Genomic DNA, 123,907 nt, shown 5'->3' on the forward strand with positions numbered 1-123,907 from the left:
GTCCACTCCCCACACACCAGCTCTCAGTGGGGAGGAGAGCAGAGTGATGGAGCCAGTTCACAGATGGGGATTGTTAGCAGGCCATGATTGGTAAGGGCCAGGGGGAAATTTGGCCAAGACACCAGGGTAACACCCCTACTCTTTTTTTGAGAAAAGCTTGGGAGAGTCAGAACCTTGGTGTTATGTCTTATCCAAAGGACGCTGCCTTTTTTACAGTATAGTCTAGCGTTCACAAAAATATCACAATAAGATAATATAATCTAGCAGATTTTCTGCAGGTCAAAAATACCCACTATGCCTTCCTCTAAATCTCTTTCTAGATCTCGTCTGTCATTCCTGCTCCTTGCCCCCTTCTCTCACTCAAGTGAGAATGCTCACTTAACCAGCATTCTGTCTCTTCACAGCGATCTGTTCCAAGACCAGGCTTTCTAATCACCTCCTATTCCTCTACAGATGTCGTCGTTATAATATAATTCCCAAAGCATTTCGCCTGAAATTGAACACTTTTTCCTTTGACTCTGATGCCACCCAGAGTAATGGTCAGAAGCTCACACCTGAATTAGGCTCCACAGCCAAAACGTTGTGTTCCCTTTCTTCTCTTTTCAGCATGGAATAAACGTTTAACTTGTTCCTTTGAGACCTAAAGTATGTCTGTTTCACAAGTGAGTACACAGACTAAGCTAAAAAAAAAAGATGATTAAAAATACACCAACTAAGGGCTTAGTAAGATTAAGTAAATAAATGCCAAGTAGAACTAAAATCAGAAGACAAGGGGGGACCGAGAAACTATACATACAAGTGAATCTCTGCTTTTTTCGGAGGAACTGTACCTTTAAGACTGGTTTAACTGATTGCGTCATTGAGCAGCTCTTAAATGACGTCACACTGAGAACGTTCCAGAATCCAGTCATGCGTTTATTTTAATTAGAGCCCAAATCTTTGATCTACTAATGAGAATTATCAGGTGTGAGTGCGTAAAATTCACGGCGTAGCTAAAACAACAGACATTGTAAAGGCTGTGGTTTCTTCCATAAGTCGTTCCAAAACGAAATTAAACTCCAGCAACTTCCTACTTCAGTCGACACGGAACCGGTTCAATCTGGTTTGAATGTAAGATTTAGGAGTCCGAAAAAGAGCCTGATTTAGTTGGTTTTTTTAAATAACTTTTTCACAGCTCTAAAGTATCCCTGAACAAGCTACTTTAATTTTTCAGGACTGTCACGTGTATTTTCTACTGAGGTTGTAATGATATTATTTATTGCGGACTCCTCACTTTCCACCCTTCTCGTGTTCGCCAGTTTAAAATCTAGCGCGAATCGGCGCTTTGCTATCGCGGGCCGCGCGGGGGGAGGAAGAGTTGACGCGCCGCCATGTTGAGAGTGGCAGAGCGCGGAGCTCACGTCCGCATATATTAATAAGACAATCCACTGTATGAAGCTATTGTGCAGCAGTTCACTCAAACTCATGAAAATGAGTAACTGCGCAACAATAATGCGACCATTCACCCTCTAGAAAGGTAAGATACTGACACAATCTTGGTAGTTGAAACGGTGACGAAGAAAAATAACCCCGGCCGCGCTCGGATGTTTTTGACACACCCAGCATGGCCGCTGACTCCAGCTGCCTGGCGCGGAGCTGTCTGGGAGGAGCGCCTGAAGGTCCTCGGAGGAGAGGGGGGCCAATTAAGGAGGTCCTTGCGTTCGCCATATTGGTGTGCAATTTTATTTAATTACCTTCGCGTAGTTTTGACAGCGTCGTTACCGAGTGGTGCTGATGGTGCAAGGAGGCGATCACAGGGTGCGCGAAAGAGCAAGTGGTTTGACAAATAACAACAAGAAGAACAACAACAACAATAGCAGTGGAGGTTTAAATACAAACAGCAAAAAAGAGCGCTGCAATCGCGGATAATAATCTTTTTTTTTGGTCATTTGAGTCGAAAGGTAAGCGCTTTGCTCGAAGCGGGACAGGAGTTCATGTACCATCTCCCTGATTGCCTTGGAAGAGAGAGAGAGAGAGGGAGGGAGGGGAACGGAGAACGCACTGACGTCCCAGCGTTTCTCGTCTTGCTTTTTACAGCGCCGTTTTACATTTCGGTTTTGCACTTTCGATCAGCACAATTAAAAATATATACATATAAGATCAGTGGGTGCGGAGAAACTCGGGGTACGACGTGCAGAGCCGACGAGCGGGGCGAGACGGACGGGGTGACGTAACCGGGGGGCTCTGGCGTGGTTGCCCAGCTCAGGGGAAGCGCTTTGAGCTCAGGAGTCGCCATCTGTACCCGCCAGAGCACAGGCGACTAAAAACGGACACAAACACAAGGGATCAATATTATTACATTACAGCCTGAGTCCAATCTGGGTCCCAGATGACTAAGTCATCGTTACTTTGAAATAAACACCCCGTGTTTATTTTTTTTTTGTGTAGCTGAAAGTAATCTTTTGTCCCGAAGTCAATACTCTTGATCATGGTTTTTGTGGTTGTGTTTTTATTTTTGTATTAGGGGATCTATGAGGAATGTTGGTGTGTTAAATTGTGTTTTCTCTCCCCCCACCTCTTAGCGCCGACTGGCAGCGTTCATGAGTAGCCATGTCTGGTATCGCTCTGAGTAGGCTGGCGCAGGAGCGGAAAACGTGGAGGAAAGATCACCCATTTGTGAGTTTTCACTTTTTGCTTTATCTGATAAAACTCCGCCCTGAAAACACGGAAGACTCTGCTTTCATGCTTTGTTTCCTTTAACTTCTTAAGACTCCTTGTGTCAAAGTGGTTTTTGGTTCTGTCTTCTATCTTCTGGTGTCTGGTTTAATGACTCAATTAAGCAATTCAATTCATCATTTTGATAACGAGACCTATACATGGAATTTCTTAAGGTCTTTCCCAGTTGATGGCTGAAGAGCGCACCAGTAAAAGTACACTGCCCTTTAAACACCTTCACGGTGGGTTGGCATGCTTAACAATGATAAATTAAATCATAATTCATTAGATAGCCTATGGAAGTGAGAGATCAGGTGGAACAAAAACCAGAAACTAGGTTTTCCCGGGAGTGAACTTTTGACATCCCTTTGTTACACGCCTTGCTACTGTTCATGTTGGACTCTTGTCGGGTAATTGTCTGTTTTCCCCTGAAGAGCAGCGTGTGATTTAGTTGGAAAAAAAAAACAACATTTCTGGCTGTAGGCTTGTGAATGTAATAAAAGCCAAAGCTTCCAACGGCAGTTTCCATATTAAAAAAAACAGTGGATGGACTGTGACTGATCCCTACTACATTACAGTAAGCCCGTCCCACCCCCACCCCCCCATAAATGTGGTCTTTTCTTCTGGGCTCTTCCCTGTCCTGTGTTAGTAGTGTCAGCTTTCTGCAGGAGCTTCTCTGCAAGGGCATGTAGGAGATAAAGCTGTACTTTTGTGTCCATTTGTGTTTGTTGTGATTCCCGTTTCCAGTACTGTTTCAAACTACGCCCCTCATCAGCTGCCTTGAGAAGTTTTTTCACAACTTGTATTTTTATGTGGCACTAGAATAGGTTTTAGAAGCAGTCTACAGAGAAATGGCGATAAACTTCATTATGGGCACATAAGGAATATGTAATAATTGGATTATTGCATATACATCTGAAGATACTAAAGCATTAAAGGAAATGGAACTGAGATATCCAATACTTGAGGGTCTCCACCTCCCCACAGGGCTTTGTCGCTGTTCCCACGAAGAATCCCGATGGCACGCTGAATCTGATGAACTGGGAATGTGCTATTCCTGGGAAAAAAGGGGTAAGTGACGCATCCAGTTCGGTTTTCCCAGACTCCCGGGCAAACCCCTCTGTTACGATTTTATGGCGCAGACTGAAAGCTCCCGGTTCCAGACCAGGATGCGCCACATCTCCTCTGTGTTTGAGAGCCCGGTAGACAAGATGGATAATGGGCCAGCAGCCAGATCACTCTGCAACTCACAAGTGGCAGCCCACTGAAGCTCAGCAGGTGTGAGCCTGGTCAGTACCTGGATGGGAGACCTCCTGGGGAAAACTAAGGTTGCTGCTGGAAGAGGTGTTAGTGGGAACAGCAGGGGGCGCTCACCCTGTGGTCTTTGTGGGTCCTAATGCCCCAGTATAGTGACGGGGGACACTACACTGTAAACAGGCGCTGTCCTTCGGATGAGACGTAAAACCGAGGTCCTGACTCTCTGTGGTCATTAAAATTCCCAGAGTGTTTCTTGAAAAGAGTAGGTGTGTAACCCCGGCGTCCTGGCCAAATTTTCCATTGGCCCTTACCAATCATGGCCTCCTAATAATCCCCATCTATGAACTGGCTTCATCACTCTGCTCTCCTCCCCACTGAGAGCTGGTGTGTGGGGAGAGTACTGGTGCACTATGGCTGCCGTCACATCATCCAGGTGGGGCAGCACAGTGGTGGTGGTGGAGGATAGTCCCCATTACCTGTAAAGTGCTTTGAGTGGAGTGTCCAGAAAAGCACTATATAAGTGTAAGCAATTATTATTATTATTATTATTATTATTATTATTATTATTATTATTATTAATTGTCTCCGTGCTTTATAGGGGACAGCCTAATCGTGGGGCATAGCACCAGCACATCCTCTGACCTTAGTACAGACTGATTATGGGAAATTGCTTTCTACATAAGTGAGGGATTCCTTTATCCACTACCCAATCCATGAATGACCTGAGCTCCCAGTAAAGGTGTAGGGGCAAGTGCAATAAGTGATGAAGAAAGATATAAGATGTGAAAAAGGGGTTAACTAAGTTCTTTCTGCACAAAGATTTCTCGTAACACAAGACATTCCATTCTGTGCTTAGGCACCTTTGAGTTCTGGCAGGGATAGGAGTTAATTGAAACGAAATTCCAAGTGCAAGATAAAGACCCCCCCCCCCCCCACTAAGGAAAGATAAACCTGACCATTAAAAGTGTTCAAGGTCTTGGGAATGTTCAAACACAGGTGGCCCCCCATTACCATGGTAACAATTTGCATCAGAAGCAGCTGAAATTTGCCATATAAACTGGAAGTTTTGTACCGATATTTCAAACAGTTCTTTGGTCTTATTGTCCCTTGCATGCAATAAACTCAGTTGTTTAAACTTCTTCTCGGGTTCCACAACTTATTTGTCTGTTACTACAGTGGTCATTATTTACAAAAATTAAGGGGTATGTGCAGTTGTAGGGGATGAGGCGATTGTGGAGAGAGTAAACTTTGTAGGTTCTGGTACTCTATGAGGGTCACCCAACAAGTGTTGGGTGAAATTTACCTGTTTGTGTTTTTGTAGTAAGCAAGTAAAGCTGTCATTTTGCAAGCATGTCAATTTTTACCATGTTACCTAGGAGTGTAAAGAGAACAAGAACTGCACACAAAAAAATGGAACCACCTCAAAGCTGACGAGCCCCCTATCTTCTGAAGCAGGGGTGTCGCGCTCATATTCCTGAAGACCCGTTATCCGCTGGTTCTTCTGTCATCTAAACTCTTGGCCAGATTAAATACAGTGATTTTAACCAGGCGCTGAGGCGTTTTATAGGTAACTGTAACCTTAATGAAGTGAACGTTTTTGACTAGTTAACAATTAAAGACCTTAAAAAAAAATGCTGTACATTGTCTGAGTAAGAGAGATGATTATTTACAGTCATTTTATAGATATTATTGTAACGCAAATCTTGGAAGTTGAACAGTTCTTTGAGTGGATGTTCAACATGTTTTACAAACGCCTTTCTGCAAGGTCGGGCACGTTCCGTTTGTGGAGTTTTGCGATATTGAAAGGGGTTATTAATGGATACAATTTATTGGCAGACGCTGTGGGAAGGTGGCCAGTACAAGTTGAGGATGCTGTTTAAGGATGATTATCCCTCGTCTCCTCCAAAATGTGAGTATTTTCTTGGCATGGGAGATGGGAGAGAGCTGATAAAACTGGCTTATTCCGAGGAAACAGCGAAGGAGCGGTTTATATCAACAGCACGTTCTCCAGCACCGACCGATCATGAGCAGAGTGCTCAGATTTATTAGAACCTCCCATGATTTTATTTGAGCTTTTCACGCATCCTTAGTTATTAATTATGACAGAAATATGGTTTTTCTCATGCTCTTCATTCAAAGGATTTTAAACTAAAAGCACACTTGGTTTTTGGTGTGTATTGAGACGTTACGCTCATTATATTTTTTGGAAGATGGAATTCTGCCCAGCCAGCCAGCTTCTTCAAAGTGAAATAAATAATATTTAACGTTTTCTGCTTATGAATTATTCTCCCTTATTCAGTGAATGTGTGGTTTAAAGAAACATGTGTTTCACTGTTGGCCATTTTTGTCTAAATGACCTTTGCTATAAAGAGAGTGAAGTCTCTCTTGGAAGATTGTGTTTATCCAGCACAAGTTGAGAGATCCTACACAGATCGACAGCTGTGAATTCTCCTGTGGCCTGGCACCATACAGAGTTACCTAACTGGGTTGTGGCTTGTCTGTTTGATAGATATGAACTCTACCGAGTACATGTAATCTTAGAAAATCCCTGCCATGGCCAGACATCTTCCCTGAGCATCCTGCATCTAATATGGTCTGTGGGCGTTGGTGGACCACAAGCTCTTGTGACTTCCACAAAATCTAATGTATAAGTCCTTATGTAATGTATAAGGCGGCATCATGGTTGTATTAAATGTGCTTTATTTTTGCCTGTACAGTTCCTCTGTAATGGTACTTGCAATTTTCAATTTGGCTACAGCCTGATGTTACCCCGACACCTTCATTATTTTATAGAACAGAATTTTTATTAATAAGGCAGCTGGAGAGCACAGAGATATACAACGTCTGAGAAGAATACCCCAAAAGAATACATTGTATGCAATACAAAGAAAAGCAAATAGCAGATTATAGCGGGCTTTACACTGAGACAGACCAGGTTATTGAAATTGCAGCCTGAGTCATAACAAACGGATCATTATAATCTTAATCTTTTGTCATTATAACCAGTTTGAAGAGCAAGTGGCAGTCTGCTAGTTTACAAAGTGCGTACTGTTATATATATATACAGTATATGCATCAAATGATTTTACTGACTGAAAATCGAAACTCTTCTGAAATGCTTATGTTGCCATTCTGTAAAATGCTTTCACCAAAAACATTGTGTAGTGGAGAATATCTATTTTTTTCAACAAAATGTGGTTGTGTAATGTTTTGACAATTCAGGAATGGTGTCAATCACATCTGCTACAATCATTTTCCTTCTGGTTCAGGTTAAAAAGACACGGGTCTGTTCCGGAGCAGTGCAATTTTTACAGATTTCTAAGCGCAGTGTGCTGTAAACGCATATCTCCATGGGAACACAGGCTCTTTGCCAGCTTATGTTTTTACTAATGTCTCGTCCGGAGGTCACCAACCCCAGGCCTGTAGCACCCCAATTCAGGCAGTCTTAGAGGTCATCTGTTTTTAAAGATTAGTAACACCTAAGATGCTAATGATTCAAGTAAGTAGTCTGTTTTTTTTTTTAAGAGAACTCTGGGTTTTGAGGGATAAAGGATAGATTTGAGTGCGAAATGATCTCTAAATTATGGACCATATTGCCCGTTTAGTTGATCACAATGGAATTGTTCTGTATCTTTACAAAATGATTTAGTGGTGACCTCCAGCACACACTGGACGAGGGCTCTCCACAGCCAGGGAGGGTCCCCTGTGTCCAGAATCAACAGAATTTCATGTAACAACCCAAACGGCTGTTGAGCAGTTCTTTTTGTTTGTTTGGTGTCAAACAGGCAAGTTTGAACCCCCCATCTTCCACCCCAACGTCTATCCCTCTGGGACTGTGTGTTTGTCCATCCTGGAAGAGGACAAGGACTGGAGGCCGGCCATCACCATCAAACAGGTCAGAGACACAGGGAGTTCATGCTCTGTAAGCTGCAGGTGCTTACAGAGGTCTGTATTGTCTTATGAATAATAAATAAAAAACCCTGCAGCTCGTGTTCCTTTTTCTAAGGGCACAAGGGAAGGACCAGGGGAGATCCCAGTGCTGTTCAACAGGGACATGTCAGCAGGTTCCATTTTAATGGCACCTTGCTGTCAGCGTAAAATATTCTTAAGCTTTTTTTTTTTAAAAAAAGTGAGAACAAAAGCAGAGAAGTAACACCAAAAAGGGTTACACCAGCTCTCTGTTTTCCTACGTCTGGCGGCGGCGCTGCTGGTGGAGCTTTCTGGGGTCACTGTAGTAGACGCGAGGTCGGTGGGCCGTGTGGTCTCAGGGCTGCGCTGCTGATATGGTTCCTCTGGCAGTCCGTATCGCAGGCACAGCAGGTCCCTATTTTCACACCGGGGTGAGAGCTCGTGAAACTGTGACACTGGGGACTCCCAGTTGGGTGGCCCGTGGGTGAGGCTGGGCTTAGTGGGCAAGGGCTGTTTTTAACTCTTGTCTCAACAGTGCCCCCTACAGCTTCCCAGCTGCCCACAGGCGTGTAGTGATGGAGAAGAGATTAGGGCAGATCCCCATTTTGAATCCGTGTTCGCTCGGGCTACTTTGCAATACCGTAAAGTATATATGAAGCAGTAACGTCAGGCAACAGAGTCCTGGCAAACGTAGTTTAAACGAGCATTCTTCCGTAGATGAGCTGACATCAGCTGAGATCTTTAAAGACACTGCCCTAGCTCCCTAGACAGCCAGGAATATCCAGTTCTCGATGCTTGTCGTTCCCTGCCTTTCAGATTTTGTTAGGAGTCCAAGAGCTGCTCAACGAACCCAACATACAGGACCCAGCACAGGCTGAAGCCTACACAATATACTGGTGAGTATTCAGACGATGCTTGCTGTGGATTGACAATTTAGTTGTGATTCACGTCAACACCAAGGGCTTTCGACTGGGGGGGCTGGAGTCCCGCAGGCTCTCCTTCTAGCCAAGACCTCGTTTACTTAATCTTTCTCATAATTAGCTTTCGTTGTGGCTCAGCAGTCTGTGGCGGTTCGCGTCAGGGTCCGGTTAACTGACTTGAGAGGCCTACGAGAAATCAGGGTGAAATCGGGATTAAGCATGTTGCAGCTTGTTGCTAGAGGGCTTAGATCATAAAGCTATTTCTCCATTCACACATAGCCATGAATCTGTTAATTCCCCATGAATTGTCCGCGAATTCCCAAAGATCCCATGTTTGTCATATGGACGCATGTACCCTGTCAGAGGAGTATCCAGCCCTGGTCCTGGTTAGACACAGTGCTTTATGGTTTTACCTTCATTGAAACATTGATAAGCCCTTTAAACTTAATCTTTAAATAACGTGTGCCTAATCTTTAAATAACATGCTAAAAGAATGACGGGATTGGGGCTAGCGTTGGTGACCCCCTGATTTTAGGGTGACCCATAAGAATCACTCAGCTGGGGCTCCTCAGGACCATGGTAGGAGACCGCTGTGAGGGTAACCAGTAAGAATAACTGGACTGGAGCTCTCCAGGGCCTGGTTTGGAAAGCCCTGCTATAAAACCTGTAGGACTGTGATTGACACTCCTCCTCTGATGGGTTTATCCTGACTTGGGGGGGTTACATGATAGTCCTTCATCTGTAAACAGAACTTCAAACTTTGTTTTAAGCCACTGCTATAAAACAAATGATAGTTGTAATGCAAAATGAATAAATCTGAAGTTGAATGCAGAAGGAATAACGTGCAGTATGCCCTTGCATCCCTTTGGCTGTAGTGTATTTTTCACACCTGTTTGCCATTTTCCTTGTTTTTTTTTTCCAGTCAGAACAGAATGGAGTACGAGAAGAGGGTGAGAGCACAGGCCAAGAAGTTTGCCCCCACATAGGCCTGAACTCTGACCTTTGCACTTTGACCACAGAAGCCAGCACTTGAGGAAGGAGGAGATGGGACTGGGGAGGGTGACCGGCAGGCACTTGTAAATATATATAAATATAGAGTGAGCTCTGCAGATGTTTTTTTTAATTTTAGCGAGTCGGTGTTTGTGTCTTAATGATTGGCCAAAACATGTAATTATATAAAAAAAATAAAATTCTGATTAAAGTCTTGTTTATTAGTACCAAAAGCTACTTTTCTTTTGTTGTTGTTGTTGTTGTTGTTGTTGTAAGCACATGTTAAAGTGATGGCTCAGATTTAGTCCAGCAACAGGAGAAGCCAGAGCCGTTTAAAGTCAGTAGCTGTGTCCACATGCGCAGGCTGCGAAAGAACGGGTAAAGGTTTATTCAATGCTGAAAAGAAAAAGAGACGCACACCAGAACCGAAAGGTAATCCGCCATCCTTCCCTGGTTTTTGGGTGAGTGATTTCTTCTCCACGCCCGTAGCATTTCTGCTTTCTGGTGATTTTGTTTGCTTTGCTGAAGATCCAGTCCTCTCCGGTGTGAAAGCATCCTGACAAGGACAGAAACCTCCCGCAACAGGAGACCAATTCAAATATTAGCGAAGGGCGTTCCAACGTTTTGAGGGAACAACAAAGGAAGAAACACGACGTCCACAGCAGCGTCACCAGCCTTGAAGCCTCAAGTATGCGAGATATGCGCTATGGAGAAAGCACATTTCATGTCAATAATACAAGATTAGATATTCACAAAGCAGAGACGTCGAATGCTTCTCCTTCAATGCTTACAAGGTGGAAATACACTACTACTTGAACAACGTTATAAGCGCGGGTGACCGGTCATCATAACTAGGTTGCTGCTATATGTAGTGCTGGAGACACAGCAGATGGCGCTGTTTCCCAGCCCGGAGCGGTAATGCCAATGCCCTAGTCTAGTAACCAGAGGGCCCTGCGGATGAGACGTGAGACCGAGGTCCTGATTATACGTCCGTTAAAGATCTCACGGCACAACCCCTGGAATCCTGATTAAATTCCACCCCGGGCGTCTTCCTCCCTCATTCCTCGCTCCTCTGAGCGCTGCTGTCTCATAATGGCCGCTGGCCGTCACCCAGGTGCCGACCGCAGTTCAGCGGTGCGTCCTATCGACCATGTGAAGCACTTTAGTATAATAAGGAGCTATAAAAATGCAAGGGATGTATAAGTAAGTCTTGCACAATTATAGACCAGAAGCGGCTCCGCTTCCCCGTGCAATCTGGAGCAGGGAGTTTCTTTCGAGGGTGTACAGGCATCCCCAATCTTTCCTAATAGACTGTCCAGAATAATTTCATAGCCTTCCAACTGATTTTAATCTTCAGGGAAAGGCTGCTGTCCTGCAGAACTGAATCTCTCGCAGTGAACTCCTTCACACCCAGAGACGCCAAGGTAGGGTTCAGGACTTCATTTTTTTTATTTTTAATTCTGTCCATGACCCCCACGGCCACATTACAGCAGCCATATCACCCTGCAACTCACAGCAGGTAACCCACTGAAGCTAAGCAGGTGTGAGCCTGGTCAGTACCTGGATGGGAGACCTCCTGGGAAAAACTAAGGTTGCTGCTGGAAGAGGTGTTAGTGGGGCCAGCAGGGGGCGCTCACCCTGTGGTCCATGTGGGTCCTTATGCCCCAGTATAGTGACGGGGACACTATACTGTAAACAGGCGCCGTCCTTCGGATGAGACGTAAAACCGAGGTCCTGACTCTCTGTGGTCATTAAAAATCCCAGGGCGCTTCTCGAAAAGAGTAGGGGTGTAACCCCGGTGTCCTGGCCAAATTTCCCCCCTGGCCTTTACCCCATTATGGCCTCCTAATAATCCCCCTCTATGAATTGGCTTCATTACTCTGCTCTCCTCCCCACTGATAGCTGGTGTGTGGTGAGCGTTCTGGCGCACTATGGCTGCCGTCGCATCATCCAGGTGGGGCTGCACATTGGTGGTGGTGGAGGGGATCCCCATTACCTGTAAAGCGCTTTGAGTGGAGTGTCCAGAAAAGCGCTATATAAGTGTAAGCAATTATTATTATTATTATTATTACGATGCCGTGCCAGATTACGATTACGAGGGCCAGCATCCCTGAGCAGAGCACCGAGGCCCGATTAAATGCTTTCGAAAAATACTCTGTCCTAAACCAGGTACTGCGCAAAGACCTCATCGTGAAATTCCCATGATTTGGAAGTATTATTGGTTTGCCTTTTTTTTTTAAACAGGGTTACAATGTGGTAAAATGAAGTTTTCATTTTCCAGAGCATTGCGTTATGATAGGAGGGCGTAGTGCACCCCTGGTCAAATACTCCGTAAACACAGATTAGGGAAATCGCCGTGCAGCGCTAAACGCGATTACAGATGGCGCTGTTTCCCAGCCCGGAGCGGTAATGGCAATGCCCTAGTCTAGTAACCAGAGGGCCCTGCGGATGAGACGTGAGACCGAGGTCCTGATTATACGTCCGTTAAAGATCTCACGGCACAACCCCTGGAATCCTGATTAAATTCCACCCCGGGCGTCTTCCTCCCTCATTCCTCGCTCCTCTGAGCGCCGCTGTCTCATAATGGCCGCTGGCCGTCACCCAGGTGCCGACCGCAGTTCAGCGGTGCGTCCTATCGACCATGTGGTCACACACATTTGGCAAATTCGAGAAGTTTAGTACTCGACAAAAGAGCTTACGCACAGCGCACACATCGCTGCTGGCAGTCCGTCAAATACTGTTCTATTATTTCGTATATGTCTGGTACTAGATCCTTTAGTAATTGCCATTAAGATAAACGTGATTATTTTCTGTTCGGTTATTCTAGACTGTTATTCTAGATTCTAGAGCAGCGCCGTTGTGAACAGCTCTCCCGAGGCGACGGCGGAGCGCTCCTATGACGTAATGCCCCTAGGCAACCGCGGCCCCTCGAGGCCCCCGGGGGTGACCGCGTGCGCTCCGGGACAATCCTTCATCTCCCGGCGGCCGTGTGCCTTCAGCAGGTGCAAAGAGAAATCGATTCCCTGCTGTTGTTGTTGTTACGTTGGTTAAGGCGCACAGGGGTGAGTATTCGCTGAGAGAGGTGCCGACCTTACTGGAGTTGTGCAGGTGGCTGATGACATGCACTGTAGTCTGTGTTCAGCACGGTGCAAGTCTGTCGCTGCGATGGACGTAATTCAAGGGGATTCAAGTTCCGAGTCTTTCGTCATTTACATTTTATGCTTTATATTATTCATAGTGTGACATTTAAATCCCACACAGGAAACTTCGGCTTCGAAGTACACAGTTAGCAATATTTTTATAACCGACACAGACAGTAGTGACGCGCGTGGTAACTTTAACCCTTATTTTAAACAGAAGTGAGTCAGTTTACCCTTGATCGCGCTGTCTTTTTTCCCCGTTAACTCATCCAGTAAGCACAGCGCGCATTGCAATGAAATTTATACATCGAGAAAATGCATCTAGTGCCACCGAGGTGATCTAATTGCACTGGGTTACTTACCGTAGTCGCCTCAGATACGACCGACACATCATAATTTGAGAAAGGATACTTGTATTTGCATTGCAAGCCTGCTCATTTGTGAACGTTTTTCGTTACGTTATGTTTTGTGCTTGTGCAAGAACAAGTAGGCCTTTAGTAGTTTTTTTTTTATTTAAAACTGTCCACTGCCTGTATACGAGAAACGAGAATGGGTTGATTTAATAATCAGGTGCTTAACAGATGCTTTAATGCAGATCCGTTGTTGTTAGACTCGGCACCACTAGATGGCAGACTAATGACATGTACACAAATTGTCATGCTACTAACATTAAAGCTTTGTCGCACACTACGGGTGTTGGTAAAGCGTAGATACGTAGGTAGATATGCTTTTCATACAACTCTACAGGTAAATATTGCCTCTTAGTGATGAATCCATTAAAGAAGATTTTACAGAGACACTCAGTACAATAAGGGCTTCGAGCCTGAAGTTCACAGGTGTCGAATCTGCAACTGATGTACTTTTACAAGGCTGAGAGGTTACTCAGTTACCTCTAATAGGTTAATTATAGTGAAGAAAACTAAAGTTATTTAATGCCGTCTACCATGATGAGAAGTATCACAGAGTTTCTGGCCTTCAAATAAGCCTCCTAATAATCCCCATCTATGATTTGGTTTATTATTAATCCACTCCTTCAGGGAACTAAGACACGGGAGAAATGGTTATTTTGATCCACTAATGATAAGATCCATTCAGTGCTGTAATCACGCATTTAAGGAGATTCCCAGAAGCCTCCTCATGTCCATTAACTGCAGCAGCAACAAAGTGGGTCTTCGTCGTTTCTCTGTGTTCTCAGGTCTCTTTTTCTAAACACATGCTCTGAAATTCACCCTGCTTCGCCAATAGAAGATAACCGACTCCACCAAAGGCTTGTCCCAAACTACTGGCCACCGGCATAAGACGTTTCAGCTTTGCGAAGACCCGTTCTCCAGGTTGGAGAAGAACACCGAGCCCAGTAATGGTTGGGAGGTCAGACCCATGCCTTGCAACCCAGGAAAGGTTGCTGGTTGTCCAACAAGATGAAGCCCTGTGTCAACGTGGTTGTCCATCAGAAACAGGCAGTGATCCTATAGCAGATACCGGTGCATCCGAAGCACCAGTCACAGACCGAGCTGCTAAGATGCATCAAGAGCAAGCTGAGGCTAACTGCGAGAGGGCCGTTGAGACCATGGATGGAACGCTGGTAGACAACCATGTGAGTCTTTAATCAAGGGCTGTCCATTCCTTGTTCTGAAGGACCAGTGTGTCGGGTTGTCCAGGCATCTTCAGGTGTTCGGAGAAGCTGTTAATCGGGTTCAGTTCAGCCAGTTATGAACTGACCCAAGACATTAAGAGCCCAACTGGACCGAAAGCCTATGGACACACTGGTCTTCCAAAACTAGAATTTGAGACCTCTGACCTTAACGCCACAGACTGCTTTAAAGCACAAATATACATTTGATGATAACTCAGTAATTTTTGTAAGCTGGTCCATTCATATTGCATGCCGTGAATCATACCTTTGTGCTTTGAACACCACGCCTCACCTCCATCTCTTGACAGGTGAAACCACTAGTGCATGACCAATGAAATAGATAGATAATACTTTATTAATCCCGTAGGGAAATTGATGAAACTGAGTACATTCATGGCTCTTCAGCATGCCACATAGCTGTAGAAACCTAACTGGAGGTCATCTGGAGGTGGTAAAAAAAGAATTTAGGAACTGGAACAAAAAGTATAAAATGCGTCACCTGACATATAAGAACTGCAAAAAACTCTGAATTCTTCCTCAGGGAAGAGATCTGCTCTGTGTCCATGTTCCCTCATTCCTCGTACCCGAGTTCAGAGTGAGAGAGGGTACCTTTCCTCAGCCCCATGGATCCTACTACAGCCTTGGACACTGCCTTCGTACCAACATCTTCCCAGGTATGAGCTGGAAGAAATGTCATTCTGACACTACATATCTGCCCCAGCTGTCCTCAGATCTGAAATACAGATGCCTTGGATCCTGTAGGTTTTACATACCTGTCTAATGCATCACCAGTTCAAGTAATATGATAAATTCAGTGGTAAAGACAAAAGAGTGGGACAAAATATCAAAAGAGTACTGCAGCTTCTCAGGGTGGGAACCTTTTTACTGGTGTGATGCTGTTCTGATTTCCCATTGACTGGAACTTGAACGGAAAAATGATCAAACCAGATCAATTCTTGTCAGAAAAATGCCTCTGCGCCACAGGGTTTACTTTTTACCACTTGACATCCGTAATCACTGGTTTTGATGTTGGTCTCTGACATGATTTCACTATCGTACCTGCAAAGTGCTGAAGGATGTGGGTTGTAAATGAAAAATGCACCCTCTGGGTGTCTGTATGCCACTACACCACAGGGGGAATTTCAGCTCCAGCAATAGTTTTAACCCTATTACAGGATGCTGCACAGGTCCTTTAAATGTGTTTGGGCAGAAATGCAGAATAATCAGAAGTCAAACAGGATACAGGAATAAAAAAAATACATCTGTTTAGCGAAGAGGATAATTATTTTAATAAGGCTTCTGAACAGTTTTCCATCAGGAATCAAGATGGTCCCACACACGTTTCAGTTATTCTCACTGCTGCATTCTGTAGAATCATTCAGAAGAAGAAGATCCATTCAGTGACTAAGATATGCATACTTACTTGCCGATATAGGTTATTTTATTTCAAGGGTGATGATTCCAAAACAGTACAAATGCATGTGAGGGACAAATTGCCGAGTACCTACCAGAGCAAAAGCAAAACAACTGTCTTTCTAAACCAAAGTGGATTGTAAAGATACAGACAACAGGATAGCAGGAGAGCCCTGTACATATTATGAGGATCTTAGTCTGCATCCTCAAAACCACAGATCTTCATCAAGAAACAGATGCTCAAAAGGGTGGAAGTATATCATTCCTCATTCCAGTGTTTGCGGTACAGGGCACATCTTTCTGTGAACCTGCACTGACATAAAGGAATGTGATTTTTATTATTATTATTATTATTATTATTATTATTATTATTAGAACCACAAGTTTCACTTTTTTGTTTCAGAAGAAGAAGAATGTGCGGCACAAAAAATGATTAGGCTTTATGGATTTCTTCTGTGCAGTAGTTGCTGTATTTGGCGGTGAGATGACAGATGTCAGTATAAGACACTGGAACTGCTAGAGATCTACACTAATGCATTCATGTCTGCCCCACCTCCTACTGCACAGGACTCCCACAGACTTGCTGTTCCCTGGCCAGCGACTCCTACTCCACTGAGATCCCCCCCCGAGACCCCCTGCACTGGTATGGCCGCAAGACTGACGCTCTCGGTACGCCCCCTCCCCCTTATGTTTTGTGGCTAGAGAGTGTTGGTTACACTCTCTCTTTCTCTCGCTTTTCTTCTCATGAGAAGCTCAGAAAAGGTTACAGACAAGAAGAGGCCATTCAGCCCATCGAGTCCAGGCCGTAGTTAATCGATACAGGGGTCTCATCCAGAGAGCCAGGGTATCAGCTTCACCAAGGTGGCTGGGTAACAGGTTCCCTACTCCCACCACCCTTTGTAAAAGTCTTTACCCTTTGGTAAAGACGTGCCTTAGAGGATTTGGAATATTTCTATCAGGCGTAGTCGTAGTCTCACAACCCTCACGCCCCTTTCTGTGTCTCTCTGTTTCAGGGAAGTGGATAGAAAGAAATTTTATGAACCTCTGTACAGAGGTTCTCAGTTCAGACCCCTGTGTATTCTGGTTTGTGCTCTTGCTATTTTCAGAACCACAGGTTTCCATTTTCTATTTCAGGCCTTCATTTAAAGTGTGCTTTCCGCTCTTGAAAGGCTGAATGAGGTCTGTAATCTGTATGAACCCTTCGTGAATTAGCCAGGTTCAGGACTGATCTCACACAAGCACAACCGGACTTGAGCCGAAATAAAAACTGTGACTGACTGTGAGTGCTCAAGGTGGTGTAAATCATGCACCGTTAACTAGCGGGTTTTTCAGACCAAGGACTGAGTGCAGATCAAGCCTAAACCAGCAGGCAAATCTATTAGAGGCAGCAATTAGCACTGGTGATTAAGGGCTCAGTTGCAATACAAACCAGCAGGCACAGGTGTCCTCCAGGACTAGGGTTGAGAATTACTGATATAAAAACATGCTGTACCACATCACTATCTTCACATCAGCACACAAAGCGCAGATAGGGGTTATGCCTGCCTGTGTTGTGCAAGCATGCAATGCTTTAAATAGAAATGTTTATGCCTGGCATGAGTATTACATGCCTGAGGTTAATACATGTACTATGGAGGTGTTTCATGGTTTTCTGCATAACAGGGGGGGTGTTATTAAACACTTCAGCATTATACCAGTTATTGTGTGAATCCTGCGTCTCAGAATACTGATGTGTCTGTGTGATTGTGTGTGATTATATTTAGTGTCTGATTGCTGTGTATGTCAGGGGACATGTGCACGTCGATGTGGTCAGGACTACATGATTTGGTCACAAAATTAACGAAAATGCCCCCTTGCAAGATATTGTCTATAATGACAGCAAGAGGACATTCCCTTTCAGAAAACAAACTTTTTACAAAAAAATCATTAGAAAATGGTGCCTAAATATCTTGTTTGGTTTCCCACTGTGGTGAGTTCAGTTTATGCAGATTTGGGCTGAACCCAGTAATGAAAAATCATGGTGTTTGCACAGAAAGTATTTTTGTTCTTTTGAATTTATTACAAGACATTTTTAACAAGTAATGCCTCATTGTTAATGTACACATGGCAGAGTTTGCTTGCAGTGATATTCTAAGAAACTGTGATGAAAGTTTAAATATAAGGGCCTCTTTGCTCACAGATAATAGAAGTTTTACTGACTTATGCAGTACACCTTAGCACTGTTTTTGGTTTTATTCTTGTGACAAAAACTACAGGAAAAATCCACAATTAACAGATGTAACAATAGTTCTTTTAGTGTTTCCAGGCTCATATCTCATACAGCATACAGCAGTCATCCCATGTGTCCCATCCCATTGGGAGCTTTGTTGATGTCTTTCCATTGTTTTTGTGAAGATATGACCAAGCCTACCATCCATCCATTTTCTAACCACTTTATCCAGTATAGTGTCATGGGAGAGCCAGAGCCTATCCCAGCAAGCAGTGATGGATGGGACACTAGTCCATCTCAGGGAACACACAGACACAGACACACACTCATTTCCCACAAGCCAGTGAACCCACCAGTATATCTTTGTGCTGTGGGAGGAAACCAGAGCACCCAAAGGAAACCCACATAAACATGGGAAGAACATACAAACTCCCCACAGACAGCACCCAGATTGGGATTTGAACCCAGGGCCCTAGCACTGTGAGGCTATGATGCTGACCACTGTGCCACTGTGCTTACCAGTACTTTAGAAAGCTCTGTATGCCAAGGTTTACACTTAAAATACTGTAGCTTAAAGTTTCTCAAAGTTTTTTTTATAACAGTAGATGATTGCAAACAAACAAACTTACCAGTACATTATCCTTTCGATGTAAATGAGTTGAAAATTCATGTATCCAGTGCACTAGTGTAGGGGAAATGTATCTACCTTTAACTCTTGATGTATTTGATTCTGTCCCTATGTTGGGAATGGATTGGTCTGAGCTTGGACTCATATGCAAGAATATTCAGCACAAAAAAGTATTTTCTCTGGCTCTTGTCTTGTTGTGGACATACAACTAAAACACACAAAGACCCAGGTAGGGCTCAGGTACCTATTTTCATGAATAAAGGGGGATATGGGGTTTTAACAAAATGTGTAACCTCATCTTAAGCCTAGTTTCCCCAACATTTAAAGGAATTCCAACTTAGAAGAGGGGTTATCTTAGTTTGGACGACTTTCCCCTGTTTCCTGGAAACAAAAGATTTACAGATCTGGAGTACAAAACATGACGTGGACTGAAAAATGTTTGAAAATGCCTCTTGTGGTCTGTGCCTCGTTGAGATTCCTTACCAGGAATAATTGGCTTTCTAAGAAGGGATCTTGGGTGAGCCAGGGTCTTGTCTTCATCATCTCCTTCTCACCAAAACCCTGTCAAAATTTAGCAGCCTCTCACCCTGATTGGAGCCTCCCCACCTCCAGTTTGTCCAGGGCCCATCCTGTTTCCCCGGTATCAAAGTTTCTTTTTTTCTTGGAAGAGTCCAGAAGCGGAGAGTGTTTCGACGAATTTTCCACAGACACATGATTTGCGTCTGCGTGCAAATCATATCCGATCTTGCACGCAGACGCACACGGTTGCATTATCTCTGCCGCCTAGTGTGTAACTTTTTTTCAATTGACAAATTCTTGGAGGTTACAAAAAAAAAAAAAACTCTTATCGCTGAACTACAGGCTGATAAAGACCTGTGGGGGAAATATAAAAACAACAAGGAGATAATCTTTATCTTACCTCAGAACTCAAAATGGGATTTTAGGTTTAACACTTCTGAGTCATTTTTCTTCACAGAACTGTACAAATATATTTTCATTTACATGTACAGACAGAGAGCTTCCGTTCGCCGCGATTCTTAGAGATTATTGTTCTTGAGAACCTTCCTGCAGCTGGAACCGAGGTGGTGATGACGTTTTTTTTTTTTGCGCAAATCGATGAGCTTGGCAGATTAATTCTGACATCATGAGATGATTCTCACTAAAAGGACACTGATGCAGAAGAAGCAGTGGTGGTCTATAATTCCAAGAATCTCGGTCTCTTAAAAAAAAAAGAGAGAGAGATCCAGAGTTGGTCTTTTGAAAGAAAAATGAAGAGGTGTGATATGCAATATATTCACCGTTCAGACAAAACACCTTCCAGCCAGGAGACTTTCCTACCAATTCATTAAGAGACCTTACGGTCACGAACAGTTCTTTCCGGGCCCTATGCAGACGACATGATCCGGTAGGTGGGGATACACGAGGATAAAGTTCATGAGGGAGTAGGATCTGAAGACAGGGGGGTGTGTCCATGCAGTGGAGGTGTCCAGGGGGAGTGAATCCAGGGGAACTATCCATATAGGAAATCCAAACGGGTAAACAGAAACAAGGGCTGAAGTCCATAGCCAGGCGATCCATCCGGTGGGGGGGGGAACAGGAACCGGGTCGGAACCGGCGAGGGGAACCAGGAACTAGGAACAGAAAGTTAAAAGCATAACGGAGCCAGACGCTACAGGACTCCCATCGCTCTCACGATACTGAAATCAATGAGGAACCAGGAGTGAGGTCCGCGTCTGGCTTTTAAGGGGGAGCGGGAATAGGGAACAGGTGCAGACAATGGGAGGGAATGAGGCAGGGCCGGAGCGCCCTTAAGAGGAGGGGTTAGCGATCGTGACACTTACCTTACACCGCACTGTCAATTGCCTAACATAGTGACAATTAACTCTGGTTCGCTTTGAGTTCTTAATTAGGTAGTTGAGCCAATTAGTTTCTTAATTGGATCAGTTAAGCCTCTTGGCCAAATCTGAAGATGGTAAGGATTTGAAGAGGCTGCTGGTCCGTAGCTGTCTTGCCTGTAGCTGAACTGAATCACCAAACGCAAGCGTTAATCCCGCAGCCGGCAGAGGAATCCTACTGCGTTGGGCCCCTGAGCAAGGCCCTTAACCCCAACTGCTCCAGGGGCGCTGTATAAATGGCTGACCCTGCCCTCTGACCCCCAGCTTCTCTCTCCCCGTCTGTGTGTCTCACAAGACACACAAGACACACAAGACACAAGGCAAGTCTCGCAAGCTGGGGTATGTGGAAAGACAAATTCCTAATGCAAGAAATTCTATAGGGCTAATAAAAGTGATCTTAATGTTGCAGCCCGTTCTCAAGTAGAGAGCGACCTTCTTCACATTCTCATTGTACAGAATCCCAGCTGGATCAATTGACCTTTCCCTTTCCCAGACCAAACTATTTTCAAAGTGGGCATGGGGGAATTGAAAGCAAAGGATTATGTGAGGGTCCAGATTAACAGCTCCAGGGGCCATATACATGTAGCACTAGCTGGACAGTAGCTCTGGTGATAATGTTTGCACTGTCCTAGGCCCATCCTTGAAATTCTCTTACAGGACCTTAACTAGCTGCTGAAAGGTGCCATAAAACAGCAGCTCTTATCCTTTGTTGTCAAATTCAGGGCTTAAAAACAATAATTTTATTAATGGATTAGGTGGCATGGCACAGGTGTTAGATTTCCTGCCTCACAGTGCTGGAGCCCTGGGTTCAATTTCTGGGGTGCTGTCTGTGTGGAGTTTGCATGTTCTCCCCATAGGTTTCCTCGCTGAGCTCCGGTTTCCACCCACAGTCCAAAATAAAACATACTGGTTGGATAATCGGTTTCTATGAAGATTGGTCCTGGTGTGAGTGTGTGTGTGTCTGTCTGCCCTGTGATGGACTGGTGTCCCCTCCAGCGTGTACCCTGCCTTGTGCCTGTTGCTTGCTGGCATAGGCTCCAACTCCCCCTTGACCCTGAATTGAAAGAAGTGGCAAGTAAATGGGATCATGATTAGGATTTGACTTGACTACAACCTAATTCTCATTTTGCCTAAGCTCTGTTATTTCCTCATTCAGAGTCCTAACCTTGTTCTCAGAGTGCCCTTGCTCACTCTGATTGGGATTCCAACCCGACACTACATTTTAATCAGACTCTTTATCTAATTGTTTCTAAATGATCTGCATCCAGCCGCGAGGTTCAGATATAGGCAGAACACCGATCACAACCCCAGAGGTTCGGCGGGTCAGAGTGTTTAATGCGCAGGACGTAATTGAAGGCCTTACGACTCAATCACATTTTAGGGCCTTTGAAAAACACAAATTAAAACCGTAGGAATGAATCAAACGGAAGAGTGCCCAAACTTTTTCACCTGCCACAGTCACTTTTTTGTTTTCCAGTCCTTTCAAATCGGCAAATAAATAGTAATGGTCCATTCGAATTTGCAGAAAGATGTTTACGTTTGTACCACACAGAGGTTGCGCCAGCCTGTTTTCACTGAGAGACTGTCAGCTACAATTTGGCCAGGGTTGCCTACACTTCTGCCCACAAATGTACACGCATGCAGCCTGGCCTCACTGCTGACATTCCATGGGAGCTAGCAGTGCTGGCTGTGAAGGTTTGTACCACTTTCCTCCCACCTCGTCGACAGCTGCTGCTGGTTCATCTGACTGGCAGCCTTAAAGCTTAATTTGCATGACTGCTCAGAAAGCGAAGGTCTCGTCGTGACCCAAACCAGCTCGTTATTGGCATTGTTTGCCCAGTTTAACAGCTTCAGCCAGCTCTTTGGGTGCTGATACATTACAGAAAACCCGCAGACTCCTTGACCCTCCAGGATCAGGACTGGGGACCCCTGGTGTAGAGGCTGTTATTCCAATTTGAGCTCTTGATGACGTAAATCAATTTGTTATTATTATATTGGTCTAGGCACCTAAGTTAACAACTTTTCTCAGCTGTTGAAATCCAGGTGCTATAAAGAGACCTAGAGAAACACACATGCCCTATAATATATGGATCGGAGACACCGTGTCCATCCCCAAGATCAAGAGTCTCCCATCCTGACCCTGGAGATCAGGTATCTCCCGCAGGTTGTCTGGGGTTGTTTAAAGAAGCTTCAGCAGCACCTAAGGGAGAAGCAATCAAACTGGTCCAGTTAAGCCAGTAACAAGCTGATTTAATTATTAACCGCCCACCTGCACTGAAGACCCACCAGGAGGGGAGGAGCAAGCCCAGGCCAAGCCTGGGGACCTTTCGAAACACAATACCTGACCGGGGTGCAGGGCAGGAGTCAAGCTCGGCTCCTGGAGGGCCCGGTGTCTTCTGGCTTTTGCTTCACATGAGCTTTCACTGACGTAGTTGGCCTGATTACTAAGTCAACTGCAGGCCGTGATATTCTAGCCTGTGTGCAAGGCCTTTCATAGGAAACTCTCCCTCCAAGAAACACTTTGAGCTCTAAACGACCCATAAGAAAAACCTCTAAAAATGTTCAGTGAAGACAGTTATTAGGTTCATTGCTTAATTGACTGGTCAGGCTGGAACAAAGCCAGAAGACACTAGAGGTCAGAGGGCAACAAGGACTCATCAAAAGAATGAATGTGCATGCTGGGATAGGCTCCAGCTGTCCCATAACTCTGTACTGGAAGAAGCAATTTAGAAAATGGATGAATGATTAAACAGTTTTAGAGGTCCATGATGGATGGATGGATGGATGGATGGAAGGAAGGAAGGAAGGAAGGAAGGATAAACTACTTACAATTGAGGTTGAACCAGTCTAACTTCCCAAGTCTTAAGTTGCCTGTAATTTAAAGAACTTGATGAGAATGGGGTGTAGGTGAGATAGCTGTGGGTGTATGAGTTCACAGCACTTTCGGGTTAATTAGAAGATAGTTCTTTCCACTGAATATTTTTTTTTAATGATCCATTTGATCTTGTATTGCCAATCAACCGGCAGAGAGAGGTCGGGCAGAGTGAAAAGTCATTAGAAAAAGTCGGTTGCCGAAAAAAAAAAAATACCCCCGACCTGGAAAAGACAAAAGAATAACAGAGAAAAAAAAAAAGCACATGAAACGAAAAAAGGGGTTTTCCGTCGCAACATGCCTTTTGACTTGAAGGAGCGAAATAATATCTAACGTTTACTAGACCGAAGCTGTGGTTATTGAAAACCCACAGAAACCCGATTCGTCTGAAGCAGCGCTTTCTTTTCTCGTTTTAAGTTCAGCCTCCCAGTACAGGCTGTTACCTGCGTAACGGGGAGAGACCGAGAAAAGGGGTTGTAAAACAGCTTGTTCTTCTGAATCGCCGAACGCAGAAGAAAACACGCAAGCGACCAGGAGCAGGAAGGCAGCCTACTGAAGCACCTGATTGGAAGTTGCTCATTCATCCCGAATGGCGATGAACAGGGTAGGATTGCCTGTTTAAATACTATTATAGTGGTTTCCACTCTAACCATCTGTGAATTGCTCAACAATTATGACGACTAACAATTAAAATAACAGAAGGCATGATACAGTGGAAGGTGTTATATATATGTATATTTCCTGGGCGAGTCCCATCCTTTGACATCCTTTGAAAACGGTGAGATAAAAGGTAATATGTGTTGTTATTATTATTCTGTTCTGTCTGGGGGATTTTTTTAAACCTTTGAACGAGGACTCAAACATGATCTTCGCACCTCCTACCTGACGCATTTTCGAGAGTTACCTGTCATCTCTGAAGAAAACATTAACAGCGCCGCTGTTACAGTACAGTTTCAAGTTCCAAGCGTCGGGAGATACCCTTATCTTTACAGTAGTCCCAGATTCATGTTTTTCTTTTCGTTTCTTGTGTTTAACATCTGGCTTTGCACGCTGTAGTGGGCTTCTGTTTCTGCTCACCGCTTACTGCTGCTCCAGTTCCCTAATGTTTTTTGTGCTTATAAAGTCACGTAGCATGGGATCAGCGTCCTATTAAAAAGGATCAAATCTCACCTCACTCCTCCCCGTTGTTAACAGGCGATTTAGGTCATGAATAAGGAAAATCGTTTACAGTATATGAAAACGTTTGAAAAAAATGCTGTGTTTTTCTGGGGGTTCAGAAAATAACTATCAATGATAGTTAATGATAAAATAACCAGATCCCGCAGGGGAATGTGATCCTTAGATCAACTAACTGCTAAATCTACCCAACGGGTAAGGTAAGTCAAACACCTTTTTCTCTTTTTTATATATATATATTTTATTTTTGTAAAAGCTGTGTCTTTGTAGGGATTGTGCGTTGCTGAGGGGAGGAGCTGAGCTATTTGGAATGGAGTTTCTATTCCTATAAATCGAAAGGAGGTATCTGAGAAACTCAAGCACCTGGTAAGGAGTGGAACTTGAACAGGCACCTCCCACTGGTGGGCACCAGTCTCTTGCCCAGCCAGCCTTGAAGTTGAGCTTGAAGTTTGGTCTGGTTCCTGTCACCTGCCACCCTGCTACTTTCAGTCCTGAATGGCCCCTTTTACATTTTGCATGAAATGGTCCCCCTCTACAGCTTTCTACATTTCTATGACTGCAAGCACTCTTCGGTCTGGAAATCCAAATCAACTAATGAACATTTGTAGCCTGGATAACGAGTATGAGTAAGAGTCAGAAATGAAATATTTCAAGGTTCAATGTCCCTTACAGCAACAGGTCACCTGCTGCCACATTCTGCTTCTGTTTCGGTGTTGGATAAAACAGATGGAGTTGAGCATCTATATAATTCCTTCAGCGTTGTGCTATCCCATTGGCTGGAATTTGCCACGCGTTTTGATTCCAAGAAGGTTATGACCTCAGATCCAAAACTGCTTTACTTTAGGACCAGATGAGTTTGCATTTTTGTCTTTATATACCCAGCCCATGTGGAGAGTTTGCAAACATTGTCTTTAATCAAATTTTGCGTTATGATGTTAGATATCTGCACTTCGGTTAGCCAACGGATTTAGAGTTTAGACTGGGGAGCTGCAATGGAACAAATCCAGAATAATTCCATGCTGAGAATTAAGAAAGAAAGAAGAATACAACACTTTGGCAAAAAGTCCAGTCCAGACTTGAGCCACAGAGGAGAATAAGGCCAAAGTTCAGCTTGGTCTCTATGGCGTTAATCAGGTTAGAGACACATGCTGTCCCCTCTGGATGCAAGACTGCTTGATCACAGAGATTATCTCCCAGCAATGCCGATCCCCACATGTCTAGTTGGGTTGACTGGAGCCACTGGGGTAAAGTACCTCACTCAAGATACAACAGCAGAGACTTGAACCCACAACCTGTCAGTCATGAGTCCAAAGGCTAATCAGCTATGCTTTTCTTCCGACAATATATTTCTCTGACAAAAACCTAACTATAGAATCTCTGAGGTTGTAATTCACCCTCTCCTGCTGCTTGGTCTTTAACAAGCAGGCGTTTTTACACAAAGAAAAACATCTCATGTGCTTTATCCATGCACACAATTTTAGCCTTGAAACCAGCTCCTAGTTTTGACACTTTGTTTTTTGGTATACAATTGGGAAACTATCAAAATGGAGGTACTCTTTGGCTGTACTGAACATTTTTCTTTTGCAGTTTCACTACAGCTGAGTAACAGCCAGCTGTTCTGACAAGGATCGCAGCCGAGCTTGAGGAAATGGGTAACATGCCTGTTTCGCATCTTAGTAAGCACAGAGGGTGAAGAAAAAGAAACAGAGACTATGGACTGATGCAGCATTCTGACTCAACAGCCCTACACAGGAAAGGAAATTAATGGAAAGGGTTACTTCTCTTCCGTCCATGAGCGTAAAGAGTTTTTTTTTTTCTCCTCTGGCTGAGAGGCGTCTGTGCTCAGCTTGTCCTGAAGGGTTTTCAGTGTGGCTGATGCATTGGCTCCAGACACCCAAGGTCTTCTGGAGCTGTGATAGACTTTGATAAGGATTTGTTTGGGAATTCTAAGTGAAATGGTGGATGGCGGGGGGGCAGCAGATAATCGAGCCAGGGAAATAATTGGAATATGAAGACGGTTCTCTTATTTCTTTTTCCTTTCTCATCAAGGGACATCAGCAGGGCCTTGAGAAACGCAACAAAAGGAAGACGGCCTTTCAGCCGGCCTAGTTAATTTAGGTGCTGGTATCCGAGGCTATCAATACGTGTAATCGGACAGTCCACTTCACCAGCATGGCTGTATAGTTTATCCATCCATTTTCTAACGGCTTCCTGCAGTTAGGGTTAGAGGGAAGCTGGAGCCTATCCCAACAAGCAACAGGCGCAAGGCAGGGTACAGCCTGGGCAGGATGCCAGCCCATCACAGGGCAGACACACAGACATTGACACAGCTGCGCCACGGCCAGTTTTCCCACTAGCCAGTGAACCTGCCAGTATGTCTTTGGACTGTGGGAGGAAAGTGGAGCACCTGGAGGAAACCCCTGTGAACACGGGGAGAACATGCAGACTCCACACAGACAGCACCCCAGGTCCAGAGCTGAGCCCAGGGCCCCAGTGCTGCCAGGCAGCGATGCCAACCAACACCTGAAGAAGGCTCCACGGCCGAAACGTTGTGTTCTCTTTCTTCTTTTTTTCAGCATGGAATAAACCTATTACTTGTTCCTAATATGCCACCATGCCACCCCACTGTGCGGATTACTCCAGTCAAAACAAAAGTTGCTCCTATTACCACTCTGGAAAATTCTTGTCTTTAATGTTCATTTGTGTCCTTGGCCCCTCATCTCATTGTAGAGTGAAGTGCGATAATGCTTTTAAATGTTAGGACGGACAGCCAGTGGTTAATCAAATTCCAATCCCAGGATGCCGTGGACTGTTGCTATGTTATACTCAATGATATTGGCCACTACCCTTGCAATAAACCTGGCACTCCGGTGGAAACTGCGCACTAGTGCATCCAGAACTGAAAGCTAGAGGCGCTTCTTTACACAGAGAGTGGTAGAGGTCTGGGAAAAAAAAAAATAAGCATTGATATTTGTGTAACTCCGTCCTTGGGTTACTTCAGCTAAATGAAATGACCAAACTAGGCCAAGCAGTCCCCTCTTGTTAGCAGCTTTTCCTGTGTCCTGGTAGTCAGTATAGCACAGGCGTGTCGGTGGAGGGTTTTGGGGATCACGAGCGGTGATTAACAGCCTTTTTAAGACTGCGTCTGGACATCTCGGCAGTAGGCTCCACTTCCTGTCTGCCCCACAGTGCCGTGTGGGTGGTGGGGGGAGTGTGAGTAGGTGGCAGAGTGGATGTAACGTAGCAGGGTTGGGAAGTGGTTTTCTGCCTGTTTGTGATTGGAAATGACTGCTGGCTGATATGCAGAGAAATGGTGACAAGTGTATTTGCAGGAATAGAGCTCTGTGGCTTGTAACCACAGTACAATCTGCTCTGATCATCTCTACTACGTGGCCCAATTTTGCTTTTTTTTTTACAACAGCCACGGCCTCCTTTCTAGATTTAACGAGCATGACACGACACTGGTGCTGAAGCGCACAATAACTGGATATGTGAGAGCCTAAATGCCAAATAAGTGCTCTTCACTCCTGTACTGTCGGAGCTGTTTAAGATATTTTTTTGTTGCTTTCCACAATTAAACCTGACATTTGTCCCGGTTCATTTCATATTCCCCCTTTCAATTTGTTTTCCTCAATGCCTAAGGATATCCTATCCTTGAAGCTGGGCAAGAATGAGAAATTGGTCTTAATAATAATTGCTTACACTTATATAGCGCTTTTCTGGACACTCCACTCCAAGCGCTTTACAGGTAATGGGGACACCCCTCCACCACCACCAATGTGCAGCATCCACCTGGATGATGTGACGGCAGCCATAGTGCGCCAGAACGCTCACCACACATCAGCAATCAGTGGGGAGGAGAGCAGAGTAATGTAGCCAATTCAAAGAGGGGGATTATTAGGAGGCCATGATTGGTAAGGGCCAATGGGGAAATTTGGCCAGGACGCCGGGGTTACACCCCTACTCTTTTCGAGAAACGCCCTGGGATTTTTAATGACCACAGAGAGTCAGGACCTCGGTTTTACGTCTCATCCGAAGGACGGATGGAGTTGTCTTAAATTGACAACTCCATTGCACAGGAGGAGAGGGGACTGTCTTGCTTGGGGTGCTGTAGTGGACCCTATCCAAGCCTTGTTAAGCAACTGCTAAATAATGCAATCTGCTGGGTCTTCTTGGGGCTCTCTGTGGTTGGGCAGACCATGGGTTTTGTCAAATGGGTAGTGGAGGAAAGAGGGAGACCTGACCCAACTTTTCATTTCTTTTCAGTGTCACGTCATCGTTTTTATCCACATAAAAAAATGTGATCCAATAGAAGTGAACACGATTTGAAATTCCCATCCTATTTGAATGCTCCCTGTTGACCCGGCGTCATATGATCGCTCTGCTCATGCACTGTGTTTTTAGCTGGGGGTGCCTCTCAGCCCTTGACCTTTGACCCCTCTAGTGGTGGATGCACTGAAACATGTTTGCGTTGACAGCCGGCCTCTGCTCAGATTCTGCCAGCCCTTCAGGAAGAGCAGCCGTGGAAAGTACAGAACTTACAGATCCAGGGAAATTTTACGCTGTTAAGTTTCGACCACAATTTGCGCACAAACAGTACCGTTCAGTATCTGCCGTAATGGTGCAATGAATCATGGTATACTTGACAGTGGCACTCGGTGGCATGAGAAGAATGAATCAAAACTGAATGGCACAGAGGAGGGTGGTGGTGACTTGGAATGTATTAGTTCTTTTGGGATTTCTGCATTATGGCAGATCAGTCTCTCTTGCTGGTGTGCTACAAGTTAATGGATACTGGAAACAAAACCCATTTTTTGTGAAGAACCCAGGAGGTTAGTTAACATGTCTTGACTGGTTCATGACATATATATTCTTTGCAAAGAGGTGCTTTTCTTCTCTCACCACATACACTTTCTTTTAATATCCACCAGCCTGTTTTTGCACTTGTGGGTGGGCACATTTGTGCAGTGGTTAGCATTGCGGTCTTGCAGCACTGGGACTCTGGCTACAATTCCAGACCAGAGTTGTTGCCTGTGTGGAGCTCCGTCCTCTAGGCTTTCCCCGAGCTTGTGTGGGTTTCCTCCAGGCGCTCTTGTTTCCTTCCCCAGCCCAAAGACCGTTTCTGACACGAGGCACCAAATTCGTCTCGGAAATGTAATAAAGTCGTCGCTGTTTTCCGTGGCACTTGGCCAGTGTCCCTGTCTTGCGTGCGCTTTCGGAATGATGAGACCCATCTTAAAAATGATGCCTCTGTAAGGTCAAAATGAGAAGCCAGCAACCGGGTGAGGCCTAGGTCACGAAAAGGAGCGATAATGTGATGAACACAAATGACATAGAGCACGTCTTTCATAACAGCCGAGCTCAGGGTGAGAACAGCTTTGACGTCGGTGGGACTTCGCTTCTGCAGCTTCAGCGCCGTAGTCGTTTTTTTTTCCGAGGTATCGGCCTTTTGTACTTGTAGTGAAGCGCTGCTCTTCGTATCAGATCTGCCCAGCCACCTCGAAAAATGTCTTTCACCTCGTTTTCAGCTGCTTGTTGTGAAGAGGCGCCCAAGCAGCCCTCTTGCACAACTCTATCAAAGACACCCCATGCATTTCAAAGGCGGAGGGAGCGAGAGACGTGTAGTCTTTCAGTTAACTTTCAATTACCTTCTTGCGTCGCAGTGCTGTGGAAAACTATCGTTTTCTAGATCTCATGCTAAACTCGTCTTTGATACATCTGTGACGAGCATACTAAAGGAAACTCAGAACAGTGCCTGCTGTAATTCTTTGGAACCGCATCTGCTTAAATCTTACACTGATTTCAAAACTCTAAAACCGGGAGTATGAATGTTTGGATGTTTCACTGTATTCCATAACAAGTCTCTGTTAAAAAATGTCAGTTTCACAAGTGATGGTCACTTATTTAGGCAGTAGCATTGTCTATTAACATGGTAGTGTTATGAAAAATTACACCGCGACAAAGCTCTGCCTTTTGACTCTATATAAGAATTGAGACATCTTATAACAGGTGTCTCCAACCTGTATTTTAATGATAAGCACAGCCAGCAGTAGAAATACGGTTTTATGCATCAACATGCATTGCTGTAACCATTGAAATGGGTTGTTTCCATTATTGAAAATGTCTATGTTGAAAGCTTGACAATTAAACATGTCCCCTTGCGCAGGCACTATAATCGCTATTAGGAAGGGAGCAATGGGATTTTCCAGCAGCTCTGACAGACATCGGAAGCACGACTGTGTTAACCACACTGGCTAGAACTAATTGTACTTAACGGCTCGAGAGTAAAGGCAGTGATAAAGGACGACTTCATATCTGCTCATTGTATTTTCCTGCTTACTACTGTATAAAGAATGAAAACACCAGTCGGTTAAGGCTGTGTAGAGGTTCTGTGCCATGTGCTTTGTTTGAGCAGAGATGAGAAGTAGAAAGGACTCTCATGGCAGACTGCCACCTGTAGTTTATCGTAGTTTATGTAGTTTAAAAGTCGTTATCAGCCCGATCTTTGCTGGATCTTCTAGTCCTGCCTTTGTCGGTTTTGTTTTATACACACAGAACCACTTTTGTGCCTGTTCTATTCAGCGTCCCAGAGAAAGGACACTCACTTTACTCACTAGCAAATTGATTTTCAGGGCTTCACCCGCATGCCTACTGGGAATAAATCTGAGTATCGTCAACCGGGTCCAGATGGCACACCAGTCTGGTGTAGAAGGAAGCCTTTCAGTTCAGGAGCAGATGCTGTTACAGATGATGACGCTATGCACTGCACTCTACACCTTGTAGAATTCTGCCAAGCAGGTGACCTGATCTTTTGGCAATGTGAGCCAATGTGAGGCACACCCATCAGATACCAGCAGCCCCCTGTGACACATCCTGAAAGTCAGCTCTGTGTTTCAGGGCAAGGCAGAAACCAGGTCAAGGGGAACGCAGGAGGAGATCTGGTGACTCAAGACTGTGAACCTGCTTTTACTCCCTGATCTGCTGGAGTATTTCGCTGTGGGCAAACATGCGCAGATCAAGGAATCTTTCAAGAACTGAACAAGGGTTCTGTCAGAAGAACTGGCCAAATGGACTAACTACCTCTTTTGTCTTCTATATGAAGGATATCATATAGACTGCTCTTGCTTGAACATCCTTTGTCATAGACGAAGGAAGTCGTGCTGGTAATTGTGACTCGACCGCCAAAAAAGGATGGTCTGTCAGGTCACGGGAAAAATGCAGGATGCCAAGAGATAAAGTTGAACTGGTGCAAAATGTTACTGGTTAAAAGGTAATACAGAAGGTAGGATCAAACAGCACAACAGTACAAACAAAACTCTCTGTTTCACATTTAACAGAGTGAGGCAGCTGGTTCTGTAACCCGACTCAAGATGATGGAACAGACAGCACAGGACAAGACAAGTCTGTGGATCCACAGCACGCATTAAACACACAAAACACAACCAGATACTGTACATCCAAAAATACCCAATGCTAGGTCACATAGCCCGCTCTGACAAGAGCAACGGCACGACATTTGTCACAGTAATTCATGTCCTTCCCCCCTCGTAGCTTAGCTGAAATCGCACCATTTCGTTTTTCTGGTCTGAGCTGTCAGGCAGCTTCCTGTGACATTCGCCTCTGTCCGGTTTGTTTGAGACTTCCAGGAAACTTTGCACCCTGAACATACAGGTGCGAGGTCTCAGAGCGGTCTGTCTGCTCTTCGGAAAATCCGGTTGCAGCACGGAGCTGACCCAGCGTTGTCAGTCAGGCCGGCGTTGTGCCGTCTCCAACACAAATCATTCACTAGCCCTCACTCTGTGGAAGCATGACTCAAGTACTCTAGAGTAACCATAGTGATACCGGTGTCATTGAATGACAATCAAACTGGAGAGTCCCTGTGCCTTTCCTCTTGCACTTTTTTCATAGTGTTAGTATAATATTTCATGGTTTCCTGGGGTAGTGAGGAACAGGGATGCCACGCTGAAACCCTAGAACAGACTGTACAAAAATACAGAAGGTACTGGTGCAAAGACTCTGTGTATGTAGGACTATACCTGGGGCTTAATTTATGCTCCTGGCACTTCTTATCTACATGCTGAACTGTTATTTTTCTGTTAAACCTTCTAAGGCTATTTTTCTGTGAAGTACATCTTCAAGAAAACCCCACTATCACATGCTGAAGAGCAGCTTTAGATCTGTTACAGATAAACATAAATAAACTAGCAAAAAGGTCAGGATACCTCGGCCTCCTTCTTGAATTTGCGAGACAAAGCTTAACAAGAGGTTGGTTTCTAAATAAGCATGTGTACTGTATGTGCTTTTTAAAAAAAAAATAGGATGTTTTTATTTTGTGCTGGAGCCACCATATACATCTGGAATAGTTTGGAATGCCAATCTGTGTCCTGTCAGTTCTAACTCTGTGGTTAAAGGCTGTGACCAGGCGGTGAAGTTTTCTCCGAATTTATGGTTTTCAATTTAACGTCGGATGGAGCCGTTTAAGGTGGTGAAGCATTGAGTGGTTAGTCTCGGTTGAGACATAGATGCACACAAGAGATTAAGTTTAGTTGCCTTCCATTTAAATGGGGCTGTAGTTTATCCTTGATAGTGATTTAATGTTTTAATGGAAGAATGGAAGCTTATACCTAGGGCAACTTGCAATGTGCAGTAAGTGGAATGTATTTACGTTCTGTGTACATATAAGTAATACATTTGCAGGTACAGCTAGGTAAAAATGCATGTCTAAAAAGGCATTTAAAGCCTGCACAATCTGGTGAAGTAATGCAAATGATTTGGCAAAATCTAAAGTCCTGGATACAGAGGAGTAATTTTATCACCCTGTTGGTGTGTATTCAGGGTTTATAAGGAGTAAATGCGATAACAGCTTTCATTCAGAGTTTGGGAATTCAAAGCATTAGTCAATACAGTGTAAGGACTATCGCAGGGCTGGAGGTGGGACCTGAGAGCTGATCAGCGGTGTTGTCTAGACAGATGGGTCTGGTGTCGGAGCCCAGAGGTGATGCTGGTTTCTGTGGAGCCATTAGACGATGGCTTGCATACCTGAAATCTGGTTTGAGCAAACGTAAAGCATCACCAGTAACAAGACGCTGTCCAAAGAAAAAATATCACCAGTTACAAGATGCTGTTCCCTAGCTCAGCTGTCCAAAGAAAAAAATATCACCCGTAAGATAGCTTTGTCATCTAGTTTAGCTATCCTGTTTGGATACAACCAGTAATTCAATTGCGTCATTATTGGCAGTGATTTCAAATGCCAAAATTGCTGGTTTGAATGAATTCATTTCCATGTGACTTGTGGAAATGCGAACAAAACCTTTTGTGCAGTTCAAAGAAATGGAACAAACACCCTTCTAGTTCAGGGTGGGAGTTAAGGGCAGCAGTCTCGCTACATAATGTTCATGCCCCTAATTCACCGTATCTCTCTGTTGCTCAGGGTTTGCATCGGTTGCTCACACTTAATGGGTTCAGTGATATGGGACAGTCCCCACCTACACACACAAATGTGGGTGTTTTTCCCCTAACTAACCAAAGAACAAATGCATTCAAATGATCGTTATAATTTTAAAAATGTTGGATTGATATAGCAACTGCAAACAAAGTTCATTAAAAAATGTAATAATCGGTCATTTTTAATATGGCAGCAATTTGGCTATAGGCACTAAAGCTGTAGGTGACTTGAGAATATTGCAATTGATACGAGCTTGAAAAAAAAATGCTTTATTTGTTTTTTGTTTTAAGATAAAATCCGGAACGTGTTTTTAAGTTTAAGAGACACGAAACGCACCTTCTTGGTTTCAATGGCGTTTCAAACTGAAGTTCAGCGGAAGGTTAGGACCCTTCGCTGGCTGATTTACCCTCTTACCCAGCCTTCCCCCTTTCTGCAGGTCCCGGGCTGAACCCTGATTGTAAAAAAAAGGGGGAAAATTCTGCCCATCTCGTCCTGCTGGCCAGGCTGTATTCCCCGAGCCAGCTGCCAACAAGCTAACTCATTCAACTTCCTAATTAAGATGGGGGAAGGAACGGTTAGTTGACCTAAGCTGCCGAAGTAGAAATAATGGTCACTGCACAGCATGACCCTCAAGTGACGCAGCTAGGACACTCTCTCCTCTCCTGCAGCGATCTGTGCGCTGCTTATCGCGGCCCGGCGCACACATTTGCACAAGACACAGAAAGAAGGCAGGAGAGCAATCCGCCCGGGCATCAGGAAATACAAACGGGAGAAAGAGGAGGAAAGAGGGCACGGACAGAACAGCAGGCTAATGTGGTACCACCGCCAAGGGCAAAGCCGAAAGAAGGGCGATGGTGAAATACTGTTGCCACGCGAGCTTCAGAGGGGGAGCCGCTTTGCATAAAGGGTGAAGATGGGAGAGTGCTGGAGGTGGTCGCAGCAGCTCGGCAATTAGAAACCAAGCGAGCAGAAAAGCGACCGAACGAAAGAAAGTGTGAGGAATGGAAGGGGGGGAGAGCCGCAGAAATGAGTTTCTGAAGGGTGAGAGAGAGAGAGAGAGAGAAAGTACGGCCCTCGTGGGGTCACCGTTTCTTCTCTCTGCTCCCACTGCCTTTGTGACAAACAAACCTGCGGTCGAGAGCAATCAACACTTATTATTTCCTGTTATTAAAATGTTCATTTGAGGGCTATGAAGCCGAGGAACCACACACACACACACACCCACACTCCTACTCGTATTCTTGTCGCGGAGTCGACTCTAATTCGCCTCCTGCTCGCCAGTTTCCCCTCCTGATCTTCAAGCTTACAGTCCTCTGGCCTACAGGGTGGGAGTTTCCAGCTGTCCAGCTCCTTCAGTGATCCTGTAGAAATCAAGAGCAGCTGCAACCTGAATGATGGATGTATTTCTGCTTCAGGAACTGTTTAGAGGGTTTTATCAAGGGGGGGGGAGGTGAATGTTCAAAACGTCCAGTACCTTTGGAGGAGATCCAAGGAGGGCCATCAGAATGAGGTCTGGGCCCAAAACAACATCTTGTACAGTCCAGTTACAGTGGCACTGTCTTTTTTTCAATCTTTTTAGATTTGAACTGGCCTGGGGGGTTGGGATTGGAGAAGGGCTGGAAATTTGACTGATACAACAGGCACAAGCATGCAACAGGATTAATGTTCATTAGGCCATTTACATAGGTCAGGTAACTAAAAGCTACCTTTTTTTTATTTTAAGAGAGAAATGCTTCCTAAATTCAGGATGCTTTGAAAAACGTAAGCAACCTGCAAGAGCTTAAGTCAATCTGCTAAGAAGAACGGGCAGGAATTGCTCCAAGCCAGTATGTAAAGCCGGTAGAGACTTTACACAAAAAGACTTAGGGCTGTAATTGCTGAGAAAATTGCTTCCAGCTAATATTGAATTAATGGGTCGGAGTTCTTCTGCCATTAAAATATTTCAGACCTGTGTGTTTGTCGACATTTACTGCAACATATCATACCCTTAAATCTGTCAGTCTGAGCATTCAGGTCATGAGTAAAATGTTATTTTAACTTTTTATTACAAAATAGGACACAAAGTGAATACTTGGGCAATTAAAATATCTCAGACTTTTGTCCGTCATTCTCGCTGACATTTACTGAAGTGTATCATGCCCTTCAGAGTCTTCAGTTTGTGCATTTAGGTTTGAACGAAATTCAGTTTTAAAAAAGCGTGTAATGTGGACGGGTCATTTTGTAACTTGAAAAAAAATTGAGATGCCATAGCAAGGGTGTGAACTTCTGTCAGCCCTGTAAACAGAAGAATAGCAGACACGAGGTCAAACCCTTTCATCTTAAAACTCCGTTTAGAACATTTGATCACACCTAAAACCACTGCACATACAAGCTGAAATAGTTTAGCACACTAAGCGTTTTAACCAATAATTACACGGAACAAAACAGACAAAACAGCTGTTCCTAAAGTATATGGTAGGTATTTATTACATGAAAATGTGAGAAGTACACATAAAAAGTTTCCATACTTGCTATCCATGATGTCTTTGGTGAGGAACAGACAATCCTGATCCTGGAGAGCTGGTACAGGTTTTCTTTCCAACTTGGTTTTTAAAACCCTACATCAGCTCAATATTGGCTTAATGGGACCTTAACAGCTTCTCCCAGCTCTTCAGATGATACTGCTTTGTAGAGACCTGAAAAACCTGCAGGCACTCCTGTCCACAAAATCACATCCCTGTGTTACATGCCTTGCAGCATAGTCCTAAAATACTAGTGCACCACCAGTAAAGGTCATTCTTGCCGTCTGCCATAAGACTGTACAACGCATCCACCTTGCGTCTTGGCAGAGGCAACAGCGACAGTGACCTGTTTCTGGACTAAACGCATATACACATCTACTGCTACATCTGTTCTCTTTCTTTTTCTTTTCTTTTTCCCGTTTACAACCACTTTTGTGCAATATATGCCAGGGACCTGTGCAATACATTTATATTTATATTTATATCTATGGTTACATCTATATTTATATTCATACGTGTGATACGATTTTCTGTGTACTGTTCTGTTCTAGTTTCCTCTTGTGTGTCCGGACTGTGAGTAACTCTTGTATTGTATTGTATGTATTGTACTATTATTATATAATTCGTTACACTGTGGCTGTGCTGTGTGTGTTAAGCTGCTGTTGCACTGCAATTTCCCTCACGGGATCAATAAAGTATCTATCTATCTATTCACAGCTAAAAGAAGTCTGTTTTGTATTAAGGGGTATAAATTATACTGTTGGGGTGCTCTATTACAAAATCACCTTAATATGTCTGTTATATATCTAGCCTAAAGATTTAGGGCGTTGAAAATGTAATCTTGCTCTGGGATCAAACTTTTTCCTTCCCTGTTCATGTCCTGATGTCATTTCTAAGTTATTTTTTTAACCACTTGTTTCCCTTTTTATACTGCGTGTGACACCACATCTGTGTGTTCTTCATAACCACAGAGACCATGAATGCTTGCATGGACCAGAAAAAAAAAAAGAAACGATCAAAAATAACTGCTGAGCCATTTCATTTATTTGCCACTCGATTTTGGCTTGAGAGGAAATGAGCGTGAAGAGAGACGTCAAGGCTTGCGAAATGCAAAGCAGCTATGATAAAAGCAGGAAACGACACTCTCAAAGCATTCCAGTGCTCAGTATCTCACTGCAGATACTGAGTCCAGGAATTAAGTTTGAAGGTTAAACATCGAGGACACAAAATGTTTTTGCATTCGGCATGCTAGAAAAGAGCACAAATCTGAAATACACACGGAGAAACAGTTCATACCCACCTGTACAGTTATTTGGAGGAATGCCATTTAAGAGATTGGCCATCTGTTATTTTGATTCATGCTATTTATTCTGGGCATTGGTATATCCACTACACTGGGGTAGCTGTGGATGGTAACTTGACAGCTGCCCTTTTGGGCTGTGAGGTAAGCTCAAGGAAATAAGAGTTGTTACTGCAAACGGATGTAGCCACAGATGGCAACATGCATTTCTGTAACTATCAGATCTCCAAACAGTTGGCAAGGGACTTTAATGTAGCATGAATGAAAGACAATAATAATTATACTAATTTCTGGTCCTGGAGAATGTTTCCTTAAAGCACAATAGACTGACTCTGAGCCACCTTGTCCTGTAAAATGGTTAGAAACTTTGTTTAATCTCCACCATGCAGGTTAGTGGACACACAATATTCCACAATCGAAAGGTCAAAAGAGGAGCTCAACAGTCTGGAGAGGGTTACAAAACTATTTCTAAACATGTTGGGCTCCATCCATGCAGTAGATCTCCCCCAAGATCAACCTAGAATATAATCCAGGAAGTCACAGGGGAAGAGCTAAGGATCTGCAGTGAGGATGCGGGCCATCCTCACTGCAGCTAGTGTCCGTGCTCATGCCCCATCTGTCGGGAAAGGACTCAAGAGAAATGACTTTCATGGGAGGAGAGCCAAAGAGAATATTGCTACCCAGCTCTGGTTTGCCGAAGAGCACCTGGACGATCCAGAAAGACTGGAAGCATGTTTTCTGGACAGACAAGTCAAACGGTTTTCTTTCTGGCCACAACCCACTGAAGCTCAGCAGGCGTGAGCCTGGTCAGTACGTGGATAGGAGACCTCCTGGGAAAAAACTAAGGTTGCTTCTGGAAGAGGTGGGGTCAGTAGGGGGCGTTCTTCATCTTTTATTAAGATGTCCATTAAGATCCATCTACTTTTCCATTCTAAAAGATTCTTATTTATTATTCTAAAAGATTTGGGAACATGGCTCAACCTAGAGACTTATACAATGACTCTGTTCTCCTCATACCAAGCATGATGTTTGAGTGGGTGAGCCGGCGGTTGTCAGTATGGATCTGATAGAAAAGAAGACGGCGTCAGATTGCCTCCACAGATGTTATATTTTGCTGATCACGCTAGGTTCAGAAACCCACAAAGAAGAGGGTATTCTTGGGCTTACGGCTGTGCGTCACCAATGCGTTTGCCTGGCGTTGACATACCAAGACCGTCTCGGATGTGCGGATGAGCAGTTTTAATAATTCACCGCGGAGGGGGCAGGCAAAACCCTGAAATGGCCGCAGCTGCACTGCCCACATGAGTAAAAACCTTGGGAGGAGAGGAAGGCAGCTGGGAAGCTCCTCTGCGCCCACGGGCGAGAAGGACGGGCTGGTGACGGCTTCTGTCACTGAGGTGCCAGGATTCCCAAACAGCTCCGTGAGGTGCTGCTCGCCACTGCAGGCTCCTGTGAAAAAATCAACAACCCCCCCCCCCCCCCCGCCCCCAGCTATCACGTGCCTTCAGACAGAGAAGTGAGATCGTGCAGCGTGCGGGGGTCTGTGAAACGCAGTTAGTGGTCTTGCGAGCTCGAAACGCCTTCTGTCATGTGAATGGGGTTGAGAGCACACCCACGCTATGCACTTTCAAAACGGGCATTTTCATCACAGCGAGAGCAGACACCACACAACAGCTTCAGCTGAGCCCTGTGGTTGACTTCTTGCCTGTAAGACACCTCCAGCAACCCCTCTATTCTACAACCTTACCACTAAGCCATTTTCTGTGTTGGCCTGTGCCTACCATGTGTCTTTTGTTTTCCTCTGTTATGTATTTTTAGATTTTGCCACGGCAACTACAGTCTGCGTCTGTAGCCAGGCCTCTGTCTGTTGTAGCACCATCTCGGCCTGCGTTGCCGCATCTCTGTTTTCTTGTACCTGAAAGCGCTCCCCTACGCCCACCCTGCAACCTGCCGCCTGGGGGCTGTGTGGTTTTTTTGGGGGGGGGTTTCGTGCCGGCTTCTCGTTTCTGAAACGCGCAGCAGACCACTCCAGACCGGAAGATGACCTTTTCGACGAAAAAAAACAAACAACACTTGTCGCTTTTGCTTCGGCAAACAGCAAGCAAAACCGCGTCGCCTGATGGATCGGCTCTCTCCGCAGGTGTGAAAAAATTCGGCACCAGGCCGGAGCGCTAAAAACTAGATTTTGGAGATAAGACGCATTTCTTAAGTTCAAAGGTGCTATATTGTCCAAACATATAAAACACCACATACCACCGCGGATGACAGAAACAAGCCTCGAATGGCTTTTTTTTTTAAATACATCAACACCCTCACCTGTTTTTTGTTAAAAAAAACACGGTCTTTGTATATGCGTTCTTCTGAGTGCAAAAACAGCTTCACTTTTAGGCCAGTACCATGCCAAGTGAAACGCTATCCCGTTTTTGCAAAAAAAATGTTCGAGTTTGCAAAAGAATCCAGGACTATGCAACTGTGCTCTTGTTCACAAGCATCAGCAGAAGGCTTTGCAACGTCAACATGGCAGCTGATGTAAATTAAGATTTCAAAAGTTACCATTGTTTGGTCATTGACCTTTATTTCTCTAGGTAATTATTTTACTTGAATTTATTTTTACTTTATTAATTGCTATTGAAGTTTTTTTTGCACAGCCTCAGAAAAAGGCCTGTAAAACGACCAGCTGACCCCAATCCATTGTCATCTGCCTGCATGGTGACATCCCGCCTTGTGCAGAAAATCACAGATTATTCAATTTGGCGGTCAGGAATGTGGCTTTGCAGAACCTGTTTTTTCTTTCTCGGAAGAGTAACACGCTTCCCACTTCCAAATGTGAATGCCCCCCCCCCCCCACACACACACAGAAAGAGACAGCTGCCCACTGCCTCTGACCTCTGACCTCCGAAAAGCAGATGTGAGATTTTGGTGGCCCCAGTCATGAGGGAGAAAGTGAAAACGTGACCATCCCAGTGCTCATTTCCCTCCTACAGAGAGAGAAAAGAAACAGAAGCACGTCACATCTGCTCTTGTTTTTCGTGTCCGCTTCCGAAAGGTCATACAGCATCGTGGCCGGGCTGTGGTTGGCATCCCGATACCTCCCCTGTCTCTTCCCGCCTGATTGTTTTGCTGGTCGCTAAAGAGGTAATTGAAATGACACGCAGGCAGGATGAGGTACTTTTCTTTTCGTTTAGGCAATATGTGACGTTAAGTGGCAGACTTGTGGGCTTAATAACAAATTATGGACTAACTCAGCAAGGTTCTTTGTTGCCGATGCTTCAATACAATTCCAATCTGACTATAGTTTCAGAAAGTTCATATATAATCGAGTCGCAATCAGTTCATATTCAGTTATAAGTGTATCATAACTGTATTCAGTTATTTTCAAGGCCTATTGCACAGTTTTTCCGTTAGTGACTTTGACCTATATTCTATTTCATCTTGAAGGGCGCACCACTGATATCAGGGTGCTTGACATTTTTCTTCTGCTGCGTCAGTGACTACTTCATTTTCCAGTGCGTAGGGCCCACTATTCAGAACGCTGTGCTGCTTAAGTCTCCCTGGGAAACAAACCAGATTTAAACACCCAGGTGTTTTGAGAACAGAACCCGAGAACTGGATCAGCTTAACGCTTTAAAAGATCACATAAAAGGAAGAAAAAGGAAATACAACATTTCTACTGTAGAAGAAAGCTCAACAGCCTAAATGTGTCTTTCTTATAATGTTCGGTGTGGAATAAGACGTTTACTTGCTCCTTTGTAGCTAACACAGACTGACTCAGTTCCCAACCCGAATTTCTTCAGTCGTTAAGCTTTCTGCTTATGGTACCGAATTTTAACATTGTAGAGCAACAGCAGTGTTACTATTCTGCGTTCTGACTTTCTGTGGCGTGGGTATACATGGAAAAACAGATATCTGGTCTTTTTCCGAGTCAGAAATCGACCTACTGACCGAACAAGGCAATTATTCTATAATCTTGTTGACCGTTTTATTTAAGCCGCACATGTTGAATGTTTAAAATGGGGATTTTTTAGGAGGGCTAATTTGTTTGTGAGGTGGACAACCTAGATGGTATCATTAACAGGCATAAAAAATCAGAAGTACCAGGGGGAAAGTTGAGGCAGGATTTCATATTTCACAAAGCTAGTGACCTCAGAAGACACTTTGAAGACACGCATGTTCAATTTTAGTTAGTTTCGTGTACCGAGTTAAAAAAAATGATGACGAGTTTCTGTAGTTAATGGATGAAGTATTTGTGAAATATTCCACAAAGCAAGCTCTGAGAACTCATATCATGCTATCTCACAGTGAAGCAAGCGATTTGTCATTTCAGTTTTGCTTTGTAAACACACGTCTGCGCAATCATATGGAGAAGTGGCGAGATAACGTGAAAAAAGTAGTAGTCATCGGGTTGTAAAGACCGCAAGTAGTGCGCAGTAGTGTGTGTGTGGACCTAATTATCAAATTCTTCATCTTTATTTACCCTGAACAAAATATAGACATGAGTCAAAAAGGAGCATTCCTTCGTTGGCCCCAAAACAATGACAGAGATAGAACAACCAATGATAAGAACATATGGAAACCTTCATTCAGAGAGCTGAGTCCATATCAGTGCTTTTCAGGCAGCAGTGTAAAGAAAAGCACAGGGCTCTGTCACGAACAGTTCTTTCCAGGCCCTATGCAGACGACACAATCCGGAGTAGTGAGGAAACCCTGGGGGAAAAGTCATCCAGGAGATGGGGATGGAGACAGGGGGCGTGTCCTTGGTGCGCAGGTGTCCAGGGGGAGTGAGTCCGGGGCAAACAATCCAGGAAGAAGTCCAAACGGGGAATCCAAAACACAGGCATAAGTCCAAGGCCAGGCGATCCATCCAGGAGATTAAAAACGGGAACTGGGTCGGGACCGGCAGGGGGGAAACGGAACAGAGAGTTAAAAACATAACGGAGCCAGACACATCAGGACCCGGGCTCACATGAACTGGGAGTCAATGTAGAGGCCCAATTATCTTCTGAGTCTACTTTTAAGGGGGAACTGAAAAGGGGCTGGAATAAGGAACAGGTGCGGGAAATGAGGCAGAAGGGGGAAGGGCTGGAGCGCCCTTAAGAGGAGAGGTAGCGATCGGGACAGACTCTGGAGTTGTCACTAGACTGTTGGGGGTTAAATTCCAGGGTTGAGCACTGCTGTTATCCAGTATGCTTAAGTACAGTGGAATGCTGAACTGTATCACTGAGTAAAAATGCATGGTGCTTCAACTAAAGGTATTAGCCAAAATTAATTTTGAAAGGAGTGGGTGTCTTCTACTTCATCAAGAGCACTCTAAAGACCGAGGAGTAAAACAGATCCTACATGACAGCGATCTAGAGCAGTGGTCTCCAGTCCTAGTCCTGGAGACCCACTCACACCTGCTGGTTTTTGTTCTAGACCAGCCCTCAGTGACACAATCAAACTCTTCATTGACTCGATAATAACAGGATTAATGGGAGCTGTTGGTTCCCAGCTTTTACACAAGCTGGGGCTTTAACCATTGCATTGTGTGAGTTAAATAAAATCCCAAACTGGGGGCTGGAGACAAACTGCAGATATTCCAACATCTTAGCTCAGGTAAGGCCTCAGTGATCTCATGAAGGTGGGCTGTAATTAAAGCCAGCAGGGGTGTGGGTCACTAGCACAAGGGTTGGGAATCACGGATGTAGACCAGTCTAGGTCATTTTGGGAATGTGAAATACACCAGACAGGAAGGATGTCAGGCAGAATTTCTGGAAGGAAGTGCTAAACACTCCCCAAATAATGTGCAGACAAACGGTTGTTAACCTGCTCCCAGGGGCTTGAGCTGAGAGGGCAGAGTTTCTCCCCACACCCAGAGTGCAGCATTTTAATGGTCTGACCTTTTTACATGTTACTTCAGGATTTGGTCCTGCTTGAACTGACACCTTGATTAGTCAATGGCTGAAATCTAGATTCAATTCAGTTCAATTTTATATAGCGCCTTTCACAACAGGGTTGCCCCAGGCACTTTACAATGCAAGTAACCATACATTTTGCGAATACAGAACAGAAAAGACAATGGAGGAGAGGAATCAAAAACTCCTTAGAAAGGAGAAAAAAAACCTCTAGGGGTCCAAGGTCAACTGGCTGCCCAGCCCCACTGGGCATGCTAACATTATACAATTAAAAAAAAAGGAAATAAATGAATGAGGGTATTAATCCATCCATCCATCATGTCTTCTGTGTGTTAGTACTCCATGCAGATCTCTGTAGACCAGCAAAATCCTCCTAAACGACAGCTATATCCACGATGTCCCTCTTGGATCCATGGCAGCAATCTGCCATCCGGACATGTGGGGAGGGGAATAAGATAGTTTGGTCAGAACAGATGTATCTACCTGGTGGGCCAACGTAGAGACACACAATGGCATGTACAACAGCACCAGCAGCCATGGTTGCAGTAGGCTATACTTTAAGGTGTGAGTAGGCAAGGCTGAAGTAATACTGGAGGTCTTCAGTCTGGATTTGAATATGGAGATTGACTCGGCGTCCCAAATACGGGGTGGGAGACTGTTCCATAAGCTAGGGGCCCTGTAACTAAAGGCTTTTCCGCCAACTGCCCGATCGCTAATCATGGACGGTCATTACAATACGGTTGTCCACTTTGAAGCTTAGACTCTTCGGAGTAAAGAAATACTGGGGGAAAAACCAAGGGAAAGTCTCACTTTAGGCGATTTGTGTACGTGGACAGAGGACTTCACTTCTTGGTTTATACTGTATGGAGGCCATGAATATGGGTGAGCTGTCTGCTGTTTTGCTGAATGTGTCCCAACACTATCCAAGAAGGCATATGAACAATCCAGCCCTTTTCCACTGGGGAGTGGGATGCAGTCTTTCACAGCACTTGTGATTAGGAACCCACAAAATACTGCTTGAGATCATGCATAAAAATGGGGTTATTTGTAATAGTTGAATGGCTCTGTTATAGTAACACAAAATGTAGGACTTATAAGGCATGTTTTGTCTTTGTGCTGCGACTAGTTATGAATATGCTAAAAAGTGACTTGTGATTTCAAAGAGGTCTCTCAATACAGCTCTCATCTCCGTTATTGTTGAATATCACAAGCATGGACTAAGCAGTTTTTAAGTAAGGGAAAGTTAACTGTTCGCACAGATGTACTTGATCAATTGCCTTATTAATAATTTATTTATTGTTTTCAGTGGGTAACCAAGTGTGCAGATGGGTTTCTTTTCCTTTGAATGGGGATTTAAAGGTCGCCAGATGTGTGGAGATTCAGGTTAGCTGAACACCTTGGTTATATCCATTTATGGCTGTGCTAATTTAGTGCGAAATGAAGATCCAGCTACAGTTACACAGTAAAATGAAGGAGAACGAACAACAGGGACAAATTCTAGGCAAAGAGAAGTTGACTTTATTCACTGACTTTGTTCGTTATATGTGGATGCATTGTTAAGTGAATTGCAAGATGTTGAATGTGAGCAAAAACAACACCACCTGAAAGTTAGCGTTTTGGAAAAGAAGACCGGCTGGATTTTGTGTAAACAGTATAGTACAAAGAAATGTATAGATGAATGAATTTCGAGGCTTTTATTATGTGACTACCTCATGAATTATTCAGAGGTGCTGTGTATGATATATGGGTGCATTATTAACATGACCTAAATACGCGAATAATATATTATTAGACTGAGCTCTGTGCGTGAGCGTCTTTTCGAGATCGTAGGCGTCTCTGTGTCGGCGCTGTTCTAGAAAATATTATAGTACTTGATGGCATTAATAGAGGAAGTGGTTTTTTATGATCGTTTTTTTAAACAGCACCTCAACTATATTTCTCTGTTGTTTTTGTTTTTTTTTTACATCTTCCTTCACCCGGAGGGCCCATGTGTTACACTCTTGTTCAACAGCGAGTGTAATGTGTGCGTTTGTGATGTCTGAGAGCAAAGCATTGACAGACTCCATCCTCTGGTTTCCTGTACGAATGCAAATGTCATATCTCGGAAGAGATTGCGGTTTTCTTCTCTTATTCTATCTCAATCGGTTTATCGCTGGGTCAGAGAGGAAGATATATATTGGTCACCTTGATCGAATGTGTGCATTAAAGAGAGAGCACAGAGAGAGACTGGCTGGGCTGTTGTTAATATTAAAAACGTCCACGGCTTTTTATTTGCAAGTTTAGAGACCGCTCTTGGTCTCTGTTGGACGGGCGCTTGGAAAGGTAGATATTGGTTATTAGCATTTAAGCGTAGACCAGCTCCGTCCGTTTCTATCATTAATGCACAGACATTGTCTACGATAATATACAAAGCGACAGAAGGAACTTGAGGGAAAACACGTTGAAAAAAAAACATTTAAACATTTCCGACTTGCAAAACAGCCACCAGTACCAACGTCTTTGTACAAACTGACTGCGATTTTCCACCGAAGAAGGCGTATCGATACTTGAACAGAGGACGTGTGGGCTGAAAACCAACCAATTACGAGTTAAAACAAAACTTTTTTAGTCAGGCTAAAACGTTTTTTTTTTCTCCGTGAGTTTCTGGTGCTCGGGTCACGTCTTTAGGGAACCAGCTCCCGAGACTGTAAATCAAGTTTTGGATAGTACAGGCGACGGAAGTTTCCCTGGCTGTCACTGTGCAGGTAGGTGAGTTGCACATTGCTTCGCTCGGAGTGCTTGAAATCATTTCGGCTGTAGAGAAGTATATGTGTTCAACACCCGGGCAGCCTGTGGATGATTGAGTTTGCAGGTAGCGTGGTGTCCAGTGTAGGATGAGAAAAACAGTCGCTGTGCTGTCTGTAACGTTCAGTGGGGAAGACGGATACAGTGAGATCATTTGTTTCTTGCGGAGAGACTCGGGAACCATCCTCTGTCCCCAATCTTAGTGCTTCCAAGCACTGCGTTACTATGGACACGAATAATGCCTTCGTGAAAGAGGTTTCTTTCAAGACACTCCATACCGATTCTTACTGTGTACTGAAAGATCTTTCAACCTTTAATGGAGCTGGGGCCCCTTTCAATAAAGGTTTTAGACTCCTATGAGACTCCAGGTTGCTGGTTGACTGTCTTAGTTCAAAAGGCGCAGTGAGAGAAATGTGGGAGATTGTGGTTTAGCCAGTTATAATGGGTTCAGTCAGAAACCCACCTGCTTTTATTCGGAGAGAGGTCTTTTTCTGTTGAGTACCAAAACTCATCTGACCAGATACGTCGCTGTGCGAGAAAGAGCAGAAGTAGATTTATTTGTAGAGTTCAAAACGGTGAATACTTATGTAACCCCAACTGCCGCTTCTCGCATTTATCGATTTAATTTAGGCAAGGTAAACCAAGATGCAGGGCATGCGGCGAAGTAAAGTAACCTTTTCACATTTACTGAAACGTTTTAGCGTTTACTCCGCACAGCGCGCAGCACTCTTACGGGAACTGAGCGGGGGCATAAATTAAGAACAAGTGACCGGTACGAAAGAGCGAGTTAGGTCACAAAGGTTAGATGAAGAAGGAGGTGCAATGAAAGCAGATTTGGACAACGGTGATGCAAACGCGTCTTTTGGTCCCTTGTCCATGATTTGGGGGGTAAGTGGGACGCAACACTGGGGCCCTGGGGTGCCACCTCCTGTAAGTGGACTTTGTATGTTCTCCCCGTGTTCGCGTGGGTTTCCTCCCACAGTCCAAAGCCATACTGGTGGGTTAAATTGGCTTCTGGAAAAAATCGCCCCAGTTGTGTGCGTGACTCGTGCCCTGGGATGGATCGGTGACTTACTGCAGACCTACATATAACACATCTGCAAGTATTTCGTTTCTCTCTCTCTCGAGAAATTGAGCTGCCGTCAAACTAACAAGAGAGGGTTGAGGAAACAACCTTCGCTTTTTTTTTTTGTTGTCGTTTCGCCAGACGTACAGTAATTGCCACGTTACACGCTGTCTTTAAAGGGAACGTTAATTTGCCCATGCCCAAAATGTGGGTTAACCTGTTTAATCCCCTTAAAACAAATAACCGGTCCAATTAAGCCCTTTGAAGCTGAAATGAGAGTCAGATGGTGCTGTTCATGATACAGCCTCCAGCTCTTTTAGTTATGTCTTGCACTGTGTCTTCCTGAAATGAGCAACCATTAATGGCTAAATTAGCAAAGTGTAAAATAAACCATTATTTAGGGTTTCTTAGTGTTGGGACAAATCGCCTTGGTCAATACCAGTTTTTCACTAATGAATTGCAAACACATTGTAAATATAACTAGAGTACGGCACTGTGCCTTTGGCTGGGAGTTGATTAACTGAATAAAGAAATGACAGAGAAGGAATTTCTCTAGCTTCATCTGTTCCTCACGGCTCGGGCAGGTATTCGGAGATACGAACAGTTCTCCATGTGGATTTCAACACTGTCTGCATAAAACAGGTTGTAAGAAAGCAGTCAATACATTTTGATACAAACTGCTGTCACAAAACCAAGCTCCTCAGATGGCTACCCTTCAACATTCAGCTCCTGATTCTGCTTTCTGTTGATCTTATTAATACCCTGACTTTCGCTGGTGTTTTGATACTCATTTCAAAGCATGCTTAGGCAGGAGCACAGTACAAGCATTATAAATTCGATTCTCGGCCTTTGCTTTTTGAAATTACTGATCTCTCTCCTATTTTCTGTTTCATGATTGCCCATTGTTCAGCGCTAATGAGAATCGTACCATACTTTCCCATAACTGGGAGGCAGCGTGCAGTTTCCCCGCTGTGTTTTGGTTTCTGTATGACTGAGTGGCGTGTGCTATCTTGCTCAGCGCTGCAGAGCCTTGGTTTCTGTGGGGGCTCATTCTGCTCGGCCTGAACCACGGATCTCAGGGGTCGCTCGCCGTCCGTTCTGGCAGAAATCGTTCCCCCCCCCCGACCTCGCCGGGTGCTCCCCGGGGGTCCCCAGTCCGATGGGTGGCCTTTGAAGTGGCTTCGCAGGGTGTAGCGACGTCGGCGCCCGATGAGGATTTTGAACGCTGCGTGCTTAACCTGCTCTCTTCAAAGCCCCAAAGGAGGCTCCCTCACTTTAACCCACTGTGTGTGTGTGTGTGAACTTCCCTTGGAGGCTGGAAGTTAATAATCGGATTCTTCTGTCCTGAATTACCCCCAGAAAGGAACCTTCCCATAACTTGATCGCCAAGCAGTGGATTGGAAACCAGGCTTTACTAGCAATGTCTCCATACTAACTTTGCATCTTCTGTAGCTTTGTCCCTTCCATATCCCAGCAACGAGTGGCAGGAAAATGAAATCCTGGTCAACGAGCAGTGAATCGGGACTCTCACGCCCTCACGTTCTTTACCCCGCCTCTGTGTTCCTGTGTTTTCTCCAGAATGAGCGTGTCGTTCTCGGGATGATGGCCCTGCGTTTGCTGCCTCTCCTGGTCGTCCTAGCCGCTGCTGAAGTGTCCAGCCACGTGAGCCCAGGTTAGTGCTGTTGCGGTGAAGCGCAGAGAGCCCAGTGTCTCCGTGGGGCATCTCCCGGAGGAGTGGCAGTCTCTGTGAAAAATGAACTTCCACCCCTGTTGCCCCTGCTGTCCCTGCAACCGTTACAGCAGAGATAGCATTTGCTACCACTGAAACAGCTGCTATTGCTCCTATTGCAGCTGTCAACCTCATCTGCTGCCTCATCTGCTAAGTCTATAAATGCTTTTATATCAATGTTCCACCTCCTACCACTAACTATATTAGAAGCAAGACTAGTCAAAACAGTGCTTCTCCTGGTATTGCTCATACTGGTACTGGTAATCATGCATTGTAATTTAACCCTTTTACCAGGGTCATTGTTTTAGGTTTCACTTCAAGTTGCCTTACACTCCTTGTAAAAAAAAAAAAGGGCAGCCGAGGTGAATCATAGCCTCTATATAATTAATGCTCTGTAGCAACATGCAATCGATGCACGGTGACAACTTTGGAAAGCACAGGGGAAACAAAGTCGATGAATCTGAACAGTGGAAGAAAACCCTGCCAGAAGAGCAAAATTGGTGTAGAATTCAGGACGACTTATAAAGGACATTCCACCTGCTGCAGTTCAGCTCTTTATTTAGCTGAATAAGGTCCTGTAGACTGTGACATTTTTGAGCAGATGAGCATACAGTCTATACAGGTCACATTGAGCTAATGTATACTTGTGCCACATGCATGTCCTTTGATATCCGGTGTTGGCAAGACATGACATTTTTGGAAACACGGGAGACTGTTCTGGCTGTGACTGAGATATAAAAGCATGTAGAGATGCCCGGTGCTTTCGAACGCTGGTGTCTGCCTGCCCTGCCCCCTTGGAGGGCTTTTTCGTAATAATCTCAGTACTGGAAATGCCGCCACTGCTACCATGAAGCTTGCCAGCTGCGCCAGATAACCTAGCGGCCTTTCCAGAATGATGAGTACTTTCCCGGGGGAACTGTTCACAACCATCCCAAGACCTGGCCTTCATGAACATTCCCCAGATAATGCTTTTGTGCAAATGAGATCCCCGGGCCTGACTCTCACACTGAGGGGACCCCTACACCCCATACCATACCATCCTTGACTGCAAATGGCACCTGTGTCCCCCAAAAGCTCCCACAACCACAATCGCCCAGATTTCGCAACTGTTGCAATACCAGAACTGCAACATCTTCTTTTGCTGCTGCCATTCCCACCTGTAGTGCTGATACTACTTTGCAAACTGCTCAGATTGCAACTGCAACTACTCATGTTTCCACTATTGCTGGCCTAACGTACTCCACTTACAGGAGGGGACCACTTCGTCCTCTACTGAAGTCACCTGGGTGACACTCAGTAATCTCCTCTGCACCAGCAGTCCCGCTACCCTGCAGTTCAGGAGAGGAAATTGCTTCTCCTGCTGTATGATGGGGAATAGCAGGTGCCCAGTGGAATTTTACTGGGGCTCTGGAGTTGATACCCCTGCTCTTTAGAAGCGTGCCTGGGATCTTTAAAGACCAAGTATTCACGACTTTGGTCTGAGGTCCCTGAACCTTATTTCCACTGGTGTCCTTGATTCATTGGCAGTCCTGAAGGCTCCTGTGGGGTAGGTTTGTCTCTACCTTCTGGAGTTTTACAGTCAATCAAACCCAGGTCCAAATTTCATGGGGAAAAAAGTGACACTTCTGAATGTTTTTTTTTTCCCCCCAATTTGAAATGATTTTCGATTTTGGATGACTTGATGGAGCAGGCCATTTCCTGAGAAACCGAAAGCACTGTTACATTCAGAGCTTGACCGATAAGATATCACAAGGGCGTTTAATAAATGCACGCAGTATCGGACTACGCCTTTCTCCTGCCCCAGTTTTTATGGCCTTTTGTGTTCTTGTCTCAGCTGTCCCCAGTCTGACGTGCACGAACGATTACATCAACAATATATCCTGTGAGTGGAGGAGCTCAGAAGCATACAGCAATACCTCCTGCAGAGTTCATCTTGTAAGGTAGGAGTATGCCATTAGGGTGTGCCGTTCCCTTTGTGCCCACAGCGGTGTAATTGATATGTCTTTATGATAGTTTTTGTGGGCTATTTGTATGATAATGTGGCATCAGTCTTCTTTTATATTTAAAACCTGATTTGCTTGGCCTTCTCGGTGCTCTCCTGTATTTCTCCTGTAGGGTTACTGGCAGTAGGTTGACAGCAGGTGTTCAGCAAAAGAGGGAAAATTGACCAATTTACCCCTGGAATCTGTTAGTGGCGACATTTGTCTGTCTGAATTTGGGTAGTGCTGTGTTCTACAGTATATGACACTAAACCAGGTGTCTCCAAGCTTTTCCTAGGGAGACCCAATCTAGCTAGTCTTATCGGTCACCCTAAATAAGGGGTCTCCGTCCCCGGTTCTGGAGATCACTTCACCCTCATTGCAGATCAGTTACAAAAGGAATATTCTTCTGTTTTAGCATTACCTTCAGCTTCATTACACTGACTTTTGCTACACATTCTTCTTCTTTTTATCAGATCAACACAGCAATTGGATCTGGAAAAGGAATTAAAAGAGGTTCTGCTGGGATGACTTTGTGAATTCTGCTGGTTTATGTTGAAAACTATGTAAAAACAAGAGACTGATCTGAATTTTTTTGTTTCAAAAGGAGAAAGCAATTCCAGTGCGATCTCATCGCATCAGATGAACCAACCGTTTGCAGTTGTAGCATCCAGGTTACAAAAAATGCAAATGTAAGATCCTTAACATTTTTCTCAGCATATGCAATGGAATAATAGAAAGTTGGGGGTTTTAATCGCTTCTTACACAATATAGTGGATGTGCAACATACCCTCTGCACTGCATGGAAGCCTCACATATTGGATTACAATGTGAGCAGAGTTTGGCAGCAAATTCCAGTACTACGATAACTTAGTTTCCCTTAAATTCCATTTCGAGGAGTATGAAATGAGTATAGCCTGAATTTGTTCTCCAGATCATCACAGATGTTACAATATAAGTTACAAGAAGATAATGCTACTCATGGGGTCTTGGACATTCAGTTTAAAGTCAATTGACCATCCAACATCAACAGATTGCTCTCCCAGGGACTGGAACTAAACACTTGTATTCACATGACCAAGCTAATAAATAATATGTTAGGCCTTCAGATAAGCATTGTATATCCACATGCATGCACATCTACCATAGATACAGACTCTGTAGCAGGTGGTACACCAGATTCTGATACATAAACTAATGCTGTAACCATCTCCCTTTCACAGACCCAGTCATTTACATCTGTAGATGAATGTGATATTGAGGTGAGGTGTGGTGACTCCAAAGAACCTGCTGCTAAAATAAAGGACTTTAAACCTTCCGAAAATGGTAATTATTTATCTTGTGTATATGACACAGAAATAGAAAAGATATTATTGTACATGTCCTCCAAAATGTATGTCTGTAAATGGAGTGATGGGTATGTTAGGAAGTGCTGTTAACTCTAGTCGATTATAAAAAAGGAGCACCTTTTGAAAATAAGATGCTAAACCCTTTAACAACAACTACTTTCTGCTACTATAACTTTATCCTGCCACCTGTAGTGGCAGCAGTAGTGGCCATAACGCTAATCTTAAAACACTGCATGAAAAAATCATTAGGTTTTGTACACCACTACTACTGGTGCTACAGCTTCTACCACAAATAATACTGCTGTTTAATATAAAACTACTAAGAACTGCAGCGCTATCTCACAGACTCTTAAGCTTTCCTCTCGTGCTGTGCTTCACAGTGAGGATGAGACCACCAGACGCACCAATCATTGTGAACTCCACTGTGTCCTGGGGTGCTGGTGAACGGGTTTCTCGGCTTATATACGAATATGAATTTCAGATCAAATACAAACGTGCTGATCAAACGTGGGAGGTGAGTGTGACACAATGTGAAAGGAAGATGACCAGTGACAGAGTGTGTGCTCATGTTCATTTCTAGTTAGTGTGCCACTGTCAATAGCACTATGGGTGTTTAACAGTCAGTCCAGTATTGTCCTCTTCCTTAGTGCCAGTGTCTTTGTTTAATAGTAGGCCAGTGTAAAGAGCACTATGGGTGTTTAACAGTCAGTCCAGTATTGTCCTCTTCCTTAGTGCCAGTGTCTTTGTTTAATAGTAGGCCAGTGTAAAGAGCAGTATGGGTGTTTAACAGTCAGTCCAGTATGTTGCTCTTCCTTAGTGGCAGTGTCAATGTCTTTGTTTAACAGTATGCCATTGTAAAGAGCAGTATGGGTGTTCAATAGTCAGTCAGTGTGTTTCTAATCCAGAGTGTCAGTGTCTGAATCTTTGTGCAACATTGTCTCAGTGTCGGCATGTTCCTGATCCGGTTTGTCACTGTCAGTATCTTTGTATAACAGTGTGTCATTCTCAGTATGTTCTTCAGGCAATGTGTCAGTGTCAATATGTGTGTGTAATGATGACTCACAGTATGTTGTTCGAGAACAGAATGTTCTCTTTCCAGAGTGTTAGTGTGGCTGCACCAGTATCAGATTGCTATTGACCTCATTCCTGAACAGTTCCCAACACAGCAGTAATGACCTCCAATGTCATGGGAACAGGAGAGCTGAAGCTCCTCTTGGTTTTTATCAAGTATTTGTAAAGACATTTGCACCTCTAACACAAATGGTGCATGAGAGAAAGCATCTTGAAAATGGAGTGGGATGGAAAGGTATTGTACTGTATACTATGGAATAGTATTTGTACCACACTGTGACACAGTACATTGCTGTTTTGGGGGAGTACTAATTACTAGTCGTTTAGGGATTTCACTGATTGCACCAATTCAGAATATGGAGATGTTAAAGAAAAGTTTGAAACAGTTCCAGTAAACCACTCAACTTCAGCAACCTTAAACTACGGGACATGGATGCTGGGAATTATTTCATTTGGGGGTTTGTGTCAAGAGAAAGCTTGCTGATGTTCTTGCTCCTGTGTGTTCTAGGAGGCAGAGTCCAGGGTGGTTGTGAACAAGGAGAATTCGACCCAGTTGAATGAGAACATGCTGGAGAAGGGTGCACTGTATCAGGTCAAGGTCAGGGTCCGTCCAGCTGCAAAGGGTCCACTGAAAGGAGTGTGGAGCCACTGGAGTCCTGTCTCTGAGTGGACATCCACTGTTGGCATCGTCAAGCCCGGTATGTTCCCTGTCATTGCCCCTTACACTAGCTTCATTGCTTCACTTTGATAAGCAGATATCTTACACTAGGGATATCGATCTGACTGGATAAGTCATGAACATTTTAAGCTTTTAAATTTGTGTTTGTGTCAATGTGTCTGCCCTGCGATGGACTAGCGTCCTGTCCAAGGTGTATCCTGCCTTGTGCCCTATGCTTGCCCGGATAGGCACCGGTTCTCTTATGATCCTTAATTGGATGAAACAGTTAGAACAAGGATGGATGAATAAAATAAGGGCTGCAAATTCGTCATGTTCGTAATGAGCTCTCTTCTGAAACATCACCACAGTAACACCTGAATAACCCGTGGCTGCTCCTTTTATTGGTGAAGACAACTTGGTAACAAGTAAGATAACAGATAATGATCCGTAGGGAGGCTGTTTCCATATCTTAGACACTTCAGCTCATTATGCCAGAGCTCATCATATAATGGCATTAAGAGAACAAGAGGGCATAGAACACTGGTCCATCACAGGGATTACGCCCAGGAATTTATACAACTAGGTGGACTGAAGCAACTGGGGTACAGTATTTGACTTCTGAACAAAATGAGGGCCTGCAGCAGGGACGTGAACCCACTAACCACTAGTTATGGGTTCAGAGACTTTCCCACTACATGATGTTGCCCCCAGATTCCTAAAAAAAACAAGTGACAAGTGCATTGCTTGTGAGTGAGTGAGAAGTGTGATATTTATATGCCAGTGAGCAGAAATGCATGAAATTACAGTTCTACCTCCTACTGGACATTTGTCTTAATGTCATTATTGTTTCAGCATCTTTAAAAGGAGTATATTTATATGAAATGTTTGATGCATGATACAAAAGCAGTTCCCCTATTTTGGGATCTGGAGAAAAGTGACACCTTTTCAACCTTTTAAGCTAATAGCTTGACCGATAAAGAGGTGCCATCTTGTTGCGAGGAAGCGTCCCTCCCAGGTTTCATACTCCAACATCTGAGGGAAAAGGTATTCATCTGGGTGCTCAAGCTAATCAAATCGAGGGAGGCCTTCTAAATTCTGACATTGCGGATTATTTTTTTATTACATAAACAGAATTGGGAGTAAATCCCTTACGCCTGGACTCAACAACTCCTGTGCCCACAAGGGGGACATCACGAGCAAAGTGTATAGACGGGCAGCTCCAACCTGCCACCTCTCGAGTCATTAATCTCTTGACCCGCTAGGAGCTGGGGTGCATCTGGGGTGCAGTGGCCCCGGAAAGCTCTGGCCTCACTGGTATTGCCAGTATGGGACCCAGGCTGAGACATGCAGCCTGGATCATAAAGCTCGAACCTGGGTTCGCAGCAAGCCTCGTTGCTGGCTGAGCCATTCTGGTGTGAGGAGGGAGTTTATGACGTTTTAGAACTGAACGCATCTTCATTCAAGGGGGTGCTGCAGCCGATACCCCTGCTCCTTTCAAGGAAGGGCTGGGTGAGACCCTCAGATCAAGTGGCCACCGCTCGCTCGTAACCTTTCTTCTGTTCTCTTGAAGTAAAACAACAGAATTCCTGTACATTTCCTCATCCGATGCCTGTGCTTCCATCAGCAGTAAAACGCGCCTACAACCCGGGCTCAAACGACAAGGAGATCATGGACATCACTTTAGCAGTGGCGATTCCAGCAGTGATAGCAGTTTTCCTGACCATCTGTATTTGTGGAATTTGGAGCCCTAAATGGTGAGAACCCGGCCGTCGAGGAGATGTGGGACATGGGATGACAGGAGTGTTCAAATGTTCTGAATTTCCTTTCTAATTAAACCTAACCCTTTGTACGGAAAATAGGGTCCGGCTTGGTAAAAGCTAAATGACAGGGCAGGACTGTTTCAAAGCTGTCCTGAAGTTCTTGCGATGGTAGTTACAGATTTAAACAGCCTTCTGCCTGCTTGAGGGAGCTGCCTCTGCATGTGGCTGAGATTTTCCTTTCCCTTCTGTTTTTCAGGTCCTATAAGTGCCTTCATGTCCCCGATCCCTCGAAGTACTTTGACCCTCTGAACTCTGTCCACGGCGGAAACTTCCAGGTAAGGCGACCTGCACCTTACTTTGGTACAGCTGATACTGTAACCATTCATCAGCTAGAAAGGTGTGCTTTAGGTATGGGATGGGATAGGATGGAATGAGATGTCGTAGGATTGGAATAATGGGATGGGATGGAATGAAATGGGATTGATGAATGGGATGAGTTAATGGGATAGGATAGGATGGAATTGGGTGGATGAATGGAATGAGATGGATGGGAGGGAATGGGATAGGATAGGATGGGTGGAATGGGATAGAAGGATAGGATGGATGAATATGATGGAATGGGATAGGATAAGATGGAATTGGGTGGATGAGTGGGATAGAAGAGATGGATGGGAGGGAATGGGATAGGATAGGATGGGTGGAATGGGATAGAAGGATAGGATGGATGAATATGATGGAATGGGATAGGATAGGATGGAATTGGGTGGATGAGTGGGATAGAATAGATGGAATCCAATGGAATGATTTCCTATATTATTCTCTACAGTTTCCTCAATGAGTGTGTTACTGAATCCTTTACCTTATGTTGGTTAGTGAGCTAGGCCCTAAAACATAATTAAAACACACCTTCTCCCCGTTTACGGAAAGCACAGAAGCGTTGCTGAACCTTGAAAATCGAAAGGTATCTCTGACGTCAGACTCTGTGGTTGACCTTTAACAAAACCTGCACAGAAACAAAATGAACAGCAAACCATTCAGGCAAAAGGCTGGCTTTTTATCTCACTGTTTATTTGATGTAATTTGAGGGAATGGAGTTGTTCTCACTGCCTCATTTAAAAAAAAATCAAGGGACAAAACCCCCCATGCTTATGACTTTGCCATTTTACAGACATGCAAAAAAAGAGAAAAGTGTGAAAAATTTGAAGTACTTTTTTGCTTTCTCAAGGAAGTGCTTTCAACCACACGAAAAGCCCCGCAGTGTGTTCCACAGGGAAACGCCTTCTGAAAAGAGCCTTTGTGTGGTTTCTGTATTGTGCTGAGTCCCCCTCCCCACACACACCCACACACACACACTCACACACACACGGCCTGCTCCTGGCCCAGCTTGATGGCATCATGAGTGCAAGTTAAAGACAGCGAGAGACAAGGGAAGGATAGCACCAGCAGGGAAAGGCGAGGGAAAGAAGGTTCAGAGATGGAGAGGAGGGAGAAGAGCAGAAGGAAAAAGCACGTTTATGAAAACAACAAGTGGATGAATGGATGACTAGAGGGGGGGATGAATGGATGGAGGGATAAACAGAGCACTGCCTTCTTTTTGAGCAGGATGTGGGTTCTCCTCATGCCTGAGAAAAAACGCGGCACAAATGAGTCTTTTCACACCCACTTGAGATGCACTGAAATCTCACGCTCGGGCAATCCCTGTAGTGTCATGTTTGCTCTTGCTAAATGCAATCTGTTGTTTGATGGTGAAATTGTCTGCAAGTGAATCAATCGCAGTGATCATTATTCACCATAATCTTCAAACCCCTGTAAAACGGGAAGCTTGTTTACATTCCCCCTTTGATTCCAAGTATCTAACACGGAAATGTTGCATTTGCTAACATGCATACTGATGTGTAGTTGCCATGAATGACGAATTAGGTAATCCAGTTAGCCATTCCCCTTTTCCCGCAACCAATCAGAACAGTTGACCAATGTCTTTGATGTAAATGGAAAAGAAAACGTTTTTTCATTCATTATCAGTTAATATTACTTGTTCTGACATCACTACATAAACAGTAGTTAATAACAACCGTCAGATGTCAGCGCCTTAGGGTTAGACCTGCACCGTTAGGGTTTTACGCCTGGCAATAATTACTAGCAGTTGTGAATTCATGGTCACGGATTGCAGCACATTACCCCAAATTTACACTTTCCAGTGTTTCACTGGAATATGTGTTTTCCAGCAGAACCCAACATGGGGACTTGGGGAAAAAAAAAACAGCTATGATGACAGTTCTCTGATCTACGTCTTAATACTTGGATGTCAGGTGATAGAGAGCACTTCCAGAAATTAAAACCTTAAATATGGAGTTGGCTAAGATAGGTGTAAAATCCAGAAAAATGGTTGCTTGCAAATAAACCCATCCTCTTTAGTACGGTTGTGCTACGTGTTTTTTTTTTAATTTCTTAGTCCTAGACTGCTTGGACAATCAAGAAGATGTGGCAGCTCATTTTTGTCTTGATAGTATTCTCTATCATGCACGGGCAATTGTCAAGTAACTTTCATCTTGCACGTGCATATGTGGTGTATATATACCGTATGGTTATGTGCGAGACACCGAAACATGCAACTGTGGTGCGATTTAGGAAAATGAAACATTTTCAACAAGCTTTGGTGGCAGGCTTATGCAGACGGACAGTCCATTTTTGAAACGAGTCGCGTGTTACTTTTTACGTTTGTTAGATGAATTCATTTTTCAGTTAGCAAATATTGCAAGGGGTTCCCCAGGGGCTTGATTTGGAAACCATTCCGCCGGTCTGTTCAGAATGAAACATCGGGTACAGAGCTAGAAGGCACCTGAACTCTGGGGAAGTACCTTTGGATTTTTGGGTGAGCCTGCGCATTAAAAAGTTGTTTTCCTTTCTGTCTCAGAAATGGCTGAGCCCCACTTTCTCCCCCGAATCCTTTGACACCCTCAACTCGGAGCCCGTTTCGCCCGTGGAAGTGTTCGAGGCCAAGGACACCACCAGCCTCTTCAAGAAGGCCTACCCCAGCCTGCAGGAGCACTGGGACAGCAGCGGCCAGTCCTCCTGCTTCTCCAACATGGGTTACTTCTACTCCAAGCACCCCAGCTCGTACGAGATCGAGTCCTGCTCCGTCTACTTCAGCTACCAGCCGGCGGAGTTCGACAGCGAGGAAGGAGGCAGCGGCGACGGCGGGGACACCCCCATTCAAACCAGCTCTTCCTACGAGCGGCTGGATCCTTCCTCGCGCGAGCAATCCGATCCCGAGCATCCCGATTCGGGCTGCGGCATGGAAAGAGGGGAAGAAGGCGACCAGGAGACGGAGGACGGGAGAGAGGGAGGAGAAGAAGCCAATCCTTCGCTTTTGGGGCCCGGTTGTCCTCCGCCTCCTTTCAACCCAGCTTTTCTTCCTGCCTTCCCCCCTCCCTTTCGCCTGCCAGGAAGTCACCCCCAGCTCCTGGCTCACCCCCCATTCCCCTTCCCCCTGCCTGGCTTCGACTTCCGAGCCTTCGGCAGCGGACAGGCGCTGGACAGTGCCCTTTCCAAAGCCTCTTCAGCTCTGATCCAGCCCTCCGGAGGCGGCTATCTGTCCGTGAAGGATGTCCAGAACCGATACTGCAACAAGTCCATTTGAAACCAGGAAGCTTGGAAGGACATTTCGGATTCAAGTGCGGCGCGACGTCTTTTGTCCAACCCGACCCCCCCCCCCCCAACCCTTCTTGTTTTGATTGGTTCAAATCCCAGCCGCGCGTAGTGGCGGCCAGGATGACTCGCGGCCAAGCTAACTTGCGCAAGGGAAGGAATGTAAAGCAAACTCGAACATTGGCGATCTCGGGGCACGATCTCCCACACCGGATCCTGGAGAGCCCTCGTGCCTTCTGGGTTTTGCCTGCTTTGCTTCAGGAACACCAAAGTATAGGATTAACCTGTCGATTATTAACTTGGTCTTGAGTCCCAGATTGATCAGGCCTATTCAGTCACAGGAATGGTCCAGGACCTTATTGGTAGAACAGAAACCTGTAGGTCTGAGGTCACAGCAACTCACTGCACCTCAAACACAGTCATGCACATCCAAACAGAGAGGGTGTGCTAAGAATGAAGTCTTACCGATTTCTTTTTTTCATGATTACATGTTTTCCAAGCTTGGTTTCTTTCGGGAGTAATAAACACCAGTCCCTGCCAAAATACAGGGGTGTATCTGATACTCCAATTTTGAATGAAATCAAGCATATAGTGGGAATTTTGGGGCAGGTGTTCACTTTTTGAGCATAGGCTTGTACTTTTGCAGAGTTACGAGGCAGTGCCTTGTCTCCTTTTCCAAGCCACTGACTGGTTTATGAAAAGGTACTTGCTGCAGGGGCTTATTTCTATTTCAGTTGATTGTGTCGATGACATAGTCCAAGCCAGGACAAGTAGTAAGTGGACTCCCAGCATTTAACCCCACGTTTCACAGCACCTGGTCTGTGGATCTGCACCAGTCCCTGCTGTGACCTTAAGTAACATTACCAATAAAACTGTATTCTTGTTCTGGACCATATTTTCACCTACACAGTCTTCAAAGGATGAGAGCTGGTCTCTGGTGCAAAAAAAGGATTGAGAAACTCTGATTCATCTACTCTCTCAATAGGCACCATCACTGGCAGAACCAGTCTCTACTCTGAGAGTAGGTGGGGAATGAGAGTGTATTCTGCCCTAAAGTGGACGCAGGAACGTCTCCTAATCCCCAAAATCTCTACTTCTCTCTAAAGGAAGCCCTTCTCTGCACAGACAGCACAACGAAGTGTGTACAAGCACAGGTCGCTGGTCCTGATTCTCTGCTCAAGGTTTCTTGTGCCGAACAAATAAAGAACTGCCTGAAGTTTCAGGTCATGCTGTCTTGAAACATCATACACAGCAATGTGCAGGGAGAATGATTGCCTACTCTTTGTGAAATGGCTAATGACGACAATGAAACAGTGGTCTAAAGTGATCTTTGCTGATTTTGTTTCCCTTCTGGTAGCAGCTGTCATTTATAAACTGGCCAGAATGGCGTGAGCAAAAAGACTGTGCCGTCACATACCTGCAGAACAGAAAGTTCTGTACTCAGTGTTTCCATTCTGTACTGCTTTAACCTGTCAAGGCCTGACAACACAAATGCTTGACAACTGCACTTTTAAAGTTTCACCAGTTTTCCTCTACACTATCGGTTTCACCATGTGTTCTGCACTCCACAAAGAGAGCTGTATGACAGCAGATACTTACAAAGTGTGTGTGAGACACCCCTCTTCTGGTAAATTATGGTATTGTCATACTCTGCTGTGCATTGCTGAAGAGAATCATGGGACAGGTGCAGACACGACAGGAACAGCAGAACAGTACAAACCTTCATAAAGGGTACCACCGACAAATGGTTTTGTCTCTTGCCCTTTTAGTATTGAGGGGTCCATTTTTAATAGCCATCGCTAGCTGACTGTGTATTTATTTCTTTATTGTTATCATTATTTTATTTAGGAAGCATGCCGAGGTCATCAAACAAGACTACCTACCAAATATGGACACCATCTTATAAGCTATTTTGTGTTCTGGCTGTCTGGAGAATCTTCTTAGGCAGAGGCTTCTTCCAAGAACAGTACAACAAGCCATTGAGCAATCTTGCATCTGACTATTTACAGGAAGCCTCCTGACATTTCTTTCACTCAACACTTAGCAATTATCCAGACCAGGGGCAGTGCGTACGAAATGAATGGGATGCTGCTGCTGTTCACCAAGAAGAAATAAACAGCAGGATGTAGCAAGTACAGTTTTTTCAAGCGTTCAAAGTGCAGGACAATTTGAGTCTCTATGAATTTTGTTAGACTTCACATTGAGTTTGGGCCTTTCATGCCATCTGCTGGTCCAGCACATTTCTATACTGGTTGTATGAGAAGAAATACTGCTATCTGGTCTCCAATACTTTAAAAAAAAACTAAAGGCTAATGCTTTGGTACCTCAGACTGTTAATTTCTCCAAAGAACAAGTCTTCTGGCCTGGCTCTGACGCCGTTGTCTTGTTATCTCGTGTCAGTGTTATCACCATATCTCGACAGGTTCTCCTGTCTTTTTTTTTATCGTTTTGTTTTATGAGGCTTACTAGCTCCACTTTTGAGAAAGAAGATTGGGCTCTCTTTTTTTTAATGTGAGAAAGACTTTATTGTGGTTGGCCCCGAAACCTGCAGTGCAAAGAAACCAAAAGTAAAAACAGTGCAGTCAATGTCTAGGTATCGCGTGTTTTTGTTTTTCAAATGTATAATTTCGTTATGATTTCTATTTCTGTTGATTCAGTTGTTGTCTGGATTTTTAATCATATATGACTGGCTTAGGCACTAGCATCTTAGAAAGTGTTTAAAGTGCATTTCTGTTTAGTGGCCAAAAACAAGGCTAGTATAGTATACAGTACGTTATTTATGATTTCTGTATATTTTTACTGATATGATTAATAATAATGTTTGGTTGGTATCGTTAATAGCTCACCACCAAATGTCATTAAGTAGAATTTGGAATGAAGTGTTTGCTGTTACTTTTATGTACCTAAGTACATACAGTATTACAATATTTGAAGCAATCCCCAAGCACACACCTGGGTACACAAAAGTAACTACTGAGTCAACAAAAAAAACATAAGAAGATGTCTTTCCAATGTAGAGGAAACCCATGTAATGTAGCTGTAGTCCGATATAATGCTGTCACAGCATCTTTCAGATTGCTCTGGGTTTAATGTTTTGTTAATAAGTTTAAAGTTCATAAAGTTTTGAAAAAAGGTGACAGAGCTTTGCTAACCTTCAGGGGCTTATCAGGCATTTAAATTGAACAGATTTTTGAGTGATTGCAACATTTTTCTGTAGCAGATCTTAATAGGATGCCATTCAAAGTGTATTGCAAACGAGAGAATTGGCTCTAATTTGTTTATTTGTGCATCAAATACACTAAAGCCAATGCCCCTTGATTGTGGTTAAGTAAATTTGTATTCAATTTTTTTCTTTGCATATCTCTGTTGTTTATTAGGAGTAAAATGAATCATTCATAATAGTGTTAAGAGTATTATTTGCTCTTTGGAAGGTTTACGCTTCCTATCATGAAACAGGTAGAAAACATTGAATTGCAGTTGAATGACAAAATTCACTTCAGTTGTAACTTCTGGTGGAAACAAAATCACTCCGAAAATGACATTTTTTCTATTTGCATGTACTTGTATAAGAACAGAAATAAAAACCATGCTGCTAGTTTAAATATAAGGACTTGCTCACTGACAGCTGTATTCGTAATAAAGTATTTTTATTGAAGGCTTGTTCGTGTGTTTTTGTTCAATGGCCATGTGAACTATAGCTTTGCCGCATCATGTGTCTGTTAACAACAGACACAACCACGTGAGAGGTTTAATTACAAATTGTGGAACTGAAAACTGATTGTAATGGGAATACAATTTCAGCACAGCTGCTGTTCTAAAGATTATATGGTACTAATGTGAAATCACTCATCAACAATTCAAATGAATGAACTTGTTCAAAATTTCATGATTTGATACAGGTACATAGTGTATCGGGATAGTGTTGTTGGGATGGGATTTCACAGCAGAAGAGTGAAATTAGGTTTTCTAAATGCGTGGAAGCCTCCATATAGGGTCAATGAACTCTGTCCTTAATCGGCATCTACAGCAATTCACAAACACAGAGAAACCTGTCAATTTTTCAGAATATAAATTTTACAATGTCAGCGATTAGGGCTATTACAGCTATCAACACATCTGCTAAAGGGGAAGGTGGCGATTTATTTTTTCAATTTACACACGATTGACAAGTCTCGTTCCTCCTCTGAAATTTAACTGCTGGTTTTAAAGAAATGCACGTGCCATCACTACTCACTGAATGCCACCGTTTTAAACCAGTGTTGTAAATGCCAGTACCACAACACAAATCTAAAAACCCGATTTGCAATTCAGCTAAAAAAAAATAGCTTCAATTTCAATTTCAGCAAACAATGATGTTCTGTTTGTATTTTAGCTCTGATTGAGACTTTGTTTTTTGCTTAACTGATGAATTAGCAAGAAACGTACTGCTTAAGAAAACCTGGGCTACCCCTAGGATTGTCATACTCACTCTTGCCCAAGTCCAGGGCATTCCTAATACAACAAGTGGATCTACTAATCAGGCAATTAGTTGAATTAGCGGAATTTTTGATTGGGAAAAACTCCAATGCTTTGTCGGTCAGGAAAATATCAAAAACAGTTTCAGTGCAAGCTTGTCTTTCTTAGGTCAGCCTGAGACATGTCTACAAAGTGCATGGTCCTGTGTTCTACATGCTTTAAATTCTCCAGTGTACAACAGGTGGATCAGGCTGTTACCACCTGCTGTGGAAGAAGATCTGTTCCACCTGCCCGCATTCAGCTCAGGGCCACCTGTGCATTGCTAGAACGCTCAGTCTGAGTAATTCACTGCTCGTCTCAGGGTTCTTATCGTTCACACCTCTATGCTCTGACCCACAATTTCTGGATTTCCCCTGCACTGCTTTCAGCGCTTCCCTGGCTTTGGACTTGCTAACTTCCTGGGTTCTGCCTATGGATCTCCGTTTGGTCCTTTTCCTTGTGTTCCCTGGTTTCGACCTTCAGCCTGCCTTTGGATTACAGCTCCGGACTGTGTTTTGTTTTTCCCTGCTTCTCACCTGGCTGACATCTTCCCTTTGCCATCATCTGGATCCTGCCGTTAGTCTCCAATCGCTACATCATACTGTATTGTAAGTACCACAATTACCATAAAAATTGTAAGATATCGCAGGGAGGAGCTGGGATAGAGCAACAGTGGGTACTTTCTATGCAAGTGTACAAAGCAACAACTAATACTTCTTTTATATTACAGAAGCTGATGGGACGACAGGTCAATGTGTGTCCCTTCTTGTTAGGAGATACTTGAGATACATTGAAATATGTGCTTAAACACAGTTTTGCAGACATCCTTCTCAGTATGGGAAAAACACATCAGTCCATCTAAGAATAGGCTGATTTATCAGGCAAGATAGACACAGCTGTCCAGTTTCTCTTGTGAAATAAAAATGGCATTGAGGGGTGTTTTCATCAGATTCCTCATCAAACCACTGTGGTGCATTTTTTAAAAAGCGAACAAGCATTTCTCTCAGGAGAGATTCAAAGGTATTAGTGAATCTAATGAGTGCAGTGAGTAAGAATGAACATCAGTTCTCTCCCTCTACCTCTTTGGACGCGGCATTTCAAATCTTTTATACACTGTACATACTGTATTTCCAGATTTGTCATTTAGATGCCCACGTCTCTGACTGAGGAAAATGTCCCCCGCTGTTTACTTTGGCAAAACTGCAAGAAGGCTGGATGAAGATCAGGGAGCATGTCAGAGCAGAGAGGATCACTAGTCTCTCCAAGCCGATAATTCCCCATTTCACTTCTGGTGGCCACGGTCGGCTCCTACTCCAGAAAGACAACCAAAGCCAAGATTAACCTTCACCTTGGATCACACCTTCCCCCTTCTCTCCACGACAGGCTAATGTCTTTTTCAATCCTCTCCGTTCATTTAGAGAATTCATTTTTCACACCTCTCCCACAGAACCCCCCTTCCTGTGAGGACTCTTCATCAGCGACGGTCTGTGCTCATTCCGTCTTTCGCTTCATATTCCAGACACTGTTCTGGACATGACAGAACGTGGCCACATTGTGACGCTCCATAATGATGCTGGCAGAATGTAGCCCATGACCTCATGCACATTGCAGTTAAATAAAGGCTGCTTGATCTTTTGGGTAAGAATATCTGTGTGCAACAGCCTTTAATGGATCATAGAACTATTACTGACATAAATGCAACAGGATGTTGGTATTTCCTTTCCAGTTCAGTTTCTGAGAACCACTGTGGGTTCAGTTACTATTAATGATAAATTTATACTTTTCTGTCTGACATTTTTTTTCTGTAAAACCCTGTACCTTGTCAGCTAGAAATAGGCCTAAAGAAGTTTCACTGCAGCCTTGTCTTTATTACAGTACCTCCCCTAGACACATTTACAAAATGCACTGTCCTATTTTCTACATTCATTTAAATTCTCCAATGTATATTGGTATCTATACATATTTTTCATAATCTATGATGTTCGATAGCTGAGTAGTAATATGTAGCTGATCTGTCCAACACAAACCTGAGTTTTAAATGACACTATCAATGCTTACATTCTATTAGGGCCAATGTTTGGAAAGATGACTCATTCCTGCTTATTCAAAAATCACATTAAGTAGTGGAAAATAAGGCATTATGTGACTGTGGTAGAGGGGTTCATACTTAAAGGAAGCACCTTGTGAATCAGTGTAGACAGCAATCCTGATACCGTTTTGTTCTGAAGTGCAATTTGCAATACCCACTTCCACAGGAATTTGGGAACACAGCCCAAGAAGCCCAAGAAGGTTTTGGGGTTGAATGGGTCAGTGGAGGACAGTCCTTACGCGCTCGCTTTCTTTTCTTCAATATTACGAATTATTTTATACTTTCTACCCACCAATCTGGCATCGCCTGCAGGTTCGTACCTTGGTTCACCCCCACACCTGGAAGTAACAAGGGCCTGTGCGCTCATTCTTCCACCACACCTATTTCTCTAAGTCATTTGCCATTTGACATACTGTACTGTGACATCAACAGTGACCTACAGGAGAGTCAGACTGGATTGGAAGAGGAGAACAGCTCTGATGATGTCACTGGGGTGGGGCTAGAGCATGTGTAGGCAGGCCCAGCTAACTGAAACTTCCCCCACCATGGAGGAAAACAGCCACTTATGGTTCTGATTGGTGTACACTGGACTGAACAATACCCCAGTCTAAATTTGGCAAGCCTAGCCCACTGTCTGAGGGGGCACATTTACTGATTCGGCCCCTCAGGAGCCACAGGCGTTTACTCCAGATGAAGATGGCCAAGCCATGGCAAAGTCATAGCAGCAGAATCTAGAGGTACCTTATAATCTACACTTTTATCTTTTTTCTACAAAAAATAATGCTTTTCACAACTTTCAGTATAGGTAACTTTAGGGCAGGGAGTGGAGGGGTAGTCCTGAATCAGAAGGCAAAGAAAAGGAAAGAACTGATGAGAAGGAAAGAACCTTTTCAAGCTCACTGCCTTATTAGGCTGTGAAAGACAGTGCCAGTGTCTGGCGTGCAACAGGAAGCCTGATTTTTCTTTTAAAGAGTAAGCTTGTTAAAGGAAACTGTTGCTTTCATGTGGGTTGATTTATGTTTCCTCCTTGCCTACAGCCCCACGAAAGGAGAGCTCGAAAAGGCAGCTGGTGGAGGCGTGGGGATGGGGGCGGTGGATCAGAATTGGCAGTTCCAAAAACAAAATCCCAATACCAGCGAGTGAGAAATCAAGCCTACTGGAGCGTGAAACCCAGCTTACAGGACAGGACCACTCAGCGCAGCACCGAAACACTGAAACCGGTTGGCTTCGACTCCACCTGTCCATCTGTGCTGCAGGTTTTGCTGGAATGGTCTGCTAGGAGGGTGTGACTGAACCAGCCACATAACAGAACTTAACTGCAGAACAGAACAGGAGCTGACGGGGTCAACATGAGGAAGCAGGGAAGGTGAGCAAAGCTCCAGCCCACCATTCATCCTCCATTTCTGCCTGGAATGGATGTGCCCTGGAACATCTTACAGCTTGCAGAACCACTGCCGGCTTTGTCAAGTCATACAGGCTGGGCAATGTATAAGCCTGGCCTAAATCTGGGCTAGGAGACTAGTCAACTTTAGAGCAGTCTCCAAGCAGTGGTGCTAAGGTGGTACAATGGACTTGAAGCTGCACGTGATTGACCTCCCGGCCTGATGGGCACTGTGATCTCCAGTGACATCACCGAGAGGTGCCTCCATTGTCCTTTATGAGGCATTTGACCCTGCTGTTGCTGATGTGGGCTTTGGCAAGGGTTGGCATGTGGTCTGCATCACTTTTCTGCTGGAACACGGGCAGCAGCAATGAGCCAGGGTACCGACAGTGTTGACTGAAGACTGAAGAGTAGAAAACGAAAATGATCAGTTCCAATTCCCTGTTATGTGCAATTCTCTGCTCTCGGAGACAACTGAATTACTGTATTGTGTGTGTGTGGGCCGGGGAGTCCCAGTTATTACAACTGTTCAAACGGTAGCCATTCACAAAGTAATCAATTGCAGAACACCTTTAGGTGAGGACACGGTCTCTGATCACCACCATTTACAACAACAGTGTGACTGACAGAAAGGTCACACAACTTTGGGTGTATCTACTGTAAGTGTATTGCCACATGTCAGAGTGAAAATAATTCAGGCTGGTGCTCCATATGAATCCAGACAGCACTGTAGTAGCAGTAAAATGATGAAGCTAATAAACAGGAGACCACTAGATCACTCGATCTCATCCCTACAGTTCTTGAAAGTTCTTAGGACGTCTCCTTCTGAATGGTGACCACAGTGAATGTGTATCATATGCCAGGATTTCATTGTGCTCCAATTGTCCTATGTTTGTATGATTTACAATGCCTACATACGACAAACTGTGTTTTTAACATGAGTTAGTTTTCAGCTCTGTGCTGTGTTTTCATCCTTATATCAAGAACAACTTTTTTTCAGCTCTTTCAGTACTGATGTTTGAAAGACATCTTAAAAACTCCAGAGATACCTCAGGCCTCCAGATTCAAGACCAGGCACCTCTGCTCTAAATCAAATCTCACCAAAATCTTCAATGTTGTACCAGAAGTTACCTTCCTCTATACTCTACGTCTTTGAAACTATATCCTTCTATGCCATCGGGTTTATCAGCACTGGTATAATAGTTTTCAAGTGAATTCGACCTCAATGATAGAACTTGATGGGGAAAATGGATGTAAATCCTTTCCCAGAATTGCTTTTCTGTGAAACTGACCCAGATACTATTTTACTAGTCAGCAACAATGAGAGAATCCCTTTTCCCAGCTTGTCCTTATACCAATGTCAACAGGAGATGCATAAACCTTTCACTCCAATGACCTTTCACCAGCTCATCTTTACCAACCATGAAACAATTCTTTATTCTTGGTACTCTGAATGTGCTTGGACTTTTTAAGGGCTTTCAGGCTGCTAGTTTCGTGTCATTGAAACTTGACCGTCCTTTCTCTTCTACCAACCAGTCCACGGTTCCATTCTCAGTCTACCCCGATAGCATAACACGACTCGGCGCTGTTGCGGTTTTTAGATGAGAGAGAGGAATAACACCATGGGAGCGCGATCACGCCTCTCGCCGGAAACAAGTCAGAAAAATGCATAGACAAATAAAAAAAAAAAACATTTTTGATCGGTAAAATCCCCGTTGGTTCGTAGCATTGAACCAGAACGGCGAGATCACGCTTTCTGCCTCTTTCTGAGAAGACTGCGCCGTTGTGACCAATAGGGTCAATAGAGGGCGCAAGAAAAAGAGTTTGAACTAGTAGCTGTTACTGGGGTTTCTTTCGAGTCTGTGTCGGATTGACTTGCGCATTCATTATAGGATGTTTTTATAGAAACTGCTTAGGTATACAATGAAGCTATTTCTGTACATAAACTAGTTTTCCGTTATTCTCTTCAAGAAATTAAGCCTGGAACTTACTTTTAAGATAAAGCAGTTTGTCTTTTTTTTTCGTATTATTTTTTAGATGCAAAATTAATCGCGATGAAAGGTGCGAGTATCCTTTTGAGTTATAACTTTGAACCTGGAGAATCCTGGTTTTGGTTCAGCACGTCCTATATACCAATTCAAGACAACGGCACGTCCTCTAAAATTCTTTATTTCTTCCCTCGTTATATTTTCACAGTTCATGTTACAACTGAGTAATATGGAAACGAGAAAGGACATAATTAAGGAAATTAGTCCAGACGACATTAAGTTAAACAAGGTTGTCGGAGAACATGAGACAAATTCTCCTTCCAGACGTGGAGTTTGGTAATTTCAGTTTGTGTCTCGCAATTTGTCTGACTTGTTTCAGACGAGAGACGTGATCACGTTACCATGGTGTTATTCCTCTCCCTCATCCGGGATATCTACTCAGCTAGATGTCTAAAGAAGTCCAGGTCCATTCTCAAGGAGCCCAGTCATCCCAGTCACAAACTGTTTTCCCTCCTACCGTCCGGTAAACGGTACCGAAGCATTCGGTCCAGGTCCAACAGATCACGGAACAGCTTCTACCTCCGGGCAATAAGACTGCTAAACAGCCAACCTGCAGCTCCTTCAGCAAATCACCAGTAATGGCTACATGGACATACAGTTTTCACTGTACTATGCATACTGCACTACTTGTATATATCGCATACACCATAGACACATAGCAGCTCTATTTATATTGCGTTTTGTCAGAGTTTATTTTATTAAATTTCTATTACATTATTATCTATTATTATGCAACCTTGTTCTGTAACCTTCATTTTGTGATTTTAAACCCCCCGGCGAGCTCGTAGAAAAGACATTTCATTGCCAGCAACTACTGCTGCACGCTGTATTGTTGTGCGTTTGATCAATAAACTTTGATTTGATTCGATGTCCTTATTCTGGCTGTGACAGCAGCTGAAGCCGACGAAGCACCGAGCTGTCGTTTTCAGAGCGACAGTCTGCTGTCCCCTAGCGCTGTACTGAAGGAAGTGGTCTCGCATTTTGTTTTCCATTTTCTCGCCTTTCTCCAGGGTTGACAAAGAGAAAGCACGGGCGGCCGGGAGCTGTCGTTGTGAAATAGAAACCGGGAGATTTCTTCTAGGTAAAGAAACTTACGTCACATCGAGACGAATGGATTAGCTGTGGAAGTTTACGAGATTTTCCACAGGGCTCGTTTACTGTAAAGAGTCTGAACAGATTTACCTCAGAAGAAAAACACACGAGAGCTGAAATAATCGTTCTATGACAACCTGACAGAACCATGCGCCAGATTTCTAGCAGCGATACTCAGACTTGTAGCTTTAAAAATGAATCCCTTTACAGATTTTCACAATTTTGATCCAATTATGTCATCGAGACACCATTGCGTATGAATCAAAGTTCGTCATGCTTGTCTAGTAATAAAATATACTTAGGTTGTGCTCAAACAAGGTAGAACATGTGTATCCCAAAACCAAGAGCGAAGAAAAAATATTTCAAGAAACAATCGTGTAATCCTGAACTACTATTCTCAAATGGATTTAAATGCATTTTTAAAACAGAAAAAGTGATGTACTCCTTTTATGACCATAAATTAACATTTGTTGTTTGCTACACTTTTTCTCAGGGCGATCGAATCCATATTTGACTCCACTGTTCGTTAATTAAAACAATCGAATTAAAGAAACGAGGACAAGTTTGGAAATTAAGAGCGAAACTGAGGTCTGAAAACGGAAACGCTTATTTAGCGTGTGCAAGGTATACAAGAAGTCTTGGGTTACTGCCGTAGCTTTCATTATAGTGTGAAAACGCACTTTGTGGGATCCTTCAAAAGCGCCTGGAAACGATTTTGAGATTTATTTCCTACTACTTAGCACCTTCTAAGACCCTTCTCGAAGGAGAACCTGACAAATGTTCTTGTTTTTCAAGCTACTAAAATATTTTTTTAAAATACAGTTTTCACTCTGTATTTTAGATGTGAATAAAATGGTTCTCCGGGGAAAGATTTAAGAACGAGAAAATCGTATTATTTTATTTACCTTGTCATTTCTTGATCAATTCCGCCACTGTTGTCATTTTGTATCTTGGGTCTGTAATTTCAGTTCGGACGGAGCAAACAACACGCGACTGTTGATCAATTATCGTCTTAACGATTGTTAATCAGCTGTGAGCCTGGTCAGTACCTGGATGGGAGGCCTCCTGGGAAAAACTAAGGTTGCTGCTGGAAGAGGTGTTAGTGGGGCCAGCAGGGGGCGCTCATGCTGCAGTCTGTGCCGCAGACTGTGTGTCCCAGTCACTATACTATAAAAATGTATATGTAATGTATATCGGATGAGAGGTAAAACCGAGGTCCCGATTCCATGTGGTCATTAAAAACCCCAGGGCGTTTCTCAAAAACAGTAGGGATGTACCCCGGGCCTTCACCAGTTATGGCCTCCTAACAATCCCCATCTCTGAACTGGCTTCATTACTCTGCTCTCCTCCCCACTGAGAGCTGGTGTCTGGGGGAGCGGACTGGCGCATCATCCAAGTGGGGCTGCACACTGGTGGTGGTGGAGGGGATCCCCATTACCTGTACAGCGCTGTGAGTGAAGTGTCCAGAAAAGCGCTATATAAGTGTAAATTATCATTATTATTATTCCTCCCTCCCAGAACATTTTCTTTTGATTAGCCAGATTTCCCCAACTTTATCACCGAGCAGTCATGAGTTAAAGAAAAACTCTCTTTGCCTTTAAATCCAATTGAGCATAGTGGTTAATTGCCCAGGTGTCGTATCCAAATTAGTATGCCCAGGACATCTGTACCCCCACCCCCTCTCCTTAAAGCGCATGCGTCACACAGAGCTCCCCCAGGAGAATTCACGATGCGTGATGGTGTCTTTGCTTGTTACGACATGGATAAAAAGGAGCTGGTTGTTGGCTGTGTGTTTATACCTGTTTCTCGGAGTATTTAGTGTGTTTGCTAGGGGTTACGGTGATATAAGCAGTTTTACGGCTGCCACGTGAAGCGAAGTTTCGGTTATCTTTACAGGATGGCACACAGGGGCTAGTTTTTTCCTTATGTGTTTCATATACATCGTTTTACATGTGGAGGATGAGAAGGGTACTTTTATGTACCCTTGGATACGACAAGGGTACATAAGAGAGGAGCAGTAATGAACACAAACCACTAATGTGGCGCTTGTCAAAAGAGCTCTAGAGTCTGCAACCTTATAGAGACCTGTGGCACATTGTATACTGGCCCTCTGAAAGCTATTCATAGAGACGCAAAACCGATTTGAAGAACTGCTTGGCGACCTAGTTTTTGTTTCGGGTCTCGAAAATCGTGTTGTCAACTGTAAGTGCTGTTGAAGTTACTAGACGCGAAATTTTGCAATCTGACCGAGAAACTTAATTCCTTAATCATCTCTGTGCAGGTCGGCTTCAGTTTGTAGGAGGTTGATATTGTCCGGTTGCCTGGGAAGAGGATATCTTGTGTTAGCAGGGATTTACGACGGGATTTTAAATATGAGTATTGATATGCAATGTCAAGGTGACGAGTGCAGTGTTTTGTTTTTTTATTTTTCATCACAGAAAAGAATGGCGCAAAGTTACAGTTATTTGGAAGAGTATAATTCATACAGTTAACTAGTTTAACGGTTTACTTAACTCGTGCAGCCATCTGAAGTCGAATCGTATGTTTTTGCACAAAGATAAACATTAGTCAATTAGCTCTGTTGTGCGATAAGATTAGTCTGGGATTAATTTCCATTGAAGTGGTTCTATTTGATAAGACATGGGCATTAGGACCCAGATGAGTGATCGAAGGCGTTGTCTCCTCACCTACACCTGCCCAAAATAAACTGGACTTGTGCCAGTGGAGGATGAGTGTGACACAGGTATTTACTAAACGATCCACAGCTACTTTCTCTCTCCCTATTTAAATATTTTATTTCTGCTGAAATATCTAACCGGATTTTTACAACCATCTCGTTCCGCGGCACAGTGGGTTAAGATAATGCTACCAGGTTGTTTAAACTGACATGGTGTAGAATATTGATCCGCAGAGACCTTTGCCTTTCCAAATAGATTTTGTTCTGAGCCAGGAGTCTGGTCAGAACTTTGCCTTTTTTTTCCCCCGTGCTGTTAAACGGCGCCGTTTACCTTGATGAAAACAATCTCAGACAAGATGTGAAGACAAACACCTATGTTTCCAAATCAAGTGTAATCGAGTGGAGCACACAAATCAAAGCAAGTAGCGTTATGGCTTTGGAAAACGGATTAAAACATTTGAGTGCTTCTGATGTAGGCCTACAGAGGGAGGACGTTTCAACGAAGGACGACGAGAAGCAGGCAAGTTATTTAACGTGAATGTCGTATTTGATTATAACTTTAAAGATATTGACTTCATCTGAAGTTCAAGTATTTTATTGTCTGCTTATCCATATAAAGAAGAAAGCAATTAACTTTCAATCAAGATCAAATAGCAACGCAACTACGAGCTCCTGATTGCTCGAGTTTTGCGTTTCCTGCTTAGAGAATCGAGGGTGATAAGGGGGCAGATTTTCACTGTGGGTAAAAGCGCTCTTTATTCTACTGTGGAGCGAAAAATCTGCTAGTTATGCAAGTAACGCGACAGCAGGATGCACAAAACGGAGGAGCCACCAACAACAACCCGCGCGTGGTTTCGGAGCAGGTGCCGAGTTGCGATACTCGCTCTGCCTGCCCAGGAGACATCAAATGTTTCTACCAAGTGTCCAGTTGCTCGTTCCGACGTGTCCGAATTTTGTCTTGGCAGTGGTTTCTTCGCGCAATCGAATATTCGGTACTGTCGCAGTTTTAGAAGCAGGCAGACAGCCTATCTCTGCGAGTGCCACAGCCAATATGAACAAGACGCAATCCCGACAAGATGAAAAGCCCTAAGAAAAAAGAATACTTCTGAAATGCCAGTAGAGATATTTCTCAGCCAACAGTGCACCAGAAAATCTTCTAAGGTTATTGTTCTGGCGAAAGAGGGATTACAGTATGTTGAATATTGTTATTTTTTTATTTGGGTGATGAATTTCACTGAGGGGCTTGGATTTAAATACCCTCTACGTTAAGATATAGTGTCTAATTATAATATGCTTTAAGGTGGCAAAATGTAATCTGCTATATACCTCATCAGAGAGTTGTATTTTGGATAGGGGTTGAGGCAATCATGCTTACTGCAATAACCAATGTGTTATGTACTGTATACAAGAGCACCATAAATTGAATGAATGTGTTAAGTTATACATGGAAATGAAGTGCACTAATTCATGCACTACTTGTGATTACAAAATTCATATCATGTAGATAAATGGGCTCTTATTCCTGCTACTGGAGACCCACACACCTGCTGGTTTTGATTCCAGTGGAGCTTGAAGGGGGAAACTGCACTCCCAGTTTCTCAGACTGGTTATTAAATGTCAGTAACAAGATAAATGAATTGATGTTTTTTTTAATAAAAACAATTAAAAAATCATTTTACACATTTCAAATTAAGCACCGAATCGGGAACATTGTGGAAGTACTGTAAGTCACCATTATTGTGCTGTCCGTGTTCGGAAAACCGTCTTTGAGAACGCAGACGGAGAGATTAGTGTGGTCGTGGCCGTCAGAGGTGAAATGAGAAACAATGGGCTTGGAGAGATCTTTAATCTTCACAGCCCTGACGTGTTCTCTGAAGCGGTCTCCGAGTCTCCTTCCTGTTTCACCAATGTAGATGGCTGGGCATTTACTGCAAGAGATACAGTAAATAAGGTTGCTGGAGGTACAAGATGCTGTCTGGGTGATCCGGAATTGTCCTGAGGGGCCTTGAATGAGTGTGGTGGTGGCTGTGTACTTGCAGGTGATACAGCGAGCTCTGTTGCAAGGGAAAGTGCCTGGTGTGGATGGTTGTTGAGGGCGGTCAAGGGAGCTGTGAACAAGGAGGTTACGCAGATTAGGTGGTCGGCGATATGAGATGATAGGGCGATCAGAAAAGAGGGCCCCAATGGAGGGATCATCCTGTAGGATGGAAAAATTCTGGTTAATGGTCCTGGGGATAGGAAGTGTGTTAGGGTGGTAAGGAAGCACCAAGGGAATGCGGTTGTTACGGCGGGAGTTCCTGATCGGGTTGATGGTCCGGGGGGTGTTTTTGGCTCGGGCAAGGGCCCTGTCAATCACACTGCTGGGATATCCTCTGTTGATAAAAAATGAGTACATTTCGAGGGCTTGGTTCTCGAAGTCGATGTCGTCGCTGCATAGTCTTCGTAACCTAAGGAACTGTGAAAAAGGAAGAGAGTTTTTAGTGTGGTTGGGGTGAAATGAGCTGTACAGGAGGTAGCTGTGTGAATCCGTGGGTTTGTAATAAACTGAAGTGGAAAGTCGGGGGTAGTTGATAGACAAGTGGATGTCTAGAAACGGAAGAGTGGTGGAAGATATGTGAACTGTATATTTGAGGGACGGGTGGAAGTTGGTGAAATGGTGCAGGAAGAACTCGAGCTGATCGTTGGAGCATGTGGCGGCACCGACGCAATCATCAATATATCGTTTGTAGAGGTCAGGGACATAGCCAGTGTAGGAGGCGAAGAAGCGTTCTTCTACCCAGCCGACAAAAATGTTGGCATAGCTGGGTCCCATTCTGGTGCCCATAGCAACTCCACTGACCTGTTGGTAAAAAAGATTATTGAAAGAGAATGCGTTCAGTGTGAGGACCAATTCTGCAAGGCATCTAGACATCCACTTGTCTATCAACTACCCCCGACTTTCCACTTCAGTTTATTACAAACCCACGGATTCACACAGCTACCTCCTGTACAGCTCATTTCACCCCAACCACACTAAAAACTCTCTTCCTTTTTCACAGTTCCTTAGGTTACGAAGACTATGCAGCGACGACATCGACTTCGAGAACCAAGCCCTCGAAATGTACTCATTTTTTATCAACAGAGGATATCCCAGCAGTGTGATTGACAGGGCCCTTGCCCGAGCCAAAAACACCCCCCGGACCATCAACCCGATCAGGAACTCCCGCCGTAACAACCGCATTCCCTTGGTGCTTCCTTACCACCCTAACACACTTCCTATCCCCAGGACCATTAACCAGAATTTTTCCATCCTACAGGATGATCCCTCCATTGGGGCCCTCTTTTCTGATCGCCCTATCATCTCATATCGCCGACCACCTAATCTGCGTAACCTCCTTGTTCACAGCTCCCTTGACCGCCCTCAACAACCATCCACACCAGGCACTTTCCCTTGCAACAGAGCTCGCTGTATCACCTGCAAGTACACAGCCACCACCACACTCATTCAAGGCCCCTCAGGACAATTCCGGATCACCCAGACAGCATCTTGTACCTCCAGCAACCTTATTTACTGTATCTCTTGCAGTAAATGCCCAGCCATCTACATTGGTGAAACAGGAAGGAGACTCGGAGACCGCTTCAGAGAACACGTCAGGGCTGTGAAGATTAAAGATCTCTCCAAGCCCATTGTTTCTCATTTCACCTCTGACGGCCACGACCACACTAATCTCTCCGTCTGCGTTCTCAAAGACGGTTTTCCGAACTCATACATCAGAAAGACCACCGAAACTAAAATTATTCTGCAGTTAGGATCACACATTCTCCCTTCCCTTAACGACAGATTACTGTTCTTTTAAATTTTCTCCATTCATTGGAAGTTTCATTTCACACCTCTCTGCACCCATTCTGACTTCACACCTCTTGATTGGCCTCTCTTTCTGTCCCCTGCTCCCGCCTCTCACTCCTCCTCCCTCCCAACCTTTGTTCTCCAGCTACTTTACCTTTGCCTACTGCCCTGTCTCTCTCACACCTGAAGAAGGCTCCACGGCCGAAACGTTGTGTTCTCTTTCTTCTTTTTTTCAGCATGGAATAAACCTATTACTTGTTCCTTTGCAGCCTACGCATGCTGACGCAGCTACCCACCTGAACTACTACCGCCTACAGCTGCTGCGACCCACTATGCCTTCCTCCAAATCTTTTTCTAGATCTCTTCGTCATACCTTCTCTTCCTCCCTGGGCCACTTGCCCGCTTCTCTCACTAAACCAGCATTCCGTCTCTTCACAGCTATCTGTTCCAAGACCAGGCTTTCTAACCACCTTCTATTCCTTTACAGATGTCGTCGACACAATATCATCCCTAAAGGATTTCGCCTTAAATTTAATACCTTTTCTTTTGACTCTGATAACACCCAGAGTAACACTCAGAGACTTCTAAAACAATTTTCTAGGAAACTAATGCTCTCTACCATTTTCTCCCTCAAAAAACAGATTATCCTTTCTGACAACAACATCAAAGAGGCTAAGGAATTTCTACGGCTGACAGCTCCACACCATCTTCCCTTCATAACTAACCTCATTAGATCTCTCAACTCTAAACTCTACCAGTTTCTCACTACAGAGAAGGACAAAAAACTCAGTCATCTTCTACAGAAGAAAACCATCAACACCCCGGACACCCTCACCAACCCTAACCTTGTTGTCACCATACCTTCTGACCTTTCGCTTTCACAGGACGAGCGATCCCTCCTCAGCAAAGGGCTCAGTTTTGTACCAGTTCCCAGGAAGCTGGACATCCCCCAGACCAATGTCGACCTTAACCGCTTTTACCGCAGGATCCGTCTCAGAGCACATTTTGCCGACAATTCCTCTTCACAGGCAGCTGATAACAACCCGGTTATTGATGTCATTAACAACATTAATCCCAAACAGAGCTGTTGGACTCCCTCCTCTGGCCGTTTTCCACCAGTTGATTATTTCATTAACCAATGCACTAATCAAGCTCCCAAGACACTCTCTATACCCAGTAAACATAGGTCTAACCTCACCCAAGGAGAAAATCAGGCGCTCCAGTCTCTCCGCAACAGGGATGATATCGTCATCAAACCAGCGGACAAAGGAGGTGCTGTTGTGGTGTGGCGTAAGGATCTATATATCTTTGAAGCCTCTAGACAACTAACTGACACTTCTGCCTACCTCCCTCTCCAACAGGACCCTACCACTGACTACCAAAAGGAAGTGGTATCCACCATTTCCCTTCTTATCAGCAGTAACGAGCTCCCCCAGGAGGCGAACCGGCTCATCATGGAACATCCACAGGTATCTCAATTTTACCTCCTCCCCAAAATCCACAAACCGGACACCCCTGGACGCCCCATCGTATCAGCATGTAACTGTCCAACTACTTACATCTCAGCCTTTCTCGACAGCCTCATGAGACCGCTGGTTGAAGATCTTCCCTCATACATCAAAGACACCAACCACGCGCTCCAACTTTTCAATGATTTCCAATTTCAGGGTACCGAATGCCACATTTTTACCATGGACATCACATCTCTGTACACCGTCATTCCCCATAATGACGGCCTTACAGCACTCAAGCACACGCTGGACAAACGCACAGTGCTTGATCCACCCACCCACACCCTGGTACGCCTTGCAGAATTGGTCCTCACACTGAACGCATTCTCTTTCAATAATCTTTTTTACCAACAGGTCAGTGGAGTTGCTATGGGCACCAGAATGGGACCCAGCTATGCCAACATTTTTGTCGGCTGGGTAGAAGAACGCTTCTTCGCCTCCTACACTGGCTATGTCCCTGACCTCTACAAACGATATATTGATGATTGCGTCGGTGCCGCCACATGCTCCAACGATCAGCTCGAGTTCTTCCTGCACCATTTCACCAACTTCCACCCGTCCCTCAAATATACAGTTCACATATCTTCCACCACTCTTCCGTTTCTAGACATCCACTTGTCTATCAACTACCCCCGACTTTCCACTTCAGTTTATTACAAACCCACGGATTCACACAGCTACCTCCTGTACAGCTCATTTCACCCCAACCACACTAAAAACTCTCTTCCTTTTTCACAGTTCCTTAGGTTACGAAGACTATGCAGCGATGACATCGACTTCGAGAACCAAGCCCTCGAAATGTACTCATTTTTTATCAACAGAGGATATCCCAGCAGTGTGATTGACAGGGCCCTTGCCCGAGCCAAAAACACCCCCCGGACCATCAACCCGATCAGGAACTCCCGCCGTAACAACCGCATTCCCTTGGTGCTTCCTTACCACCCTAACACACTTCCTATCCCCAGGACCATTAACCAGAATTTTTCCATCCTACAGGATGATCCCTCCATTGGGGCCCTCTTTTCTGATCGCCCTATCATCTCATATCGCCGACCACCTAATCTGCGTAACCTCCTTGTTCACAGCTCCCTTGACCGCCCTCAACAACCATCCACACCAGGCACTTTCCCTTGCAACAGAGCTCGCTGTATCACCTGCAAGTACACAGCCACCACCACACTCATTCAAGGCCCCTCAGGACAATTCCGGATCACCCAGACAGCATCTTGTACCTCCAGCAACCTTATTTACTGTATCTCTTGCAGTAAATGCCCAGCCATCTACATTGGTGAAACAGGAAGGAGACTCGGAGACCGCTTCAGAGAACACGTCAGGGCTGTGAAGATTAAAGATCTCTCCAAGCCCATTGTTTCTCATTTCACCTCTGACGGCCACGACCACACTAATCTCTCCGTCTGCGTTCTCAAAGACGGTTTTCCGAACTCATACATCAGAAAGACCACCGAAACTAAAATTATTCTGCAGTTAGGATCACACATTCTCCCTTCCCTTAACGACAGATTACTGTTCTTTTAAATTTTCTCCATTCATTGGAAGTTTCATTTCACACCTCTCTGCACCCATTCTGACTTCACACCTCTTGATTGGCCTCTCTTTCTGTCCCCTGCTCCCGCCTCTCACTCCTCCTCCCTCCCAACCTTTGTTCTCCAGCTACTTTACCTTTGCCTACTGCCCTGTCTCTCTCACACCTGAAGAAGGCTCCACGGCCGAAACGTTGTGTTCTCTTTCTTCTTTTTTTCAGCATGGAATAAACCTATTACTTGTTCCTTTGCAGCCTACGCATGCTGACGCAGCTACCCACCTGAATTATTGTGCTGTGCTGTGAAGCAGCCCTTCCTGCTCACTAGTCCCTGTATTGACAAATCTAATGTGATGTATGAGCGAGTAAGTACAGGTTGTGCAGCAGACATTTCACTACACAAATGTTCCAATGTGATCTGCCTGCAGAGAAAACGAGTAGTATTTATTGGTGGAAAGGTCTCGAAATCGAGAGCAATATTTCTACTGGATTAAAAGAAGCATTCACAAGCCTGCTTGCTTACATCACCCGAGGTTTTGTTGCCTCGTTCTGAATCACAGAACGTGGCTCTGTGCATACTAGGAAATTTGATTCATTTTGTGCTGTAACTTGGAGGTTTTACAAGTTACTGTGTGCATTTTACTCTTGCTGTGGTTGGAAATGCACTCATGAATGCCGATTCTTTCTAACCCCCAAAAATTAGTGATGCAGTTTCCCCTTAATTACCTAATTGGATTAACCCATTTCTTCATTGGCATATTTTTCAACTTTGTTTCTCCTTGGGCAGTGCGGTAGTTAATAGGTGCCCCCCCCACCCACAACATGTTTAAGACCTGAGAACAGGTGAACGTTCAAATGAATCCTGTTATGAAGACAATGGGATGTTCACTTGTGCAACTGGGAACTGGCACAGGCCAGCAGGTGTGTGTGTTTGTGATATAGAGGCGCAAGGCAATATTGGGGACCTCTGTATGCAATGCAATATTGGAACGAAAGCAGAGCAGCACTTCTCAAGACCAAGGGAGGAAATCTGAGCACCCTGCTGAAGGTGGGGAGAAACTGTGACGCAGGCAGGGAATCCCGACGGGAACTGTTCAGCCAATGCATTATTTCACCCATAATGCAACACATGTTGGCGACTCGGCACACAGAGCCATATTTTAATTAGCGGAAAAGGTTGCAGGATGAGCTGCGTGCCGGCTTCCTCCAAGCGAGTAAGCGATGGTAATCGAGCAGTACTAATGAAGTTGTTTACCTCCTGCAGAGCCAGAAAGGCCTCGTCACTGAAGTCCTGCGATCATACCTGCGGCTGATCACAGTAGGCCCGAAGTCAAGCTGTCCGTTTTTGAGAAATGTCAATGCTTTCTGGCAAGACGGCTGATGTCAAAGGAGGGGGGGTCCTTAAATTGTTGCGGGGTGGGGTGCTCTAGCAACTTGATTCGCACATCAGCCCTCGGCCAGTGCTCCTCGAAGGAAGTTCCCAAGCGGCCTTTTGGAAAAGGATGAGAGTGATCTGGCTTCTTAGGGTGCCAACGCCCGAGGCGGTTTTTGCGTTAAACTGTAACTCTTGGCGTTTTCACCACAGGCACAGCCTCCCGGAACGACCCCTCCGTGTCCGAAGAAGAAGGGGCCCTCCAAGCTGTTAATCGCGGCTCTGCTCGTTGTCGCCGCCCTGCTGGTAACTGGGGCCGGACTTCTAGTGTGGTACTTCTTTGGTAAGCTGGAGGGCAGCTGTCGTGTTGGACGCAGGCTTCTCTCCGTCTGCGTAGTCTTTCTTTCTGTGTCTCGCTGTCGTCTGGAAAGGCTGAGAGATGGGGGGGGGAAATGGCCACTCGCCATGCTGTCTACAGACAAACCCGCTGTGGTTAAATACCGCTGACCTCTCTCCTCCTGTGTGCCCAGCTCATGCAGGGCTCCCTCTCCTCTCCGTCACCTTCCAATATCCAGATCCTTCCTTTCCCCCCATTTTCTTCTAAGCACACGATTTAAAACTCACTGATTTGAAAACGGGGGTGAAGATTTCATGTGGTAAACCTGGGCGAAGGGTTAATTTTTTTTTTTTGCCCTGAGCCGAGCTGAATCCGGTTGCAATTGAGCTCTTCTGCTTTTCCCCACTCTCTCATGAAAGGTGTTGATTTGGAAACGCCACCAGCTGTTCTTGTGCGATACGAACGCTGCTTATTTCTAGCAAGGGCTTTGGAAATGGAACCTTTCTGGGACACAGGTTGGAAGGGGCTAGGTGGGGGAGGGGGGTTCCCACTGGATCGGATGCCTGGAGTCTTTTTTTGTTTGTTTTTTTGTTTTTTTTAAGAAGCATAGGAGGATACAAATGAGAGAAGGCATTTGGGCTCATCTTGTTTGTTTGGTTGCTGGTAACGAAGAGATCAGAGGATATCATCCCGCTGTTTCTGGACACAATGGTGGAACCTTGTGTCTCGGGCCTGGTTTCCTTCCGGAGTGTTACGGTGGAGCGCTCCCCATCCTGAGAGCGTCACCTGTTCCCGGTTGCCTGGGAACGACTCACCTGAGGCCTGGGCTGCTCCGTGGGCTGCCTCCTTGGCACACAGGCCCGGGAGGCTTTCCGATGGAACTCATTGGCAGCTTCCAGAAAGATGTTTTCATACACAGTAGGATCTCGACATTCGCAAGGGTTCAGTGCAGAGAACCAGAGCGAATAGCCAAACTCGCACATAACCATCCCATCACATAACATACTACAGTTTATAGTGTGTATGGTTTAAAGACATAAGAAACCCTCCCTTTACATGATAATTAAAGTACTAATGCATTGGCTTTAAGTTAATTTAAATTACATTAATTAACCGAAAGAAATATAAACAATTGTTTTTTGAAGTTACAGTATCGATGTCTATATCTTGATATTTCATCAAGATATGCACGTGACGTCTATACTGTACATAAACATCTAAGGACATGGGCAAGTATTGACAATTCAGTCTCCAAATAGGAAATTTGGAGAATGGGGGGAAAAATGGCTTAAATCAATGGAATTAAGAATTCAAGGTTGCATATATATATATATCACTCAAGAACTGTGGTCGTGTTTCCTATATTGGTGTGATAAAATGAGTTTTATCTGTATTGGGTCAACAAAGGCCATTTTCACATGCTTTAAAGGACCACCATTGAGTGGCAGTACATAAAAGCAGAGCTTATTTAAATAGAATGAGCTGAGCTAGTAACAGATCCTGTTAACACAAAACATAGTCTGGGTAAAGCAAAACACAAAAAAAGACCAGTAAATCAACTGCTAGTTTTGCTGGTCTTCCGATTTGGAAAATCTCCAGTCTCTGATTTTACGTCTGAAGTGTAAAGGGACGTAGCCTGACTTAATCCTTCTCTTGGGCGGCAGTTTCGACTGCAGTATTGTTGAGCGCGCATGAATAGACGATTCTCTTTTTTTTTTTTTGACGTGACCGCAGAGCCGCCGTCTCTGTTGGGGAAGGCACGCGGTATGTTTAACAACATTTCCGGTTTTAAAGTCTCAGAGGATTGTGGGGAGGGATGTCAGCTGGTAGCCTTGCGGTGCAAGGCCCCATTGCCATAGCAACCTCTAGGCCTCTCTGGAGGTTCCTGCCTGTGGGGCCCTCCTTTTCTCTTTTGGTTTTATTGTTTTTGTTTAGCATTTAGTGCTGGAAACTTTTTGTGGTGAATATCTTGGCCTAGGACTCCCTATCCTGCGTCGCCAGCGTTTTGTTTCATGGCCGAGTGCTTGACTACTGTAAGCGATGACAGCGGGGTGAAACGAACACTTTGGGAGCACGCAAAGCTCGGGGTCAAAGAACGCTGTCCTAAGGGTCGTGTCCCGCTGTTCAGATTACAGGGTGAGACTGCAGGAGCCCCGCGCGTCGCACCACTACACGGCCGCGATCGCCATCCTCAATCGCAACTTCTCTTCGGAGCTGGCCCGCCACTCCTCCGCCATCTTTAGAGCCGAAGCCGGCGGGGTCCAGGACATGGTAGGTCCGCGTGCGGCCGGCGGCCGTCTGAAACTGGTGTTGTAACAGAACGAATAAGGTTCTTGATCCCGAGATGAAGTAAAACAGATGAGTTTATTGCATGCAAGGAACAATAAAGCCGAAGTCTTGTTTCCCGCAAGAAACAACAAAACCGAAGTATTGTTCACCGTACTGGTACAAACTTTTGGGTTATATAGTGTCTTCTTCTCCGTCACTTCTTCTTGACGTCACTCGGTCTGATGGTAAAGAGGGGGGTTCATGGTATTTGGCCAGTTTACGATGTTCTGGACAAATGGTCAGTTTAAGATTACACCCAGGGGGGTTCCTAGCTTACATCTGCACTCCTTATCAGTTAACCCCCTTTCCTGCCATAAACCCCAGCTTGTGACTTAGAAGTCTAAACCCCCTACAGAAAGGATTAAATTCAAACCCCCGTCTTCACATCTTTCTTCACTGGGTTCACAGTCGAAGCTGATCGCTTTCCACTTCCTAAGCAGCTCCCTCTGCTCTCACGGGGAGGTGCGTCAGCCTGCGCAGGCTGCACAGGAACAGGCGAAGGTCTCTTCCCCCGCTGAAGGGAAAAGAGAGAGCATGTTTCGGCTGTGGAGTCTTCTCCCTGAATCCTTCAGGTGTCAGGCATGAAGGAGGCTCCACAGCTGAAACAGTCGTCTCTTTTCTTTTCAGCACCGAATAAACCTTCACCTGTTCTCTTTCTGTCCATTCTTCCTGTAGCCTCAGGGTTCTTTCAAGCGAATATCTCGTCATTATGGAGCCCGAGGTCATAGAGTGATTCTCCCCTTGTTGTTGTTGTTGTTTCGGTCTGTGTCAGGTGGAGAAGCTGGTGAAATCCTCTGATCTTTCCTGGTACTACAATTCAACCACTGTCTTCGCCTTTGGGTAAGTGGTGTGAATGTGTATTTACTCCCACTCTGTGTGGATGAAGTCTTATTTTCACCTTCAGTGGGAAACCTTAATGTAAACTTATACAAGCACCATGAATCGGTTAACTTTTTCATTTGTGAGGGCTGTGTCTCACTCAGGCCAAACAGTTTTTTGGGGACAAAATGGGTTACAATTTGAGACTTCAAAATTGCCTGTTTTGGTTTAGTTTAGTTTTGGTTTTAGTTGCGAGTTTGCCTGAACAGTCGGTTTGCAGGCATAACGGTTTCAGATTTGTTTTTGCTCCGAAAGTGTGATTTGAATCTATCTTAATGAGGGAGATGAAGACAAATCCCCTGTAAACAAGACATTTTTCCCCATGGCTTGGAGCAACACATCCAAAAGTTTATATAAACGGCAGGAGAACTTTAAAAGGACAACTGATTGGCCTGTTTCACTTTCTCATTTGTTAGAATTCTATCAGGACTGTTCCCAAATACTCCCTGTAACTCTCTGTCACGAGGCTTGAGTGATATGTCCCAAACACCCACATTGCCCTCTACCAGGTCCCTGTGCTATTTAACATTTGCAGTTCTTGGTGACTTGAAAGGAATTTAAAAGAGGTCCTGAGGGCAGCTGTATTAATAGGAACCATTTTGTGACGCAGTGTTGTTCCACAGGGAAGGGAGTGTGGTGGCGCACTTCTGGCTGACTCTGTCTGTGCCGGTGAGCCAGAGTGAGAAGGTGACAGTCAGCCGGGTCAACAACAGTCTGTATGAGGCCCTAAGAGCCAGCGGGACAGAGACTGTTGCCAGACAAGGGGACTACCTTCTCCGCCTCTCCTCACTGGATATAACTGGTGGGAATCTTCTCCGTCGCTGGCCCGGCGTCCTTTAACCTTCACTGAGCTACTGTAGGAAGCATCCTAAAGACCTTTTTTAACATTGGGGAAAATTGTGTAGATATGAGAGTGTCAGGACAGATTTTCAGGAGGCCGTATTTTAGAATCCGGGGTTTGGAATGTTGGAGTTCGGTTCAGGGAAGAAGATAGAAGGGCATAAGATGATGTAACACCCCTCCCTGCCCTGACCACCATCTAACCTGTTTGTGCTTTCAATGAGACATACATTCAAGGCCAGGTTATACGTACTGTACTACAGCCTGCTGTAGCTGTTGCTTCATAGTTCAACACCTGATCTCTAGAATAAACTTTGCTGGTACAATCTGCCTTACTTGAGAATCCACCTGAATGTGATATGAAGAAGAATATTTGAGTAGTTTCTCCCTTTTCCCACTTATCTGCTGTGAAGTGGGGCTGCTGGTGCAGATTATCTACTGTGTGTGTATTATCTGCTCCGTGGTGGATGAAGTGGGTCCCTTTCTGTATCTGAAGTACTTGAGGGATCCTACCAGAATAACAAGCAAGCAGTTATTGCTGCTTGAAATCAAAGTTGATGCTGGAAAAATGACTACTCCAATTTACCACTTATTCATCTTGCATAGGAGTTCAAGATGTAGGAAGTTGCTCAAAAGCTCTTGAAGAAACAGTTAAGCTAAATGTTAACTGTTAATTTGATGTCTGTCTTAAAATAGCTCAGCACCTGGTGTTTGGTTATATTGGAGACTGTAGATTAAAAACCAGAGAGGAATCAAGCTGCTGCATAAGATTTTTTTCCTTGTTGATTTTCTATAACCTTTTCTTTTTATTTTTTTTGTGTGCAGAAAGTGAATCCAAAGTTATAGATGTCTTCAAAGCTACTTTTGGTAGGTTTTTTCTTTTCTTTTAATTTCATTTTCTCCATTTCTCCATTTCATTTTGTTTAAGGCGCAGTGATCCAGCCTCAAAATGCATCCTGTTTGTGTAGTTCAGATCATGACTTCTAGTCGTTTGTATCCACCACTGATCATTTTAAAACTCCAAAGGACTGTCTGCCAAGGCGTCTCTCTTCTGGAAAAAAACACAGCGACTGGTAGTACTCTCAGGTTTATTTCACTTTTCCTACTACTGAGCATAAAGGAATCCACTGGTTTGATGCTGATGAGAGCTTTCGAGATTCTGCCTACTTGCATTGTACGTCCTCAGCGCTCAAGAATGGAACACCTCTGTTCCATTGCCCTACCTTGTGTATGACGTTCCCCTTTAAACTACCAACCTTCAGATGGCTCTAAACTCTCATTAGCACTTCTGTTTTCTGTGCTCGAGAGGATCTGTGTGTCGCTTTCATGTTAAGGGTGCCCTTCTGATAACTACGAGACCTACACCTTAGTTGGACATGTTTTCCCCCACAGTGTGCGTGATATGAAAATTGGGGTGATGCGATATTTGGCCACTTCTGTATTGGGAGATGAAATAATAATAATAATAAACTTTATTTTATATAGCGCCTTTAAAGCCGGCTTCTCAAAGCGCTTTACAGGATGACAATAACAATAAATAAGAAGACTACAACAATAAATAAGATTTCACAAGATAGGACACAATTATAATTACAACAATACAACAATAACAATAGAGGAGACCGTGGAAGGTGGTATTAAGAAGAGCAGAGGGGTGAAGAATGGAACCAGTTAAGTAAAGGCTTTTCTGAAGAAGAAGGTTTTGAGTCTGGATTTGAAGGAGTTTAGAGAAGGTTCCAGAGCTTGGGGGCATAGCAGGAGAAGGCCCTGTCGCCCATACAATGTAGACAGGCTTGGGGGACAGTAAGGAGGGCAGAATTTGAAGAGTGGAGGTTGCAAGGTGGGGAGTAGGGCAGTAAAAGTTCAGACAGGTATTGAGGTGCCAAGCCATGTAAAGCCTTATACTGTAGGTGAGCATGAGGATTTTAAAGTCTACGCGGAATGTGACCGGAAGCCAGTGCAAGGACTCCAGGATAGGAGTAATGTGAACACTTGCACTAGACCTGGTCAGGATTCTGGCTGCTGAATTTTGGACATACTGCAGCTTGTTCAGAGTAGATTTAGATACCACAGGGAGTAGAGTATTGCAGTAGTCAATTCGAGAGAATACAAATATGTTGATCAGCTTAATAATAATAACGTTCCTTTCACCAGGGTTTTTTTTTTCCTGTAGTGTTATAAAGTACACTTTTCCCCCTGGCCTAGGCTGCTATAGGTATGACTCAGTGGGTACTGAAGACTTCCAAGCCCTCAGAAGCCCAGACTCCCAGCATCCTTCCTGCCTGTGGCACATCCACGTCCCCCCCGGCCACCAGGTGGAGCTGCGCCTGGAGTGGGCTCTCCCTGAGTGTCGGGACCGCCTGGCCGTGTACGACTCCATCGCCCCCTCCGACTCCCAGCTCATCACCTCGTGAGTCTGCGCCCGTTAGTTTAAGAGAATCGCACTTCGCCACTCTTTTTCCTTCACTGAATCCCGAAACCTAAATCTTGTGGCCAGCCCTGCAAGTTTCAGCAAGTCCTATATTAAAGAAAGTTTTGTAAGTTTGACAGCGCTCAAGAGGTCTGAAATTTCTATTTGTGATGTATTTGTTCTTCATAGTGCAAGTCGAAGGCTGCTTTTCAAACTATAAAACAGAGTGGACTTTTGTTAGCAAGTGACTAATCCAGCAACCCTACCAAGGCATTTTTTAAAATCGTTGATGTGGGTAGAAGCCAGCACTGCGGTCAGTCTGATTCCCTCTCCGTGTGATCCCTCCCTCTCTTTCTTCTCTCTCTTTCGCTCTGACTCAGTTTGTACGGCTGCAGCAGACAGGAACCTGTGGTGCTGGTGATGTCATCAGGCGGGGTGATGTCAGTGGTCTGGAAGCAGGGCCTGTACAGTTACTACGACCCCTTCTTCCTTTTTGCCCGGGCCCGGCCCAATCAGGGTAAGTCTCTGGCACCTCATTCTTGTAGATGTGTCTGGCCAGTGCGGTTTAGCTGAAGAAACACGGGAATGCTCAGAGACAAGAGGAGCTTAATTGGCTTCTTTTCTTTTCTTTTCAGCTTGCTAAAGTCCATAAGCATTTTCCTGAAACATCCCAGCAAGCAAGCTTGCATGTGGTGGCGTGGTTGGTTCCATCCATCCGCCACTCTCTGTGTAAAGACCCACTCCCTTATTTTCAGCCCTTATTGGGTCTGGTCTTTGTTTTTACTACCGGTTTCGTTGTCGATTTTGAAATGTTAGATTGAATTTATTTAAACTATAATTTAAATATTTCAATCAGAATTAAACATTAAACTGTGACCTTCCTGAACACAAGACTCAATATTGTCCCATTCAGGATTTACTAGTAATGTCTTGTACAATTATAACCTCAATGTAAGGATTACTCTTTATTCTCATTGCTGTCCTTTACCGATGACTAGAATTCCTACCATTGTGAATCACGGTTTTAACGTCCACTGTCCTCCTTTCTGTAGTGTGTTCAGGCAATATCACCCTGGAATCAGTGTTGGGGGTTCAGGGTAATATTCGCACCCCCTTCTACCCCAGCTACTACCCCCCTAATACGTTCTGTACCTGGCACTTCAGAGTAAGTACCATCTTTTTTTTTTTTTACTGCTGTTAATCCCTCTACTGTATATACCATTGTTAATGTACTCTGTAGTTTTCAGAATACACCATCCCTCAGATTTACAAACAAATCTTTCCCTAAACCTTCGCAAGGAGAAATTTCTTAAACTGGAAATGCAGTTTCCCCGTCTTTGCATGTGAAACCTGATTTGTCCCCAAGGTCTAGAAAATCACCCAAGCATGCATGTTTTTACCCTGCCAGGGTTATTATCCTGATTATCCTTATTTTCATGATTCATTGCTCTCATTTTAGCCCGGTACAGTAGTTAATACAGAGAAGGTGAATCTGTAAATATTCTAAGAGCACAGACACATGAAGGAAGTACAGTAGGAAGTCGAGCTCTGAGGATATCATCTTCTATTGGGCCACAAGGGACATGTCTTCTTAGCCAAAATCTCTCCTGAAATGCCAAAAAAAAAAGTTATGAAATTGCATGCTTTGTTAGAGTGAAAATTCATACCTCGTAAATCAAGAGATTTCTGTACTAGTGTCTACATGTGTGTGTGATTTTAATTCAGTGACTCCAAAAGCCTTTAAACTTCAAACTGGTCCAGTGCCATCAGGATCTTTTCTCCAGACCATATCTTCACTTTCCAGTTCTTGTCACAGGAGCTCAGAACCATATATTTCATAGAAGAATGACTTGTTTTGGCTTCACTACAGATTGAGCTGGAACACATTTGGCGTTGGGGAAAACAATGGATAATGGGGAAAAAAGAGAGGTTAACAGGACAGGAGAGCCACTTGAGAAATGAATAGTCCAGAGATCATTCCAGTCCATCATAACACTTGAACTATTTTCACTGATCACTTCATCTCAGAACTCTGTTCCAAAAAACAAACAAACACCACTCCTGACCCTTGGTATTTTTAATTGCCACAGCAATTGACTTTCTTGGCCACATTGTTGAAAAAGACCATTTATCGACAGAAAATATCTTGCTACACTCATTTAAAATTACTAGGGGAAAACCCATACAGTACAATAAAGAGCTCAGGACTATTTAAAAGTTGTCCAGCTTTCACAAAAGAGAGGAAATCTCAGGTCACTGAGTGCTATAGCAAAGCAAACCACAGCACGACTCTGTGTAGGTTAAATGTGGTGAACTTTTCATGTTGGCCAGAAGTGCACTTTTAAGAAACGTCTCGTTGGTTTGACAAAGTTGGAAACTCCCCGGGGATATTTAACAAATGCAACAAACCCATCATAAATCTTTTGACCTTCACACCAATCATCGAAGTGGGAATCGGATAAAGCTTGTCTTGAGAGACCAGTTCTAAAAAGGCTCTAAAGGGACTTTCAGGGAAACTGAATTTAATAGATTAAGCCTTTACTGATATCAAAGTCTGCTATACCAGATGACAATGCATTGGCTTGGGATTCATTTTACATGAGATGTTTGCCCAAACTGCGCACAAACATCTGTCGGACACTAATATTTCTTGCATGCGAAGCTAAATTGATAAATTTGTGAGCTGGTGAGCCGTTTAAATGTGCTGTCCATGACGTTTATCATGCATGACAGCTTCCTGAGCATTAACAGATGCGCTTCAGCAGAGGAACCCCAGACTTGGCTGGGACATGCAGGAGCTCTGCTCTGTCCTCACTGTGTGTGCCGTGTCTCTGCGCCAGGTGCCCTCTGTGCAGTATGGGTTGACGCTACACTTCGAGGGGTACGAGCTGAGCAGGGCGAACTACAATCAGCCATGCACACAGGGGCAGTGGGTGATTCAGAACCGCAGGTAGGTGTGTCCTGGCTGTCATAAGGACATCTAGGCCATTAGGGAGTTATTAGCTCATACAGCCAAGGGGGTCATTCAGCCATTTCTTGAAAGAAACCAGATTATCAGGTTCAACAACATGGCTGGGTAGTTTGTTCCGTATTCCCATAATCCTTTTGGTTTGTGTTTCTCTGTTCATTCTTTCATTGACATTTCTTGCCTTTTCAAACCAGGGATCACCTCCAAGACTGTGTGGGGATTTGGGGGGAGAGAATTCTTCAGGGAAAGCATGATGACACACTCCAAACCTGTCAAACGAAGCCCTCGCTCATTCCATTTTGATTTCTGACCTTGTTATCCTGCTTTCCTATGTGATCCTGTAGTCTTAATGGTCTGTTACCCAATAGTGGCTTCCCAAAATGATCCATCTGCAGGGTTTTGTTTTATACTAGGCTTGTAATGAGGTCCCATGGCAAGAGGAGTTTGAGAACATTCAGTACTAAGTGATTGCCTTGCATTTTAACAGAGGGACATGAGCTCAGCCCTGTAGGGTTCACTGCTATTGTTCTGAATGACAGCTGATTATACAACTATAGGAAAATCCTTGTCATGACCACATAAGCAGGCAATTTGATCAGGTGCATAATGTCAAGGCCAGCCTTGAGTGAAATCCAGGAGTTACTGTAGCACCTGTTGGTCTGGGTTTGTGGAATGAGTATCAGGCAAGATCAAATTCAAGACTGCACAGTATTCTTGCTTGTAGTATCAGGTGCTTTTTTATTTAACATGTTAGAAAGATGGTGGCACTGTGGCTAAGGATCTGCGCCTGTGGCTGGAAGGTTACCGGTTCAAATCCCGCGGCCGGCAGAGGAAACCTACTCTGTTGGGCCCCTGAGCAAGGCCCTTAACCTCAGCTGCTCCAGGGGCGCTATATAAATTGCTGACCCTGCGCTCTGACCCCAAGCTTCTCTCTCCCCATCTGTGTGCCTGTGTGTCTTGTGGAGAGCAAGCTGGGGGTATGTGAAAAGACAAATTCCTAATGCAAGAAATTGTATATGGCTAATCTTATCCTATCATAGTGTGTCCACAGGGGTCTCCCCAGTCCAGCTGCTTGTTGACAGTCTGCCTGCTTCTCCCCCAGGTTGTGTGGCACTCGGGTCCTGCGACCCTATGCCGAGAGGCTCTTCCTGCTGTCGCCATCCACCACCGTCGCCATGACATCACAGGTCTCCCTCACTGGCCCGGGAGTTCAGGTCCTCTACAGCCTCTTCAACCAATCGGATCGTGAGTGCCCTCTGCAGCCTGCCAATCGCAGGCCGTGCTTCCATTCAATTCAAGCTTTATTGTCCCACTCGGGGCAGTTTGTTAAACAGAACAGTCCCAGCATAACAACACGATGACAGACACAATTTTACCAACCAAGAAGTCGGTGTAACAGTGTCACAGCAAGATATGGGCGCAGATAGTTCCGGTACGTTGTTTGAAAGAGATATTGCAGCAGGCGAGAAAAAGATTTCCTGTGTCTATTAGTATCACACCAGGGGGCACAGAGGCGTCTCCCAGATGGGAGAAGTGTGAGTATTAGGGTTAATTGATCTGTTTACTGCATTCACATCTCGGTTTCAGAACTTCCTAGTTGTAGATGTCTTAACAAGACCGAAAAGCCTGTCAGTAAGAGTTGACCTCCCAGTAGCATGATAAATCGCTCTTAGTAGGCGATCATATTTCTGTGAGGTACAGCAGAGAAATGTTCTGAAACAACAGAAACTCTCTAGGGCCTTTTATAAAGCGGGCACTGCCCAGGTCAACCTCTTCCCTTACCATAAATGTCATGTTTAGGACACAGGTGTAGCGGAGCTAGTTGGGGCACGGTGACGTCATCGCCCTCCCTGCGCTTAGACCCCTGGGCTGGGGGAGGTCTCCTTTAGCTCACTCGGCTGGTTCCCTGTTGCGTTACGCCAGAGACCCGGGTTCGAGCCCCAGGTGTGGCGGGAGGAACCTGCGGAGTGCAGCGGCGAGGTCACACGGCCACCACATGGATCTAAACAGAATGTTAGACGATATACAGTATATGGTATAGGAATATTTGAGTTTCCAGCTAAATGTAAATTCTGATACCCAGATATTTGAGAGTGTTGCCCGGTCTTGCACAGACAAGTTATTTTCTTAGATGACTGAAAGGGTCATTTGAAAACGTGTGTGCTGCCTGCTTTCTTAACAAAAGCAGTGTTGAAGTACGGATTCTCCATATCTCTGTGATACCCCACAGCTTGTCCTGGACAGTTCCTGTGCACTTTGAATGGCCTCTGTGTCCCAGCCTGCGATGGCATCAAGGATTGTCCCGATGAACTGGATGAGAGGAACTGTGGTAAGACGAACCGAGATCTCTGGATTTGTCCTGTTCAGTGTCAACTTTTTTTCATTTTTGAAGATGACTTTTTTTTTCTCCTCTATGGTAGGCAAGATATGTAATTGCTTTATTAAATCTGGTCGCTGTGCAATCATGACTTCTTATTCACTAGACAACTTGAGTCCATAACTGCTCCAAAAATGTCAGTAAAGTTCTTCGCATTCGTGAAGTACGATCACCTCTTCAGGAATGTCTTGTATATGGAGTTGTGCATTGTCTTCGCTTGTCTTCTCTTGAACTCAGCATTAGATTAACAGTTCAAAATGAAAAATGACCCATCGATATATTCTGTGTAAAAGAGTATGTCTCTCTCCCCTAGGAGAGCTGAAGGAGGCTTACAGTATGTCTTAGCCAATCAATTCCTAATCTTTTTCTTTGGTAACAATAAAAAGTTTAAGAATAAGAGAAATGCATCTTTCTGGTCTACTGTTTACATTTTGAAGCTCCGTTTTAGATTATTTATAACTAAGCAGTGGTGTGCTTAAACCTGATTCGAGGACATAACACCTAAACAAGTTCAAAATTTGATTTAAATTACATTCCTTTCCACACAAGACATTTTCTTTAAATTGCCCTTAAGAAGATGCAAACAGTGATGTATGTTTGGGCTTTGCTAATATGTCATAAGCTTCACATCCCTCTGTTTGCTGGTATTTTATTAAGAAAGATCATGTTGAATCCTTTCTTTTCCATCCTGATGCTTGAGGGCCACTGTGTCTTCTTTTAATCAGTGGTGCTAATTGCTGCCTGTAACTGATGTCTTGTCTGAACTCTGACCTTGGTTTAAAAAATACAGTAGAAAAAGTGCTATATTTCTAACGGCTTCAGCACACTAAAATGTATGTAGTTGTCTCCTCAACCAAGAATTTAGGCTCTGATGAACAAACTGGTGGGATTGGTACTGTATTAAACATGCCCACTGGGGGAGTGACTGTGTTGAGCAGTTGATTTAGATTTCGGCTTGCGTACCTGAATGCGATCCTGAACCTAACTAGTTAACGCAGAGCTCAAACCGATGTGCAAATCCTATAATTGGCTTGATACTTTGTCTCCAGAACCACCTAACGTCCGTCAACGCCAAGAAAATATTTTTTTTACAAGCTTCAGGGGGAGGGCAATGCACCAGAAATGGTTATATGCAAGGCATCAATGTTTGCATGAGTACCAGAAGACTCAGTAGGCTTCCAGGGATTGATTTCCTCAGCCCTAAATGCAAGCTCGACCAAAGTCTCAAAAGACATGGCTAACAGATGTTTTCATATTGGTTTCCTGCAGTATGCACTGCAAAATACCAGTGCCCAGAGGACAGCCAGTGTCTCGATCACTATAAGGTCTGCGATGAGCATCTGGACTGTCTGAATGGCATGGATGAGGAAAACTGCACTCAGGGTAGGCTGGGCATTTCACTGATGCATCGAGAATTCACCCTGTCAGTGAAGCATCGTGTGCATTCCAAGAAGTTCACATGCGCCTTTTAAACCAATTTAATTGTCTTCAGAATATATTGTGCAGATCTCGCTGTGTAGAAAAGCGTCAAAAAGTGGGACAAGTGTGAAGGGGGTAGTTCAAGCTCTGGTTGTGGGTTCAAGTGATGGAGAGGGCACAGCATTCTGTATTGGACATTGCTGTTGCCCCCTTGAGCATATACTTCACTTGGTAAAATAAATCTCAGTTGCAAGTAACTGGTTCTGTAATTGGAACACATTTACAGGGAATATCTTAAAACCTTGCACAAAATCTCCCGACTTTATGGAAAGAAACACAATCTTAGTTTGAACAGTATAGTCAATCACTTTAAATTTTAATCCGTTTGCTGGGAAAAACTTTTTTTCTGATCAGCGCTGAATGCATTAAAAAACTTAATCAGTTTGGTTTTATTGTTTAATGCAACTTTTTTTGTGCTCTTGGAAGTATATTCTGGCAGGGGTCGCGCTGTTTCATGTACTCAGGCCAGACTGAGCTTGATTAATAGCCTTTGTTTTCTTATCACAAATCTCATTGCAAAAGAAACTGTAGATTGCGCACTGCCAAATACGAAGATGTCAGCCTGTTGTCCTTACCCCAGCTGTAGACTGCACTCGGACAACCTATGTGTGCTCAGATGGCACTTGCATCAAGAAACCCAATCCGCAGTGCGATTTCATCACCGACTGCCCAGACCTGTCTGATGAGAAGAATTGTGGTGAGAGCCCAAGATTGCTTTAACTGCCTGAACTTTGGAGTTTTAACAATACATGTGTCTGTAGTCTGCACTGTAACTGACCTGGTTTATTGGAAATGGAATTGAATGAAAATAATTTTTAATAGATATCATGGCGTATGGGTACATAAAGACAATTATATTAATTAATAAAACTTTATGAAGGAAATGAGATACTCGAAGAGCTGAGTATTTTGTATGATTCTCCATGTCGGGGCCAAAATATGGCAAGATCCCAGTCTATCGGCCTAGAGAATGTAGGTAGGCAATTAATCTGGGGCACTGGGAAATATTTGTACAGGTTTAGTATTGGTGCAAAATGGAGTGCAGCTTTGCAGGCTTTGGACTAAAATCCAGAATGGCTTGGAAGTGGCAAGTAATACCCTATTTAGGTGCAAATCTAGAGTATGAAGTACAGCCAATTCACTTCAAGGGCCAACTGGATTCTGATTTTATTGAAGAGGTGGGTGAGGAAAGGAGAAGGGTGTTTTCAGCTGTTTAACATTCCAAAAGCAGAGATTGGCAACCGTTCATATCCTTTCCTAGGATATATATAGTGCGCACAGTGAGCCCCTTCCCGAAACGCCTGCTCCACAGTTCTGTGCGATCCAGATAGCAGGATGCAAACATTGCAAAGCTGACGGAACAAAAGCCACACAGTTTTTCTTTCCAGGCACGACCCTGACTCTCTGCCTACGTGTTCCGTTTTGGTCTGCGTCCTAAAGCGAGTAGCGTGATTTGAATCCTCCTTTGCGATGTTGCAGAGTGTGGCCTCCAGCAGTTCACGAGTCGGGTGGTGGGCGGGACCAACTCCACAGAAGGGGAGTGGCCATGGCAGGCCAGCCTCCAGGTCAAAGGTCGCCATCTCTGCGGGGGAGCACTGATCTCCAGCCAGTGGGTGGTCTCTGCTGCACATTGCTTCCAAGATGATAGGTGAGGAGTGCTGCCTTGATTTTGTCAAAATTATATGATGTGTGCTGTAAAAATCTGATAAAGATGCTTGACGAGGTATTGCTTTTTTGGGTGATATATCGCAGATGTGCGAGAGAAGAATATAATGGGAAATCATCTGCAGGTTGCTGTAATGAGTTCTCAGACTGAAGTGGAAGGAAAAAAATTGAATCATCATCGCTTTTGACTTAAAGACTTAATCTAATAATTCCTTAGACTTCTGTAGTGATTTTCTGGACACTCCATTCAAAGCGTTGTGCAGGTAATGGGGACTCCCCACCTGGATGATGCTTCAGTCCTCTCCCCACACACCAGCGCTCAGTGGGGAGGAGAGCAGAGTGGTAAAGCCAGTTCAGAGATGGGGATTATTAGGAGGCCATGATTGGTAAAGACCAGCGGGAAATTTGGTCTGGACACCTGGCCCAAGATAACACCCCTCCTCTTCTCGAGAAATGCCCTGGGAATTTTAATGACCACACAGATTCAGGTCCTTGGTTTTTCATTCACACATGAAGGATGGTGCCTTTTTTAATTTGTGCTTGGCACTCAAAATGGGACACATCATTGCCGATTGCTTTATATTCTCTCTGCTGCAGAAAGATTTCAGCTGATGAAATTTTGTATTCCCATAAGATGTTCTATGTGAGAATCTTAATCAAGAATTCATATTTCACTGAGATCTTTGTTCCCTCCTATGAAAAAGAATGATGGTTGGTTTTTATTTTTGTAGTAGCACCTACAGGCAATATAAAAAATAAATAAGCTTCAAAGCATATTAGGCTCTGGTTATTTCAGTTTACGTACTGTAGTTCTACCACTACTAGTAGCTGCATTTCCAATGGCTTCTGCTGTTTCTTGCTATATTGGGCTCAGATGGTTATGAGCCGTACTGTTGATGCAAGAGGGTGGAAGGTGAAGATCTGGATTAATCCACATGTGGAACAGAACAAGCTGAGATTTAAAGGGGGTAAATGAGTATTGAAAGGTGAGGGACATCCTTAGATTTGAAATGTTACTTGTACCCTCTCTCACATTACACTACAGCCCTCACTTCTGGAATAGTGTTTAGAACCTCTTGTCTCAGCCTGGCCGATAACGGATTAGGGATTCAGCCACAGGCCTGGTGTTGAGCAGGAGTGGCCTCCTAGTCCATCTATTGCCATTTCTGGAGGAATCGCTTGGATACAGAGCAGCTAGCCCTTCTCAGGATATGAAGTTGGTTACCTTGGCTCCTACCATGAAAGCATTCACCTGTGTGGCCGATTTAATCACTCCTCCGTCTCGTTCTGTGCCGCCTCCTCCTTCCTTCCTGCCTCTCCGCTCTCCCTCAGTCTAGCTTCCCCCTCCCAGTGGACCGTCTACCTGGGGAAGCTGCGCCTGGACCAGAGCAGCAAGAGCGAGATGTCTTTCCGGGTGCAGGAGATCCATACGCACCACTACTACGACGACGAGACCCACGACTACGACCTGGCTCTCCTCCGACTGGACAAACCCATCTTCCTGACCACGGTGGCGCAGCCGGCCTGCCTGCCGGCCCCCACCCACCTCCTGGAGCCCGGCATCCTGTGCTGGGTGACGGGCTGGGGGGCCAAGAAAGAAGGAGGTGACCTGAGCTTCAAAATCGGGAGAGGGCCAGCATCTGGGTCAATCATGACGTTGAGGAAAGACCTCAGACAAAATAACATTAAAATACCATACCGTTACAACAAGGGCCGTATAGTGTCTGATGTCCCGATGAAGTACATGAGTCTGGCTCAAAAAGATCTGGGTCTAAGATGGAAGAAAACAGCAGAGACAATTGCTGTTAGAGCTGCAACTAGTTCACGTGTAGATTGGTAGTGCCTCATGGCTCCAGAGACCCAAGCTTGATTCTGCTTTTGGATTTTGCTAGGTGCATCAGTTTCTTCCCACTTTCCAAAGTCGGGCAGGCTTGGTTTGATTAGTTTTTCTCAAAAGATGGTGCCCAGGGGAAACTATCAACTTTCTATTAAAGAACCAGGACTGGTCCTTGGAGCAATGCTGTCTAGCCCCTGCAGTAATCTTAATATTGCTGATGATAAAAATGATATTCTTGCTATGGACTGCATCTTAGCCTAAGCTGCCCTCAATGCAGGAAGAACCAGGGTCCTAGTTCCTGGTACAAAAAGAGAAACCGCTCTAGCACCATTTTAATAATGAGAGAGAATTGAAATCCAAACAGAATACTATGCTTTGGTATTCTGCTATGCTAAGTAGTTATGGCCTAGCTGTGATAGCAGTGGCCTCTTGGCATTTTCTTCAATATTATGCTCAGACCATTACTAGCCACTCTCACACTAAGGGTAGAAAGTGGACAATGGTAGCTACAATTTGCCTCCTCTCATTTTTCCATGCCAGACTGTGGCTGTGCCAGACACATCTCACGCCAAGAAGTCAGTGTAGACAACTTACAAAGGCAATGAATGTATAATCGCTGTAGAGTAACAGCCAGATCAGTTAAATCTGCCCATATGCAAGCATTTAAAAAGTCAGGGCTCCGTCCTGGACCCTGGTACTGGAGAAGAGTGAAGTTGTCCTTGAAAGCCCATGATGACAAGCCCAGAATGCATTGGGATAATCTTTTACAGTGGCCTTGATAAGCATCGGCGGCCAACTTCTCAGGTGGTCACGCATCTCGCCCTACTTGATGCAAGATCTATGTAAAATCCCCGCATTCTGATCTTGACTCTGAAAGCGCAGTCCAGCCCGCTGTAAATGAGTCCCGAGACACTGTGCATTTGGCCCTCCTGAGTTTTGCCACCTTCATCCTCCTAGGTCCCGTCAGCAGCATCCTTCAGAAAGTTGACGTGCGCTTGATCAGCCAGGACATCTGTAATCGGTCGTACCGCTACCAGATCTCTCCCAGGATGCTATGCGCCGGGTACCCAGATGGGAAGAAGGACGCATGCCAGGTGAGGAAGCAAACCCCTTCTCATGCCCTCGGGTAGTGCCTGCTCTCTGAAGGACTGATTAAGGGCATTGCAAACCCAGTGGAAGAGCCCAAAGATTAATTCCATATTCCCTTGTCGTAATTATCATGCAGTCATTGTTACTGCATAGATCACAACACAAATAGTAGTTGCAGTAAATACCTGGTTGGAAGGCGTTTGCCTGTGTATCTAATGAGGTTGGCCATGTTTAACAACGGGTATCTCCATTGTTCTAAATAAGAAGGTGCCATTGGAACTAACTTAACGATGTGCTTTCTTTGCAAGGGTTCAAGAAACCGTTCAACTCCTAATTCAGTCGCCCCAACAATGTTTGGCACTATGAATACAGTTGGGAGCTTGGTAACCTCAAACCTGTGAGGTGTTCCAATGGATTTGCTCGCTGGTGTGTTTGTAATGGTGGGGGGTGGGGGGATGCTCTGTTTTTCAGGGGGACTCCGGAGGTCCGCTTGTGTGCAAGGAGCCCTCCGGGCGCTGGTTCCTGGCCGGGGTGGTCAGCTGGGGCGTGGGATGCGGGCGGCCCAACTACTATGGCGTTTACACCCGTATAACCAAGATGACTGACTGGATCAAGGAGGTGACTTCCTGAGGATGGGCTTCAAAACTAAACATTAGAACGGAGATCGGGTCACCTGGTCCAAGTTGTCTGCTGTACTTAGGAATGCTTTCGTAACCCTCCCCCCCACCCCCACCCCCACCACCACGAAACACTTTTGCAAGGATTTTAAGTTCCAGCTGAATTTTTGGGTTGGGATTCAAGAGGTATCTTGCAGAACCCCTTGAGGAATGACCGTGCAGGACACCTTTCAACTCTTTCTCAAAAAGGTGATGGAGTAACCTCCTAGACCAGCGGGAGTTTTGGCTTCGACATCCTGAAAGGTTTTTCCAAGTGGACACTGGGATGTTGTTTTGCAGGAGTTGCGCGGTGTTAACGGATCGTTTTGCCGCCTTGGGCATCTCTTCTCTCTGTAGTTTGTGGACCCTTTCCAGCAAAATATTTGGAATTTAGGTCTGTAGGCTGGGATTTGGCCTGGACTGATCCCTGGTTAATAAACATAGGGACCCACATATTGAGCAGTCAGGAGTTAAAGTTCTGATGGCCAGTTAAGAACAGAAAATGCGTAAGTAATGGTCGCCACTGCATGTGGTTTAGTATCCCTAGATAAGTCTGAAAATTTCAAGTGCTAGGGTTCATCTTGCAGGGCCTATCCTCCATGTCATCATGTAGAATAAGACCTTATAGACTGGAGAACACAGGGCAAGGCCATGTAATCTGGTCTTCCTTTAGTGGAGAACAGTAAATTATATACTATTTATTGGATTGGAGATTGCAGGACCTATAGATCATCCTGAAGACATCTTAGATGGATGCAATCTACTCCTGAACAGGCTAGGGCTCATTTGTGGGTTGGGTGTTGAGTGTGACCACTTGCTTGTGATTGGCCTCATGGACCCAGATTAGTGGGAGACCATGCTGGGTGTCTCTACTGCTCCTGGTATTTTTGCTCCACTGTTTTAAATTAGTGCTTTTATAAAACAAATCCAGCTTGAACGCACATGTGCAGGGCTGGCATCTACCCCCTATCTTCATGCTGAGGCTACAAATGGAGACTGGGATCAAGAGCTAGTCTGTGATTTATGACCGGAAGATAAGACCAAGTGTGATGTGGAATTAAAAATGCAGGGGATTTCTGCCATGTGCTGCAGATCGCTGTTGGTGGAGATCTATTGGATATGTTTGGGGTTTAATATAACGAGATGGCGTTGAGTAGCAAAATTAAAAAATTTCCAGTGAAGGACCCCTTTCAACTCTTGCCACTCTTTGGAGTCCAGGCCCCTGATCCATCTGTGAAATGATGGGCAAACTTTTAATGCTCATAAAAGTACTAATTTTACTAAAGTAACTAGGTGGTTAAGTTCTATTTTGTTCTGCATCACCTTTTTGGAATGGATGCTGTTTTGAATGGGGTCCTGTGGCCTTTATAATCAATTCGGGTTTCCTTTAATCCAGTTTCAAACTGAATCCACTTTACTGAATTGGTTTTTTTGTCTACTCCATTTAGGAGGAATGTCTCCTGTGATGGACAGTTTCCTCACACGATCTCATTGTTGTAGAAAATATTTAAGACATTGGGATATCCAAGACCTGACAGATCTCTCTGCACTTGTTAATCATGTGACAACCTAATATTATGAAAATTAGTTTTTACATATCTGATGTCTGTTTTTGTTTTATACGTTTATCAAGGATGGGGAATAATGCGCATTCAGGGAGTAATGATTCAGCTGCACATTGACTCTAGGTCAATGTGGGGAGAGAAAAACATTTATACATGGTGAAACTCAAAAGAAACATTCTTCATTAATGCAAAGGGAGACCATTTTAGAGTGTGCAGCCTGCATGTGGCTAAGATGACATTTTTCTGTCTCGGTGGCACACCATTTACACTTACAGCTCATCCTGCGGTCTTATGGTGATGAGCTGTAGCCTGAAACCTCCAGGTGGACATTGGCCAATGTAATTATTGAAAATCTTCCCTTTCTCTTCTTTGAAGCCCTTGTTGGAGTTCTTGTACTGTATGTGCAAAATAAAATGGGCAACCGGTTAAGCTCTTAAGATAAGCAAAGCCATTGAGGCTATTATCTAGTTTTTCTTTTCTTTTTAATGCTGAGGCTTTCCATAATCTTTAGGTTTTCTCAGACAGGTGCTGTTGCAGAAGATCACTTTAATGTTGTTCTTAATAAGGTTATCTTACAGAAGGATTGTGGAGTCTGAATGCATTAAAGACAGGGACGCTGGCAGAAAGCAATCACAAAAGATCCTATACCCGTCTCCTGTTTTCTTTGTACAGCTTGTTGTCAGAGAGGGCGAGTAGCTGGTTCCCATGAAACGGCTGCTTTGAAATAAACACACTGGCAGGTGTTTATCCCTTTCGGATTTGGGGCTGTTCCTTCAATGCTGTCAGGCTGTTCTCTCCCCCCCCGATTTGTGCTGCGCTAGTAAAAGGAATGGAATGTTTGCACTTTGGAATGCTTCTGTACATAAGAGCAAGGGAAGCAATAAAGCAAGGGACTGCACCAGCCAAGTCCATGGTTTATTTTCCTGCTCCCTAGGCCAACGCTAACAGACAGCTTTAAAAAGGCAGACGGGACATGGCTTAAAAAACCTGAGACTCATAGAGCAAGAAACCACCTTTACTGGTTTGGGGGACAAGTAGTAGAGATTAATTCCAGGCTGAAAAGCAGAAAGCAGAACAGAAAATAAAAAATGCTGACCCGTGTGCAGTGGCCAGTTGGTGAGCCTCTACGGTTGTCTTATTTACTTTTTTATCCTTATATTTAATCATCTGTATTCACGGAAGAGGTTAGTAGGAGGTTGTTCGAGGCTTATAGGGTAAAATTTTACTATACACGAAATTGGCTTTACATGCAACTCAAAGTATCAAACTCCTGCATACGTTGCAAGTTGACTGCAGTATGAAAACACTAAGGGTCTTGAATAGGGTGTTTGGCAACCGGGAGCCATCAGCATGGCTCCAGTGTGCATCTGTGTAGACTCTACAAGTGTCTCGAACTCTATCGGAGGGCTGTGACACCATTCCTCCACTAGAAAGTCCATTGGCTGCTGTGTTATTGATGGTGATGGAAAGCACTGTCTCGGGCACCTCTCCAGAATTCCACAATCTCCCCTAATGGGTGACTGGGTTGAGCTCCAGCAACTAGGCCAGCCATGCCTCAACAAACCATTCAGTGACCACAGCAGGGCCTTGTCGTCCCAGCAGGAGAGAAGTACTCCACCTCAGCATGGCTGTATGTTTATGAGCATTGATCTTGGCCTGTAAGGGGTTTAATGGACCTAAGCCATCCCAGGAAAGTGCACCCCACATTATAACAGGCCCACCCAAACTCTTCCCTGTGGCAGACGACTTAAGCCCGTAGGTGTCTCTTTTGGCATGCTCCACCCATGTACTCATCCATTTGTTGAGAACAGGGTGAAGGACTCGTCAGATGGCTCTTTTCCACTCACTGCTCAGTCGACCACTGCCTGTGTTCTTTGCACCACCTGACTCGCAAAAGTGCATTTTTAGGTGTGGTGAGGGACGTATGCACTGCAACCCAACCATAATCTCCCTCTCTGTGAAGATCTCAGCAGACTCTACTTGATGAAACTACCTGCTCATGCCTTAGACTGACACCTGCAGTCAAACGATTCAGAGCTGCCCATCTGTTTTGCCCTGCATCTTGAACCAGTGCGCATCTCGATCAATTAGTATCTGCTTTTGTCCACGAGTGCTCCTTGTTGACGAGGTCTTTGCCTCCGCCTTCCACACCAACATCACCTTAGCCACTGTTCCCTGTGGAACACCAACATGTTGATCGGTCTTCATCACTGAAGCCTCCAGCCAAACCCTGCCCCAGGAATCACTCCTCTCCCACTCACTGAGCTCTCTTCTCCCAGCCATGTTAGTCAAAATAATGGGCAACTGGATCTGCCCAACTTTGTTTATACATGATGGCATAACTGCTTAATTAACTCAGGAGCCACACCTGTGTGGAACCATCTGCTTTCGATATACTGTGTATCCCTCATTTACTCATTTATCTATCTGTTCCTAGATGGAAATTAATTAGGGCTTCTAAATTCTCTGGGGTTTGATGTCTAGAGAGAGAGAACAGCACTCCACCGTACTATACTCTGGGAAAAAAAAACTGAAAGCTCAAGATGATTGTACTTATTTTGGTTGTATGGAAATGAATATTAAAAATGAGTCTTAGGTCCCAGCTCAGTGGGGGGAGCGAGTGTGAATGTTTTAAAGACTGACGGCTGTATAGTGTGCAACCTAGACGCCCCCACATGCGATCCCCACCAATCTACACGCAATCCCCATGAATCTCTTTGCCAGTGGGAAAGGTGCAATTCCGATATTCAAAGTCCTGGAAGAGGAGGGGGTGGGTGACAAGGCCGCTTTGTATGCAACACCTGATGTCTGCATATGCGTGAGCAGCTCAAAAGAAGCCGATGAGGACCCCCGGGAGCAAACCTCGTGTCAAACACCTCTCCCAGCCTTGAGTTACAGAGTTATCGGGCACCGCAGACTGAATGTCTCTCCGGAGTAAACAAAGCCTGCGGCCAATCAAGCGGGCCGCCCGCCAGCTCCACCGCTGCATTGCTACACTACCACTGCCACCTAGTGGCCCGGAAGGGAATGGTAACATGATAAAATTACAGAGTTTGAAATGAGTTTTGCCATCTTCCATTGCTTTGTTGGCCCTGTGTAAATACTGGTCTTAAGCAGGGCGGTCATTTCAAGGTACCTGTATGCATTTTATAAGCACAGATTCTTTAAGTAATTGCATCATGATATGGAGACAGAAACCTTCTCTGATGTGCAAATATTTTTTTTTACTCCAAAATCAATCGGTACTACAAAATCACAGCAGAACAGAGTAGGCAGATCCCACTGTGGGCCTGTGCTAACTTATTTTCCAGTTGTTAAGAGTTTGTGGGAACTGTGCTGAAACTGTGACTGATTCAGCTAACAAATTCTGGGTGTTAAAGAAGGTCAAGAAGCTGGAAGTGGGCAGTTTTCCCTCATGAAGAGTCTTTCTTTCTTGATTAATGGAAAGCCTTGTACAATTAGGTACAATATTTGTATAATAAGTCCCATATAAAACTATTCATAGGGGATGAATAGAAAGTTTGTATCATGAGTAAACAACAACGAGACAACAGTAGAAAAATGAGTAATTAAACTTACTTCAGAGCTTTCGTGCTCACTTGGGCTGCTAATGATCAAAGAATTCCATCAAAGAGTTTTTCAGCGCATCCCTCAGAATGGGCTTCAGACACGTGGTTAGGAAGTGGTTTCCAGAGCCTAGCGATTCTCCGTGTGAAGAATCTTTTCCTGCCTTCTGGTCCTTATGCTCCCAAACTGCATTCCACTGTGTGTACCTGGGCCTGGTGCTATTGCAGGTTCTGGGGAACAAAATAAAAAGATCACCAGAATTGCAATCTTAAAAGTCAGGATTTGGCATACCTAAAGTTCAGTTCAGTTTATTTGTCACATGCACAAGTGCGATGAAAATGGCATGCATCCAGGCTCATAGGTTTGGGCTGCAATTTTAAAAGTAGATTGCAGTCTGTGTCACAGCTCCATACAACAATTATTCAGTTATTTAGTCTTTAGCAGACTACTACTATTTGGGCACTGATGTTCCTGTGTCCCCTCATTTCTATTATGCAAATCAAATGAAAATTGCTTTTCCTGTATGTTTGATGGGGAGCAATAAAACATGCCTTGAAAGAGAAGGGGAGGGGTTGGCATAAAAAAATCTTTCCTTTGAAGATGCCTTTGTTGCTTCCAATGAGGCGGCCGATTAATAAGACCAAACCACCACTTTAATCTCAATCACTGCAGTCAAGACTGTCAGTGCCATTAGTTGTTAGTTTATTTGATTTGGTTGACATATTGCAACTTAAAAAAACCAATGTAATAGATGTGTAAGGAAGACCTTGTATTTCACAGAAATGTGATGGAACAGTGTAAAAAAAACCCCTACAGTCAGAATAAGCTAATAACCAGTTTCTTGCATGTTGTACTAGGCTCTTTGGCAAATGCGATTAAATTGTTTTTACGTCATCTCTTGGCCAGACTCTTTCTCACCTGCACAGGGGTCTGGAGGGGGGGGGGGGGTTCTTTAATGAACTTGTCATGACTTCATCCTAGAAAGTCGATTGCTCACGAGCTGGCACAAACACCCTGTCTGCCAACTGCACGCTCAGCGGGTGTGCTTGTCAGTGAAAGCTGACGTTCTGAAATTTCTGTGTATAATATGTTGTTCTTAGCAGCTGGACCACCATCTCTGCTGTTGAATGTGTTTTTGAGTGCAAGATAAAACACCACAGGTTGGAGATCACAGCCAGGGTCCCAGTCCAGTATGAGCCCCTACATCCCGGAGATCACAGCCAGGGTCCCAGTCCAGGATGAGCCCCTATAGCCTGGAGATCACAGCCAGGGTCCCAGTCCAGGATGAGCCCCTTTTGGCAAACTCTTGACTGTAGCAGCTGATCCTGGCTGTGATCTCCAGGCTGTAGGGGCTCATCCTGGACTGGGACCCTGGCTGTGATCTCCAGGCTGTAGGGGCTCATCCTGGACTGGGACCCTGGCTGTGATCCCCAGGTTGGAGGGGCTCATCCTGGAGTGGGGATCTCCAGATTTTATGGTCTCTCCCGATACCCTGATTTAAAAAAAAAAAATCTCATGACTTATTTCTGCAGCTTCTTTGTGAACCCAGTACTGTGCAGAGGGATCCATTGTTAGCCTATGTCAATCTCCCAGCTGGCTAGCAGTCTTGACCACTGTGTTTGTAAAGATTAGAACCAGAACTCAGGGAAAGGGTGTGGACTGAATATAATTAGAACCAGAACTCCCACTATGTGCCCTGCCAGAGAGAGAGTGAGCTACATTTGCTGGTGTATTTATGGAAATTATAGATGCTTTATCCTAGTAGAAGAGACCTCTGTTTTTTTCCAACTCAGACAAAGGGCATGTTAGGCCATGCATAACACTGAATTGATTGGAGCAGCAAAGTCTGTTTTAAATTCATGGTTCATCTTGTTATATTTCACAGGCAGAACATCTTACAAAGCTTGGGATGCATTATCATGGCAATTGCAGTTGTGAACTGCTGTAAGTAAAAGCAATCAAACAGAAACGTGTCTCTGTACTTGTGTACACGTCTCAAGAGCAGATGTCATCCAAATTAGTTAACGATGTGAGTACCTAAATCAATCCCATGACCCATGCAAGATAAGAATCTATAGGCATGACCTGAATTTAACCTATTTTCCAGCCTAAATCATTCTTTTGTTCACAGGATTGCCTCCTTTTTTAAAATCTAAATCTTTCAGTGATCAATGAAGTTTCAGCAACCATGCAAGACCGGGGATTGGGTTTCCTTCATTCACAAATCATCCTTCCGTTCACTAACCATTCATCCAGTACAGGCTCGTGGGAGAGCTCAAGCCTCTCCTGTCAAGCAAGGGGCATACCTCTAGATACGCCCTGGACAGGACACCAGTCCACCACAGGGCGCACACAGACACACGCCTTCACCTACACCACTTTTCCCAAAAGCCAATTAACTTACCAGCATGTCTTTGGACTGTGGGAGGAATCCAGAGGAACCAGAGGAAACCTTCGCAAATGTGGGAAGAACATGCAAACTCCACCCAGACAGCACCCCAGGTCCAGAATTGAACCCTGAACCCCCAGCACTGTGATGCAGCAATACCAGTGCCGCTTGGCCCCCATCATTTGAAAAGCATTAAAAGCAAAAGACAAAGACAAGACATAAACAAACAAATTGAACTCTGAGAAAGACTGCTGTATGAAAAATGCGCTTATGTGCTGTAGGAGCACCGAGAGCGTCTAGTGAGGCCATGCGCGTCATGTAGCAGATTACCACATTATTGGCCCCCAGGCAGATAAATAATGAAGCTGAATTGTGCTGGTTGCAAATATTCTGCAGCGTGATAACTCATTTGAAATTGGACTGGTCGTCCTCAAAGTTCCACGTGATCTCGGTCAGGTTGCGCGAGCTCAGCATTACCAGTCCTGCTCTGCGACGTCAGCCACACTCGACTCCAAGGCTCCTGTGAAGAGGGGAAAGTACATGCGCAGTCAGTACATGCGCAGAAGAGCTCAATGTTTACGAATTCAAACTTGTGCCGGTAATCGTGTCTGTCCAGTCGGTAGTGGCTTTGTTAATTGTAAAAAAAAACTTTTTATTTGTAAAAAAAAGGTGCATGTCAGATGGAAGTTCGGTTTTTACGATCACGAGTTCGAACCCAAGTCCCGTCACAGGTTGACTGTTGCTGGGATTTCTCAACCAGTGAAGCACAATAAGATTATTCGGCCATAGCACTCTTGGCTCTCGGTAACACAATGATCCCCAAGTCCTTCCAGGCCCTTGCAGTCACGCAGAGCTGAGAGGGGCACGCCTCTCCTCCAGTGACTGCTGAACCGCCAGGACAGGGCACGTGGGCCTGTGTCATGTTAAAAGACGAGTCGCTCAAAGGTGGGCAGGGTGGATGAGTCTATCTGCTCTTCCTCATCTCTCCTGTGTGCGGTTGAGGGGTCCATTGCTCCACTCAAGTACATCATGGCCAGTCAGGAATGATCAACTCATCCAAATGATCCCAAAAAGATAAAGTGTGATGTTTCTTTTAATGCTCACTATACATAGCTGGTACTACGATTAAATTAAAACACTTGAGAAAGTGGCTTAAAGTATTCTGCATGAAGGCATCACAATATTTAGGGCGTTTTTTTTTTGTAAAGTCTTCCTACCAATTATTGTACTTGTAGGGAATTGGCCTACTGTAACGTAATGAGCACAGTTATTTAAAATATTTTTAGGTCGCAACGCTGCCGGTGTATTTATATAATGTTTGCTAGATGTGGATAATGAGGTATGTGCACACCAACTGTGCATGAATCACTAACAATCAAGTGGGGAAACGCTGCAGTCTGTTCCATTAAAAACAAATCAAGAGCTGGCATGACTCGTTCATTTCACCAGTGACACATGGAGAGAAGTGTAGATTAGCTAAATTAGTGGTCATTAGTAACGCCAGTGTTGTTAGTAATAATTACCAAGTACTGCACATGACCTTTAATGCAGATTGTTGGCTGGAGGAATGGAAAAGTGTACCAACGCACCACGCTTCTTCCCCTGTGACAGCAATGTGCGCACCTGCCTCCTGAAAATTGCCATCACTTTGCCACACCATGCGTTTAAGACTAAAGTGCAAGGAGAACATGGTGATGGGCGGTGTCCTATTTATCTCCATAGTCGCAAAAAAGCTTGGGGAGATGGAGGAGACTCTGCTTTAGTTCAGCGGGACGGAAATGTCCCGTCAGCTTTCGCCAAAACTTGTCCCTCCTGCCTGCCCATCGCAAATACCAGACTCGGCAGTTTTTTTTTACTGGGGGAAGGTACAGGGTCTTGTTAGACAACTGCACCATGGTTAGCATGGCTGTAATGCAGTCCCGGTCAGGTGACAGCCTGCACAAGAGAGATGGAGTCCGGGGACTCTTTTCTTTAAGATTTGAAGTGCCGCCCATCAACGTCCTTGTCGCAGATCCTATAGAATAAACACTGGGTGGAGTCGAGCCCAGTGGAGCTCTGTTGCTTGCAGAATCACAGACTGGTGAAAGTCATCAACATCATCAGAAAGTCAGCATGATGTGGGTCACAGGCTGCTGGAGCCTATCCCAGAAGTAGGACAACAGAGTGCATGAAATGAGAGAGCACGTGTCCACCTCTGTCCCTATGCCTCACCCCACTCCCTGATGGGCTACCAAGTATATTCCAGGGAAACAGAAAGGGACAAGACCTAGCCAGAACATCCTCTTGAGATCAGATTGTCCATGTTATCACGGCGAGAATCTGCCACTCCCAACAAAAATCAGTTACAGCTAACGATACTTAAATTCAGGCGCACAATGGCATGCATTCATAGATGTTAATCACTCCGTGAATGCCTCAAATGTATACATGCATTCAAAAGGATTGTGCAATTCATTGCACTTTCAACTGCATTGACACATTTTTTACAGCTTTTTGTTTAATGCAGCCACACATCGCAGTACGACAAATGTCAGCTTATTTTCAGTACACCTCCAACTTTTAAGCAAAACTAGGGGACACACTTATGCACTGCAATTTCTTTTCACATTCTAACAGTCAGCAATGCAGACTTAGGTGTTTGGACTTTGTGTGCCTACAACACCTTGTTGAGCCAGCCACAATTTCCCATAAAAGCATGGGCGCAAGGATGAAAAAGTGAACTATTTCAGTTAACATATGGCATGTATCAACTGTGGCTACAACTAAGATTAAGTTGTCGTAGGCAAAGTGCCTAATATAGCTGAGTCAGAGATATCACTGATTTTATACGTGCACACTACAGCCATTTAAATTCCTCATCTCTGTTTTAAAGGCCTTTTAAAAGCTTCGCAAACCTTTTGAAAAACTGAACTGAGACACAACTGCTAGCAGTACGACTACTGTTACATTGGCAAGTGCCGATCTGAATAAGCACACGAGCAGTAAACTACAATCAGCTGCCAGGCATCCGTGACACTGTTTGTATTTGCATTTTATTTAGTTTACCGCCATAACTGGGAAAGGCTACAAGCCACGTCGCTCCAGTGTTTGACATTAGTGCTGCAGACATCAGGAGGAAACAAGTAGAGGCACGAGCTGCACGACGCCTTTCACTGCAAGAGAGAGGAGTCACTCCCCTAAACAGTTAACCACTGTAGCTGTGCCACATCGGCAATAGCTGGGGCCACACAGCCTGTCTGAAGGGATCTGCTCCTCTCTGATAGGAGAGGAGCGAGGAACGTGCATTGCAAAACGGGGAAAAAAGAGGACTGAGCAAAATAATCAACGTCTTCGGAGACAATTACCATATGCCCCCAACCTGTTGCTAATTACCCTTTAAGCTGATGTCACAAACGAACGGATTTCTCTTTGACTCTATATTTAGATTGAAACATTTCCGATTTCCCCTCTGGGCCAGTTTGCCCATCTGTTGTGTTTGCAGAGCAGAGTATTTCAATTATCACCTGCACAGTGGGTCTTTCTGATAAGGGACCAAGCTTGAGCGAAGGCAGGGGGTTATATGGGCTAATGCACAGAGATACACAGAGAGGGAGGCACTGGGGGTTCCAGAGCAGAGCCTGAGAAGGGAGAGAGAGGGGGATGGTGAGGAGCAAGTGTGAGCTGGTGGGTGGGTCAGGCAGCATTAGACTAAGGGAGTGTGGTAGTGAGCAGAGCTCAAGGATTGAGCAGAGGAAGAGAAGAGCACTGAGTGGCTGATTCAGAGAAGGAGCGAGGCAGGGTGGGCTTATTGACAGAGCTGAAAGGCGACAAGAGAGACTTCTTTATAGGTGAACATTCCTTCAAGGAAAACAGAAATGTCCACTAGCTTGGCTCTCTGGTCCAGTGTGATGTGAACAAGCTTTAGAAGTCATCACCAGGTTCTGGAACTCTATCTGTGGGGAAAATGTACAAAGGTCAAAAGGAAAAAGAGTGGGGAAAAAAATGTTTATCTCTCGAGGAAATGCAGTTTATACATCCGTTGTACAGGAATCAGATCCATTTTTCTTTATCCTTTTCACGATTGTCTAAAACAGCGCAAATTGGTTGCTTGAGTTACACAACTGTCTTGAGTTTACTACTGAGACCCCTAGTACAGTAATGCAGCCCAGATGTTGGTAACACGTAAGCAGGGCTTGATTTTTTTTTTTTGTCTTGCAGTGCAAATGCTGCTCAGGCCAGCCTGCAATATGAGCAGGGGGCCAGAGCCTCCTTAATTTGCTGTAACCTCTCTTTAATCAGCAGAGAGTATCCACTGTAGTGAAAGCCTCATTGCAGCAGTCTCCCACCCTCTGTCCCCCTTTACAAATAATCATTTTTAAAACATCTAATCATTGTTTAGATTTGTATCAAATGCTCCTTTGGTAAAGTACTGTGATCTAGGGTTGTGTGCATGAGTGAGCAATATGCAGCTCTCTCTGCAATGACTGAGTAAGCAATTCACACAGATGCCATGGAGATTCATTAGGCATGAGATGGTGAGCGTTCCTCCTACTTACCACACATCAGTGACATCAGCGAGGGACACACTGCTCCTCCAATCAAGGCTCACTCTCCTATGAGGCACCATGGAGCTCTGAGAGGTGGGCATCAATCATTCTCACTTGGCAACCAGCCAACATCCATCTGAAGTTCCAAATTGGTATGAAATAAAAAAAAAGACATCACAGTTATTATATATGTGTGCAATGAAAGAATATGAATCCTGGTCTTCTCGTATTGAAACTGCAGAATTAACATGGTCTGTTTGGCCAGGGCATAAAACCCTGTTTGGGAAATATTGCCAGGAATCTGAGTCACTGCAAGAGTGTAGTAATACAATACAGTGTGTGGACATTGGCTAGGCTCCTGTTTTTAGATTGATCTATTCAAAAATAAGAAGTGCCAGACCCTCTTAGTTTAACTATGGGGTACTTGTGTTTACATTTCATGAGCTGACAACTCATAAGACAGACCTGTCAAATCAGGCTAGATTATTTCCCTTTTCCCCATGTGGCAGCTGTAACATCTGCCTGTGGGTGACCTTGTGTCCGCCCCCCCTTCCCACCTGACCACTGTCAAGCACCAAACAAAACCTTTATTGCTTTTTCTCAACCAGGCAATTGTGAGTCTCTTGCATGACTTTAAAAAAAAAAAAGTTCAACAGCCTGGATTCAATCACCGACAACTTCCAAATAATAACAGAAATCTGATATTTCTAAAAAAAAAAAAAGAAAGGCATAAATTGCTGCGTCTGCAATTACTGGGTCAAGAAGCAGCCCAGGGAGCAGAGTGTGTGCATACACACACCCACCCAGTCCATAACACACTCACACAATCCATAAGACACACGCAGCCCATAACACATTCACACAATCCATAAGACACACAATACACAGTCCGTAACACACCCATGAACTCCCAGTTACACACACACTCACACAGACACACACACCATGCATGAACTCCCAGTCTCCAGTATCTCCCACATACTCACACAGACACACGCACTATGGATGAACTCCCAGTTATACACAACACACTAAGCATGAACTCCCAGTCTCCAGTCTCTCATACACACACACACACTCACACTAAGCATGAACTCCCAGTCTCCAGTCTCCAGTCTCCAGTCTCCAGTCTCCAGTCTCTCTCTCACACACACGCTATGCCTGAACTCCAAGTCCATCACACAAATACAGGCCAGCTGGCAGGGCGCTAGCAGAACGGGCTGCAGAGGGTCATTACAATCCCTGCCAACCACAACCACTCTGCAACTGACTCCTGCTGGCCTGGCGCTGCAGTGAAGACCCGATGGAGGGAGACAGGGGAGAGCCAGAGGGAGAGAGAGGGGTGAGGAAGAGAGAAAAGAAGGAGGACAAGATGGAGGGGTGAAATGTGTGGAGACAGGTGGAAGGGAAATTAGGAAAGAAGGTGAAGGGGAACAAAGGATGAGAAAACAGGGGGAAAAGTGGGAAGGCTTTTGGGAGAAGGACCAGGGAGATGGGGGGAAGGGACAGACTGGAAAAGAGGAAGAAGAGAAGCCCCATTTCCTTCACATGACCGACCCTAAAGAATGTTTTAACATGCATGGATCAATTCCCAGTGGTTAGTGATTTTTAGTGATTTCCAGTGTCTGCAATTTGAGAGCATCATTCCTGTTTCTGTTTTTCCAAAATCTTTGGCAACAAACCTGCAAAAAGTGATCATCACATCAGTTACACACCACAGACCCTGCTGTGTCCTTCTGCGTGAGACTGAGACAGGGCTGTCAGCTGGGCCCGCCCATTCATTGATTTTTTATCATTAATTCATTCATTGATTCTAGACAAATGTCAATTGAGGCAGATTCAATTCCATGATTCACTCCACACTCGCCATCTGCTCGGATTCCTCCCTTTGCACGAGCTGTTTGGACACTGTCACTCCTTTTGGGGAAGTGAGTGACGCTCAGAATGACAGCAGAGTACAGGAAATCGGCAAAAAAAAGGGGATGCAAACAGACTAAAAAGGTTCACAGTAGCTTTTGATTTTCGTTTGTATTGCACACTTCTGAAAGTCAAACCTTGCAAGCACGCACCTCATTTTTCTCAGTTTTAAAATACCTACGCCATGCATTTTCTCTGCTTCTCCAGTCTACATCATTTTTTACCACGCCTCTCTGTGCTTTTCCCCCCAGTGTGCTTATCTAATCTTTACTCTGTTTTGACCAGAACACAGCCCTGTAAACCCTTTTTTTAAAGGGGCAAATGTATTTCAGTCAGTGCCTCGTGCCAGATGCTCAGCTCTGCAAGAGCATAAACGCTCATCTTGTTAGTGAAGTATTTCAGTTGAGCTTCAAGGCAACCGTGAGGCAACACAGCTGTCTCTGACTGGCCAGTGAGTCTCCAGGCCAGCTGGCTGCTCCCAGCTCAGATCATGTCAACCCAGCAGGGAAATCACAGGAAAGCAGGGATAACGCGCACTACCACTTTTAGCGTTCCTCCCAAAGCTTTTACAAGCGCGTTTGGCAGGACTGTCGTCTTTGAAGTGCGGGAGACCTATAATTTCTGCACTGTCCTTGAGCTGTCAAAACAGCTGTAACCCGAGCCCGCTTGTCTGCAGCGCGGGCAGACATGACAGGGCAAAAAAGGAAACACGAGGTGCGCGATCTTGCATCTTGCGTCGCGGGGGATTTTGCTCCTCAAAATCCTGGGTGTTTGACCCTACCGCCAGCACGAGAAGAAAAAAAAAAAAAAACACGGCTTTCTGCCCTGCAATCTCCTCCCCATCTCTCCCCGTTTCTGGTCCCTGGAGGAGATGCGTTTTGGCGGCCATCCAGATGTTGCTTCCCAGCATCTGGTTCTTGTCCGGGTCTGCGGACGCCTGCCAGATGCGCGCCGATCTACAGAATCCATACCTCTGCCACTGCAAACAAAATCTACATAGCAGGAGGGGGGGGCCGGGGGGCGGCTTTTAAAAGGGGGGCTTCAGTTCAGTGTGTAAGCCGCAAAGCCCTGGCTTTAACATTCTATGGTTAAGATCACTAACTAAGTAGCTCTCCAATGCAGTGACAGCCCAGATGAGAGACACACCCAGAAGAGGGCCGGTGGACTGGAATCTGGTCCTCAGGGTCCAGATGGTCTTCTGGCGTTAACTCCATCTGAGCTATGAAGTGAATAATCAGTTCCCCTAATTCATGAACTGAATCCAACCCATTCTAAAGCAGGCACTGCTCGGGACTTCGAAAGACTGGCTCGCAAGAACATGAGAGTAAATAGATCCTTGCTTCTTTGGATCTGTCAGATGAGGAGGCTGCCCTGGACAGGATATGGGCCGGACAGATCAAGACCATGCAGCGTGTGATCTTCCCAGTTCCGCTCCGAATCGACGGGTTGGTTTAACGAGCCAATCGAAGTATTTTCTCGTAGGGGGGCTTCTGGAGCAGCCGACCCAGCAGGACCAGCAGGAGCGTAGGGTCCAATCTGGGAAGGATGGCAGGCGCTGTTGTTCAGTGCTACACTAACACGGGTGAGAGATGTCTTATGGGGTCTTGGGGTCGCAGTGTGGAGTACTGGTAAGGGTTGGGGGCCCGGAACTGGAAAGTCGTGGATTCGTGGATGCAGGTGGGATGCTTTACTCAGCTTTCCAAGAACATACCTGGCTGTCTGAATGGAAACAAATATGAGTCACTTTGGTGTAAGAGCTAAGTGCCAGCCAAATAATTATACAGCACTAAATATTAAAGTTATTCACGGATAAAATATGCCTTCTCCAGACGGGAACCAGGAAATTCTGATTATGTTACTTACAATGAAGCAGGCTGGAAACGTGACCCTGATTTTAGACAGACTGACAGAAAGACAGACGGATGAAAGTAACCACGTTAGTTACTCCAAACTGCATTGGGCTGTTCGGAATGGTCTTTGCAAAAGGGTGTTTAGGCTTTTCCTCCTTCTGGCTTAGACTTCAAATTCCCCTGGGAAATAAGCAAACGTACTGTTGCGCACAGAATGCATTCCGTGTCTAACATGCTGGAGGTGATGTGGAAAAGTTCCGACTGCGGATTTGGAAAAGCCAGGAGGAGGGATAGGTCGGATGGCGAGATACTGTCTCCTGTGCCCCGAGGCGATGAAGCTCCAATTACCAGCGTGGTCGTAAATCCTCATCCGATCCAGCGTTCAAGAGTCTCTGCCTGACGCTGGACTGATTGCTATCATGCCAGAGACAGAGGAAAGGGAGAGTGAGTGAGGGAGGAAGATGGGGAGAGAGTAGGGCGGGAGCTCACTGTGCTGCAGATCCCTTCCCTAACTTTTGTCCATGCCCTTACTTTCAATTAAACACACTGAAGCAATGATTTTGATATACTGTATATTAGATAGCATTGCTGTCTCATGGCACTGGGGCCCTGGGTTCAATGCCCGTCCTGGGGTGCTGTCCGTGTGGAGTTTGCATGTTCTCCCCAGGTTTGCATGGGTTTCATCAGGGTGTTCAGGTTTTCTAGCCCAATTCAAAGACATGCAGTACTGGTACGTTGATTCGCTTCTGGGAAAACTGGCCCTGGTGTGTGCTTTTCTGTGTGTGCCCTGTGATGGACTGGCATCGGGGTGACAAGTCATAATCCACGTTGGAATCATGGGTGAAGTTACATATTTCAATGAGAGAGTAAAAAAGAACAGCTAGAATCAGAGGTTCACTGTCATCGATTGCTGCCAGGACAAGGTGACTATGCCCTTCAAGGCAAAGGCAGATTAAACCTGGAAGAGACACAGGTTACAGCGCACAAAGCACGGATATTCAAAAGTACACGGAATAGTAGGGAGAAAGAGCGGAGAGCCCGCAAGTGAGAGAGAAATTCAAAGTACGCGAGCGGAGTAAAATGAACTCTCCTAATTCCCAGTTCCTCTGAGAGTGGGGTGCGAAAGTACAGGAGAGGAGAATATCTGAGGGGGGAGGAAAGAGAAAAGTCGTGGAAGAACAGGAGAGAGAGAGGGAGGGAGAGAGGTACAAAGACTGAGAGAGAGAGAGAAGTGGGAGGGAGGGAGATTTTTTCCGGCGGTTTCCCCAGCTGTCAGACACGACAGCACTTGGAGAGAAACTGCAGACAGAGGTGAGTTGACTTTTCTTCAAGTGGCAACACCAACAAAGAACGCTTTTGGAAAGTGCATTGTCTTGTCCCCTCTTGCTTTCAAGAAGCTCAAGAGCATACGATTTTGCAGCAGGCACGGCGGCAAATGTTTTTTTTTATATATATATAGTTTGTTCTTCAAATATATTCCTATTCCTTTCAGTGTACTCATTTTGCAGATCCAACTTGTGCATATGCATTTTCAAACAATACTGTATGTGCACACGTTTGAACATATTTTTGAAATAGGTTTTGACCGCAGATGTCTAAAATCGAGCGCACCAGTGTCTCAGCACCTCTTTACGAGAATGCGGTTTGACACGTGTAGCTCTTTTGTTTTGTTTTTTTACTTTTTGGTCTGTTTTTTTGGGGGGGTTGGGGGTCAAGACAAAAGCTGACATGTCATTACTTAGCCTACGATGTAAAGTTACATTTTGCTTTTGGATCTTTCACGATCCCAAGACAAACGCCTGCAGTGGTCGCTACAAGGATTTGGCTGTGACCTGAGATTTAGGAAACACAGCGAGCAAAAACTACTGAGTCTATTATTCATCTCTGAAGGGCAAAACCACTGTGGGATTAGACGTGATTCACACATTAAAACGGTTTCCCGTGTCACACCGCCGGATTGAGCACTGTATTAAAGAACGCATTCTGTATGGCATTTTAAGACCATGCCTATGAATATTTCTTACTGTTATTGCATGCTCTGATGAGGCTGCCCTGGGTGTGCAAACTGGCAGCAGGTCATCTCAGCATCGCTGGTTCACACCTGGCAGCCGTCCCGTCTTCATCGTTTTCCATGAGCGTTGGTTCACTGGACCTGCGAATAGTTCGAGGGTTGTGTTATTTTCACCCAGTCAAGCTAAGCAACGGGTAACATCTTTGTGTCACAAATGCAAAAACGCGTAAATCGATGTGTAATACACTTCATCTGTTAGGTCGCACGGCCTGATTTATTTATCGGTGTACGTATCCAGTTTAGATGTATGGTACGGGGATATTGTGTAAATAATACAGCAAGGTTATCAGGTAATTAAACCACCATGCGTTTGTTTATTTATGCACTTAGAATACATTACCTGAAGTACAAACTCTTTAATAACATATTTTTTGCAAAATAGTCTTCATACAATACACAAAAATGGGCTATGGACGCTTAATTTGTTGCTCGCTCTGTAGGTCTACTGTGTATGATTCAACCGTGTAGCTATTTAAAAATCAGCATTGAAGAATGCGTTTTATTGCAGTTAAAGTCGAAATGAAAATGTTGTGAATTGTTGATCCATTAAACAAATAGGTAAGAAAATTCTGGTCTTTCGGAGCTATTTAGTATTGAATTTAAACACACCGTCTGCTTAAGTGATCGCCATTAAAATGTTCCAGCCTTTTAAAAATTGTTAATCTAATGGTTACCAGTAAAACCCACTGGAAATAGTATTGATATTATTATGAGAAAACATATACTTTGTTGATGTCCTAACTATGGACTACGATTCTTCAGATCGAAAGTTAGACTATCATTTCACATGACAGATGCATAGGTGACACCGCCGTAGGCACGCCCACAGTGGGAGTGACATCGCTACAGACACGCCCAAATGGGAGTGGCACCTCCGCAGACACGCCCACTGTGGAATTTTGCTGAGTTGACTATAATCAACAAGGTCAAAACAATCATATTATTGGTTCAGTTAAGGATAATATTTAGGCAAACAATGCATAAAAACCACCAGGTATTGGGATTAGGGGACAACCATAGTAAAGCCTTGCCCTAGAAAGGGCAAGATGGCAGGACGCTGTTGGAAAATAACCTCAGGTCTCTTCAGACCTTAAAATAGAAGGTATTCTTGCAGTCTTGAGTATCATTGATACTCAAGCTGCCATATTACAGAAGGCGACTTTCATAACCTTCAGGAGTTTCTGGGATGAATGGCCTGATACACACAGAAGACACAACAAGGACTGTTACACCTTCTTGTGCTTGTAACCTTTGGTTTTAATCTTCTTCCAGGTGCAGCCATGTTTGGAGTCTGTTTGCCACTCCTCCTCCTCCTCCTCCCCACGTTGATCCAAGCCCCGCCCCCATCAGAAACCCCTCCCACGGCTTGCAGGCGCTGCTGTGACCCCCTGGAGCCAGCAGAGGGCGCTCAACCTCACTCGCCCACCCCTTTCCTGGTGCCTGAAATCCGACCCTACATCAACATGACGATTCTCAAAGGTAGATACCATCCAGCTTTGCACAGTTGTGAAACTCTAAACTTAGAGAGACTCCTGGGTCCTCAAAGCTGTTCCAGGAGTTCTCCAGAATAACCTTGAGATTCAGCTTGGGTGTTTTAAAAAAAGTGGACCTTCTGTCAGACACCAAGACAAGATCTAACTTAATAAGAACCAAAAAGCTGTTAGTACAAGATTAAGGTGCAGTCATATGCACTGTACTGTTAATCACCTATTGAAAAAAATAGATGATTATTTTAGATGCTGCCAAATAGCAGTGTTTTAATCAGTGGTTCAAATCAGTTTCTGGGAAGACTGACCCTGCTCTGTGGAAGTGTGTGCGCGCGTTGGTCTGCCTGCCTTGTGATGGGGCTGGCATCCTGTCTAAGGCGTACTCTTTCCTGTGCCCATTCCTTGGCAGGATAGGCTCTGGCTCCTTCTCAACACTGCATCAGTTGAAGTTCTTTAAATTGGATGGATGTTCATTATCATGCCATTTCATCTAGTAAACAAAAAATTAGCGAACTCAAGCAACATATACTACTTTGGTACTTGGAAATGTCTATCTGATTAGGAGCTGAATGAAACATACATTTCATTATATACATCTACAAATTAGTTACAACTATCATAAAACATCTTGCAAGAATACAATTATGTTACCTGATTCTCATGCCAGAATATTTATACATATAAAATGGAGCTGAATGTTTGCGCCAGACATTTAAATACAAGCTATATACAAAGTAGATTGCAACAGATTTAACATGTTGATCTGCAGGTATTTTTATTTTCCGTGTGGGAATCAAATTTCACGGTTTTTAATGTGATCTCCAGAAGTCCAGACGGATTTGGCAGCCTGAATGCTTTTCAAAACAATACCTTCAAAACCCCAGAACAAAGAAGACACTGTGTGCTTAGTGGTAACTTTCCAGTTTTTTAAGTCCTGCTTAGATCCACAGGTATGCCAGTGACCTAAAAGAAAAGTCGAGTCAGGATTCAAGTCATTCCCCATTTAAAACTGTTGCCTTCTTGCTAAAAATGGTAGTTAAAAAGGTTGTATTCCAAAAGTGCCTATATATATTCAGCCACAGATTGGATGAACACTATTCTTAGCTGTTGATGTAAGCTTGGCACATTAACTTCTTGCCTGAGTTGCAGGAAAGGGATTAAAACAAAAACACAAGAAAGGCCACAAGTGACAGGAGGTAGTTAAAACCATCTATTCCATTTGATAATCAGTAGCTAATGGATCGAAGGGTCTCATCCAGCTGTTTCTTGAAAGAAACCAGGACATCGGCATCAAAAACAGTGGCCGGGTAGCTTGTTCCACACTCCCACAGAAGTGGAACGTTCCATTTAGTCCAGGCTTAACTGGGAGGACAGACTGTGGTCCTCAAGGACCAAGAATTTGTAGCCCTGAGGGTCCGAGATTAGACAACAGAGGACAAAGAGGAACAGAAGAAGGACGGCGCATGTATGACTGGTCTCTGGCTAGAATTTCACCCTCCATCTTGTTTCCATACCCCCAATTCCACCAGCTCACAGGCTGGTGACCGACAAATCCGTCAGCTTCCAGATGGGGACACGTCACACTGCAACACCCACAGTCTTCTTCTGCTGAAGAAACCCATCGGAGCCATAATGCCGCAAGAGCAGTGTAGCTCCAAGTGCTCTGTAAGGCAGTCCGAATGAGCAATTCGATCCTTCCTGGATAAATCCTAGGATTAAACTCAAACGCCCTAGGGCTGAAGCTGGGGACGAGTGCTATTCATCTTTTGTTCTTTGTTATTCCCGAACAGGGGACAAGGGAGATCGGGGCGACAAGGGGACACCAGGAAAAACAGGCAGAGAGGGGCCACCAGGGGCCCGAGGACCCCAGGGTCCTAAAGGCAGCAAGGGGCAGGCGGGCGCCCCGGGAGACCCCTGCAAGCACCAGCACTCCGCCTTCTCCGTCGGCCGGCGGAAGGCCCTGCACAGCGTGGAGTACTACCAGGCCCTGGTCTTCGACACGGTCTTCGTCAACCTGTACGGCCACTTCAACATGTTCAAGGGCAAGTTCTACTGCTACGTGCCGGGGGTCTACTTCTTCAGCGTCAACGTCCACACCTGGAACTTCAAGGAGACCTACCTGCACGTCATGCAGAACGACCAGGAGAAGGTCATCCTGTACGCCCAGCCCAGCGAGCGCAGCATCATGCAGAGCCAGAGCCTGCTGCTGGAGCTGGAGCAGAACGACGAGGTGTGGGTGAGGCTCTTCAAGCGCGAGCGGGAGAACGCCGTCTACAGCGACGACGTCGACGTCTACATCACCTTCAGCGGCTACCTCATCAAGCCCGCGCTGGAGTGAGGCAGGGGGAGGGGGGGGGGCTGCCCGGGGACGCCGCGGAGGGGAACGTACTGGGCGACGCCTTTAGGGAAACTTCCTTGATCAAGGACAGCGCTCCACCCGATCCGGGGTAACGATGACGGAACATCTTGGGTGCTGCCTTGGGTACTGAAGACGTTCTCGTCCCGAATCCTGTCGAGCACTATCGTTTCAATTTTGACTGTGCAATATTCGGACCTGGGGTGCTAAAGTATCTGCGTGGAATCTGCGTGTTCTCCCTGGGTGTCTGCCCTGTGATGGACTGGCGTCCCCACCCGGGGTGTACCCTGCCTCGAGCCCATTTCTTGCTGGGATAGACTCCCGCTCCCCCACGACTCTGAATTGGATGAAGTGGTTAGAAAATGGATGCATTTAAGCATTCCTTATCACATCCACAAATATTGATATTTGGAAGTATGTCAAGGAATACAATCAGATACAAAAATCTTTTTGAATGCCCCTTTCGGTTTTAAAATGTTTATGAATATACTTCCGATGGATTTGTTTCTTAATATTTATTGTCTGTGTAGATCACAGCTTAACCCCCTTCTCCCGCTGACCCATCGTGGCCTGGTGTCATTTCTTGATTGCTAAAAATGTTGGGGAAAAAAACACTGATAATCACAACAACCTGTGGAAAATTCCATCCCACTTTTTCAAATTCTCTCCCAAAAGAAATTCACGGCTACGTTTGAGGTGGGGGAATCGCTGAATCTTGTTCGATATTTCAAACTTTAAACTGTTTCCAGCTACTTTTAGAAAACTGGGAATTAAGAAACCTGCCTATTGTTGTTTAAGAACACAAGAGAGAAGCTCCGGTGGCCTATCTCATTAACCCAAACCCTAAAATCGATCAGATCCAAGGTGGCTGACAATAGGAAGCTGTTCAGTCTGGCCAGCTCATTCGGTTGCTTAGTAACGCATCAACCCTCCAAATCGCGCCTGGCCTTTTCTCGAAAGACAAGTCATTAGAGATTAAAAATAGCAGGATGAACCAGGAACCAGCAGGGTGGCTGGGTTCTGGAGTGAGTTTCCATTTCGCCTAAGTGAGTTTCGCCTAAATGTGATCATGGTGCGAATTGTGAATATGGAGTTTAGTTTTACACAAGGCAGTGAATCAAACAAGAGCCTACCTGAGACCTGTGTTCATCAAAGGCCACACAGCCAAATGAGCCTGAACTTCCTGTAACACATTCTGCTCCCTTTCTGGTCAATAACAGTCTCAAAGACCAATAGAGGTGTCAGATCTTCACCTCAATGTGTTCATTTATCAAATTCTCCTTGACTGTTGCCGCCTCATGCACCCCGAAATCCACAAATTGAAGGGTTACACAGCATCCAACGGCTTTAACATCCTGCTCGTCACT

The 123,907-nt window shown here is 44.7% G+C and overlaps 4 protein-coding genes and 1 long non-coding RNA gene across 15 annotated transcripts in view; 4 read left to right on the forward strand and 1 right to left on the reverse strand.

The window, feature by feature from the left end:
* The first annotated feature begins 1,033 nt into the window (after positions 1–1,033).
* On the forward strand, positions 1,034–10,003 carry LOC102683539 (SUMO-conjugating enzyme UBC9-like). Of its 3 annotated transcripts, none has more exons than XM_069196641.1 (7): positions 1,034–1,110; positions 2,562–2,655; positions 3,682–3,765; positions 5,788–5,860; positions 7,737–7,846; positions 8,677–8,756; positions 9,703–10,003. In XM_069196641.1, the coding sequence occupies exons 2-7, from the start codon at positions 2,590–2,592 to the stop codon at positions 9,764–9,766; spliced, it is 477 nt and encodes a 158-aa protein (XP_069052742.1). In that variant the 5' UTR covers positions 1,034–1,110; positions 2,562–2,589; the 3' UTR covers positions 9,767–10,003. The 3 variants fall into 3 exon arrangements, with proteins under 3 accessions (XP_069052742.1, XP_069052743.1, XP_069052741.1); XM_069196642.1 differs by lacking the exon at positions 1,034–1,110 and adding an exon at positions 1,496–1,516; XM_069196640.1 differs by lacking the exon at positions 1,034–1,110 and adding an exon at positions 1,670–1,940.
* Positions 10,004–12,491: 2,488 nt separating this feature from the next.
* On the forward strand, positions 12,492–63,572 carry LOC102688112 (interleukin-2 receptor subunit beta). Of its 7 annotated transcripts, none has more exons than XM_069196523.1 (14): positions 12,492–12,832; positions 14,106–14,504; positions 15,085–15,217; positions 16,524–16,625; positions 23,978–24,164; positions 49,302–49,395; positions 51,287–51,392; positions 52,039–52,123; positions 52,655–52,757; positions 53,161–53,294; positions 54,360–54,549; positions 56,134–56,263; positions 56,526–56,604; positions 59,184–63,572. In XM_069196523.1, the coding sequence occupies exons 5-14, from the start codon at positions 24,150–24,152 to the stop codon at positions 59,907–59,909; spliced, it is 1,662 nt and encodes a 553-aa protein (XP_069052624.1). In that variant the 5' UTR covers positions 12,492–12,832; positions 14,106–14,504; positions 15,085–15,217; positions 16,524–16,625; positions 23,978–24,149; the 3' UTR covers positions 59,910–63,572. The 7 variants fall into 7 exon arrangements, with proteins under 7 accessions (XP_069052624.1, XP_069052627.1, XP_069052625.1 ...); XM_069196526.1 differs by having other exon boundaries at positions 56,137–56,263; XM_069196524.1 differs by having other exon boundaries at positions 16,524–16,599.
* Positions 63,573–73,790: 10,218 nt separating this feature from the next.
* On the forward strand, positions 73,791–102,828 carry LOC102688318 (transmembrane serine protease 6). Of its 2 annotated transcripts, XM_015359608.2 has the most exons (18): positions 73,791–74,218; positions 82,161–82,290; positions 84,413–84,555; positions 85,385–85,452; positions 86,115–86,293; positions 87,157–87,198; positions 88,537–88,741; positions 89,122–89,258; positions 89,794–89,906; positions 91,582–91,691; positions 92,812–92,954; positions 93,940–94,038; positions 95,356–95,469; positions 96,146–96,262; positions 97,045–97,213; positions 98,563–98,834; positions 100,025–100,161; positions 100,628–102,828. In XM_015359608.2, exons 1-18 carry the CDS (start codon positions 74,129–74,131, stop codon positions 100,784–100,786), a joined length of 2,427 nt encoding a protein of 808 aa, XP_015215094.2. In that variant the 5' UTR covers positions 73,791–74,128; the 3' UTR covers positions 100,787–102,828. The 2 variants fall into 2 exon arrangements, with proteins under 2 accessions (XP_015215094.2, XP_069052402.1); XM_069196301.1 differs by lacking the exon at positions 87,157–87,198.
* Positions 102,829–110,184: 7,356 nt separating this feature from the next.
* Positions 110,185–123,907, reverse strand: part of LOC107078849 (uncharacterized) — an 18,573-nt gene continuing 4,850 nt past the window's right edge. Inside the window, exons 3-6 of the long non-coding RNA XR_011191227.1 lie at positions 120,493–123,907; positions 118,651–118,778; positions 112,869–112,995; positions 110,185–112,265 (exon numbers count right to left, since the gene is read on the reverse strand). The exon at positions 120,493–123,907 is cut by the window's right edge and continues 131 nt beyond it. This is a non-coding gene — a long non-coding RNA (uncharacterized lncRNA). The remainder of the gene's footprint in view (positions 112,266–112,868; positions 112,996–118,650; positions 118,779–120,492) is intronic.
* Positions 115,923–122,522, forward strand: c1qtnf6b (C1q and TNF related 6b). 2 transcript variants are annotated; one of them, XM_015359489.2, is made up of 3 exons: positions 115,923–116,358; positions 119,970–120,176; positions 121,975–122,522. In XM_015359489.2, exons 1-3 carry the CDS (start codon positions 116,322–116,324, stop codon positions 122,520–122,522), a joined length of 792 nt encoding a protein of 263 aa, XP_015214975.2. In that variant the 5' UTR covers positions 115,923–116,321. The 2 variants fall into 2 exon arrangements, with proteins under 2 accessions (XP_015214975.2, XP_015214977.2); XM_015359491.2 differs by lacking the exon at positions 115,923–116,358 and adding an exon at positions 117,739–117,937.

The sequence above is a fragment of the Lepisosteus oculatus genome, chromosome 12 (genome assembly GCF_040954835.1).
Source record: "Lepisosteus oculatus isolate fLepOcu1 chromosome 12, fLepOcu1.hap2, whole genome shotgun sequence".
NCBI classification, from domain to species: Eukaryota; Metazoa; Chordata; class Actinopteri; order Semionotiformes; family Lepisosteidae; genus Lepisosteus; species Lepisosteus oculatus.

Excerpts from the sequence above, each read along its gene's own strand:
- LOC102688112 (XM_069196523.1), top strand. Across the intron at positions 52,124-52,654 it reads AGGTTACAAAAAATGCAAAT|ACCCAGTCATTTACATCTGT; the intron begins GTAAGATCCTTA and ends TCCCTTTCACAG. Across the intron at positions 56,264-56,525 it reads GGAATTTGGAGCCCTAAATG|GTCCTATAAGTGCCTTCATG; the intron begins GTGAGAACCCGG and ends TCTGTTTTTCAG.
- LOC102683539 (XM_069196641.1), top strand. The coding sequence starts at position 2,590 with ATGTCTGGTATCGCTCTGAGTAGGCTGGCGCAGGAGCGGAAAACGTGG. Across the intron at positions 3,766-5,787 it reads CTATTCCTGGGAAAAAAGGG|ACGCTGTGGGAAGGTGGCCA; the intron begins GTAAGTGACGCA and ends ATTTATTGGCAG. Across the intron at positions 5,861-7,736 it reads TCCCTCGTCTCCTCCAAAAT|GCAAGTTTGAACCCCCCATC; the intron begins GTGAGTATTTTC and ends GGTGTCAAACAG.
- c1qtnf6b (XM_015359489.2), top strand. The coding sequence starts at position 116,322 with ATGGCAGGCGCTGTTGTTCAGTGCTACACTAACACGG. Across the intron at positions 116,359-119,969 it reads TCAGTGCTACACTAACACGG|GTGCAGCCATGTTTGGAGTC; the intron begins GTGAGAGATGTC and ends ATCTTCTTCCAG. Across the intron at positions 120,177-121,974 it reads CAACATGACGATTCTCAAAG|GGGACAAGGGAGATCGGGGC; the intron begins GTAGATACCATC and ends ATTCCCGAACAG.
- LOC102688318 (XM_015359608.2), top strand. The coding sequence starts at position 74,129 with ATGGCTTTGGAAAACGGATTAAAACATTTGAGTGCTTCTGATGTAGGC. Across the intron at positions 84,556-85,384 it reads CCGGCGGGGTCCAGGACATG|GTGGAGAAGCTGGTGAAATC; the intron begins GTAGGTCCGCGT and ends GGTCTGTGTCAG. Across the intron at positions 96,263-97,044 it reads GTCTGATGAGAAGAATTGTG|AGTGTGGCCTCCAGCAGTTC; the intron begins GTGAGAGCCCAA and ends GCGATGTTGCAG.